General features: G+C 38.8%; 4 protein-coding genes and 2 non-coding genes across 19 annotated transcripts in view; 5 read left to right on the forward strand and 1 right to left on the reverse strand.

Moving 5' to 3' along the window:
• Nucleotides 1-23,043, forward strand: part of csnk1g1 (casein kinase 1, gamma 1) — a 286,572-nt gene extending 263,529 nt beyond the window's left edge. For 12 of the 14 annotated variants that reach the window (XM_051920337.1, XM_051920332.1, XM_051920327.1 and 9 more), the window contains exon 13: nt 15,362-23,043. In XM_051920337.1, the coding sequence (XP_051776297.1) occupies nt 15,362-15,416 (55 nt within the window). In that variant the 3' untranslated portion in view covers nt 15,417-23,043. Of the gene's footprint in view, nt 1-1,184; nt 1,228-15,361 lie in introns of those variants that run through there. The other 2 variants (XM_051920342.1, XM_051920340.1) reach the window with 1 other exon arrangement.
• Nucleotides 23,044-30,809: 7,766 nt separating this feature from the next.
• zgc:114188 (40S ribosomal protein S17-like) lies at nt 30,810-41,585 on the forward strand. Its single transcript, XM_028822634.2, has 5 exons — nt 30,810-30,928; nt 32,070-32,221; nt 38,303-38,408; nt 40,597-40,662; nt 41,454-41,585. The coding sequence occupies exons 1-5, from the start codon at nt 30,926-30,928 to the stop codon at nt 41,529-41,531; spliced, it is 405 nt and encodes a 134-aa protein (XP_028678467.1). The 5' UTR covers nt 30,810-30,925; the 3' UTR covers nt 41,532-41,585.
• Nucleotides 40,309-40,438, forward strand: LOC114668285 (small nucleolar RNA SNORA71). Its single transcript, XR_003718870.1, has one exon. It is a non-coding gene; the product is annotated as a small nucleolar RNA SNORA71 (small nucleolar RNA).
• On the forward strand, nt 41,064-41,193 carry LOC114668284 (small nucleolar RNA SNORA71). The gene has a single exon (XR_003718869.1). It is a non-coding gene; the product is annotated as a small nucleolar RNA SNORA71 (small nucleolar RNA).
• A 1,097-nt stretch (nt 41,586-42,682) lies between the features above and the next one.
• LOC114667935 (uncharacterized protein CFAP97D2-like) lies at nt 42,683-75,048 on the reverse strand. Its single transcript, XM_028823467.2, has 5 exons — nt 74,877-75,048; nt 62,186-62,266; nt 57,027-57,145; nt 48,564-48,747; nt 42,683-42,941 (listed from the first exon to the last, which is right to left on the reverse strand). The coding sequence occupies exons 1-5, from the start codon at nt 74,967-74,969 to the stop codon at nt 42,861-42,863; spliced, it is 558 nt and encodes a 185-aa protein (XP_028679300.1). The 5' UTR covers nt 74,970-75,048; the 3' UTR covers nt 42,683-42,860.
• An 11,520-nt stretch (nt 75,049-86,568) lies between these two features.
• trip4 (thyroid hormone receptor interactor 4) lies at nt 86,569-118,319 on the forward strand. The gene is made up of 10 exons (XM_028822744.2): nt 86,569-86,755; nt 93,554-93,720; nt 96,210-96,352; nt 96,986-97,201; nt 100,920-100,998; nt 101,633-101,762; nt 102,572-102,787; nt 110,078-110,186; nt 115,262-115,455; nt 118,121-118,319. The coding sequence occupies exons 1-10, from the start codon at nt 86,676-86,678 to the stop codon at nt 118,317-118,319; spliced, it is 1,533 nt and encodes a 510-aa protein (XP_028678577.2). The 5' UTR covers nt 86,569-86,675.
• Nucleotides 118,320-122,987: the final 4,668 nt, after the last annotated feature.

The raw sequence follows: 122,987 nt of genomic DNA on the forward strand, positions 1-122,987 counted from the left end.
CTTATTTTATCAAGTTTTCTGATCTTTTATCACTGCATTGTGGTCATGTGGTACATGGTAGAAAGCTGAACTAGCAATGTACAATATACTAGGCAGTTTCAGAGCAAAGGGATAATGCATATAAACCTTTTATAACTACATGTCTTTGGACTGTTGGAAAGAATCAGAGGCTGTGTTTATATAAAACAAAAAAAAAAAACAGAAAACGTTGTGATTTAATCTCCATATGAAGTACATCAGAAACCCAGAACTCAACTTGCTAAACCATTCACTTCTTTGTAATCAATCGAAATGATTACAAATATGTTCCGTGTGAAATGATTAATCATTTTATTTTACAAGGAGCATATATACATTTATGTTGTTTAAAATAAGCATGTTTTTTGCAAACTTTAAAGATAGATTATAAAATAACTTTAGAATATATAGCATAAAGATTAACAAAATTTAATTTTAAGATTGTGTGTAGTGTAATACTGTTTGTTAAAGTTGTTTCAAATTATGAATATATTAAAAAAAATTACTTTGTTTAAAATATGACTAACTTGCCTTTATAAAATGTATAATTATTAAGGATGTTTACAACATAATACATTTTTGGTGTTTTTATGACAAATATACATCCTGTCAGTTAAAAGAAATGTGAAGTTTTAAAAAATTTTCAATGCTGTTATTGTAAATTATACAGTAGGTGATGTGTTGAAGTCATGTTATTAATTGTTGTTATTGGCTAAAATACTAGCATGTGGTATATTTACTTAAAAAAGGCCATGATATTGTGTCAGCCAAGTGTTTTTGTTTGCTACACAATTCTTAGGTATCTGATCCAAACAGGTATATTAATTTTTAAATTTAGCCAGGGTAGAATACATGATGCATGCATTCCACTGTAGGAGTTTTCTATAGAACTGAATAGTTGAGAAATTTTAAAATTTGATACTACATAAACCTTGTTGCTTTATAACAGATTTACATCAGACAGTATACTAAATGTTATATTTATAAGTTTGTTCTTAAATAGGATTTCGAAAAATATTAATTGGAAATCAAACAGAGCTTTGGCATTCCTGGATAAATCTCTGTTCTTGCATCTTTCTTTTTTTGCTCGCATGGCTAGCATGAGGTCATCTACATCTGATTCTCTGTGTATTAATCTTTTTGTCTTTTCTCTTTACATTCTGTAGCTGCGTGAAAATGCTCAACTTGTGGTGAGTCCCTCTCTGCAGTCCACATCATAGCGAGTGGACCAAATTAACTTGGGGGTCTTTCAGAGAGAAAAGGTTTTACATTGGATGATTGTGTTCTAGTGTTTACCCAAACCAGCAGTTAAGCAGCTATTAAAAATGGTGCTAAATGTAATATATGTTCACTTGCTAAGCTGCTAGTTTAGGTATTTAACATAGTAAAAATGTAAAATGTTGATAGAAAATAATAGTACTGTTAACAAAATACTGTAAACTTTTATAAAGTGGAGCACAAATCCACATTGTTCATTTCAACAATGAAAATACTAATTAAATAATATAGGTTTAGTGTACAGATTTCTGTTAATGCTTTCGGAAACATCTTATTATTCATATATATATATTGTGTGTGTGTGTGTGTGTGTAATATATATATATATATATATATATATAATTCTTAGTACATGAGTTAATTTGTAAAGTTATTTTTACAATTGTACATTTTGAACAATTACTTTAAAATGGTTAACTTAAGATGGTCTAAATGTTACTTAAAATGTTAGTTTGCACAAGACCACTATAAAACCAATAACAAAAAGACAAAACCATTTAGCAAGTTCAAGTTTATCATGACTTGTACAAAATACTGTACAATGAAGTTTGGTCTTGCATGTCTGACCAACATACAAAACACCAAGTCAGCACTCTCCAGTGCATTGGTCAGCCAGTGTGACTAGGTTTACATGGACTTTACTTTGAAATCTCTGGGTTCTTCCTTTCCCAAAAATGATTTATTCTAAATAATAGTTTTCATTATATAATTTCAAGTTAAATATACTTTAGTCACAAGCATGGAGTATCTTTGAATGTAGTCTTACATTTACAGTAGTTTCCTGTATTTAGTCAGTATTTTATTTCTTGTATGTAGTGATATTTTATTTATATCTAATGTAAAAAGTGTTAGGGCTGGGTGATATGGACAAAAAAATCATATCTTGATATATTTTGGCGGCATGGCGATATACGATATATATATAGATATTTTTGTGAAGTGAGTAAAGTTAAGTTGTTAACCAAAGCCATATAGGATATCACAAGAATTTATTTATCAAAATAAAGGTTGAAATACATAACAAATATATATTTTTAACTTACAGGCCCACAGTACCTTGAACTACTGTGTCTGCTTTCAAGTTAAGAACATAGTGTAAATGTAAATAAAATGTTTAACTATAAGCAAAAAATGGCAGACCTAAGGGTTCTATATAATAACCATATAAATAAGTGCATAACTGTCTCTTACTTGCTCTCCAATGCTTTAACAAACAAGTTAACAAACTACTGTACATTAGACATGCATTTAAATTTGTTAGTTTTAAATGGCTTTTTTTTTTAAATAAATAAATCTGTAAAACACATTTCATTTTTGGGAAAAAAAAGTCTGGCCCAAGGACATTTTATGCTGTAGCTAATTTAAACTTCACTTCGTGAAATAAGTAATGTGTTTAACTGACAGCTCACAGTAAAGGCAAGCAGTTTAAAAGTCACTTTTACTGCTTAATTCTGGCTTTGATTAATATAATACTTAGTTTTTTTTTGTTTGTTTTTTTTAAACTTGCACTTCCCAATTACCAGATAAAGTCAAAGACTATAGCACTGCGTTCTTTGCTCTCATTGTTGGTTGTAACAGAAATGAGCCTTTTTTCTTCCAGCTTTGTTTGTGAAGGTGTCTTGCAGAGCTTCGGCTATGTGCTTCCCAGTGTGGTTTTCAGGGAAATAGCTCATTTGCTGATGCACACGTTTAATCTCCCGTTCTTCAATGAAATTAATAGTCAGACTTAAATATGGCTTGCAGGTGTGGCTGAACCACATATCGGTTGTCAACATGAAATGTTTCAATTTAGCGATTGGATCAGTAAGGGAACATCTAACTTGAAAGTACATGTTAGGCACTGCTTCTCTTGCAAAGTAATTGCTACTGGGCAATGCGCGTCACAGGTCAAGAGTTTTGATTAGTCTTTTAAAACTATCCTTTTCCACTGTTGGAACAGAAAGTACCGTATATCTTTTGCTATGTAGTTAACTACTGCCTCAGTGACACACTACTTTTTTCAGTTTTTTTTTCTTAAGGCGAGGTGTGGATAAATGAAGCTTGCAATGTTGTCTGAATTGGTTTAGGCAGTTCGGGTGGCAAATGCTTCATAACTGCAGTAGTAGAACTGAGTTTAACGGCCTCTTCGTACTGTTTTTTGTACTGCTGTTTTAATTGATGAAAAAGTTGTTAGTGCTTCCACTTTTTGACAGTAACTCCTTTTGGTATTCCCTATATATTATGCAATTCTGCTGCTTATCTGACCTGTGAAATCCAAATCATCTCCAAATAATTGATCTTCTTTTTACATACTAAGTCATCTTCAGTTATAACTTGTATGTCAAGCCCCTCTGTGTTATGAGACAGTTTTTTGCATCTATGGGAGTGGCAGCTGCTAGCAGAGCACAGTAGTGAAGGATAAGAAAAAAGGCTTTCCACGAGATTAAACCAAAACTTTATTTAAACTCGATATAAATGACGCTGCTTCAATCCATATCCCAATCTACTTATACTGTATCTCGATATATTTTAAAATTCCAATGTATTGCCCGGCCCCTCATATGTATGAAAGTGAATTCTACACAAGAAGAATTCTATACATCTTGTGTGCTACAAGATCACCATACTTTAGGTAGAAAATACCCATAAATTTGTGTGAAGTTATAAACCTTTTGCCATTTGACTTACATAATGAGCTTTAATATTTACTTAAAGTGCATTTAAAGTATGAAAATATATCGGTTGAATGTACATATTTAATTAAGAATGTTATAGGACTTTCTTACAGATAAACTTATTGAAGGATTCTTGTCATTGAGTATTTTTATAGATATTTTTTTTTCCATTAGTGTACCTGTTTATCATAAAAACTGAAGTACTAATAACTCTTGGAGGAATATCCATGGTAGTGCCATTGATTTAGGTAAATGGATTATACAGATGTGGACAATTCTGTTGGTACCTTTTGACCTCATTGAAAAAGTTCTGTATGCATTCTGAAAAGTGATTAAATGAAAAGCAGTTTTCCCATGTATACCTGCATGCATCTGATAATCTCATTGAGTAAACAAAAGCAAGTCTGAAAAGAGATAAATTACTGCTTATTACTACAAAGATATTTTAAAATGACCGATTTATTTGTTGGTTCCCATAAGAAAGATCATAAATATTTGGATTCAAGTGATTTTTCATATTTGCTGTTTTCTTTAATTAGTATCACACATGTCTCCAATAATACAATTGGATATTCAGCCTATTTAAATGGAGAAAAATGTTCCTGTGGCAACAGTTGCAAATGATATTAAGACATTTAAGGTTTACAGGACTGTAGCCAACCTACCTGAATGTGGCCACAAGAGGAAAATCAACCCCAGAATAGGCAGAAGGATAGTGAGAATGTTGGACAAAAAGCAGAGGACAACTTTCAAAGAGCTGCAAGCTGAACTCCAAGGTCAAGATCCATCATTGTCTGATTGCACCATCTGTCACATTTTGAATGACTGTGGGCTCAATGCAACTTGACCCAGGAGGACTCCACTGTTGAAAGAAGCACAAAAAAGCTAGACTGGAATTTGCTAAACTGCATATTGACAAACCATAATGCTTCTGGTAGAATGTCCTTTGGACAGATGGGACAAAACTGGATCTTTTTGCAAGTCACATCAGCTCTATGTCCACACATGAAAAAATTAAGTTTTCAAATAAAAGAATACCATATCTCATGTGAAACTGAACTGTGGAGGAAGCTCGGTTATGTTTTGGGGCAGCTTTAATGCACCTGTCACAGGATGCCTTGAGTCTGTACAGGGAACAATGAAATCTCAAGGCTATCAAGACATTCTGGAGCAAAACATGTCAGAAAATTCAGTCTCAGTTACAGGTCATGGATCCTCCAACAGGATAACGACCCAAAATACACAGTTACAGTGGCATGCACAAGTCTGGGCACCCTTGCTTAAAATGCCAGTTACTGTAAATAGTTAAGTGAGCAGAATTTGGCCAAGTCTGTTTAACCTGAAAATTTCAGATATTTGAAATAACTCTGAAATGCTGCTGGAGTTTATTGCTGTGGTTTGGTTATAATCAAAAACTTTCACAATGTATAAGGAGATTTTGTTATTTTTTAGTACAGAGTAATGGGAATTGTGGAAGAGAGGTGAAAGAGTGCAGGAAGGGTGGAATAAGTGGATAAGCGTGTCAGGAGTAATTTGTGACAGACGAGTATCAGCAAGAGTGAAAGGGAAGGTCTACAGGACGGTAGTGAGACCAGCTATGTTATATGGGTTGGAGACGGTGGCACTGACCAGAAAGCAGGGGGCGGAGCTGGAGGTAGCAGAGTTAAAGATGCTAAGATTTGCACTGGGTGTGACGAGGATGGATAGGATTAGAAACGAGTACATTAGAGGGTCAGCTCAAGTTGGACGGTTGGGAGACAAAGTCAGAGACGCAAGATTACGTTGGTTTGGACATGTGCAGAGGAGAGATGCTGAGTATATTGGGATAAGGATGCTAAGGATAGAGCTGCCAGGGAAGAGGAAAAAAGGAAGGCCTAAGAGAAGGTTTATGGATGTGGTGAGAGAGGACATGCAGGTGATAGGTGTAACAGAACAAGATGCAGAGGACAGAAAGATATGGAAGATGATGATCCGCTGTGGCAACCCCTAACTGGAGCAGCCGAAAGAAGAAGATAAGGAGATTTTATGCACTGTAAATTCCATAAAACCTTCACGCCTCCCAGGTGGTTTTGTACATCTTTAGAGCCTCAGTCAGAGATTCTTACTCAATCAAAATGAACATGTCCTTTGAGGTCTATTGCCAAAATGTAATCTACTATAAATAGGCAGATATTATTTTATTTGTTCCACATGGGATTTTGCTTTTTACAGAAATATAACAAACCCCACCTCTCAAATAAATACAAGAATTACAGAAAAAGAAGAAAACTTGTGACTTGGCTAAAGATAAAGGAGTAGTCATAAATAAGGCATTATAAAGGTATATTTCAGTAAGTACAAAGGAGCCCCAGTAGTGCTTCCTGACACATTTCTATTCAAGTACTTAAAGGTAATATGTCATAGAAGTGACGTGCGGCATTGTTCTTCAAGTTGTTTGAGATTGCATCCCATAACTGAGCCTGCCTTCTTAAATACTTTTTTAATTTGGTGGGCCAAACAGCTCTCATTGCACCCAGAAGGAAAGTTCTCCATCTGATTCCTATGCGCTGTCTTATGCCTCCACCCCTTTACTAACATAAACCCCATTAGTGCAGAATCATTAGAGAATTTGTATAAGTGACATGACCTGGGGCCTCGTGTATAAACGGTTCGTGCGCACAGAAATGTTGCGTAAGCCCGTTTCCATGATCAAATCTCGATGTATAAAACCTAAACTTGGCATAAAGCCATGCTCATTTTCACAAAATGCTTGACGTATGCAAGTTCTCTGCTCGGTTTTGCAAACTGGTGGTACCCAGCATCAAAGCAGTGCTACTGTTCCAGTGTGGTTTCCCTTTCTTTTCTAGATCCACATCCCTGACGCGGCTTTATAAATACACTGAAATTAACCGCATATTGTTTATTAGTTTAATGCATCTGATTGTAATTAACCTGTAACAATATAATGGTCCACAGAATGGTCAAACTGTTCTAAAAACCATAGCTGCTTTAGCGTTGTTACTCTCACTGCACCTTCTTCTTCTTCTTCTTTCAACTGCTCCCATTAGGGGTTGCACAGCGGATCATCTTTTTCCATATTACTCTCACTGCACCACTCGGAGTATTTATATCATTGTATCTGAGTGAGGAATCACAGCACTACAGCAGCTGATTGGAAAGAGAATTATCGATATACAGCATCAAGCACACGCTTCCTCAGCCATGCTGTCTGTTGAACTGCTCTCATACGGCAAACGCTTTAGAGCCTTTCCTCGCAGTTCAGAAACAGTTTCATCCCAAGAACTACAAATGCACTCAGTCAGTCCATCAAGTGCTCCTTGTAGAACGCTTTGTACTTAAGTACAATTACCTCACTGTAAACTTGCGATAGTTATAATATTGCAAAACCTGAGCCACTTTATAAAGCACGTATTTACATATGATGACGATATCATTTTTAAGATGAAATGCAGCAAAATGTTTATTATATTATACAGATAAAACTTTCACTTCATTTAAATAATCTATATTGTTAATAATTAAACATGTGAGGACACGGTGCTGCAGCACTAGCAAGGAGCTGGCGCTCCGTTCACGGATTGTTCCTGCCTTGTGTTGTATTCTTGCTGGGGCTGGCGCAACACTGGAAGGATAGATGGATAGAATAATTAAACATGTACTACGAAGATATTTCAATGTTCCTTAAAAGTTCTGAAGAATCAGCGTTCTAAGCTTACAGATGGCTTAACGTCTATTACAGAGCTGATTGTGTGGCGATTGGGTATTTGGAGAAAGAAAAGTAAGGACAGGAATTGGGGGTTAGTACGTTTGAAAGAGACAGTACTGCTGCAATAAATTATTTCATTGAAGGTCGCGCACGGTGCAGCAAGCATCTTGCTTGAGGCATGAACAATCACTGTGCCACCGTGTTCCCATGTTTAATAACATGCTTTAACTCCTATCATCATGAAAATATCAAGTGTGCATCTCCGTGTTTTAATTATTCAGAGAGCTGTAATATCACGAATGTAATGGATTCTGTGTCCTGTCGGAGGAAGAGAAAGCTCGTTTAAGAAGCAAGTAGTGAGTTACACACATGGAGCACATAGAAGATCAAATACAAAACAAAGCATTTAATGTGCTACTTTAGGTACGATGGGATTTGAGAAATTAGTAAATTAAGTGATTTTAAGATGACGTTTATGATGTTCTACTTTAATGACAAAATAAACTACATGATTAAAATGGAAATTTCAAGATTAAAGTTGATATTTCGTGCTTTTTTCCCCCCACTGTGTGCCTATTTTTTTTTTTTTTCCTCTGTACCCTAATAAGCTCTCATATGACACTCAGACGATGGGCTACGCCTCACCTTTTCACGGCGACTTTGATATCTGACAACTTTTTTTTTTATTTCGGGCACTGTGCGACTTTGTGAACTTGAGCTTTCAAGTTTCTCCGGCACTCTGTTACTCGATCAACTTCCTTTTGTCGTTTAAACCAACAAATATTAAGTTTTTCCTTGCCTCCACTTGGTATTCGCTGAAATTCTTTTATTTCCCCACTGTGCTTTTGCCATTGCCTTTTCACAGAACGTTGAGCTTAAGGGCTATTTATATTGATTTGCATATTCAAAGAGGCGCAATTCTGGGAGGAGTTTGGGGAGTGGCAGCAGGCGCGTGCATGTGCGTTACTTTTCACATTGACCGGGATTTATGGAGTGGAAGAACGTGGAAGTTGGCGATCACACAGATTTATGCATCTGGATTTTTTTTGTTTGTATGCACATTTCCGCTTTTGACCTTACACCATGTTTTAGTGTGAATTCTACGCATGGCATTATGCACGAGGTCCCTGGTGTTCTGTTTATAGTCTGAGGTGCTCCACCACTGCTCACATCTACATCAGTGATCTAGTCCTCCTGGAGTGTGAATGTACCTGTCTAATTTATAAAATCCAACCCCTATTGATTAATTATGAAGAAAGGAAAGTTACTTTCTATACTATTTTACCTACATTGAAAATGTTTTTTGTTAACAAAACACATACTAAGGGAAAATTTATTTAAACTTTATCATGCTTGCAAAACCCCCATCATTTCTCATTTGACAAGGCTTGGTAATACCATTTGTAATTAGCAGACACACATTTTACCATTTTCTTGCAGTCTCTACATTGAACCATGCTTAATTAAAAAGAAACAAAAAAATTAAATAATATATACTAAATAAAAACCAGAGTCATTACAGAAAACATTCATCCTATTTGTTATTGCAACCCTAAAATTAATCAGAAATCAAGGAGAATTAAGTGGATCACCAGCTTTAAATTTAAATTGAAAACCATCTGAAAAGTTATTTAGTGTAATAGATATTTAAAAAAATGTAACCAAAATAGTATTCTAAGCAACTTAAAATTCTTATAGCAGTAAGCATACTTCTAGGTATCACATATTCCTCAGAGCCCAGTTTACTCAATTTTTTTAATGGTGGGGGGGCGAATATATGAAATCGCTTCTGTGCTGTGTACCTCTTCCAGTTACTGTAATCTTATTTCCTGAACAATGAGGACACTTCTTATGGACACTGTTACGAGGCTAGTTCAGACTTAAAATGAGTTGCAGAAGTCTGTTATTGCAAATTAAATTGGAATTCAGCATTGCATTTTAGTAGTGATTTACTCAGTTATTTAGTATATATGCATAAGGGCAGCAACAGTGATGTTGAAAATGAACATATTATATCAGTATTAATAATTTTAGTTCTCAATTGTACAATGTATGACATTGATAGTATTTATTTTTCGCATTTCTTTAAGTTTCTTAGTCTTTCTGATAGTGTATATTACATTAAAGTTTTACACCCTTGAGCTTTTGATAAAGTGATGTAGAGCTGAAAATAGTAACCTTTGTAAAATAAATGCAGCTGTGTACTAAAGTATTAATTATAAAATAAACATTTTAAAGTTACAAATCTATAGTAGATTGACAGTAGTTGGGATCCAATTTCTATTTAGCAGTATAGGTTGAAAATGGCTTAATTTTAAAATACTAAGGCAAAATCGACAAATTCTTTAACATTTTTCACTTGTAAATGCAGTATATGTAATCTTTTATTAATTGTTGACTGCACAGTGGCTAATTTTTCTCTCACATTTTCTCTCTATTTTTGTGGGTTTATCTCTCACACCCAATGACATGCGCAATAGGTAGACTGTGGATTTTATATTATCCCTGTGAGAGTGGTTTTTGGTGTATGCAGGAGTGAGTCTTGTAATGAACTGACATTTTATCCAGGATTCAGTCCTGTCCTTTGCCTAAAAGCTATAGTCCCGTCACTGAACATTGAATTGGACAAGGCAGATATAGAAGATACATGGGTGGGTGAATGCTCAACAACTGAATAAATATTTTTTAAAAATTCAAAATTAACTAAAGTGAGATTGATGTAGTATTTTCAGAAAATATTCACTTATTATTGTAGTTTAATCATTTTTCCATTATGATAGAATACCTGCAGTTTTCCCCCTGCTCATGTTTTAATTACATTATCTGAATTTGAGGAAATCTGCTGTCTTAAGTCTCCAGAAGTCTAGGTTCAGACGCTAGATAGATAGATACTTTATTGATCCCAAAGTAAATTCAGGTTCTAGTCGAGTCATTGTGTTTTGCACGTTAGTATTCTTGCATGGTTTTACTGCTACCACAACTGTCACCACCACCTTGTTTGCATTTGTTTTTCTCTGGGTATTCCAGTTCCTTCCTACATCCCAAAGTTTTACATAGTATATTTATTGAACTATGAGCTGCAATGACAGACTCAGGTACCAAGATCTGTAGAAGCATTAAAGAGAGTCACTAAAAGAATGGATGAATGTTCTGTTTGTGTGCTTGCTACACTAATGGACACAATAAAATTGACTATTTGCCTAGCACACATTCAGCTAAACACTTTTTTGTTGGTAATTCTTATCTTTTTTTCCTCCAATTCAAGGTAAAAACTGTAACAAAGTATATTGTAAGGACCTCACTCTTTTCTATCTGAAAGCACTGAATTTTAATTTAGTCATAAACCAAACTCTGATTTCTAAAATCTCACAATTCTAATACAGAAGTAACATTGAAAGATATATACCTGTGTATCTAGTTGACTACAAGGGACACATCCAACCTGTAAAGTTTACTTAGATTAAAAAGTCATATAAGTAAGACAATTGTTGCAAGTCTCTGGATTTTTTTTCCTCCTTTTTAAATGATGCGCTGTAAAGAAAATGAATGTGAATGTTTACAGGGCTCCATTTGTCTGTGGCCTTTGCTACCATCTAGCAGATTAAACCAAACAGTACACACTAATTGGCCTTTCTTGACATTTAGCTTTCTACCCTAGATAATGACTTTTGTTGACCCCTGCCCCGATAGTGTTAAATACCTCCTATATACTGTATGTAGTCCTATGTTCTTACCATGTACTCCTTTATTCAATTTTGTTGCTTCTAGCAGTAATGTGACTTTTTTGTAATTGCACTCATTGTTGCAAGTAAGACATTACAAGTGTGCTGTACTGGTTAAATACAAACTTTGTTTTGTAATTGGCTCAGCATGCTGTGTAATGTAATACCTTATTGGCTGTGTTAATTGCTTTTGTTCACTGTCTGATTATGGACTTTGATAAATCCAGTAGTACTTAAAGAACTGTCATGTTTTCAACACCTCTGCAACACTATGTTATTATATCAAATGTTTTTCCATTTCCAGTGTGTAACTTCTAAGCTTATGTTAAATTTCATTTGTCAGATATCTGCTCAAGATTAAATCTTCAGTCCTTCTGTAATGATTTTGAAGGCTTTACGTAAATTTTTTTTAGTTCAGGCCTAGGGGACTTCATACAGGCTTTTATTCCAACCACTTCTGCAATCAGTGCATCTTACTTACAATAGATTTAATTAATATCTTCTTTCATTTTTTTTTTTTTGGCCTTAAACATGTATTTCTGAGAAGTTTATCAGTATTTGTATTCTTTACCATAACATTAAATGCTAACATTTTTTGACATTTTGTTTATTTACCCTTTTCTATACAGTTTGCTCCCTTAATTGTAGCCATCGGGGCCAAAACGAAGTGCACACCAGCACCTACCTATTACTGTACTACTACTGCTATGCAGTACACTGCGTGCTCTGCATGTTGGAACAGCTCTCCCTTCTGCTAGAGTGTAGTGTTAGTCCCCAGCACCATGTGTCAGTCCACATTTTGAAATCAGAGTGTCAGTTACCCAGCCATTGTTATGGCTGATAAACGTAAGCATGTGGTGTTGGAATTGTCACAAAAAACTGAAATTATTAAACGTTTATAAAATGGCAAAAGTGCTTCAAGTATTGCTTCAATTTATGGAGTAGGAAGAACAACCGTGTAGGATAAAAAGCTGACAATTGAAAATCATGTTGAAAATGAAAACCACTGATGGTAATATTAATGTATTTATGTTAATGTTCTCTTGTATTTTAAATACAATTATAAATAAATACAACTATTCGCTAAACAAATCTACTGTAATATCATTTTTAAAGTAGCTGTTCTGTTATCCGTCTTTTCTCTTATCCTCACAACCTCGGTCTCGACCTCTGACTGATGATCGAGGTTTTAATGTATTAATATCCTCTTTAATAAAATCCCTGTGTGCGTCCAGGTGTCCGTGTGTGTGTGTCTTCTGGTGAAGTGCGCATGCGCGGGGAACGGTGTGATGCACGATATTACTGTCAGAGAAAGTTACACGCGTTTTACGGAAATACAAACCAGTATTACTGTGAGAGGAAATTAAAGGTACACAATACAGTGACACATATTACAGCCACATACAAGCCAGTATTACGGTCAGAGAAAATTAAAGGCATGTTACCGATGCGCACACCTGTATTACCGCCAGAGAAAATTAAAGGAATATTATTGACGTACAAGCCAGCAGACGTACAAGGCAGTATTACTGTCACAGAAAATTAAAGACACACAATACACGGCGGCAGCCCACGAAGAACGGTCAGCTCAGCAAGTTAACATCAACAAAAGAGAGGCTGAAAGACAAAGAAAAATACGACCAACAAAAAGAATGAGGTCAAGGTCCCTTGCCATTTAATATAGACTGTTCCTACTAATGTTTATGCACTACTGTTCTAGCGCCTGTTATTGTAACAGGCTTAATGACTAGTTAGTATTATAAAGTGTGATGTTAGTACTTGGTGAAAATAATATGCTACTTATTTCACAATTTAACTTTAATTTATTATTAACACCACCTTTGCTCATCTCTACCAAATCCTCATAACATTAATTAATCCTGGCAACCTACCATCACAACTGTTCACCACCTAATTCAGTTTATCTTTAGTGGCAGTCTTATAAATGTGGCACATGACAGATATACATGTTCCTTGTTCTACCATCTCATCAAGAATTACCAGATTTTTACTTGTACTGAATCTAATTAGTAATATTTGAGTAGACGTGTGAAAGAAGTTTCACATGAACTGTTCTTAAGTCTATTTGTAAGTTATATAGCTTGATATTTTAACATATGCATCTGTAGGAAGATGTTTAATAGCCATTACTTTTATTATTTGTACAGTTCTCTTTACGTTTTCTTCTTAGTTTCCAGAACGCAAGTTTGTTGCCTAAAGGAAAACACATTTTATCTTAACTATTAACATGTTATGTGTATGTGCATTGTTTTAAAATAAGTATTTCAGCAGAAACAGTGGAGCAGTAACAGCAGTTGAACTGTTGTTCTGTTCTTAACAGGAATACCTTTCAGCATAAAGGCATGATGTTAAACCAGCAAGTAGCACTAAATTGTCCTGGCCGGTGTGTATATATTTTTTATGAGTTTTCTTGTGCCATGTGCTGCTTGGCAAATGTAATTTTTTTTTTCCCCCACAACACTTGCACATGAATGATACAAAAGTGTATATTTGTTCAAGTGGTAATTTTTCCCAAATTAGATTAGGTAAACTTTGTTATTCCTGTAGGGAAGTTCAGAAGCATACCATAGCCGAAACCTGTAAAACAAGGATACAGACTCAAAGGCCAGATAATATAACCAATCAATCAGTCAGTTGATTAGTAAATAAATAAATACAAAATTACAAGTACATTAAGTGGTTGCAATGAATTGCTTGATAGGAGTGGGCAAAAAGACCCCATGGAGGTAAAAGTGGCTAAAAGTGCTCCAAGATTGCACCTCATGGAGGAGATTTTTCATGATGGCATCCAATTTTACCATCATGCTCTTTTCTATAACAACACAACAAATGCAGGGACTTCTCAGAGCTGACAATAAAATTATTTTTCTCAGCCATTTTATTTCTTTTTTGTTTGCTTTCAATTCTTTATGCATTTTGTTTAGTTATGTATACAGCAGGAAGATATTCACATTTATTTTACGTTCTGTTGTTACTCATTTTGCATAAATTGGAATTATTTGATTTTACAACTGCACAGTAGTACTCCAACCCCCCACATACCCCCCCCATTTTTTGCACTCTGCAGAAACCCCTTGCTTAACAACTGAAACATGTCACATCCCCAAACCCCTTAAATCAAGCATAGGCCTGTTTACCAATACAGAGGGAGAATGTGTGTGTATGTACAGTATGTATTAAAAATGTTTAGTTATAGCTTAAGTGTTTGTGCTTAGTTTTGTTGTTACAATCTTTAATGTACAGTCATTTGCGTAATGTATGTTCAGTCATACAATAAGGGAATTGCATTTTCATAAAAGTTCATTTATTTTTATTTTCTGTGGTAAACATGTTGAGATATTTAAAGACTTCAGATGTTATGTCCAAAATGTAGATATTTGTGACAGATGGGTTAATTTAAACTTACTTTTAAAAAATGAGGTGCAGGCAGGGTGGGATTAGCTCACTGCTTTGAAAAAGTAGCTGCACAAAATTAATCAAATGTGGGAGTTTATGCTAATTTTAAGTGTTTTTATGTAAGAAGGAAAACTGTAACAAAGAGAGTTGCATAACGATCCTAGCAAGTATTCACACAAAAACTTTTAAGGTCTTTTCATGGACAGGTGGTTTTTACTGTTTACATAGCATGTTGGGTTTTGCTTCTTGTATATCATGAGGTACAAAGTAATGAAGAAATTATGAATTCAAACAATTGAGGTGTTTTTTTTTTTTTTAATTTAGAAAACTCACTGAAGCATACACTAAAAAGCTCTTATTTTAAGCCATTCAGCTTTTATGTTTGTGAATTTTATTGTTGATACATTAATTTTGGAGAGCTTTAGTATAATCAGATGTTTTAGTTATTGCAAGTTTCATTCATCTAGGTTATAAAGTAGATTTATCACTGTACTTGCACTTTGTTTTTCAAATGTGTGAGTTCCAGAAGAAGCCAAATTCTTATACTTGTGTCTTATATTCCACAGGTGCTGTTGCTTCTTTAAACGAAAAAGGAAGAAGAATACAGCGCGAAACAAATAATGCTATTTTTATACAATACAATTGGTTAAAAATATGCTTCTTAACCACCTGAGACTTGAATGTGACTGAATTGCACATTGGATCCTACTTGTCTTAAATGTTCACAAAAGTTTGTTGTTTTTTTTTTTTTTTTTATTGGATAAAATAAGAAACGAAGCCAAGTGAAGAGGATCTTTATTTACTTTGAGCTGGAACACTTTCTGATTTAAAGAAATTTCAGGCAACTCAGGCAGGACTGAATTTATTAATCTATTACCATTTTTCTTTTCTTTGGGTGGTAAAAATGAACTGTAGAACATTCAACAATTCATCTTGCTGGTATGTGTGTTATAACAATGAGAGAAAGGTGTAAAAATGGGAATCATGTACATGGTAATACTTTAGAAGTCCTTCCAATCTCCTTGTCTTTGCAGATTAGTTACTGTTTTTCAACAGTTTCTTTAACTTGTGTATGGGCACAAGTTTTACAAAGTAAAATTTAAACCAGTATAATATCAAAAGATGCCAAGAAACAATTTTTTTTATTATAAATCTTTAAAATGATTTGTGAAATGTTAATCATCGCTTACTTGAGTTCATGACCCTAGTTAATTTGTCCCATTTTTAGTTATTTTTAAAGAATATTATTTTTCTATGTTAGTAACTGTTTTTATTTTGTATCCTTGCTGGCGAGATCAGTGGAACTCTATATGTGATGTTATTTACATAATCTGTTGTTTTCATTGTAGTCATTTTGAGCAAACAACTTTACATCTTGTCTCTGGCCACATTGCTAAGATGGAATTTAGCATAATTATTAGCAAAAGTGTATTTTTGATTCAGATATCGAAGGCCAAACATAGTATGAGCAGCACCATCTGGGATAAAATCCGACTCTTTAAATTTTGAGCATAAAGTTACTTTTTAAGAAGATAAGATTCAGAGACAAAAAATGCCTTTTTGGTATATAATATTCTATTCATTGGTGTAGACCATTAGTCTTAAACAATACCTCAGTTCTACTGCTAGAACCTTTTGTTTTCACCAGTGACTGAATGGCCTTAATGTTTTTGATCAGCTTTGCTTGTCTTAGCTGACCTGGCAAACTCACATTTTAAGACCGGTCTTGACATAGAGGAGAGCATTATGTTAACAGGAGGAAAAAAAAAGGAATCGGGGAATAATTAAGTTCATTATTATTGTCTTTCAAGATGTAACTATTTGCCAAAATGAAAAGAAAAGCTATAAAATAATTTTCAATGATGTCTTAAAAATTCTACAGCAGTGGATGATGTTATGCAGGAAATGCATGGTTTGCCTGTGGAATTCCTATAGTGTTGCAGTCTGTTATTTTATTTCTAAAATTGCTTAAGATTGTCTGTGGTAATAAGTACAAATTGGGTATATGTCAGATTGTATTGGTATAATTTATCCAAAAAAGCCTCTAACTATGCTACTCTGAGGCATTCTCCAGTAAGAAGTTTGGTAGCATGCCTTACAGACTTTGTATAGCAAACTTGTATAGTAGTTGCCAGGTATTTTAGGTTGTAAAATAATATTTTAGGAATCCTAAGTGATATGATTTATGTCTTTTTTTTTTATCCCTGAAAAACCAAGAACTGCTGCAGTATTTTCTAATTGCTAAGATCCCAGGGATCCCACATAGTGACTTGTTTCTGGTGCAGTATATGTACAGTACTTGCAGCCATTCTGTCCTAGTATTCTATCATAACAGATACGAAATGCCTTGTTAATTATTATCCATATGTGCCTAAATGACACATTTTCTATCACTTAAATGTTTTGCCATGCTCTTTGGTTTAGATTCTAGATTTTTCTTTATTTGGCATGGTTATAATAAGCCTATAATTATATATTTCACAGGTTGCATCTTTTTACCGATAGAATGAAAATAAATTAAAGAGAATGTGCTTACGGTTTAAATGGCAGCTTTATCAACTGTTGACTTTAATGTATACATTGCCTTGTTTGCCAGTAGATTGTAGATTATGCTCAGGCAATTTTAAATTTGTGTAAGTTTTTCCTGCTGTAGGGTGGTAAGCACAGAAGGAAAAGGTACTTTTTGGAAAACTTTATAATCATTTCTGAAAGTAATAACAGGACAGGGGCCTACAGTTGTTTCTCTCCATAATGTTTTCAGAATTGTGCTAACCAATCCCATCTCATTTAAATGTTTTCATAGAAAGCGAAAGATTCCTAAAGCTAAATATGCTCATCAACCTGTTCTATAAGAAAGGCACTGCTCATTGGCAATGGTGTTTTTATTCTGAAACGTAAAGTTATAAATATAACTAGTGTTTAAAATATTTTTTTCCCCCTCAGGTGGTAACTATTACATATCAACAGGCCTATTGCATTTGATAATGAATCGTATAGTGTCCCCTCTTAACATTCCAGCCATTAGTACTACAATGCAGTGCTGACTCAGACTCAAGGTTGTTTTTATGTTACATTCTCTTCAGTTGCACAGACGATATTCCTTAAAGTATAAGCCACCACATGTCTTTTTTGGGGATTTATATTTAACACTTAATTGGAATTAGTAATTAAGAAATTGTATGGATGTGTGCATTGATGAGCAAACAGAAAAAAATATTGTTTTCTATGTACTGCATATAAACAGCTCTCTTCCATTCTAGTTCCATGGCAAGTACATAGTCACCTGATCCTTTGCCCTCTCCAACTGCTCATCCACTATTTCCAGCTATATATGTGCATTTTCCCATTTTTTACCTCCCTGTAATGGTTAAGGGCAGAAGGACTTGCTGCTTAAACCTCTTGATAGCTGCAGATTACATTCATTGAGCAATATACCTCTTGTACTATTGACTGCTACCGTTTACTCCAAAGCTGCCCTTATAATGCTTAATATAATGGATCTTTTTCAATGCCATGCTTTTATGTCTTTTGATAATAAACAGGTGAACATTATGTTAAGGAAGCAAATGATACTCTTTCATTATGGCAAAAAAATATACTTCTAACTTTTATTACATTGGTAGCTAAGCTGGTGTTTCATTTGGATTTGAGAATGGCAAATAGAAGGCACACTCCTGCCATGTACAGTATCGAAATCAAAATTTTATGGACCAAACAGCACTAACTTCCCTGTATCTAGTGCAATAGACTTGTGTTTTAAGGGCTAGAATGAATTTAGTTTGATGGTAGCTGCTTGTCATTTTCAACCACACTAAACTACTTAAATCTTTTTTCCTGCTAAATTTGTTTGCATTAATTAAATATCAGTGTTGAAGAGCTTGCTCCTTCCAGAATTAGTTGGTATAATTTTATTAAATGCAGATTGGTTATACTTAAAATGTCACATTTAAATCAAACAGATACACCATAGTTTGACACCTACTATCACAGATGAAAGTGTCTTAGAAGTCTTAAAACACTAAATAGTTTAGTACAGATCTGTTCTTCTTTAGACAGCTCTGAATTTAAAAGAGGAGTTCTATGCCTTCATTGTGTTAAAAATCGTTAGAAGTGATGCAGCATAGCCTGGGTACTGTTGGATTTCTTCAGCATTTGCTTAATGTTGATGTATTAGGGTTTTTAATAGTGTACAGAGTTTCTGTGGTTTTATTTTGCATTTTCTCTCACATCATACATTTTTCAAATTTCACTCTTGTAGTTTTATATTATACAGTGCAATATATCTGCATACTGAAGCTATATCTTCTTGCAGGTTTACCTGCAAATGCCATTTATTCTTCTAAAGTAATGTGATTTGGTTACTTAGCCATAAGTGTAATCTTGATTTCTCAAAGACATGTACTTACAGCAGGTATAATTTAGCTGAAGCAACAATCATAATTTTTAATTAAGCAGTTTATATATGCATTCAGAAATGAAAAAAATCATGTGAAAACATTGTGCTGGACTTTCTTTAAATGGCTCTTCTCTCAATACCTCCTGTTACAGACAGACAGCAAGTTGAAATAATTAAGTAAACTTTAATAGGGAAAGCCTGAGGACTGCTGTTTTTGTCATAACCGAAAAAATCTTCTTCAATCAATGATGTAATGTAATTTCAGTAGAGTGGCCTGTAACATTTTATGACAAATCAGACCAATCATTTGTTTTTGAAGAGACATAAGCAGCAGGGAATTGTTTGTATGTAGTTTTATGTTCTAATAGATTTCAGTCATTCCAAACCCCCTGGATCAACACATCTCCCCCTAAAAAGGTCCTTTTGCATTAATCTCATAAAAATCTGAAGACTGGCTTTGTTTGGTCACTTTGAAATATCCAGGGAATAACTACAACTGCACTGATGTCCAAAGTCCAGTGAGCTTAGTGCCTCAAGACCAAACTGAAGAGTGCAGTCTTGACCTGCCTGAGTGTATGGTATGTGTACATTTTTTTTTTTTAATACAATGTACAAATCAGTGAAATACAACATCGTTCAACTTTTTTTCCCTCAATTCAACCCTTTGAAGAATTGCTATGATGTGGTTGTCTGTGGTTCTGTACCCTTTAAACAAAATGAGCTAGCTAATAGTGTAATATAAAATGAATGTACCAAAATGTGATGTATTTTAAAGTTGGTGTACATCTGATTCCTATAAGATTCCTTTTCTATGTTTTGATTATTCCTTATTACTGTATTTTCATTCTGTCTTAACTGGGTTGCAAAAATGGTGATAACAACTGTAAATATAATTTTGGACTCTTAATTTAGTTTTTATTTTTGATGATTGAATAGGAAGAGCATTTACACATGACATTGTTAAATCATGTTTCCTACTTTATCTGAAGTAAATTTGCCACAAAGACAGAAAAGGCAATTAATGGTAGTATCCAAACTAAGGTTAACAATAGCCATGAACACACGTGATTGTCATTTAACTACATTTTAATTTACCTGTGAAATAGAGTGGTTCCACATCAAGTGAGCCTGTTTTCCTAATGTTTTGTATCTGAGGCAGATGCTACTGTTATCAAGACTGCAATATCTTATGTCATAAATAATGTTTATTAAAACATGTATTTTAAATGTGAACGAAATATACACTGATCATTGAGAGCTTGTTCTTTTCTGGAAATCAAGCAGCCAGGTATAACAGAATACTTGGTGAATTTTAACTGCACTACATATTTGTTTACCTTAAACAAGTACTAGTCCTTTACTGTAGTTTAATTTTGAGACTGCGTCTAATTTAAACATTTTTATTTTTTAAGACAGCGAAGCCCGTGTTGCAAGGTTTATTTTTCTTGAAAATAACCAAAATAATTGTTTTCCTATTGTTGTTGTTGTTATTATTATTATTAAGTTTACATTTTATTTATAGATCAAATTAGAAACCAATGTGTATAAAGTTCACCTCCAGGTGGGGTGCTGAAATAAGTGTACTTTAGCAGCATTTTGTTTGTTTTTAAATGAAAACGGAAAAAGTTTATTTTAGGCAGCATAATAAAAGTGCTGCCTTTCTGACAGATTATTCTGTATTTGTGCACAAGTTTACATAGACTTTTCCTTTCCTTTTCTGTATTTTTAGCTTTTGTTACAAAAATATATAAATACTATTTTTAATAAGGGGAATAAGGTTGTTATTTCATGCATATTCAGTCCAGAGCTTTTCTTTGCCTTACTGGGGAACACAATACGTAGTGAAAATCCAACTGCTTAAAATCATGCACTTAGTTGTAATGTTTTCTCTTGTGCTGTTTTTGCACTTGCATAGCAATCATGGCTTTGGGCTCAGCTGGAATAGTTTCTTATATTGTACCTCAAAACTATTGAGGCTTTTGGATTAAAACCAGGCTTTATGTTTAGCTGCCTAACCACAAGAGTGCTCTTTCCCCACGTAAGACTGTCTAATGATGCCCAGTACTATGCTGGAACACAAGCTGGTTATCGTAATGTTTTTTTCGGAGAAAAAGTGACTGACGGCACTAAAGAAACAAGATTTTTTTTTTTTTAATTCGACAATATAAAAGCAATGGAAAGAGCTTCCAAAAAAATCTCAGGTTTAGCAAATGTGGGGGTGGGATGTGTGTATGTGTGTGTATGTGTATATATATATATATATATATATATATATATATATATATATATATATATATATATAATATAATATATGAAATGTGTGTATAATCTCCCAGAAATGAGACATACACAAATTACCATTGCATGCATCAATTGAGCTGGGATATGTCATTTTGATTTCATGTTTAATGCAACTTTCATGGGATATCTGTAAGTGATAATCTTTATATGTACATATTTAATATCCACCAGTTAACTGATAAATTCATGTATCTACATTTTGTACCATTTTGTAAATTTCCTGGTCATTTGGTAAATTGTTACCACTGCCATTAACTTGTTTCTACTTTTAACTGCAGCAACAGATCAATAACTATAAGGACCAGTTATGAAATAGTACATCTAAAATATTTATCCAACTACAAGAAAGTGTGACTCCAACCTGCGTAGTTGTTTTTACTCACCCTGCTTTTTCAGTGCCGCTTGTGCTCTCTGTCTTCTAACTTTGTTCTAATCTAAAAGCATGTTAACTTGTGTTTTTATGCTCAGGGTCATTTAAAGTGTTTTACTGGAATTGACCACATAATGCTTATAATGTTCCAGTGCAGTTTGCAGCATGAGTCTTGCTGTAGATGTTTAAATTTGAAGCATTGTACTTGGCATACAGACAGCAAGATTTAATCTTGTGAAAAATAATTTTAAATTTGCCGGGTTGGTACCTGATTATCATGTAGCGAACAAAGTCAGTATATGGCATATTGTAAGTAACTTGTTCAATACATTAAGCATCATTCTTCTATAAAGGCTTTAAAAAAATCCTGAATTCTCTCTGCAGTATGTAATGTTTAAATTAAAGGTGACCTTTTCGTTTTCCTCATTGGGTGCATGTGTTGCATTTATTTTTTCTTTTTAACCAGAGGGAGACTGTGCTTGTCCAGTTTTATATTTATAAAAAAAAAAAAAAATTACAGGACAGAGTCTGTTTGGAAATTTCACATCTGTATAGTATGTTAAGTTTAGTATAAACAAGCAATGGGTTTCAGCCTAAATCAGGAAAGTTCAGAGTTTTACATAGAATTACAGTATAATCATAATCCTCAAAGTATAATTTATTTTATCACTTTTCTGTATATTTCTAGTTATGCTTCTCTGGGATTTTCCATTTACTGTTTGGTAATATGTTTAAATTTTTTGCTGTCAGATGTACACAATGCATCATACAGGTGTGTAACTTAATGATGATACAATGTTGTAACTCAAAAATGCCTTTTTCATATTGGTAGAAATGAACCTTGTATCACACTATACACTGATGTTCTGGCACTGCTATCAAAATGTAATTGAAGAATAAAATAAGTTATATATATATATGTAACTGTGTTAAATATGAATGTTTTGCTAAAATATTTGAATGGTTTTAACTAGGTTAAGGGCTTCATCTGTGAAGGGACACTTATTTTGTTAAAATGGTCCTTATACTGTTATCTGTATTCCTGCACACCTTGCTTCTGCAGGACTTTATGTTAAAACACTCGCCATATTTCAACTTTAGAATATCTGTTTTTAATCCCTGTGCATCTAAAGGAAACTTGAGTTTTCACTTTTTGTAAAATAAAATCTCTTAATCTTTGAGTGTCCTGTCATGCCTCTTATTCTAGTTATCAGAAACAGCAACTAATTAATGATAATTGAAAATGTCATAAATTTCATAACATTGGCGCAGAACATAATTCAATATGTCGAAGTAAGAAAAGAAGAAAATTAAACATGTTTACTAACATTAAATAAATGTTATGTGGGATTAGCTCCAGCAGACCCCCGTGACCCTGTGTTCGGATTCAGCGGGTTGGAAAATGGATGGATGAATTCTGAATTGGCTCCTTATTTCCCCTTTACAAGTTGGCATTTTATTCAGTGTTGCATGTACTTGGCTGATGCCTTTATCCAAGGTGATTTACAATATTTGAGAGATACTATTTGTTGCATTTCTTTTGTTTTTAAAATTGGAGCACAGGCAGGTGAATTGACTTGCTCATGGTCACACAGTCTCAGTAGTAGGATTTGAACCCATAAACTTAGGATTTGGAATCCAGACCTTTAACCACTGTGCAACACATACCTGCATGTTGCAACCAGTAAGGTTGAGATCAGCTGTTTCTTCATAAAACCCACAAATGGAAAATGTGGTTTCAGAAAATGTTGACCTATGACTCTTGTGGAGAAGCATTCATGTTTATCTGTCTTGTTTCTCAAGACAGGATCCCTGCATTTTCTGTAGTCCAGCGAACCCACAAATCCCCACAACAAAGTCACTGGAACCAATTCTAAGAGGAAATAGCCTGGATAGGATGCCACTCATCTGTAGAATACTCATACTGAGCCAATTTAAAGTTGACAGCTAACCTAATAGTACATACTGTATCTGTATTCATTTTATAAAATCTACTTTGCCAGCTAGCTAAGTATATCATAGGCTCATTATCCCAGTAAAATTATAATCACTAACATCTGAAAATTAATTTTATTTTTTGATAGGGTTTAGTGCTTAAACCCCATATATTACCCATATGTCCTGCAGGCCCAGAGTGATCAATGTATATAATTTAGCCTGGGTTTTTTGAAACAGTGGAGGGCACAATTCATCCATAAAAAGAAGTTGAGAAGAGCCTCAATTAGGGTGTGAAGTTTAAGGATGCTTGGATGTGATTACTGAATGATATTTTTTTTTAAATTGGATTCATTGTTGTCCAGAGTATTTAACTACTTTTGTGTATGGTCATTTTGTTGCTTGCTTTATGGAGGTCTATTGTGAAAAAAAATGTCTTTTTGACCCAGGGTGCTGCTCTAATGGAAGACTCACCATTGTTTTATGGGCCTTTAAGGCACGTATTAGGCCAAGGATTGCAGGGACACCAGGAACTAGTAGGGTGAGCATTAGCCTGTTCATGGCCACAATAAAGGTCAGCCCCTGAACCATAGAAGTTTTTAGCATAACCTGAAAATGTTATGGGGTGCTACAGCCTAAAACACTTCTGGACAAAGAGTAATTGAGTTGGAATTAGGAGGAGAGCTGGTTAAGGGTTCATTGGGCAGAAGGAGTTGCAGGCTTGATAAGAATGTGTTGCGCTGCGCATCTGATAAGTCCAGGGATGCTAGATAGTCAAAAGGCTTACTGATTTACCATTTTTGTTGGTACTTGAAGTTGTCCATTGTTCTTTCCCATTTTCTTCATACTTTATTCAGTAAAATGCCATTTTATGCACTTGGGAGTTATTCTGGGTTCTGTGATAGGTTGGGTGCAGCTTTTACGGGATTTAAAGTAAATGACAGTCACCTGCCATAGCAAAATGAGCTTCGAGTTTTTTTTGCAAGCAAGTGTTAGAAGATCTCTAGGGTCTCAATGGAATACAGTACCAGACAAGCACTGATGAAACACAAGCTAAAGTGTTTTGAGTTTACAGCTTTGTATGTCAATATGAGAATTCAGAACATTGTCTTCATGCCTGGTTACTAAACTGAGTATCAGAGCCCACAGAGTTGGGAAGTGATCACTGGGGTTAGTCCAAAACAGGACACTGGCATCAGAATTCTGAATCAGTCGTAGTCTGCTAATATTTTGAGCAGCGAGAAGATGAAAAGGAGAGCAACAGTAAGCCAATCAACTGGTGGAGAGCATTTCTGTGAAACAGGAAGAGACTCTGGCAAGGCTACGTAGATGACAGGATATTTTCACTGCAACCAAGGTGTGAAGTTCAAAGTTCAGAATCCTATTGACAACAACTCCAAGGCTGGTAACTGAGGACGATGGATTAACCTTACCGGAAGTGATATTCAGTCAGTTTGTCATTACCTGTGTTCAAGCTGCTATATATATATATATATATATATATATATATATATATATATATATATATATATATATAATATATAGCACACACATACACACACGACTCAACTGGTCATTAAATTAGTGGATCTCAAAGACTGATTTTTTCAAATTCAGTTTTTCTAAGCTTTATGGTGACTTAGCTGTAGTGTATTACTATACTCTTACGTCACTTTGCTGTAGGAAGTTCCTGTAATAAGAGTACTGACCGCCAGACTTTAGAAAAGGATGAAGACCAGAATATAAGCTTTAATATAAAAGGACGTTTAGCAATAAATGGAGAAAATGGAATTTGACAAATTGTCCTGTGTATTGGTAGGAACGACATGTGTATGTGTTGTCCAGCTGAAGTTGGAGCACAAGTGAGGTGTGTCTTCAATAGACATTAAAACAGAATTTGTTGTACAAATTAGAAAGGGAAGATGCTAAAATTTCAGTAAGGAGAAAGAACAAGAGAATTTGTAGTGATGGATGGCAGAAATTCTTGAGCCACACTTATGGTGATTTATAAATAAATACAGAAAATAAGAATAGTGGAAGATAAATACTTGAATACTGAAAATAAGATTTAAAAAAATAAGTACAATATAATTACACATAAACCAGTAAGTGGGTATAGTACACAGTGCAGGGCAGGTGGGATCAGGTTACTGGAAGTTCAGTGACCTTATGGCCTGGGGCAAGAAGCTTTCCTTAAAGCAGGTGGAGCGAGTGGTGAGGCTTTGGTAGCACTTCCCAGAAGGCAGGAGTGAAAACTGGATGACCTGGATTGCTGTCATTAGAGATGATGGATTCAGGTTTCCTCAGATATCTGGTTGAGCAGATGGTGTGAAGCTATGGAAGGTCAGCCCCAATTATTTTAGAAGCTATAGAGACAATCTTTTGGAGGGGTTTGTGTTCCTAGCAAGTCAGGATGCTTCACGGTTTGGTTTGATAACCTATCAGGATACTTTCAGTAGTGAAGCAGTAAACGCACACTAGTGTTTTGGTTCCCACCCCAATACAGGTGATGGGTATGTTATTTCTTCAAGATGTAAACATTAATAATTAGTATACAGTGACATAATATATCTCTGCTACTCTGACCTCGTGACTACACGTGAGGATGGTAATTCTGACAAACTGGTAAATGGACATGCTCATCTGTTGACTTTTCTCCCACTTTACCACCATAGTCCAGTACAACATCTACAAAACCAGGAGCCATGCTCAATTTGGTCCCTGCAGTTGTGGAATATGCTGTTAGGTTGAGTCAGTGTTGAAGGTTCTGTTGATTCAACCATGGGTTCATCTTGTCTCCAAAATTGTAACTGTACAGTGGAGCTGAGCTTTTGGAAATCTAGGGGTTCCCTTGGGGATTCTGCAAGCTAGCGACTTGATTACCAGTATTAAAATAGCCCGGTGTGAGGGCATCTCAGGATGGATTGTTAACCCATCCAGTGTGAATTTCTACTTTGGTCCACTTTCTGTTTACATTTAGGGTTTCTTATATCAAACAGCCTTTCATTTTGGAGGGGGTATGTCTGAAAGCCATCAGTGTGATGCGGACCCAGTTGTAAGATATACATTTTAAGTACTGATTATTACCAATGGATTTATTTTTTCATTTTGATTGTTTAGATAATTTTCAACAAACCCCTTTTTGCCGTGCCAATAAAAATCCGTCACCTCCATTGGTGATTGTCACATTTCATCACTATCCCGAACAACACTGAAACAGTGGATTCAACTTGGCTTTTTGGAAACCAATCAACAGAAAATCATTGCAGAGTGTTTTAAATTAAATAGTATTTACCCCTTTAATATGACACACGTAAACCATCACTGGTTCAGCCAGTTGGCTTTAAAAGTCACAGAATTAGTTCAGTGACGATCACCTGTCTGTAGACAGTCAGTCACATGATCTGGCAGGTCCATCTTGTGCTGTGTCAGTATGGTGGTCTAACATACACAATGAAAACGAGAGCACTCCCAAGAAACTCCATGAAATGCTGATTGAAAAGCATAAGTCACTTGACTTTAAGTCACTGAATATCCCTTGGAGTGCGGTTAAATCAACTGTTAAAAATGTAAAAGAGTATGACACAGCTCTAAATCTGCTGGAGCAGGCTGCCCACAAAAACATAGTGATAGTGCAAGAAAAAGATGAGTGAGGGAGGCCACCAAGAAGGCCTATGTGAGCCCTGAGCGACATACAAGCTGCAGTGTTTTAGACTTGACAGAGATTAGTGCAGACTGCAGCTGTTGTCTGGGAGCTTCACATGTCGCAGCAAAGAGAGCCACTGTTAAGGGGGGGGGGGGGGGGGGCAGCAGTGTCCAGATGTGCAAAGCTGATAGACAGAGAGACCTGTGACCCCAAACTCAAGGATGTCATTCCTGCCATCTACTGCAATACTGAATACTTACTGTATGCACTCAATTATTTGGTGTTTTATATCTATAATTAGTTTAGACCATTTTGAAGATATTTTGTTTCACTTTGACATTAAATAGTCTTTTTCTGTTAATCAGTGTCAAAAAAGCCAAAAAATCCATTGTGATTTAATGTTGTTTAACAATAAAATGTAAAACCTCCAAAGGGATTGGTACTTTTTATCAGGACATGTGCCATTATATCGTGCTTCCTAAGGCAGGTAAGGTATATTCTTTTTCCATGAATGCATTGCTAAAGAGCCATTTCATTCAAAGTACAAGTACCTTTTATTACATTACAGCTTGCATTCAAACTCCACAAATTCTGTCCTCCATTGCGCATCACAATCAATAATTTGATGATTATACCCTTCACATTCAGTCCTGGCACACTTAAGAAGCTCTTCCATAGTGTCACTTGCTGGAAAAACTGACATTGTGAATTGACTGGATGGTGACGGGGGAGGCTTTACTATGAAATTAATGAAACTTAAGCTTCAGGGTCCCTAGAAGCGACTTTAGTCCACATTGCTTAGACTTTTTGAGTGTCTACTGTATGAGAAATGTATTTTTTTTATATTAATATTATAGTGTAATTCAATGCAAAATAGTAAGAATTAAAAGATTATTAAATTAACATGTAGGCTTTCTGTAAGTGGAAAAATGTTCAAATTAAGGGTGTTTCAGTCTAAGTAATTAAAATGATCATCCACATCGAGAGGAGACAATTGAGGTGGTTTGGGCATCTGATGCAGATGCCTTCTACAGTCGTGGCCAAAAGTTTTGAGAGAGACACAAGTATTGGTTTTCATAAAGTTTGCTGCTTCAGTGTTTTTTTTTATCTTTTTGTCAGATGTTTCTATGGTATACTGAAGTATAATTACAAGCGTTTCATACGTTTCAAAGGCTTTTATTGACAATTACATTAAGTTTATGCAAAGAATCAATATTTGCAGAGTTGGCCCTTCTTTTCCAAGACCTCTGCAATTTGCCCTGGCATGCTGTCAATCATCTACTGGGCCAAATCCTGACTGATGGCAGTCCATTCTTCTATAATCAATACTTGAAGTTTGTCAGAATTTGTGGGGTTTTGTTTGTCCACCCACCTCTGAGGAATGACCGCAAGTTCTTGATGGGATTAAGGTCTGGGGAGTTTCCTGGGCATGGACCCAAAATTTCAATGTTTTATTCCCTGAGCCACCCAGGTACTGTATCACTTATGTCTGGTGCCACTGTGCTTCATCATGCTGGAAAAGGCATTGCTCATCACCAGACTGTTCTTGGATGGTTGGGAGAAGTTTTCTGTTTTTTTATGACAGAAATTAAAATTAATATTGAAATTATTTACTTCACACTGGCCATAATTGAAAAAACTAAAGCATATTTATTTGCTTGCAACCATTATAAAGGACAATATTTCAGTTACTTTTTATTTACTTTACTCAAACTATAAAGCATAGGAACCCCACAAAAGCAGGTCTGCCACTGGATGGTGATATTCCATTTTCTGCATCTATTAAGTGAGGACATGGTCCACAGAAATCCCAGGTTAATGTATACAGATAACCATTATACATTGATTTCATCAAATTTTATGGTTATATTAGGCTAGTCAGTTTCATTCAAGTGTCTAAATGTAAGCAGTGTGGTAAAATTATAATTATGTCACCATCAGTGTACGCTACTTGGTTGGCCGATTGGTTAAATATTGGACTAACTTCCATTGTATTAGTTTATGCTGCTTTTCAAAAGTAATTATTCATGTCCCAAACATTTTACCTTTTTAGAGAAATGTAAAATTAAAAAAAAGGCCTGTCAATACAGGTTGTTACGTGGTTTCTGCAGTGTCACGTCTCTTCTTTATTCTGAGAGTCTTGCAGACAGAACAGTGATAATTCCATCCACTCAAAACATCTCTGAGCAGCTGTCATCATGTGCTGACCAGTTCCTAGATGTCCTGTACTGCAAACAATTTGAAGTCAGTACGTACCTGATATTCGTTTTTATTAGATCACATCTATCTGGTTTTATTAATTGTGTAGATTCAGATTGGGCACAGTCAGCAAGTTTTAAGCAAAATTAATTTGAACAGTCAAGCGAATCGCATAAGAGCTAAAAAAAAAAAACCGCAACAGACAGCATCCCATTTATAGGCTGTAGCGACAGAGAGAGATGAGCGCAGTGTGTGTGGACTTTGCAACTCATTTTTACCATCGTGACTTTTCTCCAACATCACAGCACACGCTCGCAGTGGGTCAAATCGGGCGATATAAAATATACTAGCCATGTGAATGTGTGTTTCTGGGTCAAATCGGGCGATATAAAATATACTAGCCATGTGAATTTGTGTTTTCAAAAAGGAAACCGCCCACGTTAATAGAAGATGACTCGGTATGGCGGTGAACCTGCTGAGGACTGAACTCTCGGTGAGACGTTCACTCTCAACGCAGCAAACGTTTTCCTTGTCTTCCAGTTAGTGATATTCAAAGAAGAAACAAAATAAATTACAAATTTCATAAAATAGTGAAGAAACATTTATAAACAAAATGCATCATAACAAATCACAGAAATGTGTGTATACGTAGTGTTCCAGTTACATCTCGAAATATCACGAAACTTTTTCACGTACATTTTGACATTTTTAGATTCATAACTTGTTTAAAATATAAAATAATTAACTGTACTATGTTATTTCCTTAACTCTATGCGGCCTTATATAACGAAAGCAGCGCTTTCGTAACATTCCCTATATGTGGTTCTTGAACGAGCAGCTTACTTAGTTCCATAATTAACCTCAGTATTCACACGAAGAAAGTACTGTACACGCATCATTTCAAAAACACCTCTGGGTGTTCCGGTTTCCTCTCACTGTCCAAAGGCATGTTGGTTCTGCGATCTGGTCATTGCGTGCGTCTGTATTTTCGCCCTGTGACGGGCTGGCGTACCGGCCAGGGATTGTTACTGCTTTGCGTCCGATGCTTGCTGGGATAGGCTCCAGCGACAGCGCTCAATATACAACGGGTCTGTAAAATGAATTAATAAATACATTACTTTCACTGCGGCATTTTCCCTAACGAATAAAAAAAATCTCTTATTTGCTGACATTGCCTTGACGGCAGGTGTCGCTGCAAGATGAGTCCTGCTCCTTTTACTTCCGAGTCCCTTTAAACTTCCGCTCCCGGCATCCTCCGGCCTTTTCTGCTATCCTGATCCGCAATGGTGGGTGTTTGTGTTTAAGAGAGCGATGTGAAATCCATTCTAATCCTTGTGCCTGTGTCTATTTACTGTTAATGTAACGAGGTATATTTGCTAGTTTAGCATAAGAGACACATTTCGTTATCTTTGTGGGATATTATAAAGTTGGATGGCACTTGTTTAAACGCGGGGAACTGTGGCGATAGCCGCGCTCTCGGCCTCCATGTTGTGGATGACTGTTCCACTCGACTCCTTCTAGCTAGCTTGATAGTAAGACTCCTTGCTATGTGCTTTTGTTTGGAAGCCATAAATAATACTTGCAATAGCTGTTATATAGCAGTGAATGTTTTGGGTCCTGGTTGGTTGTAATCGGCTTCTGGACCGTCCAGCTTCACTTGCGAGTCTTCTGTAATCCTCGGTGTCTCGAGTGTCATTTTGTGTGATATGAGGCGGAATCAGCAGTGTTGAGTCTGGATGCCTTGTGGACTGACATGAGTACCCACTTTGGTGCACGTGAAGAAGTTTGAGCTCCGTTTATTCCACCATGTTAATGGTTGTATATATCGCACATACGGGTTGTTGCTTTCTGTCGATGCGTAAAATTTAAAGTACCGTGCAGATTAAAGTCGTTATTGGAATTAGATTACACGTTGAAGGTGTGTTCACGCTTCCCATTTATGCTAGGTCGTCTTTGGGTCTGTAGGCACCGAGGGGATCCAACCTCCGCTTGCCTGTTAAATGTGCTGTGGAAGCGTGTGACCGTGGATGTGTCGTATACTCCGATAATTGCAGCTTTGTCTTTCAGATTTTATGATTAAATTTAACTCTGAAGTGTTGGAAATGAAAATTACGAGTTTAATGGCTACCTCTCTCTTGCAAAATAAAAAAAAATTGTGCACTATAGTGTACCGCGAATAGTCGTACACCGTAGCAAACACAACTGAATTGTTTAGAATACGTGATGTGATAGCCATTTAGTAATTTAGCAGATGTCTTTTCACCAACATTTGAAAGATCCAATTGGTTCCATTTGTTTTGTTTTTCCAGTTGGAGCATAGGCAGGTGAAGTGACTTGCTGATGGCCCTTAACGTTTCAGATACAGTGGGTGTCACTATGATATTAGTGAAGGTGCTGCCTTTTTAATTTTTGTTTCTTAATTTCCAGGGTCGAGTCAGGACAAAGACCGTGAAAAAGGCCGCTCGGGTCATCATTGAGAAGTATTACACTCGCCTGGGTAATGACTTTCACACCAACAAGAGGGTGTGTGAGGAGATTGCCATTATCCCCAGCAAGAAACTCCGAAACAAAATAGCAGGGTAAGGTGACCTTATTACGGGAATTACTAGTTATTTGTGCTCTTTCCATTTTATATGTGTTTTGCTCTTGGGCTGGCTCTACCTATCTGAGTTGACTTTAATTTGGGTTTATAGTGTAATTTTGTTAAATTTACGTGAAAAAGTACTTCCCCTGTAAATTAACATTTTTAATTATGCAAATATTAGATCAGTGCCTACAGATACAAGTGATACAACTGAATAAAAATACAAGGAAATGTTAACCTTTTAAATGATTTATTGAAGAAAAATTTCAGCATTGCAATGGTCTACTCTGAGAAAAAGTGTACCCTTGACCTTAGCTTTTTGTGTGCTCTTTGTATAACGATCTCTTTGACTCAGTGAAGTGTTTGACTGCTCCACTATAACAAAACCATCAGTTGCAAGATGTTTGTGGGTTTTCTCACATGTACTGCACAATATTTCAGTGGAAAGCAAATTGGCCTTTGACCAGGCCAGTCCCTAACCCTCCATTTGTTATTTTTGAGTCACTCCTTGGCAGATTTGCTAGTGTGTTTCGGATCATTATGTTGAAAGGTCCGTTTCAGATTCAACTTCTACTTTCGGACCGATGGCCTCACATTCTCCTCAAACGTGCTTTGATATGATGCTGAATTCATAGTTGAGTTAATGACGCCATGTTTCCCAGGCCCTGAGGTGGAAATGTTACAATCTGGGGTTGCTTTCCTGTTACCATACTCCACAACTGCTGTGAGATTTTTCTCCTGAAGTGCCGTTTTTGGTTTGTGCCAGACAGGACTACTGGAACTGTGACGAAACAACTCTTATCTTTGATTTATCTCTCCTGAACACTTTATGTTCAATGGCAAACTGCAGTCTTGCCCTAATATGCTTTTCGAACAGCAGATGATTTTTCCAGGCACATCTTACATGGAGGTGAAATTTGTGTAATCGCCTAATTTTTGGATGTATACATACACTTTGACACCAATTTTTACAAGAGTTACTTAATTGCATATATTTTAATGAAACTTGGGGGTTTGTTAGGACTTCTTTTAGTATCAGATGGTCAGGTCTTGGGCTGAGTTTACAGGGCTGGCAGTTCCTGGACAAATTAGCTGCCGTTTGATCTCCTCACCATTTGTAGATTTACCTTACAGTGTAATGATTGATTTTCAAATAATTTGGTGATCTTATTAAGTCACTTGCTAGACTTGTGGGCATCTATGGCCTTTATCAGAGGATTTTGTAGAGCTTTTTTTTAATCTTGGTGTAATGGCACAGCATACATCAATAGCAAATAAAACACCTGGCCTTTGATGTGCAGTTTAAATAAGATTGTGGAGGTTCCAATTATCGGCACCTAATCTGGAATATCCAATTCTAACTTTATGGATTAAAATTGGTGGTAAATACGGGGATGTACTTCCTTTTTCCATGTAACAAAACTGCATTTTGTTAATTTAGGTGTCAAACTCCAGGCCTGGAGGGCCGCAGTGGCTGCAGGTTTTCATTCTAACCCTTTTCCTAATCAGTGACCAGTTTTCACTGCTAATTCACTTTTTTTTTTCTTGTATTTTAACAGCCATGTTAGAAGGATGCAGTTCTCTGAATTGATTCGTTTCCTCATTAAATGACAGCCAAACAGAAATGAGATGTGAAACGAGCCAACAGATGACCAGCTTAAACTGGGGCTTCAAACTCCAACAAGTTTCTTTAATGAGAAGCCGATGTTTGCTTGCTGTTAATTAAACCCGTTATTTAATTCCACGGCTTGATGCTGCTCTCGTTCTGCAACAGCAGACATTTCCAAAACTGTTGATTTTCTGTTTTTTATAAGAACATCGTCAAAAGTGTTTTGAGATATTAACCTTACTGAGACCATCACCTTTCTTTATTTTCAGATATTGTGTGATGTGGCGGCTTGTTTTGTCTCATTATGTTTGGCTGGTAATTAGGAAAAAAATTAAAGGGCCTGAGTCAAGTTAATTAAAAGAAGTAATTAGCAGCAAAAATTGGTCACTAATTAAGAAGATGGTTAGAATGAAATCCTGCAGCCACTGTGGCCCTCCAGGACTGGAGTTCGACATCCCTGATTTAGATTGAAAATGAATACTGTACATATTTGCTCAACTACACCCCCCTTACCCTCCTGCAGACATTTCCCATAGACATGTTGCCTGTTCAAATACGTTGAAAAAGTTTCCATGGTGGGTGCTTACTTTTTCCACATGACTAGTTGCATGGCTTGTTTAGCAGTGATTGGCTTAAGGGTGCAGCGTTAATGAGAAACCAAATGGTTTAGTGGCACATTAGTGTATGGAGACTTTGTCATTGATTCTCTGAAATTCTCACCTAATTGTTGTTAGGCTAGTTTTCAAGTGTAAGAATTTAAAAATATAAAAATGTAATGAACCTGGAATTGTACTTACCCCTCTGTTTTGTAAGTTTACGCAGTAGTATTCATGTTAGCAGTCACTTGGATATCTGTGCTGTTAATGACTCACCATAGGGACAGCGTCAGATGCAACTTAAGTGGAGTTTGCATGTTGTTCCCATGTCCATGTGAGTTTCCACCAGTCGCTCTGGTTCCCCACAGATTCATAGACAAGGAGGTTATGTGGATTGGCAATGTTAAATTGGCCCTTGTATGTACGTGCTTACCCCACAATGGACTGGTGCCCTGTCTAGGGATTGTCCCTGCCTTGTGCTCAGTGCTTGCTGGGGTAACCTCCAGATTCTCCATAGCCCTGCTTCGCATAAAGCAGTGTTGAAAATAGATGTGTGGATGAAAAAAATAAGTGAGTGCAGACACCTTTGTCTAAAAAGCAGGGAACAAACCTGCATTCTGTTTTCTGGTTCATTAATCCTGCTGGCTCATTATGAATATGCCAAATTGAACACCACAGATGCTGTGACCGGCACTATGACCATAAGCAAGTCACTTAACCTGTTTGTGCTGTATTAAATCTCAAAAGGTAAGTCTCCTTGGTAAATGTGTCGGCCAAGTAGGTAAATATAAAAGATGTTTGGCAACAGCTTTGTTGCAGTGGTCTGATATATGAGAGCTTTTAAAAGTCGCTTTGCTCTGACGTAATGACCATCTTGTGGATCACAGGTGCTTTGCAAATCACATTTTGAGAACTGCAGACCTAAATTTTCAATCTGGGTTTCAAATGTAAAATTTTAGATAAAATTAGCTAGCCTCTTAATTAACCAATTCACACCCTCACTCACTGTGTGCAGAATAAATGGTGCTTGGCTGATTAGTGTCAAAGTGGTGGGTTTTTGTTTTTTTGTTTTACTTATTTTGGTGCCCTTTGTAAAAAATCTACAGCACTGCCACTACTGGGAGGGGAAAGCACTGCAAGGTTTGCAATACGTTTGCGCTGTTTTATCATTATGCATTTGTTTCAAGTTAATCTAGCTGTCAGTTTTTATTTGTTGGTAATTTGTGCAGTTTAATAATTTATGAGATTTTATGGTGGCATCATTCTTTTCATTTGCAGTAGCCAATTGTACAATGAAGCAGTCCATTTTATGAATCAGTGTTTGTGTGGTTGGCATGAGAAGGTGGGTGTGGGAGATGGGGAGGGGGGTAATTGGAATTGTGTGATATGGACAGACATGCATATTACTGACACAATTTCGGTGACACTTTTTTTTACACATTCTCTTGTGTTATGGGCAAAATGTTTAACTTTGGAGCATTATTTTTCCAACCCTGCCCATTACCAAGAGTCATGTCTTGATCAAATGAAATTGCTGTCTGGAAATTTTGACTGTCTTGTTAGTCTGGAAAGTGTAAGACATTTCTATGTCTGAGTATGAACTGAACCACAGAGGTCCTGTTCAGATATAGAAAATTTACCACGTTCCTTCTGGAAGTGATTCTCCAGGGATAAGATTTCAGATTTTTTTTGTAGAGCAGTCAGTGTTCATGATGCCACTGCTGGAAGAACATAGGAATCATCAAGAGTAGTGAGCTAGAAAAAAACCTTGCTTCAACTAAAGTTTCTTCCACAGCACAGTAAAAAAAAAAGAAATCGTTAAACGGTACAGGAGATGCAAAGATCACATAACTGGTTGTCAAGTCCTTAAGAGAAGTGTTGGCTGGATTCATCATTCTCTCTATGAAAATCGTGATCGTTGTACTTGCTGTTTATGCAGTACCAAGTTTTTGTTAGGCAGTTCAATTTACTGTTGAATATAAAAGTATTGCAGAAAAATCAGTGCATCTCTAAATGGATTTTTCACAAGGTATATTGCCTTGTATCAGACATTTTGGAGGACTCTTTCGCAAGAATGAGATCAAAGTTGTACACAAGCGACCTAAAGCAAATTCACATTGACAGTATAATGGCGTAATTATTTTTCCTTTCCCTAGACCTGCACAGCATATGTTATGACTTACCGTAAGTCTTCCTGAAATGCAGGTGTTGCTGTACTGCACCACTGCTTCTGGAGCTACACATGATGCTTGCAGTGAAATCTGTTAAGGTATGAGATTCAGATTTGAGGCTTAAAAAAATAATAAAAAACATACACACAAAACAATTGACATTGTGTTTTTCAGTTTCTGTAGTTTGGAGTCCTCCTATATACAGTTATTTTGACAATTGATTTTTGAACTGAAACTGAAGTATTCATGCCCAATAATACACAGGAGTATGTTATGTTGTCGGGCTGCATATAATTGTTTCTTTTAGCTCTTCTTACATTGGCCATTTTTTTTGTTCTCCTTGGTTCCATGCAAGGCTTTTGGAAATAGTAATGTTTATTAGATTCAGTTGTGTAAATTAAAGGAACCCATATTTACATCAGAACAGTGATTTTTTGTGTTCTCTGTTTTGAAAAGTGTATTTAAACCAGCCTCTTAAAATAGAAAGATCCTTGGTTTGCTCGTAGTCAACTAGGCAGACTTAATTTTAGAATGAGAAAAAAATGTGCTTTTGGTAAAATACAAGAGAAGAAGGGACTGCTGTCAGACAGCCTGTTGTGTCTTTTTACCGCACTTATTTTAACTTCACCTGTTTGTCTGGTACAAATCTTGTAATCGATATTTAATGCACTTCCTATTGTCCAAATGACTTGAAATTTTGCACACTTACTCACTTCTGATGACAATACATGAATCAATAATCGGTTTCACTAATTGATCAATTAATCCATGTTAATTAAGAAATGAAATTTTCATATGAAGAATAGTTCCAAGATTTTACCAATAGATGGCACTAGTAACAGAAATAAATATTAAAGGAAGTGTTAAAATATCGATTACAAAATTATACTAAAACAAACCCAAGACTAAAAAGTTGAAAATATATATATATATATATATATATATATATATATATATATATATATATATATATATATATAATAAAATACTTTTTAAAAACCACACTTATATTAAGTTAAAAAGTGTACTAAAGTAAAAAAAAAAAAGTCTCTCATACATCACTCGTAAAGTAAAAGCGTGGGCGCCTTTCATCAATCAACATTCAAAAAACACTTAAAATCTTAGCAAAAGCGCCCACGCTTTTTTTTTTTTTTTTTTTACGAGTGATGTATGAGAGACTTTTTTTTTTACTTTAGTACACTTTTTAACTTAATATAAGCGTGGTTTTTAAAAAGTGTTTTTTTATATATAATTTTTAAAGAATGAAACTTTCCAGAAGTGCAGTGCAATAGTTATGTACTTTTGAGTCCTGTTTAAGGGTGCCGTACAAAACTGGGGGAGTCATGGTTTTTAGCAGTGGCTTTTGTTAAAATAGTGATTTATTTTTGATCACAAAGTCCCAAAATTTGTATTTGGCAGGTTTTGCTGTACGTTCAGAATTCCAGCAGTTGAGTTCCACTGCTTGTCAGTGCTTATTTTCTGGTGGAAGACTTTTCATTTTAATTTGTCCTTTGGTAGATAATTCTGCAGACCTGATAGAGGTGTAATACTGAAAGTGTAACTTTAAAAGGGGGGGGGGGGGGTCTTGAGCACACTGTTTTTGAGCCCTTTATAAAGAAGGCAAACCAGCTGCACATACTATTCTCCTTTTGCTTCATTTTTGCTGAGAATCCACGTTAATGCAGTTTTCTTGTTATTAGATATGTTACCCATTTGATGAAACGTATTCAGAGAGGACCAGTGAGAGGCATCTCTATCAAATTGCAAGAAGAGGAAAGAGAAAGGAGGGACAACTATGTTCCTGAGGTATGTCACCACCAAATGTAATGTTAAAATGGCATCTATTTTGGGTAATGGTCCATGAGAATCGCTCAGAAATTCATGAATACATCTTTTGAAATAGTAATAAAAATGAGCATATATATATATACACACACACACACACACTGTGTGTGTGTATATATACAGTATGTCTATGTATGTATACATATAAACACACTCCTACACATGCATGTATACATTTGTATGTATGTACATGTGTGTGTGTATATATATATATATATATATATATATATATATATATATATATATATATATATATATATATATATATATATATATATATATATATATATATGCATGTGTATGTAATGCAATTGACTGTTCAGTTAAAGTTGAAATTTGGCAGGATTGTACATCAGGAGCAGTACATATCAGCTAAGAGAGGACATTTTGATATGTCAATATTCGAGGTAAACTGCACACCACCACCCCTGTAGAAGAACTACATACTCTGTAATCTCAAAAAATGCTTTGGCTGATTAGAAATTTAGCGACATTATAGAAAAAACAAGCTTAATGTGGCTGATTGCAATGCGTTAAAAATTGTATACAAACTAGAAGGTTTTTGGGGCTGTTGTGTGTGTGTGTGGGGTGGAGTGGATGTTGGGTTGTTCCCATTAGATTGTTCAGCACCGGTGAGGGACAGTGGCCCACGGTAGTGAGTTGCATGTAGTATTGCAGAGAACTAGGGTGTACCCTTGTATGTAGTATTTTCAAAAGTAAGGGGCTCCAAAAAACTAACATTAACCTCTACTTAAAAAAAATAAAAAAATAGTAGTAATAGTTAATTGCATATTACTTCAGATACATCTGATTAACCAAAGCCACAATATCTGAGGCCCATTATCCTGTTTCCTGGGCCACACAGCTAGTTTTCTTACTAAATGTCAGCTCAATAAGGAAGCTGTGTAAATGGACGTATCACAAAAGGAATGTCACTGATTTGACTTTGTGTCGGATGGGTGCATGGCCATGTTAGGTAACGGGATAAAGAACGCTGGATTTCTTTCCAAGAGCCCGTTCTTGCTGGTAGTGCCTCTCATTGTGGATTACTGGCACAACTTTAGATCATCTTTGTGTTGCATTGTAATTTACACGACAAGGAAAAAGTGGACATGGAATAAGTGAATCACAATGAAAAATACTGTCTTCGCAAAGAAATGGTGGTGTACATTTTCACTACTTATTGGCATCAGTGCTTGCTTTGCATGGTATCTCCTGGTCACAGCAGTGGTGTTTCAGTAAAATAACTTGAAAGATTTGTTTTAGAACCGTATCCACATGTCAGCCTCCCTGACAGGACTTTTACTGAACTGATAGCTTCCACCAGAAATGCAGTACGTATATTCTATTTGAAAAGCTTTGCTCAGTTTCATCTTGTTTTAATAGTTTTAAAGATACACTGCAGTTCATTAAAGTATTTTTTGAAGCCGTGTCATAATTGGCATGTTTTAAATCCTTTGAAGAGTTTGAGCTTTGTCGTCTCTGCTTTTAACACCTGAAGCAATTGAGCACTAAGTGTGTCTTTAAATCATTAGTTTTATGATTTACCTAGAAATGTTGTCTGAATAATCTAATGGAAGCTTTTTTGAAAGTTGAACCTTTAAAGGTGATGCTAAATGAGTATACTGTAAAACTGGGGTTCATTGATATCTGCAATCCAGATGGCACATTGTAGTGTTTTAGACTGATAACCGCATAATAGTCATTGACAAATTTGTTTGCCTAAAAAATAAATGCCTTGCTTAGAGCTGCACATAATTTAAGCAGTTGGTGGTACACATTGCTTTCAGCTAACAACCTCCAGTCCCTACTTAAGTGTTTTTTAAGTGTCTTTTTGAACCCCTTTTAGTGTCTTAATGTAACCTGCATTGATAGTGATCTTGGTATCCTCGTTGCCTGGTCATCAGAACTGCAGGAAAAGTAACCTGAAAGCATTTCCCGTGTTTGAGTGGGACTAATATAACCCTGTCAAACCTCGTAGCTTTCAGACATTTTTTCAGTGAATTTCAATTCTGTACAATAAGTCTCATTTCAGTCATTCCTTCTGTCTGTTCATTTTATTTCCTTTTTTATGTAAATGTTTGTCCAGTCACTTGTCTTGAAGAGGATCACAGACTTGATGTTATATTTCATTGTCCTTTGTTTTCAGGTTTCTGCGCTGGACCAAGAAATCATTGAAGTTGATCCTGATACCAAGGAGATGTTGAAACTGCTGGTGAGTTGACTAGGCTTGCTGTGGTGTGGGTTTTTCTTCTTCCCTCTTTGTTCCAATATATTGAGGATTGTAATGCAGTCTTAAGGGATATTGAAACAGAACAGATTGGGGTGATTCTACATTTTGAATTTTGGTTATTTAGAAGCTACTTGATAGGTGGCTTATGACGGGCCAACTGTAATGCATGTGTAAAAGGTTGTGTGTTTGGTGGTAATGTCCATCTCTTGACTTTGAAGCTTGCCCCCTTTTGATTTAGAAAGCAGTTCCATAATATCCCTTCTACCCAGACATGTCTCCTCATTGTTATATTGTAGTGTTGCCTTTGGGTGGGCATTCCTTTGGACCCTTGAATGTGTTTAGTATGTGGGGGTGCTTTAATTTTAAAGTGTGAGAAACCTGTAACCTGCATCGATAGTGATCTTGGTATCCTTGTTGCCTGGTCATCGATACTGCAGGAAAAGTAACCTGAAAGCATTTCCCGTGTTTGTATGGGTCAGTGTTATCCCTTTCAAACCTCGTAGCTTTCAGACATTTTGAACTGTCAAGTTTTAAGCAGTTTTGTCTTTAATACTGTAGTGTTTTAAAGTGTTCATTTTCAAAAGCAATGCATGATGAAAAAAGTACACACATTTAGTTTTGGTGTAGTAGTGCATGTTAACGGACTCTGTGTATAATAGTTTGTTTAACATGCTTTTGGAACTTATTTTTTGTGGTGGTTACTCTAAATGTGTAGTAATGAACCTGAATGATCATCAGATTCATTTAAAAATTTTTAATTTTGTTTATTACAGGACTTTGGCAGTCTGTCCAACTTGCAGGTCACTCAGCCAACTGTTGGAATGAACTTCAAAACTCCAAGAGGAGTCTAGGAGTCTTCATTTGTAATATACTGTTCTCAATAAAAACAAAATCCATAAAATGTATATATTTGAGTCCTAGTCCTGTTCCTTTCTTCCTTTGACTTGTAAATAAAAGGTTTGCTGGCCATTCTGTTATTGAATAATAAATGCAAAATGTGTGTTGGAATCATTAGTTGAAAGAATTCCTATTTTGATTTTTTTTTATGCTAATTGAGCTGGCACACGTGAGTACAGTAATCCCTCCTCCATCGCGGGGGTTGCGTTCCAGAGCCACCCGCGAAGTAGGAAAATCCGCGAAGTAGAAACCATATGTTTATATGGTTATTTTTAGAATGTCATGCTTGGGTCACAGATTTGCGCAGAAACACAGGAGGTTGTAGAGAGACAGGAACGTTATTCAAACACTGCAAACAAACATTTGTCTCTTTTTCAAAAGTTTAAACTGTGCTCCATGACAAGACAGAGATGACAGTTCTGTCTCACAATTAAAAGAATGCAAACATATCTTCCTTTTCAAAGGAGTGCAAAGCAAGCAGTCAAAAAAAAAATCAATACGGCTTTTAAGTATGCGAAGCACCGCCGGTACAAAGCTGTTGAAGGCGGCAGCTCACACCCCCTCTGTCAGGAGCAGGAAGAGAGAGAGAGAGAGAGAGATAAAAAAAATCAATACGTGCCCTTTGAGCTTTTAAGTATGCGAAGCTCCGTGCAGCCTGTCCTTCAGGAAGCAGCTGCACACAGCCCCCCTGCTCACACCCCCCTACGTCAGCGCAAGAGAGAGAGAGAGAAAGTAAGCTGGATAGCTTTTCAGCCATCTGCCAATAGCGTCCCTTGTATGAAATCAACTGGGCAAACCAACTGAGGAAGCATGTACCAGAAATTAAAAGACCTATTGTCCGCAGAAACCCGCGAAGCACCGAAAAATCCGCGATATATATTTAAATATGCTTACATATAAAATCCGCGATGGAGTGAAGCCGCGAAAGGCGAAGCGCGATATAGCGAGGGATCACTGTAGTTCACTTTAGCACTAGGGTTTGTTTGAGATTGGTGTGAAGGTCAGCTTGGACTGTTTTAGATCTCACTGCAAAATTTATAAATGGCTGCGGTGTTACTGCCCAGAGACGCAGAAATTACCTGTCTTCAAACACGGCAGCCGAGGGTGTGGTGTGCATACTGATTTATTAGGGTTTGTCAAGTCGTGTTAAACCACAGGCTAGCATTGCCACAAGTAAAATATTTTGAGTAGCTGCCAGAATGTGTCTGATAAGTTGTAAGTATGGATGAATGATGGGCTGTTGGATACTCTGCATGATGGAATTTATTCATTAGATAGATAGATTAGTCGTGCTGACTTTCAACTTCTTCAGCCTCTTCAACCTTTTCCAGTTTTTCATTGAGGATCTTTGTTGGTCCTTTTTTCTGAAAAAAAAAAAAAAAAAAATGTTTCTATCCTCTAATGAATAATGCTTAATGGTAGGTCTGTTTAAAAAAAAAAAAGTGTCAAGTTATCTGTGTAATGTTGAAATGTGCTGAATTACCTTTAGCATCTTACAAAGAACAATTGGAGGACACGCAGGCAACCTTCTTATTCAGGAGAAATGTGGGAGATGCACATCACCCTTGTAATGTTTGGATTCTGCCATTGGCTGGGGACCCATTTGTGTCTGCTGAGCAATGAATTACTCGCGTTTAGGCCACTCTTCTGTTTCTGGGGAAATTCTTGCTTATCCCGATCCCCCTGCCCCAGTTTGCCTGCTTCTGCCTTTGGAAACACCGCAAACTCCACGCCACACACTGCACACAAGATGTCCATACATTTGAGCATTAAAGCCATATGCAACTTTATATGTGAGAAGGAATTAATGGACTCGAACCTTAACTGGAAGCCGGTAATGATGAACTTGTAGATGTTTTAGTTGTGCTTTTATCAAAGAAGCCACTTAGAGCAGAGCAGATCTATTTGATTAATCCGCCAAGGAAAGCTGAAACGCATATTGCAGCAAAAACATTTGACTGTGTATCTGTGTTCAGAATACAATACAAGATGGCCAGCTGTGTTCCCTGTTTAAAGTGGGATGAAATCAAAGAAATCCCTGTAAAGCTCAGCATTAATGTTTGCAGTGCATCTTCTATTGGAATGTATTTCGTAATGTGTGTACTAATAAAGCGCACTGAATTTGTCATTCTAACAGAATGTTATAACATGGTTTAATAAATATTGTGCTAAAATAACTAGTATATTGAAGTTTATACTAAATTTCTATGACTTCTGGATGGAGTGAAGGAAAGGCTGTTGGGTTGGGAGCATTAAAATGCCTAATGGTGGCAGGCAGAAAAAATCCCCCAAGGTGTTTGTTAAACCATCCTCGGAGGTGATGGGCAGAACTGTTTGTGGTGGCATTCAATTTTGCCACCATGTTTTTCACAAGAGCCTCCACCGTGTTCAGAGTCAGTCCTGTGATGGAGCGGACTTTACTGGTAGGCGTGTTCATGGCATGGCATAGAACAACACCGTTTGGTACAATGAGCTGGTAAAATGTTTTCAGCTGCTTGATGCATCAAAAGATTTGAGTCTCCACAGGAAGTACAATCTACTGTGGCATTTCTACAGTGCCAGTCCAGTATGCTGTTCATATGCACCCCCAGGTACTTTCCTCCACCTGAATGGTGTTGGGGGCTTCTTCAAATGCTGCACGTCCAACACTGATTTCATCCATCTTGCTGATGTGGAGCTGCAGGTGGTTCTCATGCACCACAACACAAAATCCTCCATTAGGCTCCTATACTGACTCCTCTCCATCATCAATACAGCCAAAGATGGAGGAGAACAGAGAATTTCTAGATAATTTTAAAAACCTGATGATAAAATGTGATTGTTCAGCTTGAGAAAAAGTGTGTGTTCGCGCCGGTCCCCAGCCTGGATAAATGGGGAGGGTTACGTCGGGAAGGGCATCCGGTGTAAAATTTTGCCAAATCAATATGCAGACAAGAATACAAATTTCCATACTGGATCGGTTGTGCCCCAGGTTAACAGCGACCGCCACCAATACTGTTAGCCAAGAGGGTGCTGGCGGAAACTGGGCTACTGTTGGCCAATAGAGAAGAAGGAGGGGGGAGACGTGTCCGGAGGCAGGAGGAGGGGAGGAAAGTGAAGAGAGTGGAACTGAGGGTAGGAATTTTGAATGCTGGCAGTATGACTGGTAAGGGGAGAGAGAGTTAGCAGATATGATGGAGAGAAGGAAGGTTGATATATTGTGCGTGCAAGAGACTAAATGGAAGGGGAGTAAGGCCAGGTGGCTATGAGGTGGATTCAAATTGTTCTGTCATGGTGTGGATGGGAGGAGAAATGGGGTAGGAGTTATTCTGAAGGAAAAATATGTCAAGAGTGTTTTGGAGGTGAAAAGAGTGTCAGGCAGAGTAATGATTATGAAGTTGGAAACTGGAGGTGTGATGATGAATGTTGTTAGTGCATATGCACCGCAAGTTAGGTGTCCAATGGGTAAGAAAGAAGATTTTTGGAGTGAGTTGGATGAAGTGATGAACAGTGTACCCAAGGGACAGAAAGTGGTGATTAGAGCGGATTTCAATGGGCATGTTGGTGAAGGGAACAGAGGAGACGAGGAGGTGATGGGTATGGTGTCAAGGAGAGGAATGAAGAAGGTCAGAGGATAGTGGATTTTGCCAAAAGGATGGACATAGCTGTGGTGAATACGTATGTTAAGAAGAGGGAGGAACATAGGGTTATGTACAAGAGTGGAGGAAGATGCACACAGGTAGATTACATCCTATGCAGAAGAGTTGATCTGAAGGAGACTGAAGACTGCAAAGTGGTGGCAGGGGAAAGTGTAGTTAAGCAGCATAAATAAAAAGCAGGAATAAAATCGATGAGCCACATCATGAAGTTATGGGAAAGAGTAGTGGAAGCTAGGTTAAGAAGTGAGGTGATGATTGGCATGAAACCAACCAGCAGTATGGTTCATGCCAAGAAAGAGCACCACAGATGCAATGTTTGCTCTGAGGATGTTGATGGAGAAGTTTAGAGAAGGCCAGAAGGAGTTGCATTGCGTCTTTGTGAACCTGGAGAAAGCATATGACAGGGTGCCTCGAGAGGAGCTGTGGTATTGTATGAGGAAGTCGGGAGTGGCAGAGAAGTACGTAAGAGTTGTACAGGAAATGCATGAGGAAGTGTGACTGTGGTGAGGTCTGCGGTAGGAGTGACGGATGCATTCAAGGTGGAGGTGGGATTACATCAGGGATTGGCTCTGAGCCCTTTCTTATTTGCAATGGTGATGGACAGGTTGACAGACGAGATTAGACAGGAGTCCAAGTGGACTATGATGCTTGCTGATGACATTGTGTTCTGTAGCGATAGTAGGGAGCAGGTTGAGGAGACCCTGGAGAGGTGGAGATATGCTCTAGAGAGGAGAGGAATGACGGTCAGTAGGAACAAGACAGAATACATGTGTGTAAATGAGAGGGAGGTCAGTGGAATGGTGAGGATGCAGGAAGTAGAGTTGGCGAAGGTGGATGAGTTTAAATACTTGGGATCAACAGTACAGAGTAATGGGGATTGTGGAAGAAAAGTGAAAAAGCGAGTGCAGGCAGGGTGGAGAAGAGTGTCAGGAATGATTTGTGACAGACGGATATCAGCAAGAGTGAAGGGGAAGGTCTACAGGATGGTAGTGAGACCAGCTATGCTATATGGGTTGGAGACGGTGGCACTGACCAGAAAGCAGGAGACAGAGCTGGAGGTGGCAGAGTTAAAGATGCTAAGATTTGCATTGGGTGTGACGAGGATGGATAGGATTAGAAATGAGGACATTAGAGGGTCAGCTCAAGTTGGACGGTTGGGATACAAAGTCAGAGAGGCGAGATTGCGTTGGTTTGGACGTGTGCAGAGGAGAGATGCTGGGTATATTGGGAGAAGGATGTTAAGGATAGAGCTGTCAGGGAAGAGGAAAAGAGAAAGGCCTAAGAGAAGGTTTATGGATGTGGTGAGAGAGGACATGCAGGTGATGGGTGTAACAGAACAAGATGCAGAGGACAGGAAGATATGGAAGAAGATGATCCACTGTGGCAACCCCTAACGGGATCAGCCGAAAGAAGAAGAAACGTTATAATCAAAGGTCAGATACAAATGCCAAATTCTACAGATTAGGCCAAGTTGAAACCCCAGTTTGTGACTGGTTTCCTGGCTGATGACTCTCCGTCAATTATATTTGTTCTATTGCGTTTTTTTACTGTAATAGTGCATTGCAGTTGGATATTTAAAAACAAACTTTGAAATGCAAACTCTTATTGGCAACATATAGGGAGGAAAAAAACAACCTGACAACATCAGAAACAACTTCATTAGCAAACACAGAACTGTGTCTTTGGTGGGTGTCCCACAGCACGTGCAGAATTCGCATTTGCCTTCCTATAAATAGCCTGCTTATGAAATGTTTCTTTTCCTTATATACAGTATGTACAATCATTTCTGCTTATTACTACTACCACTCTGTTCCAGTGCTCGCTTCTGCTTTTATTCTTCCATCCATCCATTTTCCAACCCGCTATATCCTAACTACAGGGTCACGGGGGTCTGCTGGAGCCAATCCCAGCCAACACAGGGTGCAAGGCAGGAAACAATTCCCGCACCGCAGGGCACTCACACACACCAGGGACAATTTAGGATCGCCAGTGCACCTAACCTGTATGGCTTTGGACTGTGGGAGGAAACCCACGCAGACACGGGGAGAACATGCAACCCAGGTCTCCTAACTGCGAGGCAGCAGCACTACCCACTGCACCACCGTTCCACCCCTTTTATTCTTGTGCTACATAAATCCATGAGAAATGCCAAGGAGGTTCCCAAGACTTCTAGATGGGTGGTGCAGCTCCTAGTTAGACGCAGGGTGGGAGATCGGACCAACAGCACATCATCTTTACAAACAGTGTTACTGCGACCTACTGCTGATCCTGCATTGGGGGGTTGTGAAAGGCACTATATGAGAGATACATAAGTGTGAAAGGCATTATATAATAGACAGACAGGCACTGCATGAAAGGCACTATATTAGAAAGATGTGAAAGGCACTATACAGTAGATAAATAAATGGGTTATACTTTGATGCTATCTGGTTTGAATCAAATCAGCTTTTAGCAATGCGTTCAAGAGCCATAGTCCTGTTAAGTTTTATTTTGCCGTTTCTGCGTCTTCTATGCTATGGTTTGAATGTTATTTAATTATCATTATCGTGTTGTTGTTGTTTATGTTATTATTGGACTGTGAAGGTTGTTGCTTTAAGACCAAGCATCACTTGTATGTGAAAATATAAAACTAGATAATGGGACAGTTGTATTGAGTCCATTGTCTAAAAAAAATGCAGCACCCATAATTGGCCACCCAAGTCGAGTGCCTGGCTTGCCTAAATGGTGGCGTCGGCCCTGGCTCCTCGAGTCCGGCAGGGTCCGTGTCATTGTGGCCTGCCCTTTGCAGTCCTTGCCGTTTTGATTTCCGCAGTTCAAAGTCAGTCGGGTTTTCGAGACGAGGCTCTCACTTAGCGTTTAAATCTCTATTGGTGTATTTTGTCAGATGATGCTAATGTCACATGGCATCACCATCACCGGTGTTCATCCCACTGCTTTTTGTGTGTGCGCGTGTTTGTTTTTTTATGTTTTTGTGACTCAACAGAGGGACAGGTAAGTGAATGTTCACATTAGAGAAGTCTGCGCACCTAAAGGAACATTCTGGTATGGCGCTACCAAAGATTTCTTGCCCAAAACGCCACTGCTTCTCTTTAACCTTCATTTGTTTGTGCCTTTGTGGGAAGTACTAGACTTGGCTAGAGGTGTCCATGGCATTCCTAACGTTAAAACAGATAAATCCCATGGGGACTGTTGCGTGAATCAGTGGTGAACAACACAGATTAACGACACCGCGTGCTGAAGCTGGTAGGGTGTAATGTCTGCTCCTGCTGCAAACTTAAATGTCTAAAACCTCTGTGTGAGAAGCGTTTTCAGATTTCCAGTATAAAGTTTGAAGATGATACTGGTCACCTGCTGGAGAGGAACTCCATGTGGGTATCTGGCGATGTCTTGGAGAATCCGCTCCGTGTTCTGCCAGTCCTCCTCCCACAGCTCACGCCGATAGTCGGACTCTCTCTTGTTGATGCGCTCCAGGATTGCTTGGTTCTCGTGACACACATTTAGCAGCTCCATGCGACGTTTCTGCGCGTTCATACTGGTTAAAGAGAGAAGAAAAGTGGAACTATTAATAAAATCACTGAGGACTTACAGCACAAGACATGGAAATCTGAGGCTGCCTGGCATTGCAGTCAAACATCTCCTTAGGGCTGAGGTAGGGTAACCTGATCTTTAGGATGTCAAACTGGGAGGCTTCATGTATGGTGGTAGGGAACAGACCTTCTGAAAAGAGCATCACATGGACCACAGCTGAATTTTAATGTGCCACGCCATCTCCTCCCTGTTGACTTCCTTAAATGTCATACGCTGTGTGTTTCCAGGCCTTCCCCTTTTTCTAAATCTGCCAAGTGGTACCCAGTGCATGCCAGTCACCGGCTGTCTATGCATAGGAGATGTGCAGAAAGGCGACTCCTGCGCCGTGAGCTTATGTTCTGTAACGTCTGCGCCTCAGGATTTCATTGACCATTATGTGGTTGTTTATAACTAACACCAAGAAGTTTTCTGGGGCATCTTTAATGAAATGCATTTTAGTTTAGGGGCAACAGAAGAACGAAATAACCCAGAAAGAACTAGAATACCAGGAGTAAATCCACATGGACACCAGAAAAACCTTCACCACACTGTGAAAGCAAGGGGGCGCCACTGAGCCACAAACACACAACACAGTCCCGGGTTCAAATTAAAGGGGTGTTTATTACAAAACACCTTGTACAGAATGGTAATATAAGCCGTCTGTTCGTCTTTCCTCTCTCCAAAGCTCTTCTAGTCGTTCAAGGCGAGTGTTGTCCATCTCCGCTCTCAGCTCCGATTCCCTGGACAAGGCATTGCAATTCCTTTTATTATGGACCTCGAAGTACTTCCAGTGGGGCTCGTCTGTGTCCGTCTGAAGTCCCGCAGAGCAGAGCTGTCCAGACCCTTCGGCACCCACAGGACCCAACAGGGTTGATCCAAAGAACTAGAAGCTCCGTGGGTATTGTGGCCCAGAGATGCTGCCATCGGGCATATGGGGGGAGAATACAACCTGAACTGCTCTCCCAATCCTTCCATGTTATTGGCGTCCCTGCCAGGTCCTCACGCGTCATCCCTCACAACACTGACAGTAACAGAATGGAGAATTGAACCATGCAGGAACAACCACCGCCATGCTCCATGCACTTCACAGTTCCCAAAAATTTAAAAAAGAGCTCTGACCACATAATCTTTGCTATATATTTAAAAAAAGTACCTATGACTGTTCTCTTAGTACAAATAATTAATGCAAGAGCTCCTTTCAGTGTTGCAGGTACTTGTCTTGTCTGCGTTGTCTGCTGGTGCTGCTGGATTACGACAAACGTGTTCTCGGAGTTTTCAGGCCAAGAAGTTTCAAGGTAAGGTAACTGTATATACAGTGTAGTAAGTTTAGGAATATACATGAAAGTGTTATAAGAGGGGCTCGAAAGTATGCATAATTTACCACCAATGATGTTAAAAATATAAACAAAGTGAATAGAACATCCAGGATAAAAGATTATGTACAATTATGCAATAATACTGGTTAAAAACAAATATTAATAATCATAGCAATAGATCTGGAATAGCATCTGATTTATGTTACAAGTATTGTAATTCATTTAAAGGGATCAGACACCAAAGGGTGAGGCACATACTGTATATCAACATACTGTAGTTAGAAATGTTATGAGTGCCGAAGAATAGTAAAGTCCACCATGATGCTATATACTGTAGATTTATAACGTAATCTGAGGCTATGGAACCCACTGCATGGGCCCAGTGGTATTCAGTTGAAACACTGACTATGTAAGTAATGAAAGACATAACAGAAGATCTCCCCCTTACACCACCAATGGGATGCAGTGATCACTATTTAGTAACGCCATGTTAAATGTAACTGTTCATCCAATTGTACTGTAACTTATCATTGTTAATATTTATTTACGCTGGTATATTAGATGAATGGGCACTACACCCCACATTTCCACAAAGTGTTTAAGGAATTGTTTTCACTGTAAGGGGGGATCAAGTACCTATGGTTTGTGGACAAGACCCTCAGGGATTGTTTTTGTCACAGACACAGTGACAAAGGGTGGTCTGTAATAAGTTTATATGTTTAATATGTCACTGTGCTCTGTACAAATATTTTAAATCTGCTTTTCTTTTCTTTCTACATGCACAGCTGAGCCAGATTTAGTACAAAGGGGCTCAGCATTTAGAACTGCTAGGCCAAGCATAGGACAAGATAAACAGACAAATGGGCAACGGGCACTATTTCTGTGTGTCAGAGTCAGCATGCCTCTCTTTGCCTTGTTTGGAATGGCATGATTTACCTAAGTAAGGGCCTGCACATGGAGTAAGAGTATAAAGCCTTGGAACATTGCCCGGCACACCTTTGACGCCAAGGGACGAATGGGAGATATTGTCATCCAATCCTGAAAATCCTTCCAGTGTAGCGACGATAATGGCAGACTGTATACATCGAGCTCCCACCTCGGTAAAAGAATCTTACTATGGCTTCCTCATCTGTTATGCCACGTAAATTGTCATTAAAGAAAGCTAAGTTATTTTCTCTTATGTGATTTCTTACTGCTGTATCACTATGGGAGGGGTATCACCTTTTAATACTATATCTATACTAGCCAACATGCTACGCCGCATAATCACGCAGCTTTTTAATGATTTTTAAGCACAGGGAAAAAAATGAACATTTGAAAAATGCGTAATTTAATAAACCACCAAGAAAAGTAACATTGCAACAATGCACGCTACGAACCAACATACAATCATCGTTCAGTACGCACTGCCTGCCCGCCCCCAACGCTTTTGTCTCTGCTGCAGTCCACATGCACCTCTGAGCCACGTTGTCCTTTCATTGTTCTTTGCGGTTCTGCCTGCTTTTCTATATAAAATCCACCAAGTCACCCGACCATGGTAGTAGCGAGGGGGGGGGGGGGGGGGGGGGAGTGTACAAAGGGCAGGGACGTAATCAGTGCGAGCGTATGACCCGCACTTACTGGGAATTCCTTGTTCGTGGGGAACAATTGCAAGCCCCGGTCCCCATCACGAATGGGGTTCAACAGCTTATCCACGCCTGTTGGCGCCGGGTAGACACACGTTGATCCATTCAGTGTAGCGCGCGTACAGTACCGGACATCCAAGGGCATCACAGACCTGTTATTGCTCAATCTTACGTGGATGAAAGCCACTTGTCCCTCTAAGAAGTTGGACACTGACCGGTTGGCAATCGCGTAACTATTTAGCAGTAGGGAGTCTCATTCGTTTTCGGAATTAACCAGACAAATCGCTCCACCAACTAAGAACGGCCATGCACCACCACCCAGAGAATCGAGAAAGAGCTATCAATCTGTCAATCCTCTCCGTGTCCAGGCCGGGTGAGGTTTCCTGTGTTGAGTCAAATTAAGCAAAATTTGTGTGTGGTGAGTTGTTGCGGGCGGCACGGTGGCGCAGTGGGTAGCGCTGCTGCCTCGCAGTTGGGAGACCTGGGGACCTGGGTTCGTTTCCCGGATCCTCCCAGCGTGGAGTTTGCATGTTCTCCCCGTGTCTGCGTGGGTTTCCTCCGGGCGCTCCGGTTTCCTCCCACAGTCCAAAGACATGCAGGTTAGGTGGATTGGCGATTCTAAATTGGCCCTAGTGTGTGCTTAGTGTGTGGGTGGGTGTGTTTGTGTGTGTCCTGCGGTGGGTTGGCACCCTGCCCGGGATTGGTTCCTGCCTTGTGCCCTGTGTTGGCTGGGATTGGCTCCAGCAGACCCCCGTGACCCTGTGTTTGGATTCAGCGGGTTGGAAAATGGATGGATGGATGAGTTGTTGCGTCCGGGCACATGAGCAGGCACTGTGAGTGCCTTGAGAGCGTGGGTGGATGCGTGCTCGAGTTGGTGGGCGTGAGTTGGTGGGCTGGGCTTTGTGAGTTGACTGACATGGCTATTTTTTGCGTATCCCATGGTTGTCTTCCGGCAGTATGAATGCCTCGAGAGACAGGGTGTCCTTGTTTGGCGAGTTGTTGCAGTTTGTGAGTTAAAAGCTGCGATGGTTTTACACGCTGGTAACAGTCAGGCTAGGCAGGCGTTCTCGTCCTATGGTCTTAGAGTTGGTGGGCGTGGCTCTGTGACTTGTCGGCGTATCCCATCGTCTTAGCGTTGGTGGACGGGTCTCTGTGAGTTGGCAGGCGTGGCTATATCCGTGCGTATCCCATGTTTGTCTTGCCTGTTCTGTTGGCTTAGTGAATTATATATATAGATTTTGTAGACAAAACGTTTTCCGTGTTCCTGCAGGACCACCTAAGAAGAAGCATGTTTGTCGCGGAATCGAATCGCTGTATGCAGCGTGTAAAACAGTTTGCGATGGAGGACGCGGCCGTGCGTCGTAACCAAAAGGAATAATGAAAAGTCAACATGGCTCTGAGGTGCATGTGGACCGTAGCAGAGACGAACCTGACTGACGTGGTGATTGGTGAGTTGTTGCGTCCGAGTATGCAGCATAATTATGTATTGATGAGTGAACACTTTCTGAAAGACATAGTTGTCCAAATGGGGTGGGTTTGAGGATACGACTGTAGGTGAATGAAAAGATGGAACTCTGGAGAGGGCAACATACAATTGTCCGTGACTGACAATTGGAGGACCGCCGTCGCACGCTCATTCAGTGATTAACATCTGCGACAAACATGATTTCTCTAAGATGGTCCACCCTCGCACTCGAAGCATACACACTGCCTGGTCATGTGCCCGCTCGTAAGAGCAACTGACAGAGACCCGCCCACCAACTGTAAGACCATGGTCATGTGCCCGCTCGTAAGAGCAACTGACAGAGACCCGCCCACCAACTGTAAGACCATGGGATACCCCTCACAAACTGTTTTACACGCTGCATACAGCGATTCACATCCGCGACAAACATGCTTCTTCTTAGATGGTCGTGCCGCGTCCACCCTTGTTCTTGAAGCATACACACCACCTGATCATGTGCTCGCTCGCAACAGCAACTGACGGAGATCCGCCCACCAACTCTAAGACCATGGCGTGTAAAATAGTTTGTGATGGTGGACGCGGTCGTGCGTCATAACCGAAAAGAATAATGAAAAGTCAACGTGGCTCAGAGGTGCATGTGGAGTGTAGCAGAGACGAATGCAAATGACGCCCTGTTTTGTGAGTTGCTGCGTCCGAGTTGGTGGGCGTGGCTCTGCAAGTTGTCGTCGTATCCAATGGTCTTAGAGTTGGTGGGCGTGGCTCCGTCCTGTGTGCTTCATGGGTGTCTTGCTTGCGCTGGCGGCGGCTTAGTGAATTATATATACAGCTGCTGGTCATAAAATTAGAATATCATGACAAAGTTGATTTATTTCAGTAATTCCATTCAAAAAGTGAAACTTGTATATTAGATTCATTCATTACACACAGACTGATGTATTTCAAATGTTTATTTCTTGTAATGTTGATGATTATAACTGACAACTAATGAAAGTCCCAAATTCAGTATCTCGGAAAATTAGAATATCAATTAAGACCAATGCAAAAAAAGGATTTTTAGAAATGTTGGCCAACTGAAAGGTATGAACATGAAAAGTATGAGCATGTACAGCACTCAATATTTAGTTGGGGCCCCTTTGGCCTGGATTACTGCAGCAATGCGGCGTGGCATGGAGTCGGATCAGTCTGTGGCACTGCTCAGGTGTTATGAGAGCCCATGTTGCTCTGATAGTGGCCTTCAGCTCTTCTGAATTGTTGGGTCTGGCATATTGCATCTTCCTCTACACAATACCCCATAGGTCAGGCGAGTTTGCTGGCCAATCAAGAACAGGGATACCATGGTCCTTAAACCAGGTACTGGTAGCTTTGGCACTGTGTGCAGGTGCCAGGTCCTGTTGGAAAATGAAATCTGCATCTCCATAAAGTTCGTCAGCAGCAGGAAGCATGAAGTGCTGTAAAACTTCCTGGTAGACGGCTGTGTTGACCTTGGACCTCAGAAAACACAATGGACCAACACCAGCAGATGACATGGCACCCCAAACCATCACTGACTGTGGAAACTTTACACTGGACCTCACGCAACGTGGATTCTGTGCGTGGATTCTGTGCCTCTCCTCTCTTCCTCCAGACTCTGGGACCTTGATTTCCAAAGGAAATGCAAAATTTACTTTCATCAGAGAACATAACTTTGGACCACTCAGCAGCAGTCCAAAGGCGAGACGCTTCTGACGCTGTCTCTTGTTCAAGAGTGGCTTGACACAAGGAATGCGACAGCTGAAACCCATGTCTTGCATACGTCTGTGCGTGGTGGTTCTTGAAGCACTGACTCCAGCTGCAGTCCACTCTTTGTGAATCTCCCCCACATTTTTGAATGGGTTTTGTTTCACAATCCTCTCCAGGGTGCGGTTATCCCTATTGCTTGTACACTTTTTTCTACCACATCTTGTCCTTCCCTTCGCCTCTCTATTAATGTGCTTGGACACAGAGCTCTGTGAACAGCCAGCCTCTTTAGCAATGACCTTTTGTGTCTTGCCCTCCTTGTGCAAGGTGTCAATGGTCGTCTTTTGGACAACTGTCACGTCAGCAGTCTTCCCCATGATTGTGTAGCCTACAGAACTAGACTGAGAGACCATTTAAAGGCTTTTGCAGGTGTTTTGAGTTAATTAGCTGATTAGAGTGTGGCACCAGGTGTCTTCAATATTGAACCTTTTCACAATATTCTAATTTTCCGAGATATTGAATTTGGAACTTTCATTAGTTGTCAGTTAGAATCAACATTAAAAGAAATAAACATTTGAAATACATCAGTCTGTGTGTAATGAATGAATCTAATATACAAGTTTCACTTTTTGAATGGAATTACTGAAATAAATCAACTTTGTCATGATATTCTAATTTTATGACCAGCACCTGTATAGATAATTTCAAGTTACTTAAGATGCCGCAATTAAAAAAGAACTTATTCCAACCAGAGAGCTAGCGCCCCCTAAAGGAAAACAGTAATTCTACTTACTAATCACAACGAGGTGTGTGATTGCTGTGAGAGCTTCACTGTGCCCCATACACGTGACAATCGTGACCATAAAAACCAGCGCCCCCAAAACACACATACTGTCCTGTTAATATGAGGTCTGACAATTAAGTTTGTGTACTTGCCACCATGCGCTTCCATTGGCAGCACCATACAAACAGCTCAGTAAGGCTTCATAACCTTGGTATATCAGTGTCTCACAGCTGTGTTTGTGTTGACGTGTGGTGGGGTCTTGCTGAGGGGCTTTCAGTATTGTTGCATGTTCTTGTGTGCCGTTGTGAGAATGTTGGAGCTTTCATTAGAGCAGGGGTGGGCAAAGTCATTCCTGGAGGGCCGCAGTGGCTGCAGGTTTTTGTTCCAACCCAATTGCTTAATAAGAAGCACTTATTGCTCTAGAAACACTTCTGCTTCATTTTAGTTATCTCCCTCGTTAAGATTATGAACCCTTATTGCTTATTTAAGTCTTAAACAGCTGCATTCTTGGTTTTTAATTACTCCTTATTAGCAATAAGATGCAAATGACAAAAGAAACCAGCAGTTATCCATTTTGCTTGTTACCCTTTACACCTGTGTGTATTTATCGTGCACTATTTGGTTTAATTAAATACTTGGAAGGAAAGAGAAGAGATAAAAGAGAACGATTGAGAATTACCCATCCGTTTTACACGTCAAAGTATTTGGATGATATCCTTAGAATGGAAAAAAATCTAGGATACGAGAATGACTTGACATAGCAGAGTTAAAGCACTAACAAGCCATGAAATGTAATTATTGGCAAGGATTGTTTTCTAATTAAGCAACTGGGTTGGAACAAAAACCCGCGGCCACTGTGGCCCTCCAGGAATGACTTTGCCCACCCCTGCATTAGAGCAATGAACAAACACCAGCTCACACGGCACTGGCAGGGAGGAAGCTTTTAGCCAGTAAACAAATAACTCTATTGGAAGACCCTCCCTACTCACCTACTTATCTGGCCCCCAATGACTTTTTTCTTTATTCAAAGATAAAGGAAATATTGAAAGGAAGACATTCTGATGACATTCAGGACATCAAATGTAATAAGACGACAGCTCTGATGGCCATTGCAGAAAAAGAGTTCCAAAATAGCTTTGAAGGGTGGACTAGGCGCTGGCGTCAGTGCCTGGCCTCCCATGGGGGATACTTTGAAGGTAACCGTAGTGCTATCCAGCAGTGAGGTATGTAGCACTATTTCTAGGATGAGTTCACGAACTTCACTGTCAAACCTCGTAGAGTTGGAAAACGTATCACACAATGAACATAACGTACAGACAGTTCATGAGCTGCACTTACCTTCTCGCAGGAGGATCATTCCAGTTATCAACTTGACCTTTTGATCTCAGAATGTCTGCTAATTTTAATGCCAGCTTCTTATTGTCTGTCGAGATCGTGCTCAGGCGATCCTCTTCCATCTGCAATATTTATGCAAAGTCAAAATGGGTTTGTTTTTAAGAAATGTATTTCTTACTTTTAGTGTCTTGACGCCTTTAATCACAAACAGGCAAGGCCGCTAAATCACAACATTCTTATACTACGTATGCGGACAAATTTGTTGGCACCCCACCATGAAAAAGAAGAACCCACAATTGTCTCAGAAATAACTTGAAGCTGACAAAAGTATTTGGCACCCATCCTGGTTTATTCCATACTTTGCTTTAGAGTTTTGATTCAACAGTATGTTACAAAAATGATGGGACCCATAACCAAATATTTTTTTGTTCAACCGTTATTTTGCAATCACTGCATACAAGCGATTCCTGGAGTTCTTCATGAGACTTGCGCAACTGTCCACAAGTCGTTTGGCCCACTCGTCCTGAGCAAACTGCTCCAGCAGTGTCAGGTTTGAAGGGGATCTTCTCCACATGGCGTGTTTCAGTTCTTTCCATAAATGCTCAAGGGGATTCAAATCAGAGCTCATAGAAGGCCACTTCAGCACAGTCCAATGTTTTGTTCGTCACCATTCTTGGGTGCCTTTAGCTGTGTGTTTTGGCTCATTGACCTGTTGGAGGACCCATGACTTGTGACTGAGACAGAACTTTCTGACACTTGGCAGTGTGTTTCACTCCAGAATGTCTTGATAGTCATGAGAATTCATTGTTCCCTATACTGACTCAGCAAAGCAGCCGCAAAACATAACTGAGCTGCCTCCATGGTTCACAGTATTTACAGTATGTGTTCTTTTCTTTGAAGGCTTCATTTTTTTCGTCTGTGAGCATACAGCTGATGTGACTTGACAAAAAGCTCCATTTTTGTCTCATCTATCCAAAGGACATTCTACCAGAAGCATTGTGGCTTGTCAGTATGTATTTTGGCAAATTTCAGTCTAGCTTTTTAATGTTTTTCCGTTAACAATGGAGCAGGTACGCCCCCTTGTGGCCACAATATAAGTGGCAGAGAGCTGGCCGAACCTTGGCTATCAAATGAAAACGCCATCAACTGACACTTGGACATAAATCCAGCATATGCAAACTTAAGAAGAACATGTTCATAATAAATAAACTGTACACCCAATACCCCCCCCCCCATCACACTGACTTAGTCACCACCTCCTCCACATAATGTTTTGCTATATATTGCCTTTGATTCTTGTAAGTCTAAGCATTATCCTCTGATGAAGACTCCTGGCAGGGGTTGAAAGCTCAGGAATAAAAACTACTTTATGATACGTGATTCAATTTTTCTCCCTTTGTGGATCTCCAGCTGCAAATATATATATAATATAAAATAATCCTGGGATGAGACAAGACTTTTTGAAGAGACATTTTGGAAGCCTTTCCCACAAGACAGAGATTTTTGGCATGAGATTCTTTCAAGTCACATCTTACTTACAACCATTTCCAAAGAAGAACACGGTCATCTCACCTCTCAGTCATGTGAATGCTTTTGTCAGACACACTTCCTGCGTTCTCAGCTCTTAGTCGTGTGAATGCGAAATGAGTACACTGGCAATCATAGCAGCGAGAAATGATGAAGTCAAACTAATTAATGTGAAAACTGTCGATCGGTTACACAAATTACTTAAGTTTGTATCAGTAGAATTTGCTGAAACAGTTGGTGGTGATGGTGTGGAAGATGAAAACATCGATTTACAATATCCCATAGAATATCTACAAGCGTTAACACCGTCCGGTATTCCACCGGCTGAATTACTGTTGAAAGAAGGATGTATCGTAATGTTATTGAGATAATGTAGTAAATCTTCTGCGAATAACATTAGACACCAAAGGAGATCTTGATATGCCTTTCGTATTAAAACGTTTACAGTTTACCGATAGAATAGTTTTTGCTATGACAATTATCAAATCACAGGGACAAACATTTGAAACAGTTGGTTTATTTATTAGAGAGAAAGAAACGATATTCACTCATGGGCAGTTATACGTTGCGTTGTCACGATGTAAATCCAAACATGGAATCAAAATTCAATGCAATATTAATTCCAAGTTAATTCCAAACATTGTTTTTTCTGAAGTTTTAAAGTAAAAGTGTAAATAATGCATAAGTAACAATTCTCATGAAAATAACAATCTTGTATTTCCGGTTAACCAAACCCGGGGGTTGGCGAGCAGGGGGCGGAGCCCCCTAGTATGTATATATGTAAACTTACAAAGAAAAATGAAGCTTTGAATAGTACAGTCTTAAATCAACTACTGTATAAATGGTTTTACAAGAGGCCCATGTTCTCACAGTGAGCAGTCCATCCATACACTGACTAAAAGCAGAAAAGCTCCAGGCAGGGGGCTACATCAACCTTTTAATTAATTTGGAAGACGTTCACAAGTTGGGGGTGGCACAGTGGTAGTGCTGCTGACTCACAGTAAGGAGGCCAGAGTTCATAATCTGGGTCCTCCTTGCATGGGGTTTGCATGTTCCCCTCGTGTCTGTGTGGGTTTCCTCCCACTGTCCAAAGATATGCAGGTTAGGTGAATTGGCAGTACTAAATTGGCCCTGGTGTGTGTTTGGTGTGTGCATTTGTGTTCACTCTGTGATGGACTGGCACCCTGCCCAAGGTTTGTTTCTGCCTTGTGCCCTAGGCTCATGACTCTGATCAGCCACTGATTGGTGATCTGAATAATGTTGACTGTCTCATTACAATGGCACCTGCCAAGGGGCGGGATATGTTTAGGCAGCAAGTGAGCAGTCAGTTTTTGAAGGTGATGTGTTAGAATCAAGAAAAATGGGCAAGCTTGAGGAGATAAATGACTTTAACAAGAGCCAAATTGTGATGGCTAGACCACTGGACCAGAGCATCTCCAAAATGGCAGGTCTTGTTGGGTATTGTGTGCAGTACCTGCCAAAAGTCATCCGAGGCAGGACAGTTGGTGAACTGGTGAGCAAAGGCTAGCCCGTCTAGCACGATCCCACAGTAGAGCAACTGTAGCATAAATTGCTGAAAAACGTAATGTTGGCCATGAGAGGAAGATTTCAGAAGACACAGTGTAGTGCAGCTTACCGTGTATGTAGCCGCAGACTGGTCCGAGTGCTCATGCAGACCCCTGACCACCAGCAGAAGAGTCTACAGTAGGGACACATGCTTCAGAACTGGACCATGGAGCAATGGAAGAAGATGGCCTGGTCTAATAAATCACGGCTGAGTGTGTGTGCATTATTTACCTGGGAAGAACAGATGGTAGCAAGGGGCACTATAGGAAGAAAGCGAGCCAGCAGAAGCAGTGTGATGCTCTGGGCAATGTTCTGTTGGGAAACCTTGGGTCCTGGCATTCACGTTGATGTTACTTTCACACGTACCACCTACCTAAAGATTGTTGTAGACCACGTACACCACTCCATATCAACGGTATTCCCTGATGGCGGTAGCCGGATTTCACCAGGATAATGTGCCCTGCAAAACTGTTCAGGAATGGTTTTGAGGAACATGACAGAGTTCAAGGTGGTGACTTGGATTCCAAATTCCCCAGATCTCAATCCCTTTGAACACCTGTGGGATGTTCGGGAAAAACAAGTCCAATCCATGGAGGCTCCAGCTTGCAACTTACAGGACTCAAAGGATCTGCTGCTAACGTTTTGTGGCAGATTTTACAGGAGGTCTTGTGGAGTCCTTGCCCTGACGGGTCAGAGCTGTTTTGGTGGCATGAAGTGGGGGGCTTACGCAGTATTAGGCACATGGCCTTAACGCTGTGTCTGATTGGTGTACATAGTGAAGACATGTTTAAAACCTCACTAAAGGTACCGGCTGACCTTTTGGACAAAAATATTCTGGCAAATAGACTCAGGAACAGCAGAGAACTTCATTAGCACCTTTAATTTAAAGACTGAATTGAAAAATTCAAGCATCCAACTGAGACTTAAAACCGAAGTGCTCTAGATAGACGATTTCTTCACACTCTGGTTTTCCTCCAGCATCACAAAGATGTGTGGAAGGTTAATGGGTGACTCAAAACAGACCCCCAGTGAGTGAGCGTGGGCATGCATGTCCTGTGTTGGACCGGCGCCTTGTTCTGTCTTACTCTGAAATAATTTAAGCAGGTTTGACAATGGGTGGCAGCATATAGGCATGGAACTGTGCCTAGGAGACAGTTTTCAAATAGCAGCAGTGATTTGAAATGTGACGTGCGTGAACATCTACCGGTGTGGAGTCTGATGAAGACCGTGTTCTCCAACACGGTACAATTGTAAGTACTGTGGCACCCAGCCGGGACACCCAGAAAGACCGGAGGAGGGTTCACGCCTCCTCCAGACCACGAGGGGGCAACTACCCTGGTTCTTTTGGGGGCCACGGGTACAGAGCTGGGAAGCTCAACCCTGTAGGGGCCCATGGTCACTACCAGGGGGCGGCCCCATGCCTGGAGAACCCTGGACCTCGGCACTTTTGCCACACCAGGAAGTGCTGGGGGGAAGATGAGTGGGGACACCCGGAGTGCTTCCAGGTACGCAGCCGGCACTTCCGCCACACTGGGGTGTGTCGGTGAGAGATTGCCGGAACACACCTGGAGCACATCTGGGTGCTCATAAAAGGGGCCACCTACCTTCGCAGGGAGGCTGGAGTCGGGAGAGAAGTAGGACAAGGTCTCTGGAGGAGACAAGGAGGTGGCCTGAAGAGTGAAAAGGCAGTGTGGTTTGGCCTGGACTTTTGGGGACTTTGGGGTTGTGGTGCACTTAAACTTTGTAAATATTAGTGTAAATAAACGTGTGATGGTGCTTAATAACATGTCTGCCTGTCTGTGTCCAGGGCTAGTTTCACAGTACTAAATCAACTCTTTTAGTGATAAAGCAAAACTCCCTTAAAAGTGAATATATGGAAAGAGTGTTCCACTCTGCTGGTGTTCTTCATGGTAATTGATCATTGCTAATTTTTTGTGTATGACATTAGTATTTAATCAGATTTTCAACACACTAGGCCGACCAGCCCTCACTTGTAGGCCTTTTAAAATCTTTAAAATTGTAAAATGTGCAGATGTATCTTGTTTTAAAATACAGAAATCTTGACATACCTGCAGTTTTTTAAGGTTTAACTGGAGGTGTCCTGGGGTTTTGTGTCCCTTTGTGTCAACAACTGGCTTTGCATCATTAACCTGAAAAGACAATTACACGTCACGATCAGTTTCCATTTAAAACGTACCTGCATTATGTCATGAGATCAAATTCATTCTGGCTTACTTAAACAATTAGGAAAAAAAATCAAAGGTGCCAGCTGCATCATTGTTTTATTTAATTAACTTAGACAACATAAACATTCTAGCACTCTGTCAATGTACTGCGCATTAAAACTTTTACATTAACTGTGTGAAAAAGAGACCAGAGAGACAGATTATGGGTTGGGGAACCGTCCCCATATACTGTAGGTGAACCAGAATATTCGCTGTACAGACTGTAAGAATTAGCATACAGTATACATCCAGCAATGATACTGGAAAGGCGGCTGGTTTTATGGCGGATGGACCGTAAATGTGTGTTGAGGTGAGATGACGTGGACGGGATGTGACAGAGATGATGTCATCAGAGGGTGACTGGGTTGAAATCGTCACGTGGGGACGGCTGGAATGCGTATCGGGATTCGTCTGTTCTTCGGTCTTTCTGATGAAGAAAGGAGAGAAGCATTAGTACGCCATCCCCCTCTAGTGAGTTTTCGCACTCCATTGGTCCTTCTGGCTGCCCCCTAATCGTAAGTGTGTGACAACTGTCATAATATTTGAATTACTAATTGTGATGGTGCCGGTCCTTCTCCAATATCCTTTTTCTTGGTTTGGGAACCTCTTGAACCCAACACCGTTGGTAAAATAACCGGATGAGATGTGCAATGAGGACAAATCACACTGGGAGCAAGGGGATGGTGTAAAAGTGTGCAAGTGCTTTTATTACAAACAAAACCAAAACAGTGTCCAAAGTGCAGTGCTTCAAAACTCCATAAATAAATCTATAAAAATAATAAAGAAAAGGTGGAGGTTAAAATCAATAAACAATCCTGTAAAACGAGGTTAAAATCAACAGGCTAGAAGCTGTCCTTTGTAAATACCTGGTGCCTTTTGCTTTTAGCTGGCAGCTCTCTTGCTTCTCCCATACGGGCCCTGCAGCAGGACTGGGGAGTCGCCCTATCAGCAGGTGCAGCTGACCTTACTTCTGTCTGGTGGCCTAACGTCCCCTGGCTCCGTACAGCTCATCCGCCAGACCGAGACTTGGGTCCCCAGCGATTAGGGCGCTCACACTGGCGCTCTCCCTCCCAAGCCTCCTCGACTCCTGCAGCGAGTCATCTAAACTTCTGGTCACTCCAGCTCCTCTAAATTGTTCAGCTGGAGTGACCGCTTCTTACTGCCCGCGCGTGTCGGCCAAACACCCTTTCAGGGCTCTCCTCCCAGTTGCCTGCATTCACCAGCGAGCCTGCTCTCCCTGCTCGCTCACACCCGTTCCAGCTCTTTTCTTCTCCCACCATCCTCTTTTCTCCACTAACCTCTGATTCCCCCCCTTATTTCACCCCATACCACCTAATGGGGATGTGGCACAGGTCTGGCGATTAGCCGCTCCCAGCATCGATTACTGACACGGGCGATCTATCACCTGCCAACCACACTACCACGCCCCCTCCTTAAGCCGCGAGTACAGTGATTAGTTATTTAAAAACTCTCTGTTTAGAGTCGTGGACCCGCTATGTCACACTTATCTACTCATCCTCTTACTTCCCAAAGTGCATTCTGCCTGGCATATACTGTAGCTTTCCTTTGGTTTTTGAGGCCAATTTGATTTTCATCTGAGGTGCATTCTGGGTAAAGTTCCCTGTTTTTCCCCACATTTGTGTGATTTTGTTTCCACAATCTAAAAGCCAGCCGTCAAGTAAATCAGAGAGTTTAAATTAGCTGGGTGTGCGTATAAACGTCCCACCTTTTGTCTCAGGTTTCTTGTGAACTCAAACTGAAGAACAGGTGCAAAAGGAGGACAGGTTTGTCCTAATATTTACAGAATATATAGTACAAGTCATGGTCCAGCTTATCATAAAGCTCAGCAGTGCACCCCCCAGCCTTCATTGTACATGTAACACAATTCAAAAGGAATACCCAATTAGTAAACCTAAAGGTTATAGTGAACCATAAAGGAGGAACGAAGAATGCGAGAACACAAAGTACGGAAATAGAGGACAACAGCGCAGCAAACGTGTCCACCCGGTGGCTCCAACTATACACACCCTTGCCCTTACTTTCTGCTAAGGTGACTCCATACTTTCCAACATTCCAAAAACACAACATGCATTCTCTCAGTCCCTGTCTTTCTTCAGACCCTGGCTGCCTCCTACCATTAAATCTTCCTCCTCCTCCTCTCCCACTCTCGGCTCATTTATTTACTGGTATGGATGACCTACAAACACCATCTCAGGGTTACTTCTGGGCCAGAATCCTTCTTGAGTTTAAGGGTTCTTGATATACTTCCAGAGCTGCAGATTCACAGTTACCTCGAGCTCTGCCTGGGTGTTCTGCATCCCTGAGGCCCTCCTGAGAAGGGGCTTGTCCATAACTGCACTCAGTACTCCAGATTTGGTCTCAATTGTGTTATACCGCATACACTACCAGTCAAAAGTTTTAGAACACCTAAAAAGGAAATTTCAAAATGTTACAAATGGGCCTTCTCCACCCTCTGAAGTACTAATTGAACATATTCCAGTGATAATGGCAAGAAAACAGCCATTAATAAATGAAATGAGACAGAGTGTTATTACCCTTAGAAGTGTCGGCCTCATTTAGAGAAACTGAAAAAAAAAAATCAAAGTGTCAGTGAGTCCAGTGGGGATCTACGCAATCTGAAGGAAATCAGTAACTGGAAGAGATCTGGGGGACCCAAAGTCACAACCCAATCAGAAGACAATGTTCTGAGAGTCTCCACCTTGTGTGATCCGATGCCTCACAGAACAACAGCTTCACACACAGCTTAACAGTGGAGGTCGATAAAAGCAAATCTCAGTTTGTAATGTGAAGAGGAGACTTTGTGCTGCAGGTCTGACAGGACGAGTGACAGTAAGAAAGCCATTCCTTAAAGGATCAAATAGGGCCTTGAAATACCGGCTGTGGACTACTGCAGACTGGAAGAAAGTCTTATGGACCGATGAATCAAAATTTGAAATCTCCGTTTCATCATGCAGGATGTTTATATGCCGTTGAGTTGGTCAAAGGACGGTCCCTCAGTGTGTGACACCAACTGTCAAACATGGAGGAGGAAGTGTGATGGTCTTGGGGTTCTTTCGCTGGAGGCAGAGTTGGTGACTTGCACAAAGATGTAAAATCCAGAACAAGATAAAACATCAGGCGCTTTCCCACTGTAGGAACCAGAGACTTTTTAAAAACACAGGACCTTTTGTAGCATTCCCACTGCAGGAACTCAGGCCATCCAAGGTGTGTACTTTTTGTTCACCCAGGAACTATTGTGGGTGGGGCTCTGACAATGAATTGTGCTGATTGGTTGGTTGGTTGACCACAAGCCCAGACTCCGTGTATTTTTAGATTGTACTTTCTTTGCTTGCGTTTTCTTTCTGCCTTGGAATCTTAAATTAAAGGTCATCTTCCCTTTTGCACTCTAGATTTCTATTGTTTTTAGCCCTATTGAGAAATTCTTTAAATGCATTTGCAATAACATGCAGCCCAAGAACTAACAACACCTCATTCTCCATTGTTTTGACAATATTACTGCATATTGAGAAGTCGATAGTTTAACCTACGACCTTTGCATGTCATACATTTCACATGAATGTTACAGTTTCTGTTTTGCAGTGGGAACACAACACGTGAAAAGAGCCTGGAACCACAAGTACAGGAACTCCTGAAAAAAAAAATTCCTGTGGTAGGAAAGCACCTGTTGCAAGAAAAGGCAAACACACCAACTTAAAGTTGTACTTTTATTCACCAAATCTTTTTTTGCTCTCTACCCTTCAATGACATAAACATCTCATAATTACTGTTGCTGAGCAACACCATGGGGGGTGTTGGGGTGATTAGGATTAAGCAGATATCTGAAGGAGGAGCCTGGGCTGCAGCCTGTTCCTAATGTAACTTGCCTCTAATGCGATTTCCCTGTTTCTATTCACAGGACAGGAGTGACTCAGCTGACCGCCAAACTGGTCCTATGGTTAGTGTGGGCACTTTGGCCAACAGCATCTTGGGTGGACTTGTCCAAGCTGCATGATCTCATAATTCCAGGAAATAAACTGCAATGTTAAGCCCTCCTGCCCCCTGGTGGCTCCTGTCCTTTTTACACATTTGCCAATGAGGACTTTTACATACGCCAGGAGTGCTCTTGTTTTGAGGGCCTCCGATTCTAATTCAGTTCCTGGCAAATGTCTATAGTGTATACTAAGTTAAATATGATAACAATAATTTTAAAAAATCAATAATATTTAATTTGAAATGCTTTTCAAAAGTAAATAATGTTACTGGCCATTTCAGCGAGTAATGCTGGGCACACAGCGACACTTTTTTGTACAAACACATTCCCTGTTGTTACAGATCAAAGAAACACTTGACCTCTTTTATTTTCTGTGCTTCTCGTGTTACCAACAGCTAACGTTGTGTACATATTATTACTAAAATGACAACCTTATTATATTATAGCTGGGGAAGGCTAGTGAAGAGATAACCGCCTCTTTTGTGAAATACTGCATTGTTGTCCTCTATTGTTGTTTGTTTGACTGATGTATTCTACTGAAGCACCTTTTTAAGTTATATCTCTCTGTCTAGCTGAGCGATGGTTTGGCGCCCTGTCCTCTGTTTGTTCCTGCCTTACGCCCTATGCTAGCTGGGGTGGGCTCCAGCACCCCCTGCAACTCTGCTCTGGATTCAGCAGGTTACAAAATGACATGACATGACATCTCTCTATATATCATGAAGTCGACCTTCCATTTGTGCTTCCATCTTCTTGTGGAGGAACTTGTTTTAAAAAAAGCAGGTGGAAAACACTGAACTCATTTGCTCCATAATATTGAACCCTACTTAATCTCTGTTTGCATAAACTGAAAACTATTTTATAGCACAGACTCATGCATTATAATCAACACTAGCAATAAATATTCGTTTACCAGTAATGGCGCACTGCACGACTACACTTGACTTGCACATTCCTAGTTTTCAGACTCTTTCTCTGTACGTTTTCCATTTGTTTGCTCAGAGGTTGATACGCTTGTTGTTTCCTGAGCAGATCTTCTTTTCTCCACCCTAACGGCCCACTTCTTCTCTTCTTTCTTCGGCATCTTTTCACGTTAAAATTGATTAAGTCAGCGTTTATGTTGCAATTACTTAGTATGTTTTCCTTAATTTTTCACTTAAGCTGGTGTTTAAGTCTTCAATCTGTCTCAAGAATGAATTAAGATTTGAAGAGATAGGGGAAGTGACGGTGAAGTTAGTAGGGACGAGAACGGTGCACAGCTGCCCTGTTGGCCGCTGCCGAGAGTTGATTCTAAAATAAGATAAAATAAAAAGAGGAATAACCTTGCAGATCAATCACCCTGAAAGCGGATAGTAGACGTCACGTAGTATATGTGTACCAAATTTCAGGTCAATAGGTCAAACGGTTTGCGAGCTACAGGTGATTTAAAATCCTGGACAGCCACAGTAGCATATTATATAAGAATATACGGTGATAATAAATCAGCATACTGTATGTGAGTAGTCTGGATGTTATCTGGTTGATTTTCTTAACCATCTTTCAATCTTTTCTTGGTGCCTATACCGGACTATTTCTGAATGGTGAGGACTTGTGTAGTATGTTCAGACTGAACCCGTTTCTTCAGAAGATGCACTCCCTGGGATTCTGAGGCAGTGCTGGGAATGAGACATTTCATTTACAATTTCAGATGACAAATGAAAATCAGCTATCAATTAAATTTGTGCAAGACTTGGTCTAAATCGAATATAAATTGAACATCACATTGAGACAGTGTTGGGAATGGCACATTTTATTTACAATTTCTGATAATGAATGAAAATCAGCCATTGTCCACCTCAATTTGTGCAATACTCGGTCTAAATTGAATCCAAATTGTGCATCGTATTCATTTATCTCAATTCAGTTGATCCAAATGAAGAATCCTAATCTGTCCACCATTAAACTAGTGGGAAAGGGTGTCTATTTAATTTAAATCTCTTTAGAAAATGGCAGACATTTATTAACATTGTTCCTAGTTAATTGAGCGGGCTGAACCTCTGCTCCCTTTTGGGATGCTTCAGTCTGCATGAGTGGCAACTTCACATTGACTTCTCTGGTTATTTGTGAATGGAGAACTTGTCATTAAGGGAGCCTGGTAATAAGAGATTTGTTTAATAAAGGACTTTATTTTTACATGGGACTGTGTTTGTAGCAATTTTGTCAAGGGTTTGGAGCGCTGATACGCCCCCTAGTGGCTAAAATACATACAGTGGATTCAGAAACTATTCGGATCCCTTGACGTTTTTCCCATTTTGTTATACTGCAGCCTTGTGCTAAAATAATTTAGATTAATTTTTCCCTCATCAAACAATACTCAATACCCAAGAATGACAAACCAAAAACAGGATTTTAGGAATTTTAGCAAATGTATTAAAAAGAAAAAGTCAAATTTCCCATTGACACAAGTATTCAGACCCTTTACTCTGTACTTTGTTGAAGCACCCTTGGCAGCCATTACAGCTCAGGAGCCTTCTTGGGGTCTGATGCGACAAGCCCCCATACACCTGGATTTGGGGATTTTCTGCCATTCTTCTCTGCAGATCCTCTCAAGGTATGTCAGGTTGAATGGAGACTGTTGCTGGACAGTTCATTTCAGGTCACTCCAGAGATGTTCAAGTAGGTGCAAGCACAGGGTCTGGTTTGGCAGCTCAAGGATATTCCTAGAGTTGTCCCTAAGCCACTCCTGTGACATCTTTGCTTTGTGCTTAGGGTCATTGTCCTGTTTGAAGGTGACCCTTCATCCCAGAGTGCCCTGGGGTAGGTTTTCATTAAGGATATCTCCTCACTTTACTCCATTCAGCTCTCCCTCAACCCCACAGCATGATAGTGCCACTAGTCTGCTTCACCGTTGGAATGGTATTGTGTAGGTAATGAGTGGTGCCTGGTTTCCTCCTGATATGGCGTTAATCTTGCTTTGTTCAGACCAAAAATATTGTTTGAGTCCTTCAGGTGCCTTTTTGCAAATTGCTCCAGGGCTTCCATGTGAATGTTACTGAGGAGAGACTTCTGTTTGGCCACTATGTCATAAAACCCAGATCAAGGAAGTGTTGACCCTAACCCTGCTCTCCTGCTTAGTGCCAGCCTCATTTAACAGATGCTGACGGTCTGTGATGCTCCTTTTCACTAGAAAGCATAGGAAGAACAGATGATAGGTTTACGAGGTTATTGCTAATAAATCACGTCTACTAGCATTGAACTCATCCCTTTGTTATTGATTTTAACTTAAAGAAAGAATACAGAAAGATGCTCAGACTCAAATACTATGGAATCAGTCTTGCTTATTTCACAGCAGCCATATTCATAAGCCAGACGAAACCAAATGATAATTGGAATGTAAGGTACTGAGGGCCCAGTTGTAAAACAAATTAAAAAGAAGTTTGTAAAGTAAGAGACATGTAGTGCAGGTGACAGCTACACCAATTAGTCCATTTCTCATCAAACACAACACTCCAAATCGTAACCTTAGATCTTTAAATGAGTGTTTACTTATAATCCCAAGAGCTAAACTTAAAAGAAGTGGTGAGGCGGCCTTCTGCTATTATCCACCTAAAATCTGGAATATCTTACCATTAGAAATTCGCCAGGCTAATACGGTGGAGCACTTTAAAAAAAGTGCTAAAAAACCATTATTTTAACATGGCTTTCTCACAGCTTCATCTTCGTTTAATCCTGATGCTATGCATGCATTTAATTATCATTATTATTCACGGTGGCTCCATAATCCGTACTAACCCCTACTCCCTCTTCTGTTCTTTTTCCGTTTTTCTGTGGTGGCGATCTGCACCACCACCACCTAATCAAAGCAACATGATGTCCCTCCATTGATGGATTAAAGGCCAGAAGTCCACATGACCCTCAACATCAAGTCCTACCATGTGAACCCTGAATACAATGAGGACTGACTGAGGTCATTTATGTCAGGTAGACTGTCTAGAGGGGGCTGGGTGGTCTCGTGGCCTGGAACCCCTGCACATTTTTTTTTTCTCCAGCTGTCTGGAGTTTTTTTTTGTTTTTTCTGTCCTCCCAGGGCATCGGACCTTACTTTCATTCTATGTTAATTAGTATTGTCTAATCTTATTTTTTAGATTTTGTTTTTTTTCTCTTTCTTCATCCTGTAAAGCACTTTGAGCTACATCATTTGTATGAAAATGTGCTATAGAAATAAATGTTGTTGTTGTTATTCTAGCACCAAGCGCCACAAACAATGAGTATTGTCTGCCTGGTAAAGGCCAGCTACATATGGCACATTACAGCAGAAGATTTACCTCCGATAGCTCATGTGTTGCTGGACATCTGATACCACAGTAAATATGTTATAGTATCCAGTTAGTGATGTTGGATTCTTGGTGACTTGGAGGACAATACTGTTAAACAGACTTCTCTATTGACAGCCACGCGAGCATTGTGAGTGCCTGCTGGGGATCGATTTCAAGGCATAAAAGAGGAAAGAATGAGACTGAGGGTATCTACTGATCCAGTATCTGCATCCCACCTCAGAACTGCAGAGAAATCACTAGAGGAAGACAACTGACGTCACTTGTTGTTCAACTATGCCATTCTAGATAGATAACATCAAAGCACGACGGTACAATATGTGAGTGTCATTTGAACAACAGCACTATGACTAAACATAAAATGACTTTCTTTGATAGTTTCTTACTTTCTTTTGTCTTTGCACCATGGCAGTTAAATGGGGTTTCCTGGCTATAATCTCAACCTTTCTTATGGTTTCCTTTTTCTATTTTAGTTTGTCAAAAAGACATTTTTCCATTCTTGCCTTCCTGTCACTATCACTCTTATTTCCGGTCTCCCTCGTAGTCGTTGCCCATATTTGTTTTGTGCCTTTTCTAGGGAGCTTTGACAACTAAAAGGAAGAGGGAAAGCAAGTAAGAGCAAAGGCATCAGAGGCTAATTCTGATTTAAGCAATTCCTAGTGGACGACAGAAGATAAGACCATCATTTCTAGCCAATATTTCCTCACATGCCCCCTTCTTGCCTTGAACAGGAGGTTACATTTATTTCATTCTAATCAAAAACAGCATGGCAGACTAATTATTGGTATTCATGGCTGTATTTTTTTGTTATTTTTGGCTTAAACATTACATTGTTTTTGCAGGACAGATTTTTAGCTATTTCACTGATAGTACATTTTCACAAAATATCTACTGTTTTAAAAAACGTTTTCTAAACACTAGTGCTATGTAATTAGAGGGCTTAATATGGAAGTGGGATGATTTGAATTTTCTACTATTATTCGACACAATCATTGGCTTTGCACTTGTGATGGTGTCATGGTGTCGTATGGTGTTTGGTTGTCCTTGGCCTTTAACACTTGTTCCCATACAGGCCCACAGACTGATGATACTCGATGATGTGGAACTCTTCCTGTAAGTCGCTTTGGATAAAAGGAACATAAATGTAAGCGGTATTTGTTGTGTTAATACAATCACCATAAACTATGCTTGTAGTTTCCTGCCGAGACAGCAGAGTGGAGTCTGTCTTTCAGCACTAAATGCCACAATTCACCGTCAACTTCACTTCCCTGTCATTAAGAGTGAATAATAGCACATTATATAGGAATTCTTTCTTTTGCCCCCTCCCTCTTAAAATTCTTTGGGGCTCAGCTTGCTACACTAACACGTCTCTGAATTGCATATTATGCAGGAGTTATTTTTTCTGAAGCATAAAAAAATAAAATATTGATCATGAAAATAATTTTAGAATAACACAGGCAGGAACTTATCACTTTATCGATCGTTGCGTGAATATTCTGAGTGTAGGTTTATTTTGGATGATGTGGATAACTCTCCTGGCTTAGCAGCTCATTAAATATGAGATCCAGAGCAACTGGCTTGAGTAACGCATGTGACAGTAATGACCCTGTAAGCTCCAACAGAGAACTGCCAGATGTTCATTTCATGGACAATCTTAAGATTATCAGAATCTTAGAGGAGAGACCCTTATGGCAGTCATGGCAAGATGTTTTTCGAAGAGGAGCAGACTTGTCTTAATTAGTCGGTACAACTGAGGGTCGATTTGTAAATAGTCTATGTCTCACAAGTTGGCAGAGGTCAGCAAGCAAACGCTCAGCTCTATTATAATTTATAGAATTTAGATCAGTAGCCTGATGCTTTAAGGCAGTGGTTTTCAGTCCCAAGCTATGACCTATGGACATTAGCCTCCATTTTTTCCTTTCCTTCAAACTACCCTGGTATTTTTAATCCCTGAAAATTCAGACTTTTGAAAACCTCTCCAGGGTTGCAAACTTCTGAAAATGCCAGCTCAGCATTGCAGTGTGGACAGGTGAAAATACAGACTTTTGAAAATGCTTACTGTAATCTTGGTTTGTGCTTATTACATGTCCCTTCTCTGATTTGATACCGCTCATTTCCTGATTGGTCACTCTTCACGAAAGAACACCACTTTCCAAACATAGCGGACATAGAAGAGTTGCTTTCCATGACGCCTGTTGTGTTACTTACCTGTGTGCATCTAAATTGCATGTTGTACAGTTTGAATGCTGCACACATCTGTGAAAGGAACATTGCGGTTGCTGCAGTTTGGCCGTACATCCTGTGGCTAGCAGTGTTACCGACCCTTCAAGGATTTCATCACCAAGTGTGCATGCCCAGTGTAGGCAGATGTCTATGTCACATGTGTTTTCACTGAGTGTGGACAGAGATACTTTAGTAAACCATGTAAAAACACTAGTAACAGTGAAGATCATCTTCATTTATGAAAATGTACAGTTTTAAATGAAAACATAATAGCCTGGACACAGACTCTGATTACAGGTTTTTGTTCCGACCAGTTTCACAATCAGTGAGTCATGTTACCCTGAAATGACCTCATTATTTAAATAGTTGGTCTTTTTATTCTTCTCTTATTCTGTATTTTGAAAAGCACAGTAGTGTGGGATTACATTCTTAAGAAATTTAGAAACATTCAGATTTTTGCCATCGCGTTAAATTCTTAACTCTCTTTTTGTCACTTTGCTATTAATTCACCTTTTTCTGTGAAGTTTGCTCCCCTATTTGCATCTTTATAATGACACTGAATGATGAAAGGCCTGACACCAAAATTTTTAAACTGGATTTGCTAAATTTAATTGGAATGTAGCAAGCATTTATCTTATATTCATTTATTACAATTTTCATTTGGGTTTTCCAGCAATTACTTTTTAGTGATCACAATACTGGGCCTGACGCTAAAATAGCTACAGCCTTTCATCATTCTGTGTCATTTTGATTGATGTTAATAATAGGATACAATTACTGGAGCAAACTACAAGGTAAACATAAATTAATAAGAAAATGACAAAAAAAGAACCGAGAACATAAAAAACTGGAAAAATATGAATATTTCTAAATATATTTTAATGCAGATTATAGTACTGTTCTTATCTAAATGTTGAATAAGAGAAGGAAAAAAGACCAGCTAATTAAACAGTGAGATCAGTTCAAGATAACATGATGCACCGACTGGGACACTGGTTTAGAAAACCTGCAACCACTGTTACACATGTAGGGCTTGACAGTGCAGAGAATAAGGAGCAATTATAGAGCACTGTGTTCTCATGGCCCACCCTGACTGTGGAAATACAGTATATGAAGGACAGCTGAATGTGGAAAAGGCTCATTGTGATTTTGCAGTGAACCAGCAAACACCCCCCTGTTTAGAAGGCTCTTGACATCTACTTTCTTAGGGACAGTGTACCATATATTTCAGGTGCACAGTATATATGTGTGTGTGGTTTTTGTTTGGAAACTGGAGTGTGAATGACAGACCAGTTCAACTAGAAGGTGTGCATCCTTCCTTTTCCTCTTTAAATTACACATTTGATGGAATTTAATGAGTAAGTTAAAGAAGACAATGCTCTGTCAGATTTCAGTGTGACTGTAAGGAGCAACAAAGGGTTACAGAGTGTGTAGGACACAAGTGTCAACCTGGACGGCTGCAGTAGCTATAGTTTTCCATTTCAGTCATTATTATTATTATCCAATTACTGCTGGTAACTGAACAGCCATGTTTTACCTTAATTGTAAGTAATGTGTGTTTTAAAACTCAGAAGCCTTCCTTATTTTTTTTCTTAATCAGCAGACAATCAATAAAGGGATGCAAAGGCAGCATCTAACTTCATTCCATTTGAATGTTTTGGTAGATCACATCTGTCTAGGACACTAAGTGACATCTTCTTAGTTACTAGTCATGTACATATGCACCAGAATGTGAATTTATTAATAAATGGATTATTTCCATGGTAAAAACATCAATTTTGTAAACTAAAAGGGACAACTTTCAACTTCTGCTGCAATCAGTTTTGGCATAATTATGAAATCATAAATAAAAACAAAAGGAAAGATTCCACTCATTATGTTTGTTTCAAAGCGTAATATCTAAATAAACAAGAGCACTGCAGCATTTTAAATTATATTTCTATTGCTACATTGAGGCTTTCACTACTTTTTTTGTAAAATGGGTCAAAAGTTGAAGGACTGGGATGTTTACCTTGCGTCGATGCTGCTGGTATTTGTTGTCATCCATCCTCTTCTGCAGGTACTTGCTGGTAACTGGTTCCAAAGGCTGGTAGGATCTATGCATGTCTGTGCCTGATGTTTATTTTTTGCTGTGCAACTTGTAACTGTGCAGTGTGTTCTGAGTAAAGACACTTTAACCTGAGAGAGAGAGAGAGAGAGAGAGAGAGAGAGGGGGGGGGGGGGGGGGGGGGGGGGGGGGGGGGTGGTGGAGGCAGACTTCCCAGTTCAGGTGTTCTCCACTGGGTCCTATGGCCTGCTCTGTTCATGACTTTGAAAACGGAAACAAGGCCATAGCCAGTTTTACTAAAAAGTGCATAAATTAAATATAAACACTATGTTGTTACTCTATAAGTGTAATGGCAGTTTTGAAACTTTTCAAATTAGAAATTATCTATCGATCATATAGTGCCTTTCACATATCTATCTATTGTGGCAGTCGGTTGGGGGCTGTACCCAGCTGGGACACCTGGAAGGACCGGGAGAGGGACTATGCCTCCCCCAGACCACGAGAGGGCAGCTGCCATGGTTTGTATGGGGGACACGGGAACTGAGCATGGAAGCTCAACCCTGTAAGGGCCCATGGTCACTGCCAGGGGGCACCCGGAGGATTAAGGAGCCCTGGACGTCAGCACTCCCGCCACATCAGGAAGTGCCACAAGAAGTTCGTCAGAGGGCACCTGGAGCACATCCGGGAAGATATAAAAAATGCCGCCTTCCTCCTGTTATTGGCCGGAGTTGAGAGGAAGAGGACAAAGCTTGGGAGAGAGGAGCAGAGGCGGTGAAAGGAAGGACTGTTGAGAGGCCTGGACTTAAGGGTGTTTGGTGCGAGGGCACTGTGTCTATCTATCTATCTATCTATCTATCTATCTATCTATCTATCTATCTATCTATCTATTGTCACAATAAGACACAGGAACTATCAAAGGTTTGGGGCAGCCACCTGTATAATATCCCTGGCTGCAAAATGGATATTTCTTCCATGAGTTGTGCATGGTACAATGTCCAAAACAGAGCTGACTTAGGTTGAGTAAAATGGTGGTTTTAAAGGTCGTGACAGGAAATAACATCATCTGGATCGGAACTGGAAGTGACGTCTTTGGGACCGGAAGTGACTTCATCAATGGTTTCAGTACCAGGAAGTGATGTCATGAAAAGCGCTGGCACCTAGTGGGATTTCCTGAGGATAGTCTGCAGAGGACAGAGAGAGTTAGTGCAGCTCGCCACCCCCTGGTCTGGCATGGTATTATTATTATTTAAGCCCTCTAGCTGCCTCCCACGCACAAGTGTGTGACACAATCTATCTATCTATCTATCTATCTATCTATCTATCTATCTATCTATCTATCTATCTTGTGATAGAAATACACCATCTGAAGATTACTTGAATAAATGTTCATACTCATAATACTGAACTAATAATTTTGCAATTCAAAACTGACTCTGTGGCTCAGATAGAATATCATGACACTAACACTGATCAAACAGCCAGCAATTAGGAATCATGGACTTCTAAAGAAAACCTCCATAAACTATACCTCATTACAAATCACTGAACTCTTGACTCCGAATTCCATTTCAAACACTTGTGTAGAAGTATGTTCACCTTTTAAATGACTCTCATGTATTGAATGAAACTCTGTATTTTTAATGACATGAGCCTTGTATCTTTTAAATGATTCTTTTAGAATCCTTAAAAGAACAAATTACTAGATATATTTTTGGAATTTATCAATTTGGGATAAACAAGATCAGTAGGGGCATCGGTATAGGAAAGACAACTCTGATGTACTGTTAACGTTTCAGTGGTTTGAAGATTATTGATTATTCTAAATCCCATCTCAAACAAATTCTTCTGTAGAAATATGTGTATCTTTTTAATGTGTATCTTGATTTAAACTCTCTATATTTACTGACTTGAACCTTGTATTTTTTAGATAATTCTTTTGTTAAATCTACAGTACATGAAGAAAGGTCTTTTTAAGTTTGACGTATGCTGCACATAGATAGCAGACCCAAAATAAGAAAGAAGAACATGAGAAAGAAAGCAACTCACCTGCATTCCCAAAGAAACTGTCAAGATAAAAGACTCTGCAGACTGAAGAAAGGATATGAAGCAGCTCATTTTCACCATCATCTGTATCTTTGCATAAGTACCTTTCAATAAAACTCTTTTTGATACATTTTCTAAGTTAAGAAATATATTTCCTACAATTATTTATTTTAACCTAATAATATTAATTTTTTAGTGTTATCATGTACATCATGAACATATATAGTGTTTGACAATAATACTCTCAATGTAAAATATCATATAAAATAAAGCCTAGGTAAATGATTTTGGGTGCAGCAACCTCGGATATTTTCACACAATATCTGGGATGCCTCCTTTGACAACACCACACCTCATACTGAATATTCCCTATGTTACGGTACTATTGGTCTTTGTAAGAACTCATTCGGTACTAATGACATGACTTAGAAACCTGCATATATCAATGCATTTGGATGCCACAACTCATTTCTTCTTCCTCTTCATCTTTTCCTACTTCTATGTGGGGTCAATGTGCTTGATCAACCTTCTCCATAGAGCCTAGTCCTGCACCTCTTCCCAGTCAAACCCTTTTCCTTCAAATCTTTTTTACTCAATCCATGCCACAACACACTATACATTTCTTTATACAAATTATTATTAGTTTGTTTCTCTGACTCGATTACAGATTCCTTAGAAAGTTCTGAGCAGTTACATTATGAAATAACTCTGCTCAAAATTCTGTCATGTGAGTGTTGGCATGTTAAGTGATGGGGAATAAACCAGATACTCTGTGGCTTGTAACCCATCACCCTACCCAACAGGCCATGATTCCTCGTCTTAATCGCTTCTTACCAGCTAAAGGTTGCTGTGGCAGGACCTCTCTTACTTCCCTATGTGGGATCACAAAATCAGTTCTGTTTATGTTACATAATTGGGGCAGAAACTATCACTACTGCAACCACACTGCTTTATGCTGCTTTATGGCAACCACAATTGTCACTTTGCTGCAAACCATCAAGTAAACTACTCTGGCTATCTTAGCCGGAAACTGGAGGACACCAGCTGCTTCTAAGAATGCAGGGAAGTCACCTACAGGTAATTCCTTTAATTAATGGGTGTAAACCCAAACACACATAAGGCACTTTGGATTGTGGGGAGTAAAGAAGAGTGTACAGGGGCAACACTCATAACACACATTATTTTAAGACCAGTAACGGCGCACTGCTGTGAATACACTTGACTTGACCATTCATAGTTTTCATCCTCTATCTCTGTACGTTTAGCATTAGTTTGCTCAAAGGTTGATGTGTTTGCTGCTTCCTGAGCAGCTGCTCTTTTCTCCACCCTAGCGGCCCACTTCTTCTCTTCTTTTGTCGGCATCTCTTTGCATTAAAACTGATTAAGTCAGAGTTTGTGTTTCAATTACTTAGTACGTTTTCCTTAATTTTTCACTTAAGCTGGCACTTAAGTCTTCAATCTGCCTCAAGAATGACTTAAGATATGAAGAAATAGGGAAGTTGACAGCGAAGGTGGTAGGAATGAGAACACCGCCCGTACGCATGCGCCGCACGGCCACCCTGCTGCTGGAGTTGATTCTACAATAAAATAAAATAAAAATAAAAAGAGGAATAACCTTGGAGGCCAATCATCACCCTGAAAGTGGATATTAGACGTCAAGTAGCATATGTGTACCAAATTTCAGGTCAATAGTTCAAATGGTTTGCGAGCTACAGGTGATTTAAAATCCTGGACAGACAAACGAACAGCCACGGTAGCATATTATATATATAAAGATATTTTGCAATACAGGGTAACATTCGAAATACAGTATGTGAAATTTGGCCTGCGATATGAGATGCCACAAGGGGGTACAATTCCAGTTGTCAACAGCCAGACCGCCCTAAAATGAGTTTACAGGGAACAATGAAGGATGAACAAGAAGGAATTATTATAAACTGGAACATGTCATTCACTCAGAATGTCAGGTAAGTGAAGTTAAAACTGAGTTCCAGCAATTGTGCACTTATAGAAAACTAACAACCACTGCTGTTTTAACTGTACGCTTTTGAGGGGGAAACCATAAGCATACTAAGTGGCAGTTTTACTGGCACATCACTCCACATTTCGCCACAAAATGCTGAGGACACTAATTCCCCATTACACTATTCCAATCTGCAAAGCTATTGATTGTGTTGAATGAAAAGAGGAATTTCAGGTTAATTCCTTTAGACTCTCAGATTACAGTATGTGACATCTTAGTTTAGAAATATTACACTGGAAGAAGAATAATGTAATATTCAAGCAAAAAACAAACAGCAATAAATAGCTCTCTTGAATACTATTTCTACTGTGAGGTGGAAGTGCTAACAAACTGCTCCCTATTCAAAAAAGAAAAAGACAGATACACAGAAACATATTGAAGTATCTGAAATCGACTACCAATCTTTCCTGAGGGGAAAGGCTTTGGCTTCTCAAGACGTTGAATGGGTCAGGGAAGATCACTGGAAGCTTGATCGTCCACTTTCACAATGTGTCTTCCTTTCATGTTGCTGGGGAGCTGTAGATGTGCTGAATGGCTGGGGGCGGAATAACACAAAGAAAGATTATTTTTTGACAGTGCTACAAATGAACTGACATTTGGCACATTTGAAAAGACGTACACTCCTTTGAACATCCCTCTGAGAAGATATAATTGCATTGGGTTGTCAATGCAGGCCGGGTCTGCTCATCCGGATCAAGTGGCTGTTACCATGGCAACATCTCTGCCTACTCAGCTACAGTTACTGCCATTAAGATTAAATGTCCACACATTAAGCCTGGGAACTTGCCAGTGTAGGCTATCTACACACTGTACCAAACATTTGATGGATCTGAAAGGGAAACCCCGAGGAAATAAACATAAACTAGTATTTCACTCTTTTTTTTATCTTTTACACTTTTAAATTCTTAGTAAAAGGCAAGATTGTTCTTCATTCTCAGCATTGATTTTTGTGCAGCTGTTTGACTGCTGTTCTCTGTTCCTCATTTCACTCCTACTGCTCCTCTACTTCTGTCTCACCCCTGGCTTCCTTTTGCTGCATGAATCCAGTTCAAAACTCTGCTCTTTCCCTATGGTTCTCTGAATGGTGCTGCTCCTTAGTATCTCAGGTCTTTGGTCTCTCCTTCATATGTCCCTGTAGGTGTCTTCATTCTACCTTTACTTGTCTGCTGACCACTACTCCCCTTGCCAGATGTGCCAAGACTGGACAATGCTTCTTTGTTTGGCTATTTGAACTGCACCCAATTGATTCACGGCTAGGCGCCTTTAAAAGCGCAACTTTTCATTAAATATTTTGGAATTGTTTAGAGTCACTTTTACTGGATAGCTGCTGTTGTACTGACAAACACTTTAGGATATTGATGATTGTCTTATACTTTATATAGTAATAGTGATACTTACTACCTCTTGCTTGGATTTTTATCTTGTTCATGGTTGCTTTTGATTACTGTACCTTCTAATGTATTACAACTTGCTTTGTAAGTCACCTTGGATAAATGTGTCTGCTAAACAGATAATAGTAATAGTAAACAGAAATCCAAACACTTGACATAAACATTACAACACATGTTATACGGTAAATAAATTTTGGTTCACAAATTAAACACTGCAATATTGAGTGACTTGGTCAGAGATTTAAAATGAATTATCAGAGGTACTTGAACCTTTGTGCATCATGCCAGTCAGTCACAAACTCAACATGACTAAAAGCTCACTACAGTACACATGGCAATCCCACTGTCTTCTGTCACACAGACGTGCACATGGGAGGCTGTCTAAGGGCTTAACTGGGGGTAAGATGCAGACTCAGTGGTTGATGAACGGTACTAATGCCTTATCTCCCTCTTCCACAGACCACCAGAAGGAAAGCCCAGCTAAGACTCTGCCCACTTCCGCTGTTACATCACACCCTCCTGCAGACCTCATTTCCATCTGAGATCCCTCCCCTTCCTGTCCTGTACCTATAAAACTCAAGCACTCCGCCCTCCAAATCACTCATTGTTTTTAGCTCAGTCCTTTAACCCCCAAACTTTCTCTTTGTTTTTTCCACACTTCCCATCACCTTCCACCATGGTGTCCTTCTCCACAATGTTACAATCATACTGCATGAAATCTGCTGAAAAGGGCCATTCAAACCTGTGCGAGTCTGGAATCCGTCATTGATATGTTGTGGTGATTTCTAAGGTTTGTGTTCTTTCTGTTTTGCAGCTCTAGTGTTACCTGGGAAAATGTTTTTTTAAAGATAAAATGTTTTGTGAGTCATTTTGTGAGTACTGTTTAATCTTTGCATGGTCTTGATTTTCTTTTATGATTCTGATTTTTTGTTTCAGTTTTTTGCAACATCTGTTGCTGCACTTCACTGTATAAAGATGTGTTTTGGAAGGACTCTTAAATTTTGACTCCAACCTCCTTAGGAGATGGTTATTTGCTCATATAAGACCACATGTTATAGTCTCAGGTACTTTATTGTGGAGATTTCAGCCCAGTACAAAGAACCAGGTCCACCACTGCACAGCTTCTTTTAACTGGACTGTAGTTTGTGGGACAGTTGGATTTTTTCATTATTGCCTATATGCCTAAAAAAGGAATAGGGGTACATCAGGTAAGCGGATCTGTGTTTTCCATTAAATAAAATGGAGTTCTGTATTTTAATATAGTACACTCCTGTTTATCAGTGCAGTGGAGAGTGGCAATGTCATAGTTACATATGATTATATGTGTATATTTAGTTTTTTAATATTTGAAAAAATAAGGGTATTTTGGTTTATTTTGATTTGATTTTAACCAAGTTCATTTTTATTTTTGTCACATATTTATGCAACACGAATTGTGTTATGTGACCATGGTAGTCACGCCCCCTGATTTCAGCAAACGCTTTGCTATAAATATGACAGTAGTTCTTTGTAGGAGCATCCCTTGGTTGGAAAAACAAAACAAGTCTCAGTAGTAGACCTAGAATTAGGTACCATTTTTTTTATCCTCTGTTGATCTTTAACTTCTGATTTTTGTTTTTGCCCTTTTGCATTGGTTGCCCAGTTCAACAGTCCTTCTGGTTAAGATCACTTTCATTTTCTCGGTGATTGAGGGCTGCATTCCTGGTCCTGTTCGCTTGTGATAATCCTCAGAGACAAAGTCTCGCTATAGTCAATATGTTGCATGTTTTTTGGACATGCAAGTAAGGATTTCACCATATTGTACTCAGCATAAGTGACAATATTACTGTTAGTACTATTGGTGAAACACACAGGTTTACAAATTAACTGCCTCACAGCTGAAAAGATGTGAGTTCAAATCTTTGCTAACTCATTTCTTGCATGGAGTGTGCACATTATTCCTTTACTTTAGATACATACATGTGAGCGTGACAGGAAACTGTCAATTGACCCAGTATGAGTGCATGTGGATGTGCAAGGATTATGTTTTATATTCTGCACATTTTATACATTACATTTTAGTTTAAATATACTAGGGGGCTCTGCCCCCTGCTTGCTTCGCTTGCCACCCCTGGCGCTATGCGTTAGCCACTTCGTGGATCTGCCGCTCATGTATGAGGATGCGGATGTACATTAAACAGATTGTTATTTTCATAGGAATTGTTACATATGCATAATATAACTATTTTACATTACAGCAAGTAATTAACCATATTAAAAAATAGCAAAACGTAATAAATTGAAAGAAAATTATGTTTCATGTTGCGTTAGAGGTATTCGTTGCATTATACATTTTTGTTCTGTTTGGGTTTGAAATTAATACGCAAATACTTTTTAAACTTACACTTTTACTGTAAAACCTCAGTAAAAAGAATTTTTTTCATCGATATCGCATTGAATTTTGATTCCGTGTTTGGACTTACATCTGCCCGTGAGTGAATATCGTTTCTTTCGCTCTAATAAATAAACCGACTTTTTCGAATGTTTGTCCCTGTGATTTGTTAATTGTCATAACAAAAGCTATTCTAACAGGAAACTGTTAACATTTTAATACGAATGGCATATCAAGATCTCCTTTGGAGTCTAGTGTTATCTGTGGAAGATGTACTACATTAACTTTCTTGTCACCTGTTAAAATTTTACATGTCATTGCCATGTAACCGATTGACAGTTTTTGCGTTAATTTGTTTGACTTCATCGTTTCTCTGTGCTAGGATTGCCCGAGGACTCATTTATTCTGTTGATAACCCTTCGGGATGAAATTCATCAATAAGATTTGGACATAAAAAGTCTTCTTTATTTCACTTTAATTTAATCCTGATACTCTGTATATTCAATTCATTATAATAACTATTCGTGGTGGCTCTAAAATCCGTACTAACCGCTACTCTCTCTTCTGTTTCTTTTCCCGTTTTTTTGTGGATGGCGACCTGCGCCACCACCACCTAATCAAAGCACCATGATGTTCCTATATTGATAGATTAAAAGCCAGAAGTCTGCATGACCATCATCATCAAGTCCTTCCAGTGGGAACCCTAAATACAAAGAGGACTGTTCATTTATGTTAGGTAGAATGCCCAGAGGGGGCTGGGTGGTCTCATGGTCTGGAACCCCTGCAGATTTTATTTTTTTTCTCCAGCCATCTGGAGTTTTTTTGTTTTTTCTGTCCCCCTGGCCATCGGACCTTACTCTTACTCTATGTTAATTAGTGTTGTCTTATTTTAATTCTTACTTTGTCTTTTATTTTTCTTTTCTTCATCATGTAAAGCATTTTGAGCTACATTATTTGTATGAAAATGTGCTACATAAATAAATGTTGTTGTTGGTGTTGCTTTCATTGTTAAGGGGGTTGTACTCATTGTCTGTGTTGGTATTGTAATACCATCTGCTGACAGCATGTAAATTAATCAATTTCATTATATTATTTTATGCATGACAATAAAATTGAAAAGCTATAGAAAGTAAACAAGAGTTTTGACTTTATTTACATTCAGCATTGACCCTACAATTTCCCATTTTGAAAAAAATATCCAAATTAAACTAGTAGGAAATTGAAATATCGCTAATCACATGGAAGACCAACATAGATTTCATCATAAAAAGGCACAACAGCAGATGTACTTCCTGTGATAGCTGTTGGAGTTCAATTTACCACAAAAGCTGCTAATTCAGTTCTACATAGCAATCATCAAATCGGTTCTCAGCTCATCTACCAAAGTGTGGTTTGGATCAGCAACTAAACATGACAAGAACAGGCTAGATAGATAGATAGATAGATAGATAGATAGATAGATAGATAGATAGATAGATAGATAGATAGATAGATAGATAGATAGATAGATACTTTATTAATCCCAATGGGAAATTCACATTCTTCAGCAGCAGCATACTGATACAATAAATCATATTAATACAGGTGAAAAAAAAAGACAATAACTATGTATAATGTTAAATATTAACGTTTACCCCCCCTGGTGGAATTAAAGAGTCGCATAGTTTGGGGGAGGAACGATCTCCTCAATCTGTCTGTGGAGCAGGACAGTGACAGCAGTCTGTCACTGAAGCTGCTCTTCTGTCTGGATAGTTTGATAGTTCTGTCTGGCTGCAGTGAATAGTCAGGTCTGCCAAAAAGATCACTGGCACAGCTTTCCCACCTTACAGGACCTGAACTATATGACAATCATGAAGCGGACAAAGAAAATCATGGCAGACTCCTCACATCCAGGTCACCACTTCTTTCGACTTTCCTCATCTGCTATACATGATAGACTAAACTAGACCAGAATGAGCAGATATAATAAAAGTTTCTTTCCACCGGATATCAAGCTCGTAAATGATTTATTCAGCCCTAGATCAGTCTGGGAGCACTCACCCCATGCTTGCAATATTCTTGTATATAGCTAATGGTGGCGCAATGGTAGTGCTGCTGCTTTGCAGTAAGGAGACTGTGGAAGATTGGGGGTTCACTTCCCGGTTCCCCCCTGTGTAGATAGCGCTTTGAGTACTGAGAAAAGCTCTATATAAATGTAATGAGTTGTTAGTTAATGTGTTGGGTTGACAGATTAGAAATATGGGACACTCTTAAAATCTCTCTCTATATTACTATATATAAATTTATACATGCCCCCTACACACCCAGACCAATATATTATATACAAGTACAAACATAAGTTAAAAACATAAAGAAAGGATTTTAATGGGTTATGAGGAAAACAAAAGTAAAATCATTTGAAAATGATTTAATACGAGCTAAAAAGATTCTGTAAAAGTGAAATCATTTGAAAATATTTATTTAATACAGACAACAGAGAAATATTATTATTTAATACAGTTAGTTAGAAAAAAAGTGGGCCGTGGCAAGTAGTAACAACACACTTTGTTGACATTCACTGTATGTTGCAATGCTGATACAGAACTGCACAGCAGCGCGGCTGGACAGCACAGCGGTGAGAGTGTCGCCGTCCTCAGCCAACCATAGTAACTGAACAAGCTGCAAACAGACAGCAAACACTCGTTTCCTCGTTACATGTGGGTTATTTTCATCAAGAGAATTTGAGAAAAGAAAGTATAACTACTTATAAAGTTACAAGTAAGTACCGTAAGAAGGTAGTAAACCCATATTTTTATTACGAAATTTGAAAATGAACTAAATACGAGACATTTGGGTGTCCCTGAAAGGTCAATACGAGACAGGTCGAAAAATGATCAAATAAGGGACGTCTGGCAACCCTACTAATGTGTAATTAAGTATTTCTTGCACTGTCTTGAACTTTGTACAAATGTTTACTGTACATTCTTTGTGTTGAATTTATCTCAGGTGTGTACTTATCAATTGTATGTCTAGCATGTAACTGTACTTTGATGAGGCTAAAGTCGGCTGCTTATTCGCCACCTACTCAGTTCTTTGTATGCGATTCTGATTCACTTTTCCATTTTCTGAGACGTTTTGAAAGAATACATTTTTCTTAAATTGTCACTTTTAGAATATATTTTTCTTTATTACATTAATTCTTAAACACAAAAACAATCTTAACCTGCTCTTGTCTTCTGTCCACTTTCTCACAAATTAAATGTGCATGTCGTAGTTCCCGCCTTCACCACAATTTCACAAACAGCACCTCCCTTGTGATACTCTGCGCGCCTGCAGTAAATATTGCTGACGTCATCAATAGGCGTCTGGAACGGGCGGTGTCGCTACCTCACGCATGCGTAAAACAGATTTGGCAGCGCCGTAAAGCGTCAGAGGCACGCTTATAATACGCATGTGCACGCCAATCAGGTAGTGACATGTTAATACAGTACTGTACAGTGCCTTTAGGTTAGGGAAATTTCCTATCCACGAAATGAAGTGGTTACATTGTACGCCCATTTTTTATGTTTTTCCAATTGATCTTGTAAAATATTTGGAGGACAGAAAAATTGCAAAGCAAAAAAAGTCTTACAAATATTTAATTGATTTTCATTATTATTAGACTACTTATGTTCCCGTCTTTGTAAATAGTTTTTATGATTGCATAAACGTATAATATTTGTATTATATTGTATGCACCCTTTTATTGTCCTTCATTTTTATATTCTTCAATGTTTTAATACAATTATTGAATTAAAAAACACCTACCCAACGGCTGTAGTAGGAACGAATCATCGTTTTCGGCTTGTTTCTAGGGGGAGGACTGTTGTGGTGGGAACACTGTTCAGGAGGTCTGCCTATTTAACAAATAGTTGTATGAAATCCCGGAGTTTTATTTTTCAAGAAAGCTATTAAAAATGTCGAATCCTCTTCTCCGCTGGTGTCAGGACAAGTTAAATCGCGAATTCGGACTGGAAGCAAGCGATGACATCGTTGAGTAAGAGCCTGCTTATCTGTTCAAAAGTTCTTATTACAGTCTGTAAACCGCATACGTGTATCACTGCAGTCTGACCAGTAGTATTTTAACGATATATTGTATTTTTTGTGCTCCATTATGTTTAACACTTGTGTTCTAACATGCTGTTTATCGTTTCTACGTACTGACGTCTTTAAAGAGTAAATTTGGAAATGCAGCAGTTTACCTTGTCACATTACTGAAGGAACAGGTCAGGATGGCTTAACATCATTGAAATTGTTTGAAAATCTAACCATAGAGTGGCGGAAAAAATCCATAACAAAGGAATAAATAACAAATCGGTTAAAATAACCCAGTTATTATTGATTAGTGAATAGCAGTTTAATGGTTTACAGTTAAAATGTAACAAAAATTACGTAATTCGGGCGGTGAGAGACTTCGAACTTTTGCGGGGGGAAACGGAAAAGATTTGTCTGAAATAACTGAGGACTCTCAGCTTTAACTCCTCAGATGCAAACGTTAAGTTAGAACACGCATACGCTGAACTAGTTCATCTTGTATGAGCAGGCGCAGGTACGATATGTGCCACTGACTCACTTTGTGATCTCTAATTATACATACTCACTGGAGGAAACAAGTATACAACACGTTACCATTTTTTTGTCATTAAACATACAGTATTTCCAATGCTGATATGCATTTTTAATTTAGACCAGACAGTGGTATTGATTCAGTAAAAGACATCCAAAGAATTTATAGGAGAAGACTTTGTTTGCCATGGCAGCTCCAAGATGCTTCCTGTATGAAGAAACTAGTCTCTTGCAGTGTTCAAGTGGGGTTTTGGCACATTGTTGTACAGGTCAGCTCAGGTTGGGGTGCAGGCATTGCTGCAGAGCGTTGCCTCAGCTACCACACGATGAAACCGCTCAGGATCCCTGTTGGCGATCTCCCATGTCAACATACGGTGCAGTCCCACCCTCTGGAAACCATCATCTGTCTGTCACAGCCAGGTGTTTCCTGGGTGTCCCCTTGGCCTGGTCCAGCCACTCGGGTCCTCCGAAATGAGGTTCCTGTGAGCCAGATCATCGTCATGGTGCCGTAACTGACGCTTCCGCACAATGCAGGCAATTTGTCTCATTCAGGACTACGTGAGCAACACAAAAGCACAAAGGCAAACCAGAGGTACCCAAGAATTCTCCAAAGAGACACAGTACCAAAGGAGTCCAGTCATCATCTCAGTCACTGGATAGCATCCATGTCTTGCAACTATATAGGAAGACAGGAAGCACCAGGACTCTGAAAACTTGGACCATCGTCCTTTTACAAAGTTATTGGGAGCGCCACACACCCGTTTCCAGCGACCTCATGACCCCCAATGCTCTCCCATTCCATCTACTGACATGAATGTCACTGCCAAGGTAAGCAAACCTCTCGACAAGGTCGACACTCTCTCCGCAGACAGACACACTGCTGATGGCTGTGCCCAAGAGGTCATTAAAGGCCTGGATCTTGGTTTTTATCCAGGACACTTGCAAGTCCAGGCACTCTGACTCCTCGCTCAGTCTCTTGAGAGCCCTGATCAGAGCCTCCATTGACTCCGCGAAGATCACAGCATCGTCAGCAAAGTCAAGATTCGTGAACCTTTCTTCACAAACAGATGCCCCACAACCTTGCCCAACACCCAGTCCATACAAGCATTGAACAGAGTAGGAGCAAGAACACACCCCTGACGAACCCCAGAATCAACTGCGAAAAACACAGAGGTTCTGCCTCCACTCTGCACAGCACACAGAGAACCAGTGTATAGGCCGGCCATGCTATCCAGCAACTTTGGGGGGATCCCGCAAAGTCTCAGGATGTCCCACAGGGCAGCTTGATCACTGAGTCGAACTCTTTATGAAAATCGACAAATGTTGCAAAACAACTGCTGATATTCACGTTTGTGCTTAATGAGAACCCTCAGTGCCAGGATACAGTTGATGGTAGACTTCTTAGGTGTAAAACCAGACTGTTTCAGTCGCTGGTAGGTGAGCAGATGATCATGGATCCTATTCAGGACGACCCTAGGAAGGATCTCACCAGTCTTTATAAATCTTGAAGATTCCAGGGAACCTGCTGGCGAATCTTGGTATTCAGTTCCCGTGTAGTATCACAGACATCATAGTTGTGTCTGACAATAGCGAGCAATTTCATTTTTGGACTTTATTTCAGGTCATTACTTGCACAGAAAACCATATGCTGCTTTTCCCAAGGCAATTCTGATTGCACTGCTCCTTGCATACACCCAGCAGTGACGACTATTACACTGTATTGAGGTTCTCCCACTGCTTCTTTTGCAGGTCGAGTGCGGAAGCCCATAACTTTGAACCTGTCTGCACTGATTTTGGTTGGTTTGGGCGCACATTAGCCCATATCTTTTGTCTATTCACCTTCATGCCGCTAAGCTTCATTTTTAGCTCATTCTCACTAGGTGCCAACAGTGCCAGGTAAGAACTACAGAGAAGTTTTCCAGGCGGATGTTACCTTATGCTTTTAAATAAAGCTTCCAGGACCAGAATGAAAAGAGAACTAAGAACAGATCCTTGATGCGTGCCAACCTCATCACTGAAGTAGCTGCTCACGACCACATCAGTTCGGACCCCAGTCCTTGCATTAACCTACATGGACATCACTTCCATCATCAGCCACTCCTCAACACCAGCTTCTCCAATTGCCCATTTGACCTCTTGTCCTGGTACACTATCAAATGTCTTGTCCATATCAACAATGGCCCACTAAAGTTCTTTTCCTTTCTCCCTGTATTTTTCTTGTATCTGTTGCACAATACAGATGGCATCCATGGTACCAATACCAAGTAGAATTTCATGGATCCTCGCTGTCTCGCTATATTTCCTTTCAATCCCTCATTCTACTGTCTTCATGCCTGAAGAAGCTTTACCCCTTTGTATGATCCACAAATCTATGGGGTTTCCTGGACCTTTATGGCACAATTCCACTAAAACACCTTTTCTCTAAGATCTTTCCCGTGGATGTTATTTCATTGCAAACAACAGTCAGACAATCAACAGCATTGCTTCCTTCAGCTTTTTAATTTCTATAAATATCTCACTTGGACCAGCTGCCTTACCATACTTAAAAAAGGGGAAAACTGGATCATTGTACGGTATATTGAAAACATGTCTGATAATTTTTAATTACTGTATGCTTTGACTTGTTAGGGTCAGCATGTAGGTAATGGTATGATGCATGTTTTGTTAACACATATTAGGCGCCTTGATACCAACTTGATATCATTTTGGCACAGCATACCTAACCTTCATTATGCACCCCTTTATACAGTCTCCCCTTTTTTACATTGATATTACCCCGAGGAAATAGCGCATATCATCTCAAGCTGTTTTCTCAAATAAGACCAGGACTTCAGTGTATTCCCTTCGATTGCACAGTCCTCATATCTCAGAACAGAAGGTACTCAGCATGAATGCATGTCGGAAACATGTACTGGAACTGTGTGATGCTGTTGAGTCAGTATGAAAAAGAATTCCAGAGGAATGTTTCCAGCAGTTCATTGAATTGATTTCCAGGAAAATTCAGGTTTTTCTAAATCAAAAGGTGGGCACTACTTGGTGCCTTGTAGGTGTATGTAATGAAGTGGACACTTACTATGTATACAGTGTGGGTGACTTTTTTATATATAACCCAGTACTTATTATAATTAGTATTCTATTTTAGAATAATTTGAACAAACACATATGATCACTAGATGCATTTTCCTGCACTGCTCATTTTCAAGTATAATCTCCATTCACTTCAGTTCATTTGCCAGAGGAAAACAAGTTCATGTACTCCATGTGTTTTTTTACCAGCCTGAATCCTGTATTCATGAGTACTTCATCAATGACCTCATCCACCCAAATCTTCGAGGGATCCAAAGAGGCGGAAATCAGATGAAGAAAGATCTGGCTGTGGGTTAGAATGAGAAAAGTAATCCACCAAAGTTTTTGTGATTACTTAAATGAGATTTCAGACGTTTTTTGTGGTTGTGTATTGTTCTGTTGAAGGAGGGTTTCAGGAATATTTTAGAGATAGTGAACTCTCCTTACAGACTTCTGCAAAGTTTTTATAGTTTGAATTTTTAGATTTAAATTAAGTTTGACCACACGGTACAGTGTCTACTAAGATCATCACTTTTGCATCCCATATGACAGCAACCATGCCAGTCCCTGCAGACTTGGTAACCTTAAGCTCCTTCCTACAACTGGAATTTGGTAATGCCATTGCATAAGCTTTTGTGGCCTTTTTACAAAGGGACGAGTCAATGTTTTATTCCCAGTGACAGTCTTTCAGCACAGTTCTGTGGTTAACAGACAAGTGAGATGCTTTATATCAGTGATAAGGATGTAGTGTTGTACCATGTTAGCCATTATGGATGTGGTGAGAAGTCAAGCAAAATGACACCTTTTATTGGCTAACTAGAAAGATTACAATATGCAAGCTTTCGAGGCAACTCCGGCCTCTTCTTCAGGCTGAACATATTGTGATCTTTCTAGTTAGCTGATTCAAGTATAGAAATTTTTGCTAAATTCTTCGGCCAAAACTTGTGTGTGCATAAATAATACCAACACAGTATTACACACCCACTATGCAATAATTTGTTTGAAGCACGTTTGGAAATTATGACCGCTTCCAAAGCATTTCCTGTAGCCTTCTATAAGCCACTTGCTCCTTTCTGCTAGTCATTTCTCCCACTTTTCGTTTGAGTTTGTTGTTCACTTGAATGTTTGCAAGATTCCTTTTATCAGTAGTAGATTTTAGCTCTTTACAAAGGTTTTCTGTCAGATTATTTATGAGGATTAATTGCCAGTCAGTTTTACACAGTCTATTCTTTCTTTTTAAGCATTCTGTAGTGCTTTGGATGTGTGTTTTGGGTCATTGCCCTGCTGGAGGATCCATGATTTTCGCCCCATCTATGTTTTCTGACACTGGGTAGCGCATTTGGCTCTTCTACGATTCCCTGGTAATTGTCTGATTTCAGGAATTCCATAATATGTTTAAGCAGCCCCACAGCCATATTTAACTGTAGGTTGTATGTACGTTTTACAATTTTAATTTCATAGCTTATAAACAAATCACTAATTTGGTTACATCATTCCATAGAACATTCTACTAGAAGGATCTTGGATTCTCTGGGGAGGTGCTGAAAAATATCCCTTGTGCCATTTATGTTTGGCTTTCAACATTGGGGGTCCTTTATGGCCTTTGACAAAAGAGTAATTCTCAATTTATTGTGCATTATATGGTTTGGGTTCAAATCCTCATTCCAGATCATTTTTAAGCTCCTTGAATGCTTTACATTCTGTGTTTACAGTTCTGTGTAGTGGCGCAGTGGTAGTGCTGCTGCTTTGCAGTAAGGAGATTGTGGAAGATTGTGGGTTCAGTTCCCGCTTCCTCCCTGTGTGGATAGCGCTTTGAGTACTGAGAAAAGCGCTATATAAATGTAATGAATTTATTATTATTATTATTATTACATTGTGTGTGTATTTGTTTTTAACAGTTTGCAGCTGAATACATAGACTTTGATCAATTTCATTCTTCCCACCATGTCCATGGAGTTCCCTGATTAGCAAACTTCTAAATAACATGATGAAATGGTTGAAATAGGAATTCCTAGTGTTGAGGAAAAGGAATAGGAATTCCGGTGTTAGTTCCGGCGCCGCCGAGAGTGGCAGCCTTTTCAGCAGCTCCGTGTATGACAGTATGTGTACTTTTCTACTTTTATTTTTCTATTTTTATTTATTGATCACTCCTATCACTTTATTTTATGTGGATTTGTTCCCTGGACACACTTACTTTTACAACGTGGGCATGGATTTTTACACGGCGATTATTTTTTTTTTTTTTTGTGAATTTCCCCTTGGGATTAATAAAGTATCTATCTATCTGTCTATCCATCCATCCATCCAGCGTCTCTGGAGGTGGCCTCGTACCTTTTTGCATTTACATGTTTGGTTATAAGAGTGTTTTTAATAATCATAGACAGCGCTCCTGTCTTAAGCATTGCCAATAAGGAACATGGAACGAAACTGACATTTTGTAAGCATTACATCTGTCATTTATTGGTTAATTCATGTCATGAGAGTGTGGTCATTTTATTGCAGGTGAGATTAATTTCACTGCAGTGAGAATCTGGTTCTTACAATCGAATTGATTTGAATCATTCAACAGAGTGGCAATAATTATGTCATTTTAATGTTTCAGTTTTTATGGTATTTCCACACATTTCCCTTTTTAACTCTTACTGTTTGAAACAGCAACAAATCAGTATAGAGACTAAAGTGGTTTCATTGCCCACTTTTTTCAGGAGATATTATACATAATACACCTAAAATTCAAGGATGTTAATAATATTCACCCCAGCTCTGTGTGTGTGTATCTATAAGTAATGTATACACACATATGCCGTTCCTTGCAAAAGCAATCAGACCCTTTACCTACATATTTACTTTTTTCCTAAGCTTTTTTCAATATAATAAACAATGTAGTATTAATAAATGACATTTCAGTGCTTTGAAATAAAAATATCACTGTGAAAATAAAATGAGTGTAGCATTTGTTATTCTGTTAGTTAGAGAGTTGGTGAAGATCTGAACACTTCAGCAAGGAATTACATGCTAAAACTGACTAGAATTCAGAGTAACAGGACAGAAAGCAGAGCACATAATATATTATCGTTTGTGATTGTGACAAGGAAGTAATGACTAAAATATTTCACTTGAAACTTGTAGATTAAAATTGTTGTTCTTCTTTTTTTTCGGTCAGGTACATTATTTCCATAGAGAATGCAGAGGAAATTGAGGAGTATGTAAGAGACTTGGTTCAGGGAGCAGAAGGAAAGAAGAAACAGTTTATTGAGGAGTTTCTTGAACGATGGCGTTGTTCACATCAAAAGGTCCCAGAGAGCACCTTCTCCAGCATGAAAAACTCAGGTAGGCATCATAACTGTTTTGGACTTATCATTACTTTAGCAGTGTACAGTGGGGCAAAAAAGTATTTAGTCAGCCACCAATTGGGCAAGTTCTCCCACTTAAAAAGATGAGAGAGGCCTGTAATTTTCATCATAGGTATACCTCAACTATGAGAGACAAAATGAGGAAAAAAAAAAATCCAGAAAATCACATTGTCTGATTTTTGAAGAATTTATTTGCAAATTATGGTGGGAAAAAAAGTATTTGGTCAATAACAAAAGTTCATCTCAATACTTTGTTATATACCCTTTGTTGGCAATGACAGAGGTCAAACGTTTTCTGTAAGTCTTCACAAGTGTTTCACACACTGTTGCTGGTATTTTGGCCCATTCCTCCATGCAGATCTCCTCTAGAGCAGTGATGTTTTGGGGCTGTCGCTGGGCAACACGGACTTTCAACTCCCTCCAAAGATTTTCTATGGGGTTGAGATCTGGAGACTGGCTAGGCCACTCCAGGACCTTGAAATGCTTCTTACGAAGCCACTCCTTCGTTACCAGGGCGGTGTGTTTGGGATCATTGTCATGCTGAAAGACCCAGCCACGTTTCATCTTCAATGCCCTTGCTGATGGAAGGTGGTTTTCACTCAAAATCTGATGATACATGGCCCCATTCATTCTTTCCTTTACACGGATCAGTCGTCCTGGTCCCTTTGCAGAAAAACAGCCCCAATGCATGATGTTTCCACCCCCATGCTTTACAGTAGGTATGGTGTTCTTTGGATGCAACTCAGCATTCTTTCTCCTCCAAACACGACAAGTAGAGTTTTTTCATCTGACCATATGACATTCTCCCAATCCTCTTCTGGATCATCCAAATGCTCTCTAGCAAACTTCAGATGGGCCTGCACATGTACTGGCTTAAGCATGGGGACACGTCTGGCACTGCAGGATTCGAGTCCCTGGCGGCGTAGTGTGTTACTGATGGTAGCCTTTGTTACTTTGCTCCCAGCTCTCTGCAGGTCATTCACTAGGTCCCCCCGTGTGGTTCTGGGATTTTTGCTCACCGTTCTTGTGGTCATTTTGACCCCACGGGGTGAGATCTTGCGTGGAGCCCCAGATCGAGGGAGATTATCAGTGGTCTTGTATGTCTTCCATTTTCTAATAATTGCTCCCACAGTTGATTTCTTCACACCAAGCTGCTTACCTATTGCAGATTCAGTCTTCCCAGCCTGGTGCAGGTCTACAATTTTGTTTCTAGTGTCCTTTGACAGCTCTTTGGTCTTGGCCATAGTGGAGTTTGGAGTGTGACTGTTTGAGGTTGTGGACAGGTGTCTTTTATATTGATAACGAGTTCAAACAGGTGCCTTTAATACAGGTAACGAGTGGAGGACAGAGGAGCCTCTTACAGAAGAAGTTACAGGTCTGTGAGAGCCAGAAATCTTGCTTGTTTGTAGGTGACCAAATACTTTTTTTCCACCATAATTTGCAAATAAATTCTTTAAAAATCAGACAATGTGATTTTCTGGATTTTTTTTTTCTCATTTTGTCTCTCATAGTTGAGGTATACCTATGATGAAAATTACAGGCCTCTCTCATCTTTTTAAGTGGGAGAACTTGCACAATTGGTGGCTGACTAAATACTTTTTTGCCCCACTGTACACACATCAGAAGTGCACATGCAATTGTTACCATGTTATATATTTGGGGCACCAAAAAGATAAATGACTTGCTAAGGTTCATTCAGTATGGTTTAGCATTTAGAACATGCTGTCTTTGTTAGATATTATGTCCAAACTGTGGAGTCCGTAGATAAATCCTTTGACTCTGACTCCTTAGTTTCTGGTACTTCTGACGTCGACTCCGATTCCTCTGTATTTAATATGCTAATGTATTTTCCATGTTGATTGAAGGAAGGCAACATACATATCATTTAACCACAGAACTACTGGCTAGGAAGCTGACTCTCTACTGTATTGGCCAGTTTAAACAAAAGACAAGAATCCCTAAGCACACCTCAGGCCATAGCACACACCTCCACCTACATCATTACGCTTCTTTAGGGTTACTAAATTATGACTATATATATATATATAATATATATAGGGCGGCACGATGGCGTAGTGGTAGCGCTGCTGACTTGCGGTAAGGAGACCCGGGTTCGCTTCCTGGGTCCTCCCTGCGTGGAGTTTGCATGTTCTCCCAGTGTCTGCGTGGGTTTCCTCCCCCAGTCCAAAGACATGCAAGTTAGGTGCATTGGCGATCCTAAATTGTCCCTAGTGTGTGCTTGGTGTGTGTGCCCTGCGGTGGGCTGGCGCCCTGCCCAGGATTTGTTCCTGCCTTGTGCCCAGTGCTGGCTGGGATTGGCTCCAGCAGACCCCCTGTGTTAGGATATAGCGGGATGGAAGGATATATAAATATATATATATATATATATATATATATACAGTATAAAGTATTCAATACTGAACTTCTATCATACAGGTTAAAAATATAGGTCATATTTTTGTATAGTTCCAGAAACGGCAGAATCAAATAAGGGTTTTGATCAGATGAAAAAATCAAAGCGGAAGGGAAGAAACAAGCAAGAAGCTTTAACTTTTGCAGAACAAGAGCCAGTTGTGGCAGCAGTGAAAACACCTATAGATTTGGTAAAGGTATGACATTTATTTATGATCATGATTGTTTATACTTACTATTATGTAAGTGAATTAAATAATACAAAACAGACTTGTACCACCTTTGATATGAATCTTGAAGGTCAGCAGGAGGAGTTATTGCTATTATACAGTATGTTTGACAGTTGGAGGAGTGTTTGTTTTTCCTTTGGCTTTTAAGCTGCTGCTTTTTGAAGTCTGCTTTCTAGAATTTGTTATTGTTCCTATTTATGACTTACTAGGTAAAATACAATTGGTTGTTATGGAGATGTACTCTGGTAAAGTCTTTTCAATGAAAAGTTGTAATATATATTTGCATTCTTTACTGCTGTTGCTCCTAGCCTGCTTCCATTTCCCCCAACCTCCCACATTTCTCCACTGTCTAGTGTGGTCTGCAATGGATTAGTTTACTGTCCAGGGTTATGTTTTAATTTGTGTTGAATGTGACCAAGAGGCATTGCTAGACAATGTGTCGTAATGGGTTAAGTCATAAAATGATGAAAACCTTTTTTACGATTGAGCCCCTCACTGCATGTTAATCTAAAAAAAAAGTTAATTTAATTACTAATGTTTGTAAAATAATGTTTGATACTAACACATTTATTAATTTTGTTTTGTGATATAAATTTTTAGGCACATGAAAATAGCTCCTCCTCTTCCAAGAAGAAGACCAAGTTTATCAATTTATATGCAAAAGAGGGTCAGGATCGGCTGGCAGTTTTACTTCCTGGTCGCTACTCATGCGAGTGTCTGGCACAAAAACATAGGCTTATTAATAATTGTTTAAATTGTGGTCGAATTATTTGTGAACAGGAAGGTTCAGGGCCCTGCCTATTCTGTGGAAGTCTGGTGAGTTTGTATTTCATGTTGTTTTTTTACATTTCTTGGTAAATACTACACTCTGTCATTTTTGAGTATGTGGAGAAAACTTAGGACGCCACTTATTTTTTTTTTTCAGAGAACATAGTCTTCAGCGTTGTATTTATCATGTGAAACTTTTTTGAGGGAGAGCTATTCTCAAATTCACCAAATATATTTCAGTATTTACTATCGGGAATTCCAAAACACTAATAAGAGACCATTCAATGAATCCAGTATAGTAATAAAAGCTATCTAATAACTTGGTCATATTTCTAAATAAAACCAAGAACAATTACTAAATTTTAACTTGAAATAGTTGATAGTGCTGTTAGCATGAAATTTTCCTCACTTCCTTGATCACCATCTGGTATAATAGCACCACCCATAGGATAGAAATGTTTTAGAAATGAGAACTTGTCCTGCAACCTACAGAACACAGTTTCAGTCAAAGGGTCGAGTAGATGTTCATTGATCCAGTCATTTATTAATTTTTGTCCAGTGCACCTCTGTAGGAATTTTATTTTTTTTGTATATTTAATGCAGAATGAAACCATAGTATATGCACATATTTTGTTTTTATAGTAATCAAACTGTTTTACCTTTTAAATGATTTTATTAAATTCTGGTTTTCATTATAGTACATACATTGAAGATTAATAAAATTCAGTACTGCATCGTATTTTGATCAGAGAGTCATTGCCCAAACCATTTTCATTTAGTAGTTTTTGTTAGAATATCATTTACATTTATGGTAAAATCAGAATTTCATTTTTCATAACCTTTTTAATTATTAGCTTGTTTTGACAGGTGATCGTGCAAAAACTGTGTTAGAAGGGTTGTATCACACAAATGTTAGTTGATCCTATCAGGCTTCATTTTTCTTTAGAAGCTGCGTATCTGAAACTGAACATTTATAATCACTGCAAGTAAAGAATTTTGTGTGCAGTAGTTTGCCCACTGCCACGCTACAATATATATATTTTTTTTTAATATAAAAAAAAAAAAAGCAGAAAACCTGTTTAGTGATTTTTAGTATAATGTAGGCTATAGCATGAAAAGAAATAGCTGCAAGTATTTTTTTTTCTCATTTAACTGAAATCCTTGCAAGCAATCATTGTAAGAGAGTTTAACACTCATATATCACATCTAATTCATAACTTATATACTGTGAGCCATTTACAGTTAGCGCCATGAGCTAAGAAACATTGCTTCTTTGTGAAAGTTCTTTAATTTTGCCTCTACATTAACCTTTTTTTCATTAACCCTAAGCATGACTCTCATTTGGAATTCTTTGCAAATACAGTTAACCACGAGTCAGACTCGGGGTGATGTGTAATGATCCACTTCACATTGTTAAGTCCGACTAACACTTAGAACAGTGTTCTGCTACCATGTTGTGAATGAAATAACATCATGATGCAATAAATCATGAATATTTCTGTATATTTTGCCACTGTAAGATAACTCATTAATATTCACGAATGGGGAAAGCCTCCAACTAAAAGCCCAATGGCAAACGAAAAGCTGTAAGGGCAGTTCTAGAACAAATGGAAACTGAACCATTGCTTGAATCGAGTGTTAGTAATGATGATGCGAGTTGTCAGATGTTGACATGGAAATTGAATGTGATGCATGATACGGCACTGTACAACCAATCCACAGTGATGTGCCTGGTGAACTTGGTAGCATGAAGCTTCAGTGTGGTGCAACAGTAGCTAGGGGACAAAAAGGCAAAATAATTGTAATCAAGTGCAAGGACTAGCAAGATGTTCGCCACCTAAGCACTGTTCACTATGCGGTAATTGTCGGGGTTTGTGTTAGGGAAAATGTGGAAGTCACTAAGCCTTGATTAGTAGTTGCCTAAACTAACACAAAGCGTGCATCGATCTTGCAGGTCAGGTACTGACATTTTACTCTCGTGTGTAAGCAACAGAAAAAAATATACGTGTGAAAAGAAACACTTCTACTGTCTGTTTGCAACATCAGATTATGCGCTGGTGACTGTTTCAAAATGTTTCACACAAAGGGCATTTACTAAATCTTCCTCAGTGCAGCAGTGAAAACTACATTTTTACTGTATTTATATGTAATAACATGTATATAATTTTAATAGTGTTACCTGGACTGCTACATTCACAAAGAACTTGTATGAAATACTCCTTCTGTATATATTATGCAGTAGATCCCATGTGCAAAACTATTTTAAAAAAAAAAAAAAAAATGGATGACTTGACAGATATCGAGAGTTTGAAGTCTTTTCTGTTTCCAAAAATAATTTCATAATGCACATGCAAGGACTCTGCATACTGTGGCACATAAGCAAGAATGTGTGGTTTTGCTTAAAAAAACAATCTTTATATATAATACACTACCGTGGCTGTTCGTTTGCCTTTCCAGGATTTTAAATCACCTGTAGTTCGCAAACCGTTTGAACTATTGACCTGAAATTTGGTACACATATACTACGCAAAGTCTTCTATCTGCTTACGGAGTGATGATTGACCTGCAAGGTTATTCCTCTTTTTGTTTTTATTTTATTGTAGAATCAACTCTCGGCAGTGGCCAGCAGGGCAGCCATGCGGCACATGCGTATGGGCGCCATTCTCATTCCCTACCACCTTCGCTGTCAATTCCCCTACCTCTTCATATCTTAAGTCATTCTTGAGGTAGATTAAAGACTTAAGTGCCAGCTTAAGTGAAAAATTAAGGAAACCGTACTAAGTAATTGAAACACAAACACTGACTTAATCAGTTTTAACGCGAAAAGATGCCGTTGAAAGAAGAGAAGAAGCGGGCCGCTAGGGTGGAGAACAGAAGAGCTGCTCAGGAAACATCAAGTGCATTAACCTCTGAGCAAACGAATGGTAAACGTACAGAGGAAGAGGAGGAAAACTAGGAATGGTCAAGTCAAGTGTGTTCATGGCACTTTATCGTGCAGTGTGCCGTTACTGGTTATTAATAAAAATTGTAATTCTAGTACCAAGCTGAAATGTGAAATAAAACATACAATCACCCCAACATTTTAACCAAAGCAGTTATGTTAGGATTAAAAGTACCCTTTTCAATAAAGTTAGCAAGGGGTACAGTGAATTCAAATTGTCGTCTGAGCAGTTTTTGTCATATGTCATTAAAACTAAAATCTTTACTCTTAGTTGTGAGCCAGACATTTTATAGGTTCAGAATTCTAAACAATGAGGGTATAGTATGACTTATTTTCACTTTACTAGTCTGCCTGTTCCTCATTTTTGTTATTTTTCTCTTTCATCATTGTTATTCTCTAATAAAGAAAAATAAGGCATTTACAGATTTGCAATGGATATTTATCATGTTTCCAAGTGTGATATAAACTATGCATGTTATTTTTGCGTGAGAAAACTTGTGTCATTTAGCATCTTCCTGAAAGGTCTAATTAATAGACCTGTAGCACAGCACATTTACACACAGATGTATAACTGCAATACCATTCTCTGTCTGTAGAATGAGATGAATTTAGTGTCATTTTTTGTTTTTGTGCATTTGATTTCTTAACAATACTGAAAACAAAGTATCATTGATTGTGCAAAAGTTTTCCTTTTTATGTTCATTTTGTAGTTAAGGGCAACATGTTCTATTTATTATAGAAACCTAGCAATTTTGGATGTGTGGTGGCCAGCAGTAGTCTAATTGAGTAATTAATTAGTGCTGTTCATAACATTTTTTTCATGAGGTTTGCTCTAAGGAAGAGCAAGAGGTTCTTCAGCGGGATTCAAACAAAAGCCAGAAGCTGTTGAAGAAGCTATTGTCAGGTACTGATAATTTTTTTATTTTTTTTTAACAGGGTATCATTTCCTGAAATTAATTTTGTTTACCTATTTATTAATTTTGAACTTTATTTTTGGATTTAGGTGGGGTAATAATGGGATATATCTCATGAAGTACAACATGAGTACATAATTCACTTTGCTCGTTTCTTTAACTTAGTTTGAACCAAAGTAGGAGCAGTTATTCTGCTGTCAACATTTAGTAGAGTTAAGTACTGAAATACCTATTTGTATTTAACACTTTTGCTTTTGGAAACCTTGCTTGTTTCGAGTAAAGTTGTTTATGTATGTTCTTCCTGAAACCAGTTTTTCTGGTTTATGTATTTATAGAAATGTACACTTAACATTCATTTTTCAATGACGACAGAAAGCTTGGACATGTTCAATAGAGTGGAGGCTGACACCATTCTATATATTTATAAAAATGAACTTATGCTAACTCTGGAAATTATAGATTACTTAGCTTAACATTTATTATGATGAGGTAGCATTTTATCATATCTCTTTTCAAACAGAGGAAATCTGATATGTTATGCTAGCTTTAATAAGCTAAATTGTAAAACTTCTTTAACCTCTAGATCTCTTTAACTTAAAAGAAAAAACTTTTCGTATTCTGCAGGCTTTGAGAAACCATGTGTTTCTGAATTCTCAGACCAGGATTTGCTTCCTCACCAGCAACTCAGGATGAAAGAAGGCCTAGAAAAGGCCGTGCAACACAAAGACAAGCTTTTGGAATTTGACAAGAACAGGTATTCGACCTAGCCATTGATTTACAAACACTCTTAATCTAATTCACAGCTGAATTCAAGCCCCAACAAACCACTGTGCCAACATACTATTCTGTATTATTCAAAACTGGATACAAATATTTGTGTCAGAACTGTTTACACAGTTTTTGAACAAATAGTTTCTCTGCTAAAGCTGGTGTGTCAGACTTGTCCCAGCATTTGATTCTCTGTTATAGTCAGATCAATGCAGCGAGTTTAGAGTGACAGAGTCCTCACATCTTAGAGAGGTATAGTTATGTTTATTTGAGTTCTCATTTCAGAGAATGTATAACAGTTTTATTAAAATTGTCTAGTTAACCCATCTTCTTAGGTATGGATGTATGAATCATTAGGATACAGCTAGGCAATTAGTTAACACACATCTAGGTAGAAATTGTATACTATGAATATAAGCAGCAGAAACTCCATGAATATATGGTACATATGGTTCCCAATAGTACTAAAAGATGAAAAATTTAGGGAACGGATATATCCTTACACTTGTTTGCAAAATTAGTTTCATTAATAGCAATATGTAAATTCCTGTTTTTGACAATACAGTGTTGAAAACTGTCACGACTCACATGGCTTGTCTTTCCCACACATTGCCTGTCTAAATTATTTGTCACATTTTCTTTTACTAGTTCAAAACACTGTTGGCAAGTGGTTTATTTTGTATATTAGGGTGAAGTAATGTCTTAGTTAAGAAAGGTATTCTTTTTGGGATAATTAGCTAGTAGAGAAGAAGCATATAATTAGTCTGTAATACATGTTACTTCTGCAATTCACAGTGTGCGTCGTACAAAAGTGATTGATGATGAATCAGATTACTATGCAACAGATTCAAATCAGTGGCTATCAAAAAGTGAGAGAGAAGCTTTGAGGAAAAAAGAGGAAGAGCTCCGGAACCTTCGTCACTCCTCCCGCACCAGCCGGAAAATCACAATTGACTTTGCGGGCCGTCAGATTATTGACGATGAGAACAACATGACGGAATACTATAGCAAGTAAGTAGTAGTCAAGAAATCACTGTTCAGTATTGGTTAGATATTTGCATGACACATTATACAGTCCCTTCCCATGGGCTCACCACCTATGGGAGGGGCCAAGGAGGTCGGGTGCAGTGTGAGTTGGGTGGTGGCCGAAGGCGGGGACCTTGGCGGTCCGATCCTCGGCTACAGAAACTGGCTCTTGGGACGTGGAATGTCACCTCTCTGAAGGGGAAGGAGCCTGAGCTAGTGCGCGAAGTTGAGAGGTTCCGGCTAGATATAGTCGGACTCACCTCGACGCACAGCTTGGACTCTGGAACCAATCTCCTTGAGAGGGGCTGGACTCTCTACCACTCTGGAGTTGCCCCCGGTGAGAGGCGCCGAGCAGGTGTGGGTATACTTATTGCCCCCCAACTTGGAGCCTGTACATTGGGGTTTACCCCGGTGGACGAGAGGGTAGCCTCCCTTCGCCTTCGGGTGGGGGGACGGGTCCTAACTGTTGTTTGTGCGTATGCACCGAACAGCAGTTCGGAGTACCCACCCTTTTTGGAGTCCCTGGAGGGGGTGCTAGAGGGCATACCTTCTGGGGACTCCCTCGTTCTGCTGGGAGACTTCAATGCTCACGTGGGCAATGACAGTGAGACCTGGAAGGGCGTGATTGGGAGGAATGGCCCCCCTGATCTGAACCCGAGCGGTGTTTTGTTATTGGACTTCTGTGCTCGTCACGGATTGTCCATAACGAACACCATGTTCAAGCATAGGGGTGTTCATATGTGCACTTGGCACCAGGACACCCTAGGCCTCAGTTCGATGATCGACTTTGTGGTCGTGTCGTCGGACTTGCGGCCACATGTCTTGGACACTCGGGTGAAGAGAGGGGCGGAGCTGTCAACTGATCACCACCTGGTGGTGAGTTGGCTTCGATGGTGGGGGAGGATGCCGGTCAGGCGTGGTAGGCCCAAACGTGTTGTGAGGGTCTGCTGGGAACGTCTGGCAGAGCCCCCTGTCAGAAGTAGCTTCAACTCCCACCTCCGGCAGAACTTCGATCACATCCCGAGGGAGGTGGGGGACATTGAGTCCGAATGGGCCATGTTCCGTGCCTCTATTGTTGAGGCAGCTGACCGGAGCTGTGGCCGTAAGGTGGTCGGTGCCTGTCGTGGCGGCAATCCCCGAACCCGCTGGTGGACACCGGCGGTGAAGGATGCCGTCAAGCTGAAGAAGGAGTCCTACAGGACCCTTTTGTCCTGTGGGACCCCGGAGGCAGCTGATAGGTACCGGCAGGCCAAGCGGAATGCGGCTTTGGTGGTTGCTGAGGCAAAAACTCGGGCGTGGGAGGAGTTTGGGGAGGCCATGGAGAATGACTTTCGGACGGCTTCGAGGAAATTCTGGTCCACCATCCGGCGTCTCAGGAAGGGGAAGCAGTGCAGTGTCAACACTGTATATGGTGGGGATGGTGCGCTGCTGACCTCGACTCGGGACGTTGTGGGTCGGTGGGGGGAATACTTCGAAGACCTCCTCAATCCCATTAACATGCCTTCCAATGAGGAAGCAGAGCCTGGGGACTCAGAGGTGGGCTCCCCCATCTCTGGGACTGAGGTCACCGAGGTGGTCAAAAAACTCCTTGGTGGCAGGGCCCCGGGGGTGGATGAGATACGCCCGGAGTTCCTCAAGGCTCTGGATGTTGTAGGACTGTCTTGGCTGACACGCCTCTGCAACATCGCATGGACATCAGGGACAGTGCCTCTGGATTGGCAGACCGGGGTGGTGGTCCCCCTCTTTAAGAAGGGGGATCGGAGGGTGTGTTCCAACTACAGAGGGATCACACTCCTCAGCCTCCCTGGAAAAGTCTATTCAGGGGTCCTGGAGAGGAGGGTCCGTCGGATAGTCGAGCCTCGGATTCAGGAGGAACAGTGTGGTTTTCGTCCTGGTCGCGGAACAGTGGACCAGCTCTATACCCTTAGCAGGGTCCTGGAGGGTGCATGGGAGTTTGCCCAACCATTCTACATGTGTTTTGTGGACTTAGAAAAGGCATTCGACCGTGTCCCTCGGGGAATCCTGTGGGGGGTACTCCGAGAGTATGGGGTACCGGCCCCCCTGATAAGGGCTGTTCAGTCCCTGTACGATCGGTGCCAGAGCTTGGTCTGCATTGCCGGCAGTAAGTCGAACCCGTTTCCAGTGAGAGTTGGACTCCGCCAGGGCTGCCCTTTGTCACCGATTCTGTTCATAACTTTTATGGACAGAATTTCTAGGCGCAGCCAGGGTGTTGAGGGGGTCCGGTTTGGTGGGCTCAGGATTGGGTCACTGCTTTTTGCAGATGATGTTGTCCTGTTTGCTTCATCAGGCCATGATCTTCAGCTCTCTCTGGATCGGTTCGCAGCTGAGTGTGAAGCGGCTGGGATGAGAATCAGCACCTCCAAATCCGAGACCATGGTCCTCAGCCGGAAAAGGGTGGAGTGCCCTCTCAGGGTTGGTAGCGAGATCCTGCCCCAAGTGGAAGAGTTCAAGTATCTCGGGGTCTTGTTCACGAGTGAGGGAAGAATGGAGCGTGAGATCGACAGGCGGATCGGTGCGGCATCCGCAGTAATGCGGGCATTGCATCGGTCTGTCGTGGTGAAAAAGGAGCTGAGCCGCAAGGCGAAGCTCTCAATTTACCAGTCGATCTATGTTCCTACCCTCACCTATGGTCATGAGCTATGGGTAGTGACCGAAAGAACGAGATCGCGAATACAAGCGGCTGAAATGAGTTTCCTCCGCAGGGTGTCTGGGCTTTCCCTTAAAGATAGGGTGAGAAGCTCAGTCATCCAGGAGGGGCTCAGAGTAGAGCCGCTGCTCCTCCGCATCGAGAGGAGTCAGATGAGGTGGCTCGGGCATCTGATCAGGATGCCTCCTGGACGCCTCCCTGGTGAGGTGTTCCGGGCACGTCCAACCGGGAGGAGGCCCCGGGGAAGACCCAGGACACGCTGGAGGGACTATGTCTCTCGACTGGCCTGGGAACGCCTTGGGATTCTCCCGGAAGAGCTAGAAGAAGTGGCCGGGGAGAGGGAAGTCTGGGCATCTCTGCTCAAGCTGCTGCCCCCGTGACCCGACCTCGGATAAGCGGGAGACGATGGATGGATGGATGGACATTATACAGTTTACATTTCTTTTTATGGACATGTTTGCTAGAGGCTTGTTACAGAGAAGTGCACACACAATGTTTGATCTATAATATTATTGCCTCTTTCTAAGGAGTGGAACCATATAGCTTTAATACTGTTTAATTAAGCAGAATCAGTAATAGGCTGTTAAAACCATAAAAAACATTCTACTTAATCTGAAATTTAGGTTTTTAGCCAAGTTTACAATTTTAAGCTCTGGGATATGCCTATGGTATGCTTCTTTTGGCTGGCTACAAAACAAGATGAGCCATGATGATACAAATGTTTTAATAGGGAAAACATATTTCTTTATAGATATAGACTTGAACATTTTAAGAGATGCGATGCAAAATGCTACAAGTAAATATGTATAGTTTCTTCTTTCACCTTTTTGAATTAAAAATAGGAAGGATGCACTGACTATAAACTAATGTTTGTATGCTCTCTTCAAAGTTAAAGTTTGTTTTACGTAGTATAATTCAATCCATTTCACTGTCCGTATACTTTACAGTACAACCTGTATTTGTTGCTATTTCCACTGATACAGAAACATAAAATATAGTAGTAACAGCCTGGAACATTGTATAGTACCGTAGCAGACATAATATAAATTGCTAAACAAAGCAAAATTAATCTCAAATATAAACAAGTAAAAGTCAAGCAATAAAATTATCTAGGCTGCAGAAATACAGTATCATTGAATTGGTGTTGTTAACGAACTGGTAGTAAAGATTGCAGGCAGGTATATGAGTCAATAGTTTAATAACCAGGAGTAAACGTTTGTTTGCATGTTTGCTGGTACAGATTTGTTTCTTGTCACATTACATACTAGATGGCACAGGGAAAAATAATTTTGTTACTGGTGTGTGCAGTGTCTCAGATGATATAAGGTACTTTCTTCATGCTTCTCTTGTTAATAATAGATGGAATTTGGCTCCAGTGATGAATTGGCCATTTTAATAACCCTCTGCTGGGCCTTGCTGTGCGCCATAGTGCTGTTTGCAGGTTCACTCCTAACAATTCTTTTTTTTTAAATGGGGAGCATTTGGGATGTGATAATATAGTATTAATTAATTAAGACAAAATTTTATCAGGACAAGTTTTAAATATATCAGTATGCATTGATGTAGGTTGATATTTTTTTCATCTTTTATTTCAGTTAAAAATTTAAACAACACTAATAGCATGTATAGCATGCTCACATAAACTTTGTGGTACAGAATATATTAAATAAGCAACAGGGTTATACATATTTAAAACAACTTGTGCTACATTTATCTACATGTGCTTCAACAAAAGATTGCCCTACTTTAAATTTTAATTGGCAGTTACCCAGACAAACGATGGTATAATGAAGACTTTAACTTGAAAATGCAACCAAGGTAATTTGGCGTTGGTATGGTTAGAAGTATATTTAAATACTTGTTTGAAGACAAAAAAATGCCTAACTTAATAAAATTGTAATTGTTAATAGTTTAATACAACAGTTTTTAGTCATATGAGTTACAAGGGTTATAAAAATGCAAATGTGTATATATAACTGATTTGCAAGTAATGCTTAGATTTTTTAAAACGCAACCTACGAACTTTACGTCCATTTTCATTTACACTAACAAAGACCAAGGTCATCCTTTGTCCACCCCATCAGCAAAAATGGGAAAGTAGTAGATTACATTTATTTATGAAAATTATTCTTATGGCTTCAGTAGGTACACTGCCAAGTGAACAGGGTGAGTTCTAGTCCAATATGGCCCATCATCATCAGGTGTAAGGCAGGCACCAACGCTAAAAAGATCTCCTCTCAGTCTAAAATGCACGTCTTTTGAGGTGTGGAAGTGTGAAAATAGAAGTACATTGCCATCCCCAGTGGTCAGTGCTCTTTTCTTCTATCTTTCCTGTCACTCCCTGTTTAATGGAGAAACCACAAAATCATATTAAGTTGTGAAACAGTGTACTTATTCATGCACTTTTTCTGAAGATGTCTGAGCAAAGATTAGTGGGCACTTAAAATAATGTGGTTAGATGAGGAGAGTACAAAAAAAGAAATGGTTGCATGCCATAGTTTTAAACCATTGGAATACTAATCATGTGAAATGAAGCAAAATGAAATTGTGGAAATATATTTAAGGTAGCCCTTCAAAGATGAATTCCCTATTTACTGTTCAGTATACATTTTAATAAAAAATATAAATAGTAAAATTCTGCTGTAACAAGATGTTACTTGAGTATTATTATTTATTTTTACTCACTGCCTTTTCAAGTTTGATAACTTTTATTGCTTATCTTACCTTTTTGTGTGGCGCTAATATTTTAAACGTGAACTCTGTATTTCATTGCAGACAATATGCTCAAGATACAACATGGTCTTACAAACCTATAAACCCATCTTTTAACAACCCACTGAAATTCAGTCATTATGCTGACATGTGCTTTTCAAATTTAAATTTATTAAAAAGGTAGAAGGAGTACAACCAATACCATTTTAGTAAGTCACTCATGTCAATAGACCTAAATATTTTCCATTACTTGTTCTTTCAAGTAGTTTCAGTTAAAAAATTTTTTTTGGTCATTCTCGGGGTATTAATTGTTGCTTGATGAGGACAAAAATAAATGTAAATGATTTTAGCATAAGACTGTGGCATACAAAATGTGTGAAAATTTAATTTGTCTGAATACTTTTGAAAGGCACTGTATATTAAATAAGTTACACTTTTTTTGGGCAGATTACTTTTTCTTTGTTGATCAGCAATGCACAAGCCTACATGACACATTATTTAAACAAATGTTTTAAGTTTTTAATCTTAAAAATCAAGATCTTTCATATGTGTTCTATTACTAATACCACTCTGTACCTCCTAGAGAATTCTCCACATCTTCGCCAATCTTATGAGACGTCCTAGACAACCTTAACTGATACCTTTTGATTCAATGTAAGAACACAAAGCTTAAGGCCTGTTAACCTTGTTGTAACAGCCTTGTTACAGTTGTTTGGAACCTCCTCATCTGCTGTGAGTCGGCCACTTCTTTTTGTGAGAAAACAATGACCCTTATGTATACATTTTTATTGGTATGGATTCTTGTCATGAGCATATTGCACTCTGATGTTATTTACTCCAGTGTGCTCCATGATTTAATTAAATGTATTCAAAAGGGCATCATTAACTGCACAAAGCAAAGATGCAAATCCTTGGCCCCTATACTGGATACTCTTAAATCCATTGATACTATTTGTTATTCTATTAAAATATTACAGGAAGAAATATACCGTAAAAAACTCATGTTAGTGAAGACATGCTCTAATTAAATAGACTCAACGTAACTCTAAGAAGGCACATTAAATTCTATTCTACTCTGTAGACAAAGGAACCTAATGACACATAACAGACACCCCAGAACCTCCCACAGTTTATACCGACTTTTTGAATTGATTAAAAAGATTCTAGACCTCAGCTTTAATTTATGTTGGCTACATACCTGTGTTTGTTTAGCAAGTTACTGTATATGCTCACCTATAAGTCGGGTTTTGAAACCCAAAAAATTGATCATAAAATCAGACCCCAACCTATACGCCCATTCAAAAATGCGACACTTCATTTTTTTTTTTTGTTTTTTACACCTTCTTGCCTCCTCCAATCTCGCATCAGTTTCTCAAACGCATTGAAATTTATTGCAGCAGCGCAGTTACCAATTTCTTTCACTACTCAACAACGTTTAATTTAAAACCAGCTTCATGTTTTCCTCTGATTGAACGCTCCCTCGTAGAGAAGGGATGCTCTTACGATAAAAGTGTATGAGATACAAAAAACACAAAACAGTGCAAATGTTGCTTAGGAATAGTTTGGGTATTCGGGCACAATAGAGAGAGAGAGAGAAGTTAGGAGCATGTGCTGGCGCATTGCCGTACTCACATAGGGAAAAAAAGGCAGTGTGCTCCATGGTTACTATCTCAGGGGGGCGTTAGCGTATCATAATCTCTTGGACCAATAGCGTGAGTTTTCCACATTCGACTTATACAATTGACATTATAAAATACCAAGAATTATATGGTAAAATCAAGTCCCAACTTATCTGCGGGAGAACTTATACGCGAGTATATACGGTAGTTCTTTCTTAATGTGTTTATTTTTTCTGTTTTGTCTTTATTAAAACTTCAGTTTTTTGTGTTTACTAGATATGATGAAAATTTGGAAGTATTCACCTCACCATCTCCAACTATTAACAAAGGCCAGCAGCCGCTACGAGACCTTGTAAATCCAAATATTAGTTTAGTTGCACCCCAGGTAAGAGGTCTGATTTATTTATTTTTTTTGAAAATGTTGTTAAAAGCTGTATTTTGAGTTTTTAAACAGTGACATATTTAATTCATATTTTCATGTTATTTTCTGATCTTACCTGATCTATTTTAATCTTTCTCCCTTAAAAGGAATACTCTATCTAAAACTATTATTTTTTTTATATATTATGAACTACATGTGTTTTGTAGTGATGACTGAGAAAATTTTTGAATTTCATATTTTCTGGTAGAACAGTTATTAAAAAATGTTTGATAGAATGGTGGTGTTTGGTGACCAGCAAACAATATCAAAAACATCTAAGAAAAAACAAACCTCTCTTTCTACTCATGCTGCATAATCCACATGTTTTACAGTTGTATGCTGAAAGTGTGCAAAAGACATTCATTTTTTTGTAAAATATTGTTAAATAAATTTTTCTGGAATAATCAGCACTAGGCATAAACAGGAAATGCAGTTCACATGGGAATGACCATTTAACTTAAAGATAGGACTGCTGACGAATCAATGAAAGAGAGAGGCAGATCTTTCCTTTTAAAAGACAACATACAGTGCATACGGAAAGTATTCACAGTGCATCACTTTTTCCGCATTTTGTTATGTTACAGCCTTATTCCAAAATGGATTAAATTCATTTTTTTCCTCAGAATTCTACACACAACACCCCATAATGACAATGTGAAAAAAGTTTACTTGAGGTTTTTGCAAATTTATTAAAAATAAAAAAACTGAGAAATCCCATGTACATAAGTATTCACAGCCTTTGCTCAATACTTTGTCGATGCACCTTTGGCAGCAATTACAGCCTCAAGTCTTTTTGAATATGATGCCACAAGCTTGGCACACCTATCCTTGGCCAGTTTCGCCAATTCCTCTTTGCAGCACCTCTCAAGCTCCACCAGGTTGGATGGGAAGCATCGGTGCACAGCCATTTTAAGATCTCTCCTTAGATGTTCAATCGAATTCAAGTCTGGGCTCTGGCTGGGCCACTCAAGGACATTCACAGAGTTGTCCTGAAGCCACTCCTTTGATATCTTGGCTGTGTGCTTAGGGTCATTGTCCTGCTGAAAGATGAACCGTCGCCCCAGTCTGAGGTCAAGAGCGCTCTGGATCAGGTTTTCATCTAGGATGTCTCTGTACATTGCTGCAGTCATCTTTCCCTTTATCCTGACTAGTCTCCCAGTCCCTGCTGCTGTAAAACATCCCCACAGCATGATGCTGCCACCACCATGCTTCACTGTAGGGATGATATTGGCCTGGTGATGAGCGGTGCCTGGTTTCCTCCAAATGTGACGCCTGGCATTCACACCAAAGAGTTCAACCTTTGTCTCATCAGACCAGAGAATTTTCTTTCTCATGGTCTGAGAGTCCTTCAGGTGCCTTTTGGCAAACTCCAGGCGGGCTGCCATGTGCCTTTTACTGAGGAGTGGCTTCCGTCTGGCCACTCTACCATACAGGCCTGATTGGTGGATTGCTGCACAGATGGTTGTCCTTCTGGAAGGTTCTCCTCTCTCCACAGAGGACCTCTGGAGCTCTGATGGAGGCCACTGTGCTCATTGGGACCTTCAAAGCAACAGAAATTTTTCTGTAACCTTCCCCAGATTTGTGCCTCGAGACAATCCTGTCTCGGAGGTCTACAGACAATTCCTTTGACTTCATGCTTGGTTTGTGCTCTGACATGAACTGTCAACTGTGGGACCTTATATAGACAGGTGTGTGCCTTTCCAAATCATGTCCAGTCAACTGAATTTACCACAGGTGGACTCCAATTAAGCTGCAGAAACATCTCAAGGATGATCAGGGGAAACAGGATGCACCTGAGCTCAATTTTGAGCTTCATGGCAAAGGCTGTGAATACTTATGTACATGTGCTTTCTCAATTTTTATATTTTTAATAAATTTGCAAAAATCTCAAGTAAACTTTTTTCACATTGTCATTATGGGGTGTTGTGTGTAGAATTGTGAGGAAAAAAATGAATTTAATCCATTTTGGAATAAGACTGTAACATAACAAAATGTGGAAAAAGTGATGCGCTGTGAATACTTTCCGGATGCACTGTATACAGTATGTAAATAATTTTGAATTTAATTTCCCACATTACAAATATGTACAGTTTGTACGTTGTAATTGTCTGCTTCAAAAAATGAAGCAGTGCTAACTTAAATTAATATCCATTTTAATATCAAGCTAAATATGTCTCAGACGTAACCAAATACAATCACTCCTCTAAATCAGTTAATAGAGTGACAGCACCTCAAATGAACACACTGCTGAGAAAAAGGAGAACAGCATGCACTAAGAAATCTAAGGATTATTTCTTGATGATTTAGTTTATTGTTTCAGCACAAATCTTGTTTCAAATCTCATATATGTTTTATATAGATTTAAGCTATGCCAATAAGTTTAAAGCTAGCAGAATTAAAAAGATGTTTGAAGATTTGTTATGTGTCTCTGATTTGAACAGTAAACTTTATTTCATGGAAGCTATATAAATATTCTATTTGCTCATTTTCTAGGAAGAAACATGACAAAGTAGAGTATATTACATGTTTTTTTAATAATGTATGGTGACTGATACAGGTCCGTACAAGAACCAAAGAACAATCACTTTCATCAGATTTTCAAACCAATCAAAATAAGAATGGTTTAATAAACACTTTTACTATGAAACAATAGACAAAGTGCCCAAAATCACAACAAATGAAGCCACTGAGGGCTCTTCATCCCCAGTTACCTGGAAGGGTCTTTTTTATTTATAATTAAAACTTTGTTCTTCCCCTTGGTGGCAGTATGCAGTTTTAGCTCTGGTTGGTATAGCAGAGTAGGGTTCCCTCTTTTTCTCATAATCAATAATCACCTTTAGTCATTTCTGTGGAGGAGTTCCTTTTTCAAAGTCAGAGGTGCCCTTCCACTTTTCTTTTCATCCTTTATATGGCTTCTGCATCACATGACCAGAATGGGCAGTCTCACTCTTTCCTGGATTGATCTTACAAGGCTGGGTATAGCCCAGGGAATTTCCATCATCCTCTTGAGGTGTGCCACGTCTGGTGCTTCTCTAGTTCCCACCTGAAAATGAAAAAGAATGTGCTTTGAAGCATCTGGAATTCTCCGTCCCTTACCGTACTCCACCTCTGTTTGTCACATTAGTTACAGTACACTGAAAAAACACATATATTTGTAGGGTTAACTGTTGTTGTAGATATGCATTTGGTCATCATATACTAGAACTAAACAAAACAGTGAAGCTTATTCTGTTGGGTGGTAGTAGATGTTCATCAGATAAATGACATAGCATTTTATTTCCATAATTAAAGATGAGCAAATTTCGTAATGGCTTGGCATAACATAAATAAAAAATGATGGCACTTTGCGCCTAAACTTAAACAACACTTCAGAAGCCTGCTCTATAGAAATAAGCATTTATCAGTGGGATTGTTGGCTGAGTGTAAAATTCATATTTAAAATGTTTTTCTAAGAACTGTATTCAAAATACCCATGGTCCACTGTCAATATGTTACTCTGCAAGTGACCTTTTTAATATAAAAAGCACCACCTCATGTTACAGAAAAGTGGAACACACAATGTTAGCTGTAAAGTAGCCATCTCATAAAAATAAAGCAATACACTCAATATGTATTTTATCAGGGGTCTGTATGTGGGATAGTGGGAAATGAACACACACAGCCAATTTTTCCAAACTGATATATTTTTCACATTTTTCATTCTCTTTGCATTGAGTCTGAAATTGCAGATGGTTTTCGAGAATTAGCAGCAAGTTGTTGCTTTTTTAACTCTCTCAAGTGTTGCCTGCTGTCTTCAATGATAAAATTATTACAGAAACCTTTTTTGACCAATAATAAGTAAAAAAATTAGATTTTCCTTTCAATCTAGTCTGACCTATCTATAAATCCAATATATAGCTATAAAAGGCAATATATAACAATTGAGGAAGTGGGATATTCCTGTATGTCAAATCATTTTCCTCTGAAGATGACACCAATAGGTGTTGAAAGCTCAGGAATAAAAGATTTTTTTAATTTTACATGATTCATTTTCTCCCGTTGTGGATTTCTAGTTATAGATATGCACACTGTATAACAGTCCTTCACTTCTATCTGGGTATCTTGGTACTATTTGAAAGCTTATGATCTGATAAGTTCTGGAAATGTGAAAAATCTGATATTTGCAACCTCAGGAAAGAGAGGTGTGAATATTTATTTTTTGTGACAAAGTGATCAAGAAGGTGACATAGCAGAAAGAAAAAGAAGGGCAAAGGCATCTATGAGTATTAATGAAATCACTGAAGCCAAATGAGAAGAAAAAGATGACCAGCACCATCTGCTGAATGCGAAGAACATCACAGAAGGTGATTAAGTGGTGATGACCAGGAAAGAATTAGCAGACACACAGAGAAGCAAGTAATAATCTTGAATATAGCCTGATATGTGCTGGAAACTCAGAACATTTTTGGTTATGGCAACCTGTTGGCCACTTTAATGGTGAGCACAAAAGTTTATTGTAATAAAAGCATGGTCTCCTCAAGCCCATCTGGTGATAAACCCTCAGGATACTGTACAAATGTGTTCTGAATTCATAATTAAGTCCAGGTATTGTGTTAATGATCACTGAACATGATGAAGAACTCTATAGTGGAAAGAAGGAAGAAGAAGAGTAACAACATCTTCTGAGAACCAGGCACATCACAGAAGGTGCTTAAGATAGAGCAGTTGAGCAGCAGGAAGGCATAAAGGCTCATAGGCAGCAAGACAAAATCTGGGATACAGAATGAATTAACGAGAACTGGAGAGAAATGCATTCCAATAAACAAGCACTACTTAGGAAAATTTATACCTCCATTGTCATCACTGTGAAGCTGTATTTTTTTCATGTTGGAAATGAAAGAATGTGTTGGCAAAATGGAGAAGTTTTGCTTGCTCTGTACAAGCCACCATTATTTCTCAGCATAAAATGTGAATATTTTTTCCTTTATGGTTTCTGTAGGGAATTTCTTTTGTATAGTAAAGTCTTTCCAAATATATAGCTCTGTGATAATGTTTTACAGTGGATGGATCCCAGCAGTTCTGATTTAATGAGGAAGTCTAGAAACGAAGAGGCCAAGGATTGGAAATTGGACATCAAAACAGAACGTAAACATTTAAGAATACAAGACAGAGAACTGCAAGAAATGGCAGACAGTGGGTGTTGCCTCAGCATGCACCAGCCTTGGGCTTCTTTACTTGTCAAAGGGATTAAGAGGTCAGTATTTCAATGACCAGTTGTTCTTGACCTCTGTCAGCTTGTATAGCTTACTGTCATGACAGAAGAAACATTCAGGATAAAATCATTTTAATTGTTAATTTTGGAGTGAACATTTGTTAAAAGTGCTTACACCAATAGACTGTAATTTAGGAGACATTGGGAATGACTAAGCTAACCAACTTTGACAGGCATAAAATCACAGTTTTATTATCAAAACTAGACAAAGAGCCCGTTTCGACAACGTAAGATGAAACGGGCATGAGTGGAATAGTAAGTAATAAGTATAAGCACCACAAACCTGATATAGGTGTATTGAATGAATGCGTAATTAGGCCTGGAGCTGTAGTCTAAATCGCCTTTCAGGCCTGTAGAGCTTTAATCGAAGTCGCCTTTCTCTGAATTTTTGCAGCCGTAAATCCGCCGCCTGCCGCGATGTTGGTCGAAGTCGCCTTTCTCTTTGCATTTTCGTGGCCGTAAATCCGTCGCCTGCTGCAGTGATGGTTGAAGTCGCTTTTCTCTTTGAATTTTTGCGGCCATAAATCCGCCGCCTGCCGCAATGTTGGTCAAAGTCGCCTTTCTTTTTGAATTTTCGCGGCCGTAAATCCGCCGCCTGCCGCGATGTTGGTCAAAGTCGTCTTTCTTTTTGAATTTTCGTGGCCGTAAATCCGCCGCCTGCAGCGATGTCCGTCTCGTAAGGTTTTTCGTGCAGCTGCGCAGAAGGCAACTGCGCATTCGGCTTCGAACATGCACAGAAGGCGACTACGCATTCGGCTTTGGACAGACCCTGCCGCGATGTTGGTCGAAGTTGCCTTTCTCTTTGAATTTTCGCGGCCGTAAATCTGCCGCCTGCCGCAATGTTGGTTGAAGTCGCCTTTCTCTTTGAATTTTCGTGGCCGTAGATCCGCCGCCTGCCGTGATGTCGGTCTCGTAAGGTTTTTCGGGCAGCTGCGCAGAAGGCGATTGCACATTCAGCTTCGGACGGACGTGAGTGAGTCAGTCAGTCAGTCAGTCAGTCAGTCTGACTGACTAGCAAATTATATATAAGATAGTGATCCATAGCACAACAAACTTAATTTTCAAGGTTTGATGTACAGGGAGTCAAAAAGAATTTTAAAAAACTAGGCCACCTAAAAACAGAAAAAAGCAATGAAAGACCCAAAAAGCTGTACGCAACCTGATGAACAATGTTTAAAGAGACATAAGGGCTTAATATTAGTTTAAAAAAAATGACTTCTGAATAGATGGGATTACAAATATGACATTTGCTACATGTTAGAGCCTAATGTGCATGTTAGAACTGCTTAATCCTCACTATTGTGGGCTTTAATATGTGGACACAATTTTAGAAGTTAAAGATAAGCTACACAACACAGTGAAAGTGTATAGATTTCGTTTAAAAGTATAATTATGAATATTAGGGTAGTGAATTATCTCATTAATTAAAAAATAGGGAAATTTTAAGCAGTCTAAAACTTAATTATTTTTATTATATTAAAATTGCTTTAGAGTTAACTGTTACTGTATTTTGATATGTGACTTGCTCTGTGATTTTTAAATATAAGCCAGATGGAGTCCTGTCTTTGGCTGAGATCACAACATGGGAGCAGGGGTGTATAAAAAAAAAGTTATGTTATTTTAGGAGTCCAGTCAGATATTGTTTTTACTTAGTGACTTTTATGGAATTTGTTTTTTCAATGTAATAAAATAATGCCTAAATATTATACAAACTACAGGCACTCCATTTTTAAGTAATGTTAGTCACAATCTGCAGAAAATCTCAGGAAGCCAGCTTTGTATGGAATACAAGACTTAAAGAAAGGGAAAGTATAGTGAGCCATCAAGTTTAAAGGTGACATACAATATAATGCAAAGTAAATAATATAAACCTGAAGATAGCATAGATACAGAACACAGAAGTTTATCTCCATATGGGTTGACTTTAAAATCTCATTGTTCAAGAAACGTAATCATTCCACATTGTTGGCGAACCCCAGTGAGTATACAGGCAGTTGCATAAATTCCCTTAAAGAGATATTTTCAAAAGGTCGTTTAAAATTGTCAAATACAAATCAGATTTTTGTGTTTATGCTTAGGTTTTTTTTTGATAGTACTACAAGATGTTTGTATGTGTATGTGTATTAGGTTAATGAGCAATTCAAAACTGACCCTGAGTGAGTACAAATATGGGTATGTGTGTGAGTAGGCTGTGCAGTCCATGGAAGCGCTGCACAGGATGGATGCCTGACAAGAAACCAATGTGGGCTCTCAGTTTGTTTTTCTGTAATTCCATGTTCAGTTTGTTTTTCGGACCTAGTCACTCACGTATGTATGCGGTTTCCATTTTCTCCTTCATCAATTGTTATTTTCTGCAAGCTGCATAATATTTCAAGTATGCACTCTAAATTGATTTGGTGTATGTGTGTTTGTGCCTACACGTGACCCTCTGTTTGACTGGCAGGCAACCCTGTTTTGAGCTAATGTCTTCCTTAATTCCAGTATTACTGGAATGGACAGTATGTTCCCCTGACCCTATAGTGGAAAAATCTAGTTAATGAAAATAATACACAGCTTGTTTATTTTTTGTGATCTTTTGAAAATTAAGGGGATTCTTGTTTTACACATTTTGCATAAAACATGCTAAACACTTTTTACCTTATTTTAGAGTTGAAGGGAGAACCTGGTACACCCCACACAGGGGGCGGCTTTGGATAGCAGCTGCAGCCAAGAGGCCAACTCCACAAGAAATTTCCCAGGTTGAAGATACATACAGGTTTATCTACAAAGAAGGTAAAAGAAAAAAAAAAAGTTGCAAGAAATGGCTTTTGATATTCGTAACTAGTTTTAATCATTTCTTAACTTGAAACTGTCTGGTTGGACATCTTTATACTGCTTGTCATTATTTTTATACTATTTTGCAAAATGAATACCCACCAATTAATTTATGATTGTCCATCCCAAAATGATAATAGCTTGCCTCCTTCTCTTCAGTATTGTAAATGAACTTAATATGTAATTATTGAAAACAATATAATTATATAATAAATATTAAATAATTATAGCATATATAAAATAGTTTTATAATAGGAAAAAAACAAAGTAAAATGTACTGAAGTATTCCTAAGGTAAATGTGTGCAGCTTTATGCACAAATAGTATTTCTTTATATTCACAAGTGAAATTCATTCCAGAAATAGCTGGAAAACTTCTGTTGTTCAGTTTGTTAGTGTAGGTTGTGAATAGAATTAATTAGATATATACAGTAGTATGTTGTGTTGTTTTATAGTGCAGAATTTGCTTCTTAGTGCTAACCCCAAGCTTGCATTTAGTAGTTTTCATTTTGATGGTATGGTTGAATGGTAGTGTATATAATGTATCTCTCAGCATTCAGCATTTGTCTGTTAGTAAGTACAAACCTGAACTGTTTATTTAATAATCATTTATTTATAGTAATAGTACTAATTATTTTTGTTTGTTTTTTAAAATTTATTTTATTTATTTTTTAACTCTACATTAAATGAAAGAACGGAAAAACAAATGTTAACCTACCTCATGCTACAGACTCCATTGAAGGTCTTGGATAATTTCAGTACACGCAATTTGCATTTCTGCACATCATTAAATAACACTATTCTTTTCATTTTATCAATACTATATAGTGTTTTTTAGTCATGCTCCCTCCAAGGTTTGGGGCAGAAGTGTTCTTTCGTGCCTGTTGTGCACAATTATCATTTCTCTTTCTTGGTTTTATCTCTCATGTGTGAGTACCTTGTTAGATTTCCATTTAGCTTTTGAGAATGCATTGCTGTTTTATGTATGCTGGGTTGTCATATTAGCCAAAAATGAAGGTTCAAACGTTCATATTAAAAATCAATACAGATTTTAATATATTCAAATGTAGGCTGAAATTCTAGGTGTTATATCTACTTTTGTCCCTTTGATGCTTTTGTTATATTTATACTGTTATTAAGATTTTAATTTTTTTCTGTGTTTTTCCTGTGTATCGCTGTCAAGCATGAACTGACTAATGCACTGTTGCTTAACTTTAAAACGTAACCCTTTGCAAAAATGGAAGTCTCCTTATGTTTAAAGTATCAAGATCAAAGAGAAAGTTAACTTTTCATCTTTATTGCATATACAGGTATACTCAGACAAAATTGTTCATGATTGCTTCAACATGTTAGATGCATTCATTAATATTTTCCAAGCTGCACTTCTTTTGCTTCTATAGCTCAGAACATGTTTGACTTCCCATTTCTCATATATATATATAGAGAGGTACTGGGAGTCTATATATTCACAAATTAAACAACTGATTGTATTAAATGTTGCATTACTGTGATCTTTAAGTATTTCCTCCACATTATAATTATGTATTTTGCAAATTAATTTATTCACAGAAATGTCCAAAATTATGTTAGAATTAGCACATTAGATTCTGATTGTTTATCAGGAAACTAGTGTGTCATCAAATAAACAAAGCAGAATTTTAAACAAACGACAAGAAGCTTAGGTGGTAGATTTGCTGTGCAGGACCCACCTTAATACTATTTTTTGAAAATGCTTGTTGGCAGAGGCAGCTAAAGAGGCACTGCAGACACTGAAAAGGCTCACCAATTTATCTTCAGATATACTATATCTATATTGTGAACCAGAATTTTCAGATTTGTACCCTTCTACTTCTTGCCTATCTGCAAGAATGATTTCTTAGCTGAAATACCTCCTACATGACCATGTGTTTTCAGAAATGTTTGCATGGTCAATGCATGTACTGTACTTTGTTTCCAGATGACTCTGCAAAATGCCGAATGAGCACGTCATAGGATTTCATTATTCCTCATTAGACATTGTTCATCAGGTTGCATACAACATTTTGGGTCTTTCACAGCATTTTTTATTTTTAGCTTACGTAGTTTTTTTTTTTTTTTTTTTTTTTTGATTTTTGTTTGAGAGCCTGTACATCACACATTGAAAATTAAGTTTATTGTGCTATTGCTCACTGTTTGCCTTTTTGATAACAAACTGCGATTTTATGCTTGTCGGTGTGTTAGCTTAGGCATTCCCAAATGTTTGCTCAAGGCACACCATTATTTGTGGCTACTGACTAATACATAAATTTATATGTTAAATTACATCTTTAGCATACCTGTTCTACTAATCACTACCTTATTAATTTGAATAAGATTGTACTGTTGATAGAATGTAACAAATAATTGGAGTGGTTGTATTGTCTCAAGGAATGGTTCAGGGATAGACCCATGTTGTTGTTGCTGCCATCTTGCTAGATATCAAGGTGTTTTTTGGAAAGCACAAGAATTTAAATTAAATTGTATTACTGTTTGTAAGTATTTATTGTGGTACTAGCCATGATACTAGATACCATGTACATGCCTTATTCGCCTTTATTCTTCCTTGTGCATCGCACATTCACACTTCCTCTTTCATTGAGTCACCAAAGCCAAACTGCTGTGAGGGATTGGGCAAAGAGACTTGACAGACTTCCTGAAAGGAATCCTCATCAGAGGAAAATGATTAGACTTACAGGAACCCAAGACAATAATATATAGCAAGTAAGGAGGGGAGGATAGATGGATTGGGGGGGAGTTTGGGATTGGGGGAGAGAATTCATGAGGTGGGGTTGAAGTCTTATTTATTGTTTGCATGTTCATCTTTTCAAGCCCGCATATGCTGGCTTCATGTCCCAATGTCTGTTAATGGCGTTTTCATTAGATAGCCACGTTTCAGCCAGTTCTCTGGCAGTTTTAGTATTAGCCTTGAATTTTACTTGCAGTGAGTCCCATTTAAATGTGCGTCTGATCAAACATGTACGTGTAAATCAGAGCCTGTGGCTCCTTTCTTCTGACTGCATTGCGATGTTCCAGTATACGTGTTGCAAGTGTTTTGATGTTTGTCACACATGTACGTGTATTACATGGTATGCTGTAAACCACTATCCGTGTCTCTGCTGCTGATTTCTTGCTTTTAGCATTAAAAAGGGCAGTACGTAGTGTGTTTGTAGGCTTGTGAGCTGCTTTGATGCCTGCTCTGGACAGGATACGTACTGTACCTTCTGATGCCCCGTGATGATAAGGAAGTGTGTACCAGGTGGGATGGGGCGTCAGGTTGGAGTCAATTTCAAGGAAAAATCCATATCTGATTAAAATGAGTAAAGACAACAGACATCAGACAGAAGATGACTGGAAAAGTGAATTATGGTCAGCATCTCAGTGTTGTCTTTTCTGTGTTTCAGATTACACTGGTATTTGATGTGTATTTAAGGAAGAAGCCAACTGAGGACCTGTAAGGCGGTTGTTTCTCAAACTACAAACTTATCCTCTTATTTAGTTTTGCATCTGAGCCTCTCCCTTCCTTTTCTGTCCTGGTTAGATTCACTTTGCCCTCTTCTCTCAAGACAGAAATGTTGGTTTCTTGGCAGTCTATCACAGGGAATAACCCTCATTTTGCAAAAAGAAAAAAGACTGAAATGCTTATTGAGAGAGCCGTTTTGTTTTGTCCATTTTTTGAACCCAGAACTGTACTTTGGGAATGCCAGTACCTAGATGAATAGAATAACTGATTTTCAGCAATGCTAATTCAACTGCAGAGGTTTCTATAATAACCAAATCACATGTATGTATTTGGACACTGAAGAAATGGCTGCAGAAAATGGGGCTTTGAAGTCAAATGTAAATAATAAATTAAAACATCTCTCATTTTAAGCAGTAATAACCATTAGAAACACTAGTAATGTATTGACTGTACTTTTAAATCAATTTAATGGTGTGTTGATTAAAAAAGTATCAATTTCAATTAAATACATAAAAACCTCTGGGTGTGTCCAAACTTTTGACTGGTAGTGAAGATAGAGGTACTGCGTGTAGATACTGTATTAAGGTGTATGTACTCGTATATTCAGGTTGATTACTTAGCAGTTCTAAATTGGCTGTGCGTTAGTAAGCCTGGATATGTTTACGATTGTGTCCTTCAGTACACATTCACACCGTCCAGTCAAGACTCCCGACAAGGGGTTCATTCAACTCAACACTGCATGTTAGAAGAAGGATGGAGATCTGAATGGATTGATGAATGACAATCATCCTTTAAGTATACTTGATGTTTCAGCAGTTGTTGTAAGTAAAAGTAATTATTTAGGGTATCTACTTTATCAGTTCAATTTTCTAAAGTACTTCCATCCTTAAATATGCAAAATGCAGATTACAGCAGATATATTACTGATATGTGTGGTGCTTGATTCATTTAATGTGTTTCTTTAATTTACAAATGGGTGTTTTAGCTTATTGGGTTCAAAGGTTCAATCTGTTGAATTTTGATTAAAGAAGCGATTTATTTTTTAATATCCCATCTTTTGCTAGTTTTTGTTTGAGACAACAGTCAAATAGTCTTTCCTGCAGTGCCAGTGTATTTTTGTTTCCTATAAATATCATTGCAGCCAATACATTTACTAAATTATTATTTTTCTAGGCAGAAGATGTAAAATCTATATAATTGCATATTAAAATCTATACTAATAAA

The sequence above is a fragment of the Erpetoichthys calabaricus genome, chromosome 17 (assembly GCF_900747795.2).
Source record: "Erpetoichthys calabaricus chromosome 17, fErpCal1.3, whole genome shotgun sequence".
Lineage (NCBI taxonomy): Eukaryota > Metazoa > Chordata > Cladistia > Polypteriformes > Polypteridae > Erpetoichthys > Erpetoichthys calabaricus.

Bases quoted from the DNA above. Each gene is read 5' to 3' on its own strand.
- zgc:114188 (XM_028822634.2), top strand. The intron at 32,222-38,302 runs GTAAGGTGACCT...TCTTGTTATTAG, and splicing joins CTCCGAAACAAAATAGCAGG to ATATGTTACCCATTTGATGA. The intron at 38,409-40,596 runs GTATGTCACCAC...CTTTGTTTTCAG, and splicing joins GGGACAACTATGTTCCTGAG to GTTTCTGCGCTGGACCAAGA.
- LOC114667935 (XM_028823467.2), bottom strand. From the start codon at position 74,969: ATGCATAGATCCTACCAGCCTTTGGAACCAGTTACCAGCAAGTACCTG. The intron at 62,267-74,876 runs GTAAACATCCCA...TTGTCTTTTCAG, and splicing joins ACCAGCAGCATCGACGCAAG to GTTAATGATGCAAAGCCAGT. The intron at 57,146-62,185 runs GTATGTCAAGAT...TAAATATTGCAG, and splicing joins TAAACCTTAAAAAACTGCAG to ATGGAAGAGGATCGCCTGAG.
- trip4 (XM_028822744.2), top strand. From the start codon at position 86,676: ATGTCGAATCCTCTTCTCCGCTGGTGTCAGGACAAGTTAAATCGCGAA. The intron at 96,353-96,985 runs GTATGACATTTA...ATAAATTTTTAG, and splicing joins CACCTATAGATTTGGTAAAG to GCACATGAAAATAGCTCCTC. The intron at 115,456-118,120 runs GTCAGTATTTCA...ACCTTATTTTAG, and splicing joins CTTGTCAAAGGGATTAAGAG to AGTTGAAGGGAGAACCTGGT.